Source organism: Parasteatoda tepidariorum, chromosome 8, assembly GCF_043381705.1.
Source record: "Parasteatoda tepidariorum isolate YZ-2023 chromosome 8, CAS_Ptep_4.0, whole genome shotgun sequence".
In the NCBI taxonomy this organism is placed as follows: Eukaryota; Metazoa; Arthropoda; class Arachnida; order Araneae; family Theridiidae; genus Parasteatoda; species Parasteatoda tepidariorum.
In genome coordinates this window covers 19,115,671-19,259,849 of record NC_092211.1, presented here as the reverse complement: position 1 = coordinate 19,259,849, position 144,179 = coordinate 19,115,671, and the positions used below count along the sequence as shown (strand labels likewise).

Below are 144,179 nucleotides of genomic sequence, written 5' to 3'. Positions count from 1 at the left end.
TATAGCTTTCATTGTAAATTCAAGTTACTTTTCAACCATTTTTTAGGCAGTTATTGCTCTACATTCTCACAGGGTTTTAAAAATTAAGATTTTTATTACAATGTGCAAATTTAAATAATTACTCTTTGACGCGCTTTATTTGTGCTGATTTCATTATAAGTTTAAGTGTGTTTTTTGCAATTATTGCAATGATTTTCCTCGGGATTTAGATGATCCTGTTTTTTATTTTTTTTAACTACTATGCCACACGAGTTTCTAGCCGCACATTTAAAAAATAATCACTTTTTGATACAATTTTGTGTCCATTTTATTGTAAATCCAATTTATTTTTCTACCTTTTATACATCTAAATAAGGGCCATGTATTTCCACGAGGTATTTAGAATCCCGATATTTTTAAATAATGTTATTGCAACATGAGAAATGTAAAAAATGGAGGGAGTCATTTAAGCTGCCCTCTGTTTGTAATTTAGTTTTTTTTTTTTTAGCTTAATTTTTTTTTGGAAAGAATTGAGAAGAAAATGTTTCCTATTTAAAATACATAAAACTTCTAATAATTGAAGAAATAGAAATAATATCTGAAGTATAATATCAAATAAATTTTGAATGTTATTTTTTACTATAAGGTTTTGTTTTAATTTTCATTTAAACTGTATAAATTATCTTTAAAATAATAATTTACACAATTTATCTTACTCATTAAAATACTTATATACAGGGAATCCGCGTACCTGGAAAGTCATGATTTTCAGTATTGAACAAAATTTGTCATGAAATGTCATGATTTTTACTATTTTTTAAAAAAATTTGTGGAAAGTCATGAATTTAGGTCTCCGAAAAATCCAATTTATGAAATGGAATCCCCCCCCCAATTTCATACTGTTCCAAGCATTTGAATTCCAAACAAAATCACCACTCAGGCATATTTTATTAGAATATAAAATTATTTTATCATGTTCTTTAAAAATTATGGTGTTCTGTCAAAAAATGAAAGAAAAAACATCATTTCTAGAGCGAATTATTTTTTAAACTCTTCACTGTGTGATTTAAGAATTTCTATTTTTTTTTTTATTTTATCAATTTAAAATTCTAGTTGAAGCAAACCAGTCATTGGCGAATTTTTTTTACTCCGAAATGAGAACAGAGTGTCAGGAGTATTTCTTTCCTTTTCGATGAACAAGAAAAGTATCTTTGGAATTTTTTATTTTTTAACGGCAGGCACTGAACTTTCGTTCTTCGCCTACGAAGATGCCGGAGTTGTTACTCATTTAACATTACCCAGTGGGCACCTGTGAACCTAAGTCACGGAGGTGAGCAACATTACCCACGCCACACTGCCACATACCCGTTTATAGGGTGGGCCACATTCACACATCACACAAAAGAGTACACACACAGAGCGAAACATCCATGCCCTGAGCGGAATTCGAACCCGCAACCATTGGCTTCACAGTCAGGTACGCTGACCGCTCGGCCACCTGGCCGGCATCTTTGGAATATAATTCTGCAGAAAAAAAATTATTTGCTTTTGTATTTTTTTNAAAAAAATTATTTGCTTTTGCATTTTTTTCAGCTATTTTATTGTTTCAACTCTTTCTTTACTCTGTTTTTTAAATTTTAAATCTATAAAGATGAAGATTCAGAGTATAGCAGTTTGGTTATACCTATCATTTCAATTAATGTTATTATAACGCTTTTTTTAATTTATTGTTGCGTTTTTGACGGAGAAAATAGTAATTTAGTTAAGTCATGAAAAATTCTTGGAATTAGTCATGGAAAATCATGAAAAGTCATGAATTTGAAAATCTAAAATGTAGCAGATACCCTGTATATAATTTATGCTTTCATTCTGAAAATCTTGTAATTTCTTTTATTTTCTGTTTGAATTATTTTAAAATAAATTTTTGTGTTCCGTGATATGATGGGAAAAAAAACCCATTTCATTTCCCCAATATATGTTACAATCAATTACTTTTTTTTATAAATTTTTTTATTAAATATAATTATACACTTATATCTATATATATATATTCTCATTACGAAATATATTCTCATAAAAAAAGCCTCATTACAACTCCCCGAATGGCAACGCTAGAAAATCGACCAATGATTGCCGCTAAAAATGTCACATGCCAAATCTAGCTGAAATGGCTCAACACATAGCGGTTTTAAAAACAGAAACTAAAATAACCAGAGAGAGCATGAGCATTCTCACCAAATGTGATCTCTTCCGAAATTCACCCTATCAGCTGTGGCAATCTCATACTATTAAGCTAAGCAGAAGTGAGTAGTCTTTGTCGATAGATCTCTATTTTAGTAATTTGTCAAAAGCGCTTTTTTTTTCCACGAATTTCTATATTACTAATTTATTTGACGATTTTTGATTTATATCACGAATTTATTTGTTTTATTATTGTTATTAGTTATTCATTGAAAAATGAGTCTCAGTCCTGCTGTTGCACTTTAAGGTTTTATACTATAGCACATTTCTAATAGGTTTAACGAATTACATGTCATTTATTTGAATTCAAATTTATTTTAATGACTTAATATTTACTAAAAAGATGTAATTTTTTTTAAGAAAAAAAGTTTTTATGGATGGGTGATCGTGTAAAGCTAAAGGTGGTGGCGCTAGTGGTAAAATTGCTCTTTTAAGACTTCCGGGTTACTGCTTCCGATATATTTTTACGCCGCAGATTGAAAAAATTCGCCATCATATTATTGCATCATATCTTTTGCAGTATTTCACATGTACCGAGTTCTTTCTTTCAGCCTTTAAACTTCAGCATTATCATATTAATATTATAATCACTAGAATATTTTCTAATTAAGCTAACTTAAAAAGATATTCTTAGCGACATTTTATTCAAATGTAGCCAAATAAGGGATAAAACACAAAACATGGCAAACCTTAAGAATTATTCACAATGAGATATTAACTTTCCAAAATTTTTTTTGGCCTTACGACCTCTGAGAATCAATACATTTCTAAAAGCTATTATGAATGGTACAATTATGTTTAGATTTGAACCCAAATTACAATAACAGAGCTGCATAGAATATTAGGCTTGTTCACATATCGCCTCGTAGTTATAACATAAGCGGAGGGATACACCGGAAATTTTCTAAATTTCTTCCGGTTTAAGGACGTTTGTTATTGTTTACATTAGAGCACCCATCCATATGGATTTGAATGATTGTTTTGAATTCTTAGAATTTTGTGCATTTGCAATGTACCTAAGTTAGTAGCAAGCGAAGCGAGCTTGGTTTGCGAAGCAAACCATCTAAGATTGAGTAGCAATTTTCGGGGTTTGGCGAGTGCTAGCGAGCAGGGGGCGCAGCCCACTAGTATATTATAATTATACACTCTTAGTTATCTTATCAAATAAGACTTTGTGTAGATTAATTAATTTGCTTGTGATTTTCTTTACTAAATTTATCTGATATTCATTTTTTTCCCTTCCAATTTTAGCACCAGTTCAACAAAGCCAGCAGCTATCAGGTTGACTGAACATTTTGCTGAGGACCTTATGACTGTTTCTTTCTAGCCTTAAGTATTTAAAGTGTTTGAACTGAAATACTTTTTCATCCTTGTAAATTATAGTGCTTTATAGTAAACTCATACACTTAAAAGCACTGCATACTTTCCAGAAACTAATATTATATTAAGAAGAACATGGTTTCAAATATATTAAAATGTTTTCATGAGCTATTATTAAGTCAGAACACGCTTATGTAACTAAATGTCAATTGCATACATCTGTTATGTTTATTTCTGATTAATGAAAATTTTGCTTCAGTTTTCAATGATTTATCAGTTTTATAATTTCATTATACTTTCATGTTCAGGGGATTTCTAAATATTTTCTTCGTGTCAAATGGTAAATCATAATCAATGAATCCTATAGGTCATGTTTTATTAAAGTTCATGGGTGTCTGCTACTAGAAATTTTAATTTTAGCTATGCAATTACAAAAATCTTTTGTTCCCACATATTTTGATTTTTTTTTAAACAAAATGACATCTTAATTTTGTGTATCAGTTTTCTCATGCTTTTATAAATTGCTTTTTATTTTCATTAGGAAATATATTTTGTTGTTATTTTAAAAAAAATCTGCTTTTTGAAATATTTATTATTTCATTTTGCATTTTATTTAATATAAATACAAAAAGTTTTCTTTGTTATTATAAGAAAGATTTTCAGTAAAGCTTTGCTACACATTTAAAAATTTTGTCAGCTTGTTCTGTGGATTATATCCTAAATTAGTTTCTTTTCATATTATTAGTATATGTGTATGTGTAAGGCATTACTGAAAAATGTAAACTTCTATAGGATTTCATTCCGCAGAAAGTTTATAGTATCTTTTTCTTTTCCCTGGTTTTTCACTGTTAGGAAAATTTTTAATTCTCGCATTGTAGAGTTTTTTTTTTTCAGTTCAGCTGAAAAATTATTTCTTCACACAAAGCAGAATTAAACTATTTATTCAGCAATTAAATTTGAAACAATCACTTCAATATTCAGATTGTTATTTATTGTTATGATTTGGAACTAAAATTTAGAATTTAAAAAAATTGCTTTTTGTATTTTAGTTTTGTTACAGAAAATTATTTCTGATTAAAAAAAAGCATCTAGTTGGTATTCTTTATGAAAGTCTAAAACTGTCAGAAAGGCGGCATATCTTTAAAATATTAATAATAAGGTTATCGAAAAATAATGAAATACTGCTAACTTCACAATTAAAGGTTTTTACACCTGTTTTATAGGTTAAAAGAACATACAAACATATATAGCTGATAGTCTTTGATGGGATTATTCATAAAATTCACTTATCTGTGTTTATCTAGTGATTAAATTCTCTGTAAATTATGCTTATTTGTAAATTTTGTATTAGTAACTTTGTATTGTAAACTTTGATGATTAGATAAAAAGGCAAAAGTGGCAGCAAGTTAAAATATTAAAAGAGCTACAATGTGTGATGGTATTATAATCAAGGTAGACACTGGAAAAAAACAGAAGCAACAATAAAAGGCCAATACAAATGGTTAAAAGTATTAAAAAAAAGCTTAAGTTTAAGCCGATTAAATTCAATATATCAAATATTCTGGTGTACAACCCTTGTTTTTGATTTCAAGATAGCAAATTTCTGGTATGTCGGTTATGTAAATCGACCTCTGAAAAACCAAATAATTCTAAAATTTAAAGATAAGTATGTGATTTGTTAATTTAGTAGTATTAATTAAATTTGATTTTGTTATTTTATTAGTTCTTTTATGATTATAAAATTACTGTCATTTTAATTTCTTAACAAATTCATTAAATTTTTTTTCCAAGTGTTTTTCTTTTCAGTACTCGCTTATGCAAAAATGATATATTAAGTAACTTGAAAATAAATGCTATTATTTTAACTTGATTGCAACTATAAACTGTTTAAAATGCTGTTTTAATGCTTGATATTTCATTTTGAAAAAGATTTTCTCCCATTTCTTCCACTAAGTTGGAAGAAATATATTTCTTCTGATACAAGTTTTTTTTAGAGATTTTTCCATTGCTAAAGAAACCTGCCATTTTGGTTACAAAAGAAAAAGGCAAAAATTTTTAATTTAATATTGTGCTCTATTTCTTGATCTAAAACAATGTATTTTTAGATCCTTTTGCGTTAGTTTAAATGAACAAATTATTTAGATAGAATTTTTGTATTACCTTTCTCGCAATGTTATTAAATTTATAGTTTAATAAATGTGAATATTAGTTAACGAGCAAGTAGAAAATTATCTGTTAAAAATTTAGTGGTCCTTGCAAAATTGCAACTTGCGTATTATCCCATCTGATCATTTTCGCCAAATTTGAAAATGGTTCAAAATTAAATATGATATTATTTTTTGCAATAATTTGTATTTTGTCAATTTTTTATAATTAATTACTGTATAAAAATAAATTTGAAAGATACCAAAATTAATCTGACGTGATGTTGGTGAAAATGGTTGTCGGAATAATACGTAAGTACCTTAAAGCTTATAGCTTTTTATCCTGATAGCTGCTTTCACCTATGTATTCATTGTATTGTACATAAAGAGGTACAAATTTCTTGTGAAGTCTCATTATCATTCTTATAAACTAAACTACTTTTAAAAAAATATGTATGACATTATATTTGCATAAAATATCACAAAATTTTGTAAAATGACTTTATAGTCTTATAAAATAACATTTGCTTAAGTTTGTTTGTATAACTAGCTTTTTTTTGTATGTTTTTTTTTTCTTCCATATTTTTATTTTTATTGTAAAATATATTATCATAGCTGCCAACTTTTTGTATACCCAGATTCAGTATATGCATGGGAATTGGCTATTTAATTGTGTTTTCTTTTCAACAATGCTTGTTTTCCTCCTGAATTAAAATTGATTTTTAAACTAGGAAATTAGAAGCATTAACTTGTTGATCAGCTTAAAAAAAAAAACAGCTTTAATTCTTATCAGTTTTTAATCAACTCGCTTTAATGTATTTGTATTATTTACTGTACATTACTAGGCTCACTACGTTGTCTTAAATTTATCATTCATGTTTTAGGCTTATTATTTGTGTTTCATTAAGAAAAAAGTTCAATTTTGAAACTGTATTGACCAATTTTTACATTTCACCTTTACATTGTACTGTTTAATAGTATAGTTTTCATAAGAAAAGCACATATTTTTAAAATTTTGTCTGAGAAAAACATCTAATTTTTCTTAAAGCTAACTCATATAAAATGAGGAATATTTGTTGTATGTCTTACACCATTGTTATAGGTGTTGAAATGTACATTAGAACAATCTGAATAATAGTTTAAATTTTTGCAAAAAAATTTAAAACCAAAATGTGAATTTCTACATACCTTATTTGATCTTGATTATTCTTAGTAGTAGATAAAGTAGAAGTTGGCAGCTATGGAATATACTGCAAAGCTTCTTTAAACTAACCACCCCCTAATCAGTAAAGAATCATGTACAACAGTTATTGATTAAATATAAAAACTTTACTAAGTTCAATTTTTTTTTTTTGTCGGTCTATTTGCTACTTTTTAACGTTATTTTCTTTAATTTTTTATGCTAGGGAGATAATAATTTAATTTCATTATTCTGTTAAAATCCGTGATTCTGCTTATTTGAGTCCATGATTGCTTATTGTGTTTTGTTTTTAAAAAAAATCTTAATTCTAGAAAATTGATGCTCGAAATTTGTTTTAATGCTATTTGGTTTATTAATAAACACTTATTTGAGTGGTATTCTAAATTATTCAATACTAGTGGTTTTAATTTATCAACTCTCAATAATTACTACACAACTATATTTTAATAAAACAAGATTCTTAAATTCATAGAATCCTATTAATTTGATTTATATTTATAAAAATGAAGCTTTACTTCAAGCTCTTGACAAACTTTATTAGCACTTTGAGAAACAACATAAGTGCCTCCTGATAGATTTTGAGAAAAGTGTCTTGACAACTGTTTTCTATCCTTTGCTTATATTGTCTATGCTAAAATAATTTTAAAAAAAATTTATTTATTTTAAAAACATGCACTATGTAGCTTATAAGTGTCAAATATATAAACCTCAATTTTGAATTTTTTTGTCACATAATATTAATTTTTCTATTGCAGTATATTCATAATCATGCAGTATTCATTGCTGATACTTTATTTTTTATTAGTATATATTGTTTTCCTATTGAAGAATTTTAAAATAAATTAGTTGCTTTTGAGAATTTTGCAAGTTTGAAAACAATTCTTTGCTTACATGGGTGATTGGGATTTAAAAATCGATTGGTATTTGGTCTATAATTTTATCACTGTTTAAATAGAGAATTCTTTCTGCCACAGTGTCTAAGGCTGTCTGTTGCTATGGAAACAAGAAAATGTATATTTCATTGGGGAGCTTTCATACCTTTTGCATTAGTTCATCTATTTATCAAAAACCGAGTTAAAACCTGTCCTAAATGTTGTATAACTTACATCCGCCGTTAGCAAAAGTGCTCTTGACAATGAGATAGGAGAGATCTTTAGTAAAACAGTCAGTACTGTACACACTTTGTTTGCTAAATAGTGGAGGTGGTTGTTTACAGAAACTCTGCTGTGCATTTAAATGTCATGTTAAATTTTTATATTTTAAGCATTACTAATTGTTTGTTTGATTTGTAATTTCTGGACATTTGATTTATCACAAAAAGAGCATTTGATTATCTATTTGATAATATCTTTATGTCAGAGATCAGATGCAGTTGTTTGAACTTGTATTTTCTGTTTTTAAAGTTGTGAACACAATAGTTGACTTCTGATATATGGACATTGTATTTTTTTAAATGTGACTTACTTATGTTAGTTCATGAATTTTGTTGCCTAATTACAGATATAAAGAACTTTTCATCATTTGTAATGTTTTCTTTGTAGTAATTAATGGGCTCTGCCTTATGATCAATACTGCGTGTCAACTTCATGAACTTATACAAATCTGTTTAGAACGTTCATTTGAAATTATTTTTATCCTATACTCTGGATTTTATAGTTTAATTTTTAGATTAGTTCTAGCCTAAACTTTCTTGTTGCTATCACTTGCTAGCCCCTGAACTAGCTTTGATATTGATAAAGAAGCTTAAAATCAAGATAGAGTGAATTACTATTTGTTTTGTGTAAAAACTTACCCTGAAATCCAAAATAGCGGGTTTTGAGATGAGGGTTCTAAAGGCTATTTTAAAAAGCTTTTTCTTCATATGAAAGAACCCTTTTTAACTAGTAAGCTATTTTAAATACCATTGTGTTGTGGGTTGAAATGAGCTTTTGTGAGTTCTGTCTCAGAAACTATTCGTTCAATTTCGTACAAATCTTGCACTTTGAATTTGCATACTATTTAAGATAATGTCGAAGAAATTTTTTACCATAGAATCTAAATTTTTTGAACAATTATTAAATAAAATAATTAATATTAATTTTTACGTGCAATGTTCTTTAAACAAAAAAAAATTTATAATTGTGTGAAAACAGGTTTTGATTAACTTAAAATTATACTGATTCGGTGAAATACCCAAAAAGTGAAATTAACATTAAGGAGACAAATTTTTCGATCACTCACTTGACTTAACTATTGAGATAAATTATCCTCAGATTTTCAGCAAAAATGAGTCTCAAAGCCCCTCAAATGTTAATTAAGAAAGTCTCCTTTGTTTTATGTTTACACTTTTAAAATAGCAATCTAAAATTTAGGACTAAATTCGAGTAAATGATGTAACTATGTATAAAACAAAATTTATGTTTCAATTAATTTTATAATATTTTGAGTATTTTTTAAAGAATTTATTGTGTTTCCCTTCTGTGCTTAAAATATTTCCGATATTTTCTTTCCTTAAACCTAATTTTTATATTAATATTAAAAATTTTCCAAGTTTAATTGTTACCCAAATTATTTTGTGGAAATTTTTTTTCCTTCAAATTTTAAAAATTTTTTTGAAAATAATGGGATTTTAATATCTAACCTAGTGAGCAGAAATAAGCAAATCGCAACTCTCCCTAGATGCTTACGTATTATTTGAACGTCACCTTTTTTGATAGTTGAGAATTGAAAACTGCAAAAAAATTATGTTTATTCAATAAACATACTTGTCTAGTTTCGTAACAAATTAATACAAATTTACATATTTGAGATCTAGTTTGTGATAAATAGATTTATTCGAACAAATGTTATTCAAACTAATGTATTTTTTTTAAATATTTAATTTGGATTACTTATTTATATAAAATAGTATACTCTCATATTTCTTTGAACACGTGTTGCACTTGTCCTCATTTTATTTTAAAATTTTCTATCTTGAAAGAGTTTTGTATTAAAAAATACCTTTGCACAGATTACCATGAATGAGTAATTCGATCCTTTAGTAGTCCGAACCTTGTTTTTATTTTCCCCACTGCGCAGTTAAGTAGTCAGAAGGTTGCAGTAAATTTTTTAGTTTTCTCCACTGTGCAGATGTTCGTTTCCTTTGACTGCTAAAATGATTCCTGCGAGGGCATTATTTTGCATGTATCAAAAGATAAACTGATAAATCGAGTAAATGTCCATCATCAGTTTATTTATGAACAGTAAAGAGGATTAAAAGCATCTGAGAAATCTAGCTACGCACCAAGCCGTTAATGTACAATTAGCTATTAGATAAGATGTGGAAAACCCTTGATTCCGCACTTTATTGACGCAAAATTAGTTTATATGCAAATTAACTAAGTAACATACATATTGGTGGCTCTTGACTGAGGGCTAAATATTTATAGTCTATCTAAAATTACTGGTTATGAACATATATTACAAATTTAATTTTCAAATTTTGCAAGTTAATTTAATCTCTATAGAAATTCACGTTTTCCGAAAAAACTCGAACTTCATATTAAAATCCTATGGTGTAAAAACAATTGATTTAATTAACATCAAATGTAAGCAAAGAGAAAGCTATAGTTATTTATTAGAACTAGCTTATATTTTTTGTCTCAGATTTGGAGAATAAGTGAAATGGTGAAGAAAAAAACTGAAAGCCATTGCAGTTGAGGAGTTCATATTGCATTCATTCACTTAAGAATCCTAAAATATTGCAGAATGATAGTTGACTGGATTATCTATGTTGTATGAGGTTGAGGAATTTGATGCTTCGATTAATTTTAGTATAGCACACTGCTTATAGATGGCAGCACTACAAGTAAAGTTGTATAAAAGCTTTATTTCAGTGTGATAAATTGCTTGTAGATGACAGCACTACAAGTAATGTTGTGTAGAAGTTTTATTTCAGCATGATATATTGCTTGTAGATGGCAGCACTACAAATAATGTTGAATTCAAAAGCAATGATAAGTATGAGAATTTCCTCTCGTGATTTCTATGTTCAAAAAATGGAATTATTTTTGATATTGTAAAAAAGTTTTAAACCCTTAACGTTTTTTTTTTTTGTAGAGGATATTTTTAAAGACCTGTTCGATGGGGAAAAAATTAAAAAATTTTTTTTTCAGTGAGAGCTATTTTTCTGGTCAAACCTGATCTTCAATTCACAATTATATAAAATGACAAATAGGAGAAGCACATTTGTAAATAGCCATTTAGTTGGAATGTAACATGTACTTTTTATTTCCTTTTTGGGGAGTGGTAGGTATTTCTGTCAGTCATATTCATTTTACTTCTTCTTAAATCTAAAATTGATGTTGAAAATAAGAACGAAATGCATTTAAAGATGAAATTGATGCAATTTCTTGTATATATTGCGCATGTGTAAGTCGTCATACTTATAAATGTTTCACTATATAAAGTGTATACTTATAATGTTTATGTATGTATACTTATATATGTTGTATATATGCTATGTCAGTACTTATATATGTTTCCTTAAAATAAAAAACTAAAGAACTCTCTCTCAATATTTATGTATGTAAAAAATTAAAAAAAAAAAAAACTTAGCGGTTGCACTGTTTTAGAAAAATTTCATCTCTCGTACTTTTAAAGAACATTTTGATGTGAAAATATAATTGATGCATGCATAAACTTTTGAATTTTTTTAAATTGAAGCTTAAGATTTTTTAAACAGCCTAATTCAGTTTAGCGAAAAGGATTAGCGACAAATTAAGTTTTTTTTTATAGCAACGTCTTTTTATGGCTGAAGTTGTGCAGCACGTGCACGTCTACTTAGTTTAAATTTTGAATTAGTGTTTGAGTTGTAAATTTTGTTTCCTCCCGTTTCTTAACAATATTTTTTCAGCTTTTCTAATGGGAAGGAAAAATTAATCGCAGTAAAATTGCATTTTATTGCTGGCATTTTCTCTTCTATTTGAAGATAAAAAATCTTGGTAATTTAAAAAAAAAAAATGGAATTAATTTTGGTAGTATTTTCTTGCTAAGTTTGTTTCACGACACTTTTCAATGAAATTTGAACATTTTGAGAGGGCTAAGGGAAAAAAAATCGTAATTTTTTATTTATTTAAAAGGTAACATATTGTTAAAAAAAAATTGTTTTAAATTATTTTTATTAGTGGGCTCGATATTAATTGATTAAAAACTTCATTCGCTTCAAAAATATAAAAATTGGAAATGGCATTCGACCATTTTTAAGACTTACCAGTCGTGAATGAGAAGAAGCAAAAGTGATTTGAAATTAAAAAACTTAAAGTTGCCGTTGGAAAATGGAAAAATTAAGGTGAGAAGCAAAACTGGAAAAACTACAACAGCCGAGAAAGAACAAAGATTAAAAACAAAACAAGAAAAACCACGGTGGCGAGTGCAGCAAATCTATGTAAAATGCATTTCCAAGCGCTATGGAGAGGTGGTGAGAAACTAATGTCGCTAACAATAACTGATCAGCATTCATATGAATAAAACAAGATTCCAGGGCATCAAGATGAGCCCATGTCACTGAGATGGAAATTATTTTTGGTGTGTTATAAAATTGCTAATATCCTCTCCCATTTTGATTTTAAAGTCATTTTTAGTCCTGTTAACAATAGATCCTGTTAGTTTTGATAATCGCTGGTGCATTTACCGCATTACTTGTTTGTGTGATCATTGCTACATTGGACATAAGGAACACGATAGATATTTCCGTTATCAAGAATGCATGCTTTCTGCACATTGTTAGAATCTTGGGCTTGAATTCAACTTCGACAATGGTAAAATTATTTCCACTCCGGCCAATTCAGCTGATCCTGATGTCCTGGAATCTTGCTTTGTTCATGTGAATGCATTATTAACGACATTAGTTTCTCATTCCCTCTCCATAGACGGTGGAAATGCATTTTACCCTGATTTGCCTCTTTCGGCCACTGTGGTTTCTCTTGTTCAGTTTTTCATTCATTTTATCTCGGCTACTGTGGACAGACTAGTTGGCGCACGAAAAAAGAGGCAGGCTGAGTCTGAGATGAATAGATGGCCTAGAAAAAGACCTTTTGGTCTGGAAAACACTAGCAGGAAAAAAGGTTAGCCTAGAAAAAACTCCTTGAGAAGGCCAAGACCCACCCTGGGCTGTCGAGCCATTGATGATGATGACTGTGGTTTTTCTAGTTTTGTTTCATTTACGACTGGAAAGTGTTGTAGATGAGCGCTTGAAACATGTTGACAATTATTAGATATATTTGAATATGTAAATAAGCATGTATTTTTAAATTTCTCCTTCGCTCATCTCATAATTATTTTCACATACTTTCTTTTATATTGTTTTTATATTCGTCATTATTTATAAAGTCGGGTTTCGCCGAAAAATTTCAATAATTTAGGGATCTATAGTTGAAAAAAATTGGGAACCGTTGTTGTAGAGAACGGAGATTGTTCTGCAACGTATGTGAAGCTTGTGTGCAGACGACAATGAGAAAACAGAAGCCTTCTATTGGCTGTAGTGCGAGCATAGATTTTTCTGAATTGAGATTTTAAGTACGTCGTTGAATGAATACTTTGTTAAGCCTTATATATTCTTTTTTGTCAAAAAATTATCTATGAATAACCACAGTACAAGATTCTGACAATTGGAACTTTGCATTAATTATGCTTTGATACTGTCTTGTTGTCACTGTCCCCTGATGGGGCAACTTCCTTAGAATTTGGAGATATGTCGTTTTTTCCCCCCTCTAGATCAGGGGTTCCCAACTTACATTAAGCCGGGGGCCGCAATTAAAAACACCAGTCAAATGGCGGGCCGCAACTTTATCAAAATTTTATAAAGGACTCTTTTATGTTTGAATGACCATTAAATATTACTGTCAGCATTTTTATCAAGTTATACAAAACAAAAGTATCGAATTACAAATTAAAATAAGAAGTAGATTTTTACCTGTGAAAAATTTTTTTTTGCACCGTTGATGTGTTAAATCTTCACAAAAAAGGAAGCAATTAAGTTTTTTTTAACAAAGAAAAGTATTTTAAACCCATGTAGATTTTTTACGAAAATTGTCCTCTAAAAATGACAACTAATACATTTTAGTTCGCGGGCCACAAAGAAAGGCTTCTCGGGCCGAATGTGGTCCGAGGGCCGCCAGCTGGTAACCACTGCTCTAGATGATGCTGTAGGGCTTTTTAAGTTTTGCAAATTTAGCCGATCCCTAATGGTTTATACCGGTTTCATCTATATTATATATAAAATGACCTTAATAATTGTTAGATTCTAATCTTTAGTTTCAAGAGAGTGGCTCTTACTCGGAACTTTTCCGCTACTTTTTCATTTTAAGAAAACAGTTATTGTTATTTTAAATTATTATTTTTAATGAATGCCAAAAATTGGCAAACTCGGACTAGAATATAGGCTGATCACATCCACCTTAACTGTCAAACAAATAAATTCGATTTTGTAATTTTCTCAAAAAATAAGTTTTTAATTGATTGATTAAAGGATATGTTGCGATCAATCAATTTGTTTTACAGGTTAAAATGATATTAACTTCTTTTAATTATATTTTTGTTTTCAAATTAAATTTCAATTTTTTCTTTTCTTTTCAGGTTGACAAATTGTTAAGGGCACACAAGCTGTACCCAAAATAGGTATCTTGGTACCAATATTATATACCTTTATAAGTATATTTGGTATTTATTGAAACAGAACCTAGTACCACAGTACTAGTATTACTTATTACCAAAATTAATTAAGTACAGCTGGATTTAATAATGGTATGACGATTTCGTGATTTCTAACCATGCTCCATACTACTTTTTCTTCATAAAGTTTTGCTTTTTTGTAATACATTAATTTACAATTTAATTTCCGTTGATTTTAAATTATTTATTTTAAATGAAACTTGTTTTAAAAATGTAACTACTAACAAAATAAACATAAGGTTTCGGATTACTTTGAAAATACTAATTTGATGACGTCGTAATCACTTAAATCATTTTTTATTTATTTCATAAACGGCGCTGATCTGATTCTGAGTTTATGACCACCAATAACTAGCTTAACCCCGCTCCGCCCCAGCAAGAGGGAATCCGGGGACACTACGATAGTTCGAAGCGGGCGCAACAGTTCAATCACATAAGCAAACATATTCAAAATTTTCAAATTAGAGTTTTAACAAATAAGGAGAATATTAAACATGAAATTCAGAAAAGATATTTATGACTACTTGTTCCAGAAAAGATATTTATGACTACTTGTTCCAGAAAAGATATTCATGACTACTTGTTCCAGAAAAGATATTTATGACTACTTGTTCCAGAAAAGATATCCATGACTACTTGTTCCAGAAAAGATATTTATGACTTCCAATGTTCAACTCCCTAACCTTGTAATTTTAAACCCAACCCAGACTATAAAAGAACTTTTGGATGAAGCACTGGGGCAAACTAGGACTTTTTGATGGAACTAACCAGCATTTGCGTTACATGGAGAGAAAAACCACGAAACCTCCCATGGTGAAATCGACGACACTGGGAATTCTAACCTTTGATCCATCTACCATTGAGGATAATTTACGTCAGTACTCTGTTCGGTGCAAGCCTGGTGCAGAATTCGCATCGATCAGTCACCGTTGAGATTCGAACCCGGGTTACCTTATTGGGGATCGAGCTCTCTATCCCCTGAGCCACCACGGCTTTTCACTTTGATCATTCAATTTATCTAAAAAATAAATAAATGAAAAATAATTAAATATTAAAGAACGTGTATTAAACTTCTTTTTTGATTAAATAGACATAAGTCAGCAAATGTCACTGATGTTATATTTTAAATGCTTGAGGATACAGAATAGTATGCAGTTTAATTTGCAACAATAGCTTCTGCTATACCTATGCGAAAAATTAATTTTTCAAACGTTCTCCCAAACGATTTTTTTAAAACAATTTTTAAGATCGGGAGCTAAAATTGCCTCTTTTAGCCGTTGTCCAAATTTTAGAATCTAAATACAAACAGTTTTAGGACTTATAAGAGAGACTTTTTCAAAATCTGCATTTTATTATTATTGATATGTCTTTTTATTCATAATATTGATATTTGTGATATTGATATTTGCATAAAAAGAAAACGATAATTGATAAATTAATCTTTTAAATGTACGTTGAAATGTAACATTATGAAACTATAGATTAAAAGATCTAATATTTCTCTCATCTTATAGAAGAAGAAAAATGCGAAAATAAATATTTGTGTTATCGTTTCGGCATTTCAATGGACATGAAACGCTTTGTTACGTAAAAGGAGCATCTAAGTTAATCTTTGGCGTGTTCGAAACCTTTCTTACAACCTTCTCCGATTTCATTGTTTCTTCTTATAAGAAGCCGATCTGTTTGTCGGTATGATGAGTTTGTTTAATTTTTCTCACTGCTTTTCCGAAATTCATTGTTTATTTCAATGGGATATGTAAATAAAATTATTTATTTTAGCTTCAAGATTTTTATATTCTTTCTGTTTTTTTCATATCTCTTAAAGGACCCGCAAAATATCTTATGAGCTTGGGTTTCTATGGATCTTGGGAAAGTTTCAACAATATTTCCTTTTCTAGTATTCTAAAAAAAAATATTTCAATTGGATATATAAATAAATTATTTATTTTAGCTTCAAGATTTTTATATTCTTTCTGGATTTTTTTTCATATCTTTTGAGGGACCCGCAAAATATCTTATGAGCTTGGGTTTCTTATGGATTTTGGGAAAGTTCGGACAATATTTCCTTTTCTTGTATTCTAAAAAAAATATTTTAATTGTATATATAAATGAAGTTATTTATTTTAGCTGCAAGATTTTTATATTCTTCCTGTTTTTTCATATCTCCTAAAGAACCCGCAAAATATCTAATGAGTATGGGTTTCTTATAGATTTTGGGGAAGTTAGGACAATATTTCTTTCTCTAGTATTCTAAAGAAAGTTTTAAAAATGTTTAATTTGGAAACCCGTATATTTTCATACATTCTGCATGAATTTTATTTAAAAAGATTCATATTTGTTTTTCTTAAAATCCTAAACAAATATGTGACAAGTCATCAGCTTTTTATATTACACATTCGCTGCTTACTTATTGTTCATACTTAATGAATTATTAAATAATAGTAAACCATAAAAATTAAATCAGAGTTAAATTTTCTTATTTTAGCAACTATCTTAGTTTTCAAAATTTAAGATACGTTTATTTCAATAAGCAATAAGTTATGCTACTGCTTGATCTATTTTGTTGAGAATGACTGTTCAACTGTTGTTCTTCATTTGTTCCGGAGTGAATATTTTTTTTATTCATTTAAAATTAAACATTCAATAAATAATTTAAGAATGATTAACTATTAAACCTGTTGTAAAAAGAACCTCTCGTTAGCCCACAGAAATCCAATAAAGAGATGAAATTTAGTGTACAGAAAGAGCTCTTTTTGTTAGTGAATTTTAACTAAGTTTTTTCAAAATTGTAATTTGTTTGGAAAGTTATTGTAATTTTAGTTGTTTTCTTCTCAAAATGTTCTTAATTTTTACTTTGAAATTTTTTTTTTCTTTGTTGTAATAGAAGTTGAAAAATTTATTTATCTCTCAAAATTGTTACTTTTTAAGCTCGTTGCTTTTGTTGCAGTTGAAAGTATTGGAAAAATGTCATTTTGTGGTAAAACAAATGTCGTAGTAATAGTACTAAGGGTTGCTATAATGTGCTAAGATTTATCATAAACGTTGAAATGATTGTAGAATTGTATTGGAATATTTTTGTCAGAAAAAATCAATGAAACTCTTAAATATCATGCAGCATTGTTTTTTTTCCTTTTAAATCTAAATAAGTATAAGAAAAAATTAAATAAAAAAAATATCTAAAATTTCGTTTGGGTGTTTTAAATGTTTCGAACGATACTGCCTAGTACCGTAAGTACCCCACACCAGATTATTTTTGAGAAAATTAGAAAAAAAATATTCTTTTTTTTTAATTTATTTTAAAAAAAAAATATTTAGAATTTTTCCTCTCCGCCGCCTACTCGTTTTGAAGGTTGAGTTCAGATGGGAGGAAAGAGATCTCTTAACATTTGAGTTACCATCTTAAACATTTTAACATTATATACCATCTTTCCGTGAAGGGCTTCAGAATTGGCATATAAATTAAATATTTTAAAATTTATTCATTTAAAAACTTTTTAAAAAATCGCCAATTTGGCGACATTTTTGCATCGATATTAAAATTATTAAAATCAATATTTTGTTCTCAATTTTTGCAAATTACGAACCCAAATTCTACAGTATTGGAGTAAGATTTTAAATATTAAAAAATTAGACCTCAAGCTCTTTTCGTTTTCTCAAAACTGTGGCTTTTCCCTATATTGATATTTTGCCCATTTTCAGACTAAGCATAGAGGGCGCTGGGTATAAATAGGCCAGACTTGACCAAACGATAACTATTGCGAACTCTCAGCAGTTATAAAAATAGCATATTCGTCGCAAAAAGCATAATTTTATTAGACGACAGAGCCTTCAAAAAACAGCCTTAAACTACTATGTGCATATGACAATATTAACTGAAGTAATCGTATTCCAACATGAATATTCTATTCAAGTTTAATGCTCTTAGAATGAATTGTTGACACATGGGGGTAAAAAAGAACACTTGAATGAAGTTACTGCACGTGAGCTATCGACCGCTTGCTCCACTTCGAATGATATCAATCAGATTTGTTTATTGATTGCAATTCGGAACGATCGAATAAATCAGAGATGAAGTGCCTTTTACACCGGCGAGATTCGGTGCTAGAACTAGAGATTGTGTTATCGCTTGCTCGTTCTTGAACTCCAGAATGTGCGGAAATTCCAATTTTGATACAAATATGATGCTGATTCATGAAAGCTATATGGATAAATCTGATCGTGTGATAGTTTATTAATTCTAAAAAAAATGCAAAAATATCTTTTTGAGTCTGGTGGCAACGCCGAAAGTGAAAACGATGTAATGAAGGTTTATTTTACTTGGAAAACGTTCGGCTGTTTAAAGAGATTCGATTACAAAAATAATAATAATAAAATAAATTATTTAAATAATCAAAGTAATTTTTTTACAAAATTTTTGAAATGTAGTAAAAATTATTATTCAATTTAAATTAATAATTAGAAATTATTAATTTAAAATTTAATAAATTATAAATAATAAGCGTAAGATATTTTGAAATAATGTCAATTCATTCTTTACGTAAAAAAACAATGTTGTTCTTTACTGTCAAAAATTAAAATCAGCTTTTTAAAAACAAATAGTTTTTTCTAAGCGATTATTTAAAATAAAGCTTTGCCGAAATAGCCCGTAGTGGGCCAATGGGATCATGGAGATTAGGGCTCCACAATTTCTTGACCAATGGCATGATTGTGGCAATGTAGTCAGCATTGCGCACATGCCACCTTTACTTTTTAGACAAGCTGGTACCCATTGATCTAAAGCTGGATGGGCTTCAAGCCGCCACTGGGGATAGAACCCCAGTCCCTCCAAATGACAGTTTCAATGCCGTAACCACTGGTTATAATAATGATTATAATAGTTATGAATAATATAATCATACTTATTTTGAATTACGTGAAAGTAATTGCGCTACCTATATAATCAATAATTAGTAATTATTATATTTTCATCATTATGCAATCAAATACTTATTAAAAATGTTAAATAATAATTAATTGTAACATATCAAATATTTTAGGATATGATTTAACCCATTAACCTTTTGACGCAGATGGGACAACGATGCTCTTTTATATACTTTTTTTTCTAACGATCTAATTATAGGCAAAAATTTATTTTGGTATTTTTTAATTATAAAAAACCGTTTAATAGTTACAAAGAAAAATCTGTTAGAATATCGGAATTTGTATTAAAATGTAAAATCCAAAAAAGTTGTTTGAGAAAAAAGTTTTTTTTATTCGTATACAAAAAATTATCTGTCATTGATTTTTTAAGTTGAAGAAATTTCAATGATGAATAACTGTTTCTCCTAGATCTAAATAGCTGCAAATTTGAAGAATTATTGTTTGAAAATTAGTCTTGTTCACAAGATTTTACACTTAACGCAGGAAAAAAAAAACTGATGCTTCATGCTGTATTTCATAACCATAAAATATAATATATTATTTTGACCTATAATACAAATAATGAAAAAAGTACGAAAAATATGTTTAATAAAAATTTTGTTAATACCCGACCACAAAAAGAATATTTTTTTTTTAATGAAAAATTTCTGTGTGCATACGAAAAGAATACTTCGCGCGTGTTTGTGATTTTTTTGTTTTTTTTTTTTTGTTCTAGACGCCGCTTGAATTGCGTGTTTAAAGAATAGACGCAGATAAATAATAGACGCGTAGACACATAAAAATTAGACACAGCTAAAAATGCGTGTTTAAGAAGATGGACGCAGCTCAAAATGTGCGCGTAAGAAAATGGACACTGCTCAAAATGTGCGCGTAAGAAAATGGACACAGCTTAAAATGTGTGTTGAAGAAGATGGACACAGCTCAAAATGCTAGTTTAAGAAAACGGGCACAGCTCAAAATGCTTGTTTAAGAAGATGGAAGCAGCTCAAAGTGTGTGTTTAAATAAGTGGACACAGCCCAAATTGCGTGTTCAAGAAAATGGACAGAGTAAAAATTTTATTGTGCTATCTTAATGATTAAATTTATTTATTTATTTTTATGTTAAATTCAAATCTAACAGGTGAAAGAGGAATTTTGTACTTTACCTTCCCTTACATTTGTAAACACTAAGCATAATTATTGTGGGGCCAAGTCCCGAACTTCGGGGTTCGGGGGGGGGACTTCATACATTACAAATAAAACTTTTCAGAAATACCTTATTCGTATCACAATGCGAATTTATTTACATCAATTAGTTTCTTCTCTAAAAGAACAATATTCATGACAGAAGTTTGAAAATTGAATCAAATGCTTTTTTAAATAGCTATATCCGTTTTCTTTAACAATTCGTGTCCATTTTCCTAAACCCGAAATTCGAATTGTGTCCATTTTTTTAAGCACGAATTTCCATATAAATCCATTTTCTTAAACATTATGCACTGATTTTCGATTTAAATATTTGTAATTGTATTATAAATATAATTACATATATTTGTAATTATATTTATAATGGTACACATGGGGGTAGGCTAAATTTTCTGGTTTTTGCAAGATAAAACATTTTAATGAAATACTTGGGTTACCACTTTTTTTTTTTAGAAAAAGGAACTTACACTAGATACGTTTTAAAGACGGCAGGCACAAATAGGTTAAATGTTTCAAGGTATGATAAAATTACGAACATTCTAAATAACTATAACTAAAAAAATGTGTTGATACATAAAATCTTTTCAAACAAACTAAAGTTCACATTATTTATTTAACATGCCATAATATCAATATGATAATTTGAAAAAAAAAATTTTTTTTAAGGTTTAAAATGTTAATTTTTTAAAATAAAGAGTAATTATGAGGAAAAAAAACAATTATTACTCACAAATTTTTAAAATGCAAAGTGTTATAAAAGAAGTTTACTGAAACTAAGTTATAACTTTGAGGCATTTTTCCACCATAACTTTAAAGAGGTTTCTTTTACAGGAAAATTCAAAAACTCGTTTTTATTTAATGCTCAAAATCCTCAAATTTTATAGCCAAAATGTCTCTAATTTCTCTTATAAGCAGTTTGAGTTTCCTTTGCTGGAATATTCCAATTTCTTAATTTTAAATCGTGCTTATGAATTTTTATTTATTTACTTATTTTTTGCTGTTTTTGGCAAAGATACATTCAAAGACTGCGTTCAAATAAATAACTTTGTTCTTATTTAGACAAAAAAATTTCTATAATTTTTCATCTGCCAAAAATAATCAAATTTAGTTTTTGTTAGTTTTTTGACTTTCCTTAAAAGCAGTTTGAATTTCCCTTGCAACAAAATTTCTAAATTTCAAGTCCGGTTTATTGATCATAAATTTTATGTAAATATAATTTTTTTTGCTATGTGAAGCCAAGTTGCAATCAAAGCTTGCGTGTAAATAAATAACTTTGTTTAAACAACATCTCTCTTTCTTTATTATCAGATACTTAACTTTTATTGGATACATATTCCATAAGCCCGTTCTGTAAACATACAAAATCAAGCGCCAACGAAATGCCATTGAATATTATAGATCTATATTTTTTCTTTTCGTTTTATGAGCAAAAGCTGTCGTCGCCTTTTTTGCGCGAGTTTATTTTAGATGCTGTTGTATACACACACACACGGTTCTGAGATAGGAATATCATCGACTTGCACGCAGTCTAGACGATTATCTTTTGATTATCTTAAATCATGGCACACGAATTTTTCAAAAATTCATTTCTTCGTCCTCAAAGCGCCAATTTTATGACATTTATTCTGGCATGATTGTTCTTATGCGTTGGCGTATTTGTAATTTTTTTCTTCTTCTTTTTAATACTCCATCATTTTTTAACAAATATTTAAAATAAATATAAATAAATAAATAAAATTTCAGTTAAATGAAAGTTGCATCAGTAATACACACTAGGTTAAAGACAAGCACCTGTTTTAAAATGTTTCAATATCCCACAAAATTTAACAATTTCATTTATTGATTTCTCTAAAAAAGCGCTAATTTTATGACATTTATTCTAGGATGATTGCTCTTATGCTTTGGCGTAGTTGCATTTTTTATTTTTATTTTTCAATGCATGAAAAAAAAATTTTTTTTCTTACATTTTTTCGAAAATTGGTTTTACTTTTTCGCAGTTGACTCCATGAATAAAATGAAAAAAATATGAGGGAACGATTTAATTTACTTAAAACGTAAATAACTGAAAATAAGTAGCTTCTTTTTTAATTTGAAGAAAATTAATATAAGAAAAGCAATTTTGAATTTTTACTATAAAGAAAATAATGATAACAAAATAAATAAATCTATGATTAAGCCAAAAATCGAGAAAAAAAAAAAAAAAAACGTAAGTACAAAAAAAAAGTGAATGGGCGCAATTTTTGTGAACTTGATATTTAATGGACATTTCTGCATGTTTTACTTTTCAAGGTCATTCAATACCTCTCATTTGCCGCTTGGTATTTTAATTTTAATTTTAAAGAGGCTTTAAGTCATTTGCAGGCAATCAATATTCGATCTACGACTTAATTTTAAATTGATCTTATAATGCTTCTCCTTTGAGAACATGTTAAAATGCTAATTATTCTTTTATTCATAAGTTCTTCGAATATATGGTTAGCTTCACAGATCTCAACTCCAAGAACCTAAGATCACTACAAATACTACACTTGTACTTCTTCAAGAAAGATAAGATAAGTGTCACCTTCTAGTTTAATATCCTACGCGTTAAATTTAATTTGGAACATCCTAATAGACCTTTACTTGACTCATAAGAACTTCTTGATGGTGCAGCTACAGTTTGCACCATCAAATATTTTTTTGAGGAAATTTTGGTGGAACTTGTACGGACTTGTAGTATAACCACTAAGATCACTTCTTCATCTTTTGAGGTACTTTGTTCGTGGGCAAATGTACAAATCTCTTCAACTTTCGTCTGTTGTTGAACACTTTCGCATCCAAGGCATAGCAAAGAGATATGTTCTTTAGGAATACTAGAAATATCTCTGTTTATACACAACTTGAAAGTTACCTGTTTTGACAATTATTTTATGTTGTTTTACCATACAAAAAGATGTATAAAAATGTTTCCATATCTTTTCAAAATTTTTTAAATTTTTTTCCCAAGTTTTGGAATAACTGAAACTATTATGTTTCAGTATTAAAATCGTTTGGCTTAATTCTAAAGAGAAATCTAAGCCAGAGCCTGAACAATAACACTTCATAATTTTCATTCAATCAACTATCTTAATATTGTGATTGTTAATGGTAACCAGTAGTTCTCACTATTTTACTTTGAAATGAAACGTATCCTAATCGGCTGCTCCCAGGAACTACTTGATCACTGATTAATTTTCAGCATGCAAGTATGTAAAGTGTTGTCAGTTTAGACACCTCTGAAAGAAGGGAAAAATCGAATATGACCACCATGACGTATTCTGCTAATTCCCTCTTGACCACTCTTATGAAGGCTGTGTAGAGGGCTCTTGTTTAAGCTGGATAAAATTTATCTCAATAGCCATAAATAACAGCCTATTGTTTGTTAAAAGGCATTATTTTACGCAAAGCTAGATTCAGTGTAACAAATACTCAAACCATATCTTACTTGTCTAGATAGCAATGTCAGGTGAGTAAGTAGTACTTTTTATACTCATAAACTCTTTGCAAGTACTGAAGCATTAGTTCTTCCTATTAACTCCCATTTACTTCCATCGAATTCAGCATGCAGATGGATAAAGATATACAAGTCAAACATTGTATTATCTGTGTGTAAGGTTCGCATAAGTTTAATTTTATTACAGCAAAGAATAGTTTAACTTTTATAAAAAAAAAGGTGGCAGCATTCAGATATAAAAATAGAACGCTTCGCTAAAACATGTATGTCGCTGGTTATTATTTTTTATTAAATACTTTTATAAAATATCTTTTCGCTTCTTTATTATATTGCATACTAACTAAATTCCTTGTCATTCAACTTTATCTTATATGTGCATAAAAGCATTAGAACTTTTGAAATGTGCTTCTTATCGTCTGAAACTTGGTCTTACGTCTTCAGTGTGAATTTTTTTTTTTACAGGAAACAATTATTCACTAACTTCTACTGTGAAGTTTTCAGGAATTGTTTTGTAAAGACAAAACACAGTTTTCTGTTGTTTTTTTTTCTCTTCCCTAATGGGTATTAATTTTTTCGAAGAAAAAGACTAAAAAACGTTTTGAATCACTTGAATTGTGAAAAATAAAGACTCCAATATTTTTTCATCCAATTTCAAGAATTGCAATATGTAAGTCTAAAAACAAACTTACAATTATTTTGTGTGACAAACATTAAGCTCTGTTCTGATTTCAACCCATACGTAAGGCAGGACGTGCCGAAGGAATAAAAATCTAATTTTGATTTTGTTTTTTCCTTTTGCAATTTTTATAGTCCTTGTAGCAAATGGGTCTTCTGGGGAGGGGGATGGCGTAGCTCAGCAGGGTGTCGACCGACTGGGGTCACGTCGGCTACTGTTTCCCAGCGGTGTGTCACATACCTCAGTCGCCGAGGACTGATTGTGAGTACAGCGGTGACAAGCATAATCCAAGCTTTTGACACGATTGCATAGCTTCTTTTGTTCTTGTTCAATTGTCAATTTCTAGAGGGGCTGGTTTGGGGAATGATGGAACAAAAACTGGAAGAAATGTATGGAAATATAATAATCTCTTTCTAAAATTTGATGGGTATGATAAAATAATCGTCTGCAAGTTTGATAAACAGAACAATTACTGAAAACAGTTTATGTCAGTGTTAATTTTGCCACTGCACGGTAAAGCTCTGGCATAAATTATTGCCATTTTTATAAAACAATTTGATTATGTATTGAAAGGGCTTGGATGATTTTTTTTCACTTTATATTCACTTATCTGACTTTAAAAACGTATGTTTTTAAATCTTTTAAATGATCATTTTCGACATTGCAATTTTGATTCACGATACAACTACCTACATTTGCTTAGTGTCATTAATTAATTTAAGGATACGTGTTTAATGTTGAGTATTAAATATCAGTTAATCTCATCAATTAATAAAGATATAAAAGTTTCAAAAATTGGAAATTTGAATTTTACTAAATGCACGATTTTGAATCGCTTGAAATTACTAAATGATTTTAAAGTATCAGCTAAATCTTCAATAGGTCATCAATATGTAAAATTTAAAAGTTGACGAGATGCACTTGATCCTTTATAAAGCACTATAAAATCACGGCTGAATAATTAATTTTAAATTTGAAGTATCAGTCAAAATCGGAAATAAAAAGTTATTGGTATTTAAAATTAAAAGTCCACAATGATTATGTATCTAGATTCTCTTAAAATCACTAAAAGTTTGTGATGAACTTTCAATGTTAAGTTTGAAGTATCGAATTAATATTTTCATATAATATCGGAGATAAAATGTAATTTGCGCTTAGAATTTGATGTCCTTAATCGGGCCTGCATTTGGATTCCTTAAAATCACAAAATCTGTGATGGACATTAAACGTTAAATTTGTATTAGCAGTTAATTTCTTCAATAATATCAGAGATGAAAAGCCAGTAAGACTTGAAATTGTACGTACACAACGTTTCCTTTCCTTAAAATCATTAATCAATAAATGATGAGCATCCAGAAGTAAGTTTGATATCTTAGCTGATTCTTTCAATAATTTTGGTGATAAAAGATAATAAATATGTAAAATAGACAAAATATATGCGTCTATATCTTTTAAAAGCAACTAAATAATTAATAATAAGTAGTTTGAAATACTGGCTGTCGTACTGAAATACTGGTAGTCTAGGCTGTCGTGCCACTGAGTTTAGTTTAGTTTGAAATAGTAGCTAATTCTTTAAATAGAAAACAAAACGTAGGAAAAAAAGAAACAATACTTAAAATTCCAACTCGACAAGTTACAATTTTTTTTTAAACATCAAGATGCAAACAAATTATGGCAAAATTATTCAGAATCACGCAATGAAGTAATCCTGCAATAATTTCCTCGCATTTTGAATTTTTTTTTCTTTTGCTATTTGAAGTTTCATAATTTACTGTAGGATCGCCTATATTTTGTTTTATAATCGGAAATGAATAGCCGATAATTGTGTCAAATTGTGTTCATTTGAAGTTTACGACTAACAATGTTCAACTCTGTAGCCTTGCAATTTTGAGCACACTTAAGACGACAAAGGATCAAGTTCTGGGACAAACTAAACTTCGTGGAAGACTTTTGATGGCATTAACCCACATCTGCGTTACATGAAGAAGAAAATCACGAAAGCCTCCTACAGTTAGCTCAACGGCAAGGGGATTCTAACCCTTGAACCGTTTATCACTGATGATATTTTATGTTAGCACTGTGTATCCACTAGCACTGTGTATCCACTGTATCCACTAGCCAATGTTGTGATTCGAAACTGGGTCATCTCATTGGGAGGCGAATGCTCAATCCCCTGAGCCACTGCAGCTCTGATTTACCTATATTGTCAAATAATATAGAGCAAGAGAGTATTTTTAAATTTAATGTACTTACGGATAGGAAATAGTGAAGCAATTAATGATGGCTACTCATTGTTAACGTTTTGAAACATGTTTCTGAAAACGCATGCAGTTTTCTTAAAGAAACTCTTCTTGTTACAACAGTTTTCCTTAAAACTTCTCAACACTTGACTCAGCCTTACTCAGTCACTTTTTTTAGTCAACACTTTTGTTCTTTTAAGAAAGTATTTAAATTTATTCTATTCAGCTGAGAGTTCCCTTTGTTTTCGAACAAACAGGGGAGGCAAAGAAAATGTGTTTTTCGAAGGAAATTAAAACGAAGTTTTTCAGCGGCTTTTGCAATCTCAAAGAAAGGGGAAGGCAGCGCGATTTATGAGTTTGCAAAAACAAATTCCGCATCCTCTGCAATTACAGACCGAGAAAACAGGAGAGTACTTTTCCTGCGGAAATGGAATCTTTTTTATTCCATTAGAACAACTCTCTCTTTTTCAAAGAGCCAAGCTATGATACCAAGTGTCATGAAAGTTATGCATACACTTTGTTTATTAGTCGTCTTGTTAGAAGTAACAAAATATAGAAAGGATGGTTCAGAAATAGTTTGAAAAATTCTCGGAAAACGATTTTCATATGTGTTCCGTGTTCCCTATAGAATGTTTGTGTATGCTTATTTACGGGAAGTTTTATTTGCCGAAGCTTTATTTTTCTTCCTGTTCACTCTTTTTTATTATAAAAAAAAAATTAAAAAAATAGAGACTTGTTCTCCGAAGTGAGTTTTTAAAGTAACAAAAATTCAACTTTCCTGTAGTTAATGCAATTCTACACTTTCAAAAATATGCATTTTTTTTCTTTCACTGTTTCTGTTTTTGTGAGAATTCTTGATTCTTTCTTACTCGACTAGCGAAAATGAAATCGAATAAATTATGTTCCATTATTCTGTACGGGGTTAGTTATAGAATCTCTGAAAAGATGTCTCGTAAAGAAAAAAAAGTTATTATCCACTCATTTTTGCCCAAAATCTCTTTTTAGGGACAGCTCTTAACTAAATAGTGACGTTTTAGAAATTGATATGTGATAAGCTATGAATGACCGAAATTGGTGGTCGTTGACTAGTTAAGTGCCACTGCCTGGTGTGCCCTACATCAATGCTTTTTAAGGTTCAGTGCCATTGCCCGGTATGCCCTACATTAATGCCTTTTTTAGGATCAAGTACCACTGCCCAGTATGCATTTAACCGGTACTCCGAACAGTGATGTTTCTACTTATCTATCCTCAGCAGACATTAAAATATCGAATAAATATAATAATATCAACGAGTAAATTAATATTGAATCAGATCTGACAAATATTCCCGACATTCACCAAAGCGACAGATGATTGTTGACACTCACCGGTGAAAGTCGCCATTTTCTTCATTACGGTTATATATATATATANCCTCCATGTTCCCATAACATATATATATATGAAACTGTTTCTATAAAGATACTTTACGAAATATCGGAATTTCTACAAATAACAGTACAATACACGCAAAAACATTCTATAGACAACGTGAAAATCACAGTGACTTTGAGCTGGTTTGAAACGTGGCTTATCATTTAATATTTTAATTTCAACGCTGTGTACCACTAATAAAAAATGAATGTATTTTTTTAAAAATATGTCTTTCTTTTCGTCTTTGGTACAAAGTTTCGTTAATAAGTTTATTTGCATCAGTGAGAAGGATGATATTATTTTTGCTATGATAAGAAAGAAAATTGCACAGAAGTTAAAAATCACAACTGGCTGTCGTCACCACTAATTATTGAATGTTGACTCTGCAAAAAATAACCAATAGAAAAATACGTAATCGTAAATTTTCACGGCTAGCTTTGTTTTTAAATAAAACTTTTTGAAATTGTCGTTTGTTGCAAGATATTTCGCATAGGAACGCGTACCCCCGTTAAACTGTTCCCGTACCCCTGGGGGTACGCGTACCACATTTTGGGAAACACTGATTTACAGCAACAAACCTCAGGCACTTTTTCACACCACCAAAAGTAACGCGGTCTGCTGCTCTTCCTTGTTGAAAGTTATTGTTTTGACCTGAACTGTTGCCGTCTTATCTGTAGATATGACTAAGCCAACTCATATACTGGATTTTAACTGTCTTAACTATGTTTGGATTTCTAAATTTATTGTATAATTCAAAGTTATATCTTATTCTACATACAGTGTACAGTTTTACAGTGTATTTAGATTCATTGTAAAAACTGTAGTGTAATATCTGTCTAAATATGAAATTGAGCAACCTAAAAAAATTTTGGAAAGGAACACTTTATTCTGGTTTGACACTAAATCGATCATCCATTTGCGATTTAAATGGTGTAGTTTAAATCTAAACATTTATAATTGAATAATCTTACACCAAACTTTCATAGTTTTACACCATGAGAGAAATATTTTCACTTCCGAAAACACCTAGGTTGGCACTTGGCGATCTTAGAATATATAGAAACGCACGCCAAGTAGAATATCGCGAGTAGTTAGTTACAATCTAAAATAAGCTGGCATGAGTTAATTCTAATTTTTAACGCTGTTATTCATCAACGCTGACAAAAACTTACCGTTAAATACGTATTTATGTTTTAAGTTGTGTAATAAAGGTAATTATACTTAAATTTTTAAATCTTTGAGAACTGTATTAACTGATTTTATAATGTATATTTTCTATTCGATTCCGTTTTGTTAAGCCTAGTTCGAACTCTTCTTTTAAAACTATCTTTGTGCTACGCGGATGTTTCTTCAAACTACTTTCAAACTAATTATTATTATTTTTTCTTTCAAGAATTAATGTATATATGCATTCTAAATTAATGATTCTTACTTTAAATAGTATTGTAAAAACAAATTTACTGACTTTTATGTGCACCTTATCTTACTGCAATTTCAAATTTTAACGTTCTTGAAGAACACAAACGGTGGCGGCTACTATACACCAAGTAGTGTAAAAAAAACATTGGAGTAGTAAAATGCTTTACAGTACTTCATTCTCCCTAACTACACCAAAAGATCGTTGTCTCAAGGTTTTTTTCTTCGCAAATAAGTACTTAATTTTATTTAATTGGCAATCACTCGTTTCCATATAGAATTTATTAAGTTCTTATATGGAGCCAGGATAGCCTGGTTGGCAGAGCACTGGACTCACATTCGTTTGAACGGGTGTTCGAATCCAGCCGACTGTAGACTCCCCGTGTAGTAAATGGTGACTGGTACACGTTAAATCTGTCGAGTCACAAATTCCTCCATGTTCCCATAGCAAATTATACCTCTTTGGGGTACTGAATTGGAGATTGATCGTTCTCTGGTTCAGGTCAAAGTTACGATCTGTGGATGAATGAATGGATTGGTCTGCCTTATAAACGGGTGTGGTAAAAGTCGAATTCATGGCCATAGATGGCGCCACTGGAAAACACGAACAATCATACCCCTTGCCTTACTCGCCTACGACAACAGCAACAAGTTCTTATATATTGATAATTTTGTTTCTCTATTCAAATATTTTAATTTTACCTGCAACATCTGTTAGCCATATTTATACCATTGTTAATTTTTGCTTCAATGTCATTTTTATTGCTTACATGGGTCCTCAAATAATTAAACCGATCGATATTTTTAAAAACCTAATCTTTGTCATTTAACACTTCAAATAGAAAAAAAAATTGAATTTGTGCTTCCATAATCTTAAATCATGACGATCGCATTCGAGCTAAGATCCCATAAATCTGACGACTGATTTGAAATTCCTTAACTAACACCTTAAAAACGTTATCAAATTTTATGCTTTTAGAAAACAGTTATCCGCTGAAAATAACCGTAAATTTTATCCCACCTCAAACATTTTCTTATGTCATTCGAGCCAAGTGCTATAAGTAGTTCAGTTTATCGCCAGTTTTAGAACTTTAAGTACATTTTTACTACTCGTCGAGTTATCTACTTTTTGAATCTCAATCCGTATCCAAAATTCCACTGTCTCTGAATTCATGGGTGTCTTGAAAGTGACATTTAGGACTTCTGAGGTTGACATTTTAATTTCAGAAGTAACACTGAATTCACTTGGGGTAAAAAAAAAAATTAAAAAAAAAACATGAATCTTTATTTATATGGTGTTTTCGCTGGTTTTAGATCTTGGGTATTTTTTTACAACTATCATATATTCTTTTTTAATGGTTTATTTATTATCTTCACGTAATAAATGATCGAGATTGTGATTCATAAATTTGTTTCTGATTATATCAAAAAATACTTTTTCAAAAAAATATTATGTACGGTGAGAAAAGAAAAACTGACCTGATATCCAGAGTAACTTTTGTTCTAATGATTGGATCTTCAAGTTTTAGGGCTTAATCTTAATGTTTCGAGGAGATAACCTCATTTATGTTAATTAAATAGAGCAGGATATTGTAAGTGACGAAATTAGACACTAAAATGTACTTTCTCTGAAATAGAAATTTTTTTCGACGGATTTCTATTTATGGCTTCCAAAATAAAGGGGTGTTATCGCAATCCGGGAAATATGGTCATAATAGTTCGGTTAGAAGAGCGGTCCAGATTTGGACCCTTTATGTTAATTTTAATTTTGGCGAGAATTCTTTAAGCGCAATGAAAGTTCTTTGCACTCAATTATAAAATTTGTTTATCCAAAAATAATTCCATGCAAAAAATAATTTTTAGTAAACATTTATTTTTATTATTTTATTTAATAATAGTCAAAATAATTTAGAACTCTAAGGCATAAAATTTTTGCATCATTTTAAAAATGCAATTTTACGTGGCAAAATAAAAATTTGAGCAAAATCGGTCGACTAGTTCCTGAGAAATCGAATTTTAAAAGCCATATTAAGCCTAGTTGAGACACGTATGAATTTTTTGATTGGTGAAGAATGAAAATAGAACGCCTCAGCTACCGACGGGCAACCATTTTACAGTCATCTAATGTTACAGTTGAGTTGCAGAAACCGTCTTCGATCATATTAACGATCGAAAGTATTCGAAATACATGAATCGAAGTAGCGCGTTTCAGTTGCATAAAGTTGATTTGTATCGAAACAGTGATACAAGTAAGTTAATTATTTCGCGTTTTTTTTAAAAATAAAATCTGCTGACCTCTTACGACCATGATTCTAATCCATTTATTACAATTAGTGGCTATTATTAATAGATTATTTCTAATAAAAATTAGCTTATTTGAAGTTGATCACTTATTGATTTAAATTATGAATCATGATTCAAAACTGTTGCTAGATCACCAATCGAATAATCTTCAAAAAAAATTTTTTTTTTTACTTGAATCATTTAAGTGATTCGTTTCTAAGTTTCAAGGAACCTCCAGGATCTTATAAAAGTATTTTTGTTTTTAAGTCATCCTTGAAATCATTTTTCCTATAACGAAAGAACAATATTACGAATCAACTAGGAAATTTTATTTGAATCATTTAAGTGATTCGTTCACATCTAAGTCTTGATAATTGACAAGCAGAATCTTGCAAAGGACATATTATTTAAATTGTTATTTGAATTATATACATAAAAGGATTTTTCATTTGTATGACTTTCGCAAATCGTTTCACCCAAGTCTGGAGAATCGGCAATTGGATCATTGTAGAATCATCCACAGTCAAACTTCTGTAAGTTGACCACTTGTGGTGTATTGTTTTAGTGGTCAACTCAGACAAGTGGGCAACGTATAGAGGGGGGGGGGATCATTGTTAACTTTTTCGTTTCCTACATCATGTTGCTATATATTATTGAGGTCAACTTATGCAGGTGTCCAACTAACAAGGGTGGTCAACTTGGCAGGTTACATAGATGGAATATTTAATCGAGTCTCTTTAGTGTTTAGGTTAATCTAAATCCAGACTATTGAAAAACAAAGTCCTCTAATGATTTATAAAAGTATTCTTGTCTCTTTACTTATTCTTCGAACTATTCTTCCAGGGCAAAGGAAAGAAGTCATGATTTGAATCTCATTATTCAAAATCTACATTTTTATAAAAGCATTCTTTTTTTCAACTGCTTCAACCTTCAAACCATTCTTCTATAACGGAAAAAAGAAACTATGATTCAAATCATTAACTTGAACTTTGTTTTAATTGTATCACTTTAGTAAATAGAGGTTAGTCCAAGTCAAGGGATTCGACGAGTGGATTCTTTTAGTGATATATAAAAACATTTTTGTTTTTTACCCATTTTTCGAATCATTATTTTTACATAACGAAAAGAAAGACAATGAATAAAATCATCTATGTAAAAGAAATTTTTATTCGAATCTCTTCAGTGATTCGTTTTGTCTAAATCTAAAGAATCGACAAACGGAGTCCTCTAGTGATTTATAAAAGCATTCTTGATTTCTACTAATTTTTCGAATCATTATATTTCCATAACGAAAATTAAGAAGCAATGAATAAAATCATCTATGTAAAAGAAATAATCTCTTCAGTGATTCGTTTTGTCTAAATCTAGAGAATCGACAAACGGAGTCCTCTAGTGATTTATAAAAAAAGCATTCTTGATTTCTACTAATTTTTCGAATCATTATATTTCCATAACGAAAATAAAGAAGCAATGAATAAAATCATCTATGTAAAAGAAATAATCTCTTCAGTGATTCGTTTTGTCTAAGTCTAGAGAATCGACAAACGGAGTCCTCTAGTGATTTATAAAAGCATTCTTTTCTTCAACCGAAATATCCTTCCATAACTAAAAAAAAAACAGAGCCAGTTTTATTACATAATATTACATATTTTTTATTATAAAGAAGAATCTGAAACTACCTCTTAAAAGTGATCAGAGGCAGGGATTACATGGAAGGCACACCCTCGTGCCAAATGGGTAATAACAAACATGAAATATCGATTTGATTAAAAGGTCGTCTTGACCTCTTTCCTAACCTATCAACTGTAACCGGGGTTCGTGAGAAGACGGAATCATCGCCCAAGGATCAAACAATTCCGAAGATATACGACAGTGTTGTGACAGTACGAAAACTGAAATACAGTGGGAGACAAGATATATATTTTATCTACCCATACCGCTATCAACTCATCTCTATAACAGTTTTCTTTTTGTTCTATTCTTCTTCTTTTTTTTTGTTCCATGGATGTTTGTTACCCCCGGAGGGTGACAATGTTTGAAACACGGCATTTGAGGACATAAAACCTCGCCGATGTCTATTCGAGGTACTCAATGAAGCAAAAAACTGCCAGGTTCGCCATTCGAACTTGTCAGCAAGAGTCAACGACAAGTTTCGGTTTGCTGCAGCGACATGTAAGCGACATTCCACGTCTTCTGCGATATGTCCAGCGTTATGAAGGATCGCTGTTTCCTCGTTTGTTCCGAAAAAATATCTCGAATGGTGACTTGGATGGCAGTGGCTATCATTTAAATGCTGATTCGGCGTGCAAGGTCGTTGGAAGGCTGTAGACGAATTACTTATTTTCGTCTGCTTAGAATTTTATCTGCTTAATATATGTAACTGGTTATTGAAGCAAAAGCTATTGTCAAGTAGCATAAAAGGACGTTTTGAAGGAAAAGACACATAAATATGTCGTGTTTGTTACATGAAAAGCGGACATTTATATGCATATATGCTTTTTTTTTAGCTGATTCTTTCCTGAGAAAGTTAAGTTTTTATCGCTAATATGCATCGAAGTTGATTTTCAAGTTATCTTTCTGAATGGATGTTTTTTTTAAAAATCTTTCCGTATAAAAACTCATAATTGTACATTCGATTGAATTCATAATTCAGTACATTCGATTGAGAAAAAAAAATTCCTTAAATAAGTGATCGTTCTTTTTTAGCATACCATTTTATCAAGTTGGTCAAGGAATTGCATAAACGAACAATGTGAACTATATATATCCATAATATATGAAAATATATCTTGTGGATGGCATTATTAGCACAAACTGCGAGTTTTGATAGTAGAAATAGCGAATGTTGATTCGTTGATTATACAAATGGGAACCTATATTTTGTACCCTCGGATAAGTACGAAACGAGTAAAACGCTTTGAAAGTACATAAGCACATAACAAAGATTTTGAACAGACAAATGAAAAATTTTTATTCTACGATTCTTGAGCTTTAGTCGTACAAATCAAAAGTTTTTAAAGTAAATTGAAAGTCTTGAAAATACGAATCAAAAGCCTTAAATGTACAGATCAAAATTCTTGAAACTATAAATCGAAAGCCGTGAAAGGTATAAATCGAAATCCTTGAAAGTATAAATCAAAAACCTAGGAAGTATCAAACGAAATCCTTGAATGTATAAATCAAATCATTGAAAGCAAAAATCGAAATACTTGGAAGTATAAGTCAAAATCCTTGAAGGTATAAATCGAAAGACATAAAAGTATTAATCGAAAGCCTTAAAAATATAAATCGAAATCCATGACGGTACAAATCAAAAGCCGTGAAAGTATGAATTAAAATCCTTGAAAGTACAGAACGAAAGCATTGAAATAATAAATCGAAATCTATGAAAGTCTTGAAAGCGTAAATCGAAAAGCATGGAAGTATAATCGAAAGCCTTGAATAGGAGATAGGACAATAGGAGAGTTTTGTTCGTGATTTTCAAAAGGGTTTTAACATTTGACTGAAACATTTTCGTAACATTGAACTGTCTTAGTGAAGCAAAAATGCATTAAATTAATTTGATTTAAAAAAAAAGGATAAAGTGGCAAATAACGATTATTGAATAAAAATTTAGTGAAGCAAGCAATCATTCATAAAACATTTATAAGAATAATTGAAATAAAGTATGAGTTAAATTGTAACGAAGGAAAATATACATAGGGTTTATAACAAACTAGTAGTTAAATGAAGTGAAGCTTGCAAAAAGTGTAAAAGGTCGAAATATCAGAATTAAAAATATATAAACTAAGATTTAATAGAAATAACACATTTTTGAAGTTATACTTCTTATGCGACTTCCAACAAGGTTGCGTTAAACGTTTAACGCTACATTTTTATTGGCCGGGAAATCACGTGGTAGGATCCAGTTTTCCCTCATTCATTTCCCTCATTGTTTTGGTTCTCACTAGCATAAAAATAATAAAAGTCATAAAACTTTTGTTTTTCTATAAATATTTTTTTAGTTTGATTTGATACACATATAATTTAATAGGGTANCTACATTTTTATTGGCCGGGAAATCACGTGGTAGGATCCAGTTTTCCCTCATTCATTTCCATATTGTTTTGGTTCTCACTAGCATAAAAATAATAAAAGTCATAAAAGTATTGTTTCTCCATAAATATTTTTTTAGTTTGATTTGATACACACATATTTAATAGGATAGTATTTTTTATTTTCAAATTTAGTGGATAACAATTGTAAAAAATGAGGGAAAACAATCTCACTGGCAATGTGACGGATTTAAGGTTATGTCAAGGTACGTCTCTTGTGAATATCAATTGATTGTTAGGTTTTCTCTTCTGAAATTACATTATGACGCATTCACATACATTATTAATACAAATACATTTTCCAGGGCGAGACGATGAGGCAACCACAAGCACTTCCACTGGTTCAAGAAGTCCACGAGGGAAAAATGCACAATATTACCGTGATTACAGAGCACGGAAGCGAGCGGAGTAGGAAAAAGAGTCGTTGAATAGAACAAGTGATCCTTCTACGACTGCTGATTCTTCTACAATTAACGTCGCAGGTTGCGAAGTTTAACTTCTTCCGCTCGGAGGGACTCCACGCACTATTTTTTATTTTTAATAAATCTAACCAGACTTTAACAATTTTGAAATATTTAATTATTATTTTGCAAAAATTAGAAAAATTGTATTCTTTTTTCAAAAACTAATTATGCCAAGTTTTTGCATTTCTACCCACTTCTTATAATGTCTCTTTTTAACTTATTTATTTTTAACAGAAAAGGCTTTGGAACTACTGTTCAAATTTTCATGTATTTTTGTAAATGGATTATTCTCAAGAAAACTGTAATTTTATGTTACAAAAGAGTTTTAAATAAATTGTAATTTCGGATATTGTAATTTATAATTATATTAAACAAGGAAAATTATGCTTTAAGAAATAGACATTCATCTTCTGAATAGATAATGCTTTTTTCTTCTTATTATTTTTTTTATAGAATCATTTTCTAACTTCTCATTTTACCATCACTCGCTTATTTTCTACAATAGTGAATTAATTATAAATGTATTAAAATTTAAAAAAATATAATTAGGCTTAACTCATTGAAATCAATCATATAAAAATGTATCCATACAAAGAAGCAACTTATTATGATTCCCTTTTTCGATATAACTTTATTTTATTAAAAAAAAAAGAACAAGGGAATGATATATGTAAAGATTAATAGAATAAATAAGAGTTGAAAATTAGTAATTTTTTTCATTATTTCATTCAAATGCATTCTAAAAGGCATTTTGCAAATCAGAAAAAACATACACATGTCATAAAATAAGCATTAAGTACTCTATAGACTCGAAAATGTGTATTTTTGTGAGATTAACTCATATGCTCGCGCAATCCTTATGTTATTTAGACAATTCCCTTAGAAAAAAGCACTTAAAAATGCCTTTAACACTAGTTTGTCGAAGGAAGTCATTTTGACTGCTTTTAATTTCAATTAGAAAAACAACGCTGACAACAATGATGAAAAACAATGACACAATTTCTTAGAATTTTGTTCAACATATAATTTTTTATTGTTAATATTTGCTAATAACTTGTTATATAACTGTAATTAATGTAAAAAATATTAAAAGTTAATTTTGAACAAATTTCTTTACGCATTATTTATTCTTTTACAATCCTGTCATTTTGACTGCTTTTGGGCAATAGAAGTAAATACTAAGTTTCCGTCTTTCTAGTTTTAAAAAAGACCACTTTTGCCAAATCTTANCAGATTTCCGGCTATGTTTTAAAAAATTTTATTTGTGAAAACCTTTAGCTGGGCGGACAGCTGGGCGCCTTTGGCGGCTAGTAATAAATAAATAAACAGATAAAATAAAATAAAAAAGTATCTATAAATAAATAAAATAAAGTAAACATTATCAATTAAAAACTAAAATTAAGAAATTATGATTAAAAAATTGTCGTGTAAAATTGTCACATAAAAATTATCAAAAAACTATGAATTTTCGGTGTTTTTTTTGTCAAAAACCCTTGCATAATATCAAACAAATATTAAAAGGTAGAATAAACATATAAATATAACATAAAGTATATTTATATATTATAAGAATATTATAAGAATATAACATAAAGTTTAAGAAAAAAAATTCCTTTTGAATTGATGAAAGGAGTACACTTATTGCTAGAAAAAACTCTTAAGAGCATTTCAATATTAAAAAAAAATTTTGTAAAAATTATACGTTTTATTACAGCAGGTATAAACATCTTGCTGTGTTTAAATAGACCATCTTAAATATAAAAAAGGGAGTCGTAAATTTAAATGAATAGAATAGCGAATAAAATAGTAGAAATTTAAAAAAAAAACAAAAAAAACCCTTTTTTTCGTTAAAATTTGGAACAAATAGGAAAATTACTTCAAACGAATAAACTCGAATCAAAAACTTACGTATGAAGTAAATAACATTAAACAGTCTAGACTCTCTAAGATATATTTGCTTTAATTTTGCTCCTATATCTATAATTACATGCATTATTACTGTCATTACAAGCTAAAAATGCGCGTACATATGAATTTGGCATATTATCTGCCCTCTAACCACCTAGTTGAAAGATCGGCTCACATCATTGAAAGTCCCTCACATTATACTCCTTTTTTAGAAAACAATATTAACTGTAGTACATGATTACCCCTTCCGTTAAAGTTGGTAGTTGTTTTACGCATGGTTACGCACTCCCATATTTCGTTTTCACTGTTGCGCCATTTTTTTTTCATTCTTTACGCCCCTATTTTTGAGCACCGTGGATTATTGTCATCAATCTTTTGCATAAATTTTTTCATTTTACGCTAGCGTTTGTTAATAAATATGATCAACCATTTTTGTGGGCTGTTCCAAACATTTGGCGACTGTGCGGTGGTCTGTTTTGTTTACCTTTTGACAACGAACGGCTGGAAGGAAAAAACGGATCACAGAGTTGAATTCAAGAATGTGGAGTCGAGAAAATAATCGTTTGCTTCCTCTGTTATTTAACTTAAAAAATATGAGAGGGGAATAGAACTTGATAAACGGAATATGTCAGAGAAAAATCAGCGATAGTATTAGTTGACTCGAAATTAACTGTTGAATTTTTATTATTTTTAAACAAAGAAAACTGAAAAAATTTTAAGCTATTATTTAGTCAGACAATCATATCGTTCCATTTTACATTTATTTTTTTTGACTTGTCGTCTTGGTGGCACCGAATTTTAAATAACGGAAAATACTGGCTACGAAAGCTTGTCTTTTATATTTTCTTATCTTAAAACGAATCGCTTTTTGGTTGGTTTATAAAATACAGTCGTTTTATTAAAATAAGACTTAAGGAAGATGTGAAAACGTGCACTTTCTTCATAATAATAAGTAACAGCGGTTTTAGTTAGTTTATATGATATTGAAAACCGTTAGAACTGATGTATGACTCAATACTGATTTTTGACATAAAAATGCTTTTTAGCTTAGAACTGATTTTTGACTAAGAATTCATTCTTGATTTCGAACTAACTATTGACTTATATTTGATTTTTGTACTAGAATTTCGAATTTTTCTTGAACTAACACTTGAGCTTATCCATTGATTTCCACGTGAGACATTCCATGGTCTTGGAACGCCATTATTTACTCAGACAAACATATCGTTCAATTTTAAATCTATTTTTCAAACTTGTCGAGTTAGTGGCACCAAATTTTAAACATCTTAATAATGACTACTAAAACTTATAGTTTTGTATTTTCTTTTCGTAAAACGAATCGCCTTTTGATTGATTCATGAAATACAACTGTTTTAATAAATTAAGACTTGTAGAAGATGTAAAAATGTAGACTTATCTCATAAAAATACGAAACGGCGGCCTTAATTAATTTACATGGCATTAGAAACCTTTGTAACTGATTTATGATCCACTATTGACTTTTGACTTAGATATGATTTTTCACCTAGAACTGACTTTTGACTTAAATATAATTTTTAACTTATAACTGACTTTTGACTAAGAATCACAAACGCAATTATTCGCACTTAAGTATGAATTTGTGACATACATTGCGGACATATTTTATATTTCTGTTTTGGCAAGGTGTTCTAAACATATACAATGACTGACTTAAGATAATATAATGATAAGCCGAACTTCTAAATTGTTCAGAAGAGCATTTTCATTTTTTTAGAAGCAAAATGTAGACTACAAGGTATTTCTGTGCATTGTGTGGTTAGCAGATAAAAATTCTGAAAACTCGCAAAGTTTTTTTTTTTTTTTTTTTANTTTTTTTTTTTTTTTTTTTTTTTTTTGAAATCAATACTAAGGAACAATTTTACTAAAAAGAATTACTTTTGAAAAAATATGGTGTATCACTATATTGCCCTAATTCTTTCATAGTAAAGGTAGTGATTACAGAACACCAAACTTTTAATAATTTTTAGAAAGTAAAGATATCTTGAGAATTAAAAATGCTTTGTTGTTGTAAGGTGAGCCAAAAGTTTAAATTCATGAAATGAACAATAAAGCAAATATGTGTATTTGAAAAAGAACTGTTTAATCATAATTTTACTTCTTTATTATTGTCTTTCTTGTTCGCAATTGATAATAATATGCGTTTTTTATTAAATTTTTTTCGACACCTGTGTTTACGTTAGAAATAATTTTTGAAATTAAACATCTTATTTATTCCAGTGCTAAAATGTTACCTGTGGTGCAAGTTTAATAAGAGTTGGCGGCTATTAACAAAGCCTTATCTTGTCTGGCGTGTAAATTTTTAATCCAATCGTAAGAAAAAGTAATCCCTGTACGTCGGGCATTAATTTTCATTCGATACAATCATTTTTGGAGATTTCTTCTCCATTCTAAAATACCATCACAACTGAAGATGTTTTCTATCGCTTAAGGAAGAAATTTTAACAGCGTTATTTGAAACTCTTTTGTCAAGTAAAATAAAAAAGCCACAGTTCAAGCTACAAGGCAAAGCTACAATTAAAAGGCAAAGCTACAATTTAAAACTATAAATGCAATCTAACCGTAAAGAATGATTTTGTATTTAGAACTGTGAAATAACAATATAAAGGTTATTAAACTCACATTAGAAAGGTCTTGGATTCGAATCCGGACAAGGCATGGACAGTCTTTCATTCTCTGTACTATCTGCCCTTACTGTGGGAGCAACTTTGGCTCAACATAAAATGGTGTCCCTGAAACAGTGGCCTATAAATCTACCCTACTGATACAAACCACGAGTGCCAATCAGATGGTCATCATGAAAAAAAGAAGGTTTTTATTTAAAAATAGCCAATTTGGTAAGATCATTTCCCCTGAATAATTAGTATAAAAACTAACAAAAAATTTCAAAATTTTTATGAGAGTTGGAGTAATTTTTTAAATATTAAAAAATTTGGTGACAAACGCTTTTCCCTTCCAAGAAACTGTGGCTGTTCCACGTATTGGCATTATGCGCCATTTTCAGAATTAGCATAGGTAGAACTTGACCAAACAGCCATAAAGAACTGTTATAAACTCACTGCAGTTATGAAAGTATAGCACATTATTCGCAAAAATTCTTAATTTCACACGACGACAGAGACTTTGAAATATAGTCTCAAAGTAAAATAGAAAATATTTATATGTTTTAAATATTTTTAGCTTAGATTACTTCAATTAGCAATTAAATATAAATTCAAATGATATCGGGGGATAAATTTTTCAACTGTTTGAAACATAACTGTACAATAAATCATGAAAATTGTAGTACTACCAGTGAAGCAAAAGTAGTTTAAAAGTACGTATAAACGTAAACATGAACATTTAAAAAAAAATTCTGCACAATATCAAACTATTACATACCCTCCTTTTAACAAATGGTAAAAAGTAGCATGACTTCCCAATCATATTCAATTCTTTCATAACCACAGATCGTAGTTTTGCCCAATCTCCAATTCAGTACCCCAAAAGGTTTTGGTTTGTTATGGGAACCCAGAGGACTCAGTTACCCCAACAGATTTAGGGTGCACCAGTCACCATTCAATATACGACCTGTGGGATTCGATGCACCAGTCACCATTAAGGTGCATCAGTCACCATTTATTCTTCGACCGGTGGAATTCGAACTTACGTTCTCACGAGCTCAGCGTCCTACCAACCAGGTTGTCTCGGCCTATATGGATGTGCACATGTACCGTATGAAGTTCCACAATTCTGAATCGATCCGCACCAAATTTGGTGTACGTACATTCGTTCGAAGACACGGAAGATCTAACTGTCTTCTTTAAAATTTCCTCCTACCACCGATTCTTGCACCACATCCACAAAAATAATTTTTTTTCCGTAGGATTCGAAAAATATTTTATAATAATGATATGCTAGCTTACAACTCTAATCTATCAGAAATTAGCTTTATCGCACATTCTTATAGATTATTTATCTTAGGTTTCCTATGCTATGTAATCATAAATAAAATCAACACTTATAATTTCACAACATATGGGAATGACGTCACAGCATTCATATTTTAAACAGTATAATAAACTGAAACCACGTGTTTCTTATGTAGATACTTTACGCTTTAGTATTTCGATGAACTTAGTGGAAACTATTAACAGAAACGAATGGAATAAAAACTATCAATTAAGACATGGGAAAATTATGATGAATCAAATAATAATAAAAAATAAAAAAAATAAATAAAGGCTATGTATTAGGTCAGCGGCCTAGTTTTGAGGGACAAAATCCCCTTCGAAATTCTACATTACAGTTAAAGTGTGAAATCCGTTATTTCATAGAACAAAAAAGTATTCCATTAAATAACTAGACAGTAAAATTATATAAAATTATTGAACTCTACGATTTAAGTTGGTATTCTATAGAATAAGGATTACGTGATAGTTATAGTATGAAATACGGCACTTGAAAGCTCTTTGAACCGGATCTAGCTGCTTTTATTCAGTTTTAAACAGCTTATAGCTGCTTTGCTGTGACTTTCGTGTGTTGATGCGCACGCTTCATTCCGTTGCTATCAGCCGTAGTTATTAATAAGAGCAATAATAAATTATATCATCTGCTTTTCCTTATTATTTATCAATTAATCTACCGCAATAGGGATAAAATGTATTTTAGGAAAGAAATTAGCTATTTATGACCGATTAATTTATAAAACAATTTCGAAATCGTTTATTTTTCACTTGAATAGTCTATCATTAGTTATTTCATAGAGTAACTAGGTAAAGTATGAAATTTTTATTCTGTTACATACTTTAACTGACTTATCTAGTTATTTTATGAAATAATTGAATTATATACTTATTATACGGCAACATTTACATCAAAAAGAGATAACCTCAATTGAACCTACATTATAACTACGCTACTGTATTATAGGTACCATGAATGTGAAGGTTGATGAAATTAGATTACTTATCAGATTCGAGGGGTGGTAGAAAATCTATTACCTCAGCACTTGCACCTTGGTATATTGTGCTGTCATAACCACAGTATTTATAAGCGGCAATACCATAAGTATAATGTGTAAGTGTTTTTTAAATCAAAGTAAAATAAGCGTAATTATCGAAATTCAGAAAGGCTGGGATAGCCTAATTGGCAGGGCGTTGCACTCATATTTGTGAGAAAGGGAGTTCGAATTCAACCAGCCGAAGATTCCCCGTGTAGTAAATGGTGAGTGGTGCACATTAAAATGTGTTGGGTCACAAAGTCCTCCATGTACCTATAACAAATCGATGCCTCAGGGGNGGTATTGGTCCTCGTTAAACTGTGCTACCGTAAAGTGCTCGACTTCGCGCGCAGGTCGTCGGGCTACCGAAGAGGGGATGCCATCCCCTCCGCAGAGGATCAAAATTGTGATGGCATGTCTTCGGATCATCCTCAGGGATGTTTCCCAGACCGTCGCCAATAGCCTATTGTGCAGCTCTAGTGCGACGTAAATGAACTACAACAACTATCATTAGTTATTTCTAGTTATTTCATAGAATAACTTGGTAAAGTATGAAATTTTTATTCTGTTACATACTTTAACTGGCTTATCTAGTTATTTTATGAAATAATTGAATTATACACTTATTTTACGGCAACATTTATATCAAAAAGAGATAACCTCACTTGAACCTACATAATAACTACGCTACTGTATTTTAGGTACCATGAATGTGAAGGTTGATGAAATTAGGATACTTATCAGATTCGAGGTATGGTAAAAAATCTATTACCTCTGCACTTGCAACCGTGGTATAATGTGCTCTCATAACCACAGTATTTATAAGCGGCAATACCATAAGTATAATGTATAAGTGTTATTTAAATCAAAGTAAAATAAGCGTAATTATTGAAATTCAGAAGGGCTGGGATAGCCTAATTGGCAGGGCGTTGCACTCATATTTGTGAGAAAGGGAGTTCGAATCCAGCCTGCCGATGACTCCACGTGTAGTAAATGGTGAGTGGTGCACGTTAAATCTGTTGGGTCACAAAGTCCTCCATGTACCTATAACAAATCGATGCCTCAGGGGGTACTGAATTGGTTTGATCGTTCTCTACTTCAGATCAAAATTAAGATCTGTGGACGAATGAATGGATGCGTGAATGGGCCTGCCCTATAAACGGGTGTGACGTATGGGTGTGGTAGAAGTCGAATTCTCTGCCATAGATGGCACCCTTTCTGTCTTAATGGCCGACGGCAACAACATTGAAATTCAGAACAATTTTAGAGTTGCTTTAAACAATTTTTTAAATTGTATGAATTTTTGAAAGATACTTTCCGTAAATAATTAATCTCGCAAATTAATTAATTTTTATATAAAAAAAATCTATAATGATTTGAATAAATATTTAATTGCCTTAAATTCTGATTCGGTGACTCGAATAAAATAGGTTGTTAAATTCTCCATTAATTAAATTTCTTTATTAATTAAATTTTTTTATTAATTAATTAAATTTCTAAATTAATTAAATTTCTTTATTAACTAATTAAATTTCTTTATTAATTAATTAAATTTCCTTACTAACGTAGTGCTTTATTTCCTGTGCCATTTCCAGTGCCTTTTTCCGGTGTTTTTTCTGGATTTTTCTTCCGGTGCTCTTTTTTTCGTTTACACGACAGAATGAAAAAGGCCTCTTCAAAGAAAAAAAAATCATAAACTTAAAATTCTAATCACATTAAGTCGAATCCAATGTATCCAACAAACTTTTCGTTTTTTTCAAAGAAGAAAAAAGAAAAATTTCAATTAATCTTGTCATTAAATCATTTTCGCAAGATACTTAGTTGTCTTTCGAGAAAGAGTCACTTTTGAGTGACGCTTCAAGTAAAGCTTCATCTATCAGACGTAAATACATGGTTTTGTGACCCTCGAAAAGCTCTAAACTGCTGACAGTCTTCATCCAAATAGCTGCCGACGGCACCCTCACTCTGTGTTTACGTTTAGTGGAGTCAGGATGAGGTAGATGAAAAACAGCACCCCTCTTCCGAAACACTGCTTTAGTTCGAGAACTTTGGAACTAATATAATGCCATGAAATTTTTACAGAAAAACGATTCAATATTACATTTAATAATTACACACTAGTACTAATTTGAGATAATAACTATAAATGTAACATTTTCAATTTATATTTTAATCGAATGCTTTTGACACTGTTTTGAATCACCAAAATGGAAAAAAAAAACTTAGCTTATTGTAATTTAAAATTTAATTGGATGCTTCTTTTTTTAGAAAAAAAAATCTATTTATATGCAAGGGTAAATCTTCAACCATAACAGAATTTTTATGGGTTTTGTCCATTTTTCACCAAAATGACGATTCGAGCACCCTCTGTTGCATTTGGAATATAGCTGCATTTTTATAAAACAATAACGGGCGAAATCAGTCCTCCTTGAGAGTCATTCTATTTAAAATTCGTATTTTTCTCAGTTTCATCTTTCATGAGCATAAACCGTTCTTCCCTCATGATTTTAATTTATAATTTTTAACTAATTAATTAAAACTCTTCGGGAAATTTAAAAATAATTTGAATGTAGTAAATTCATCGCATTGTATCTTATAACAAATCGTAATACAATATTCGAATTTAAAAAAAAAACTTTTTAAACTAGTGAAGATATTTCATAGTATTGAAATATAACACTTAATTATTTTTATTAATATTTTTAACTAATCACCAGATAAAGTTCATGAAAGACTAGTGTTATTGGATACATAATAATATTGTTATAGAAGATATAAAAATACAAGAACAGGAAAGATGAAAAGTTCTTTTCCGTAAACTTCAAGTTGACTCTTATATATTAATTAACTTTTAAAAAATATCTAATTATATTCGAATTATATACGATTGCATTAAATCTGGACACACGGATCCAAATCAAATGAATTTTCAAATCACTTTTTTAAAAAAATATTTTCAAACTATTTTTTGTTTCTTGATTCATTATAATGATGATTATTTTAAGAAAAACTGGTTCTATGTTGATCCATAATAGAGAGATTTTGCATTCACGGTTAAAGAAATTTTCATGCATGAGCTGTTAAGCTTATATAGCATTGGAGGGAAACCGTAAAGCTATATAAAATCCAATCAATTAGGTTCAATTTGCCATCGTATTTGAATAAAAGAGCGAAATTTTATAACAAAGAAATTTAATAATAGTAAAATAATATGATAGTACTATATTTGATAGGTTTTCCAATTAGCTTTCCGTTCCGATCCGTTGTCTACCTCACAAGTGGTACAAATTATTGCGAGTGAATACAACGCCCTCTGCTGGTGAGACAAAAATTTGTAACTGTATTAAGGTAGCAAATTTGAACGCTACTTTGGTGTAACCCGAAATTTCGAAAATGCTTAACAAACAGTTTTAGTTCCTAACGCTGTGGGATGCATTTATATTTGAAATTTGAGAAAAATATAAAGTTCATAATTTGTTTACAATCACCAATACTCAGTAGATCAATAATAACTTTTGATGTAATGATTATTATGTTCTACACTAAGAAAAAAAAAAGTGAAATCCAAACTACCAGAACATGGTAAATTTCTGGCACTGGGGGAACACTAAGAAGCTCGGTAATTTTTACCGATGGGATTGGGTAATGTTTTTGGTAAAATTTACAATAAAATATGGTTTTATAATATGCGATAAGCTGTGGTAAGTGTGGTAAAATTTAGTAATTTTACCTTGATACCTTAGAACATGGCATAAAAACCATTATTTGGTTACTTTTCAGTTTTGGATTCTATACTAAATATGTGTTAATAAGAATTTCATTGTTGAAATTTCCGGTAAACAGTTACCACATGAACGGAAGAATTACCAAATGATTGGTTTGTATGCCGTATTTTTTTTTGTTTTAATGGCCAAAATTATATTTTTTTCTTTCTCCATTAGAAATATCATTACTATTCAGGACGTTAATTTTACCAGATTTTTTTCTCCTTGCGAGATAGAATCTTAATGGCTCCAAAGGGCAAAATATAGCAGAATAGTTTGTATAGACGACATTTCAGTTAACGAAATCTGGCAAAAATTCGTACTTTCTCTGAATTAACAAGCATACCTTCCGATAAAAAAATTTTCATTTAGGGATTTGAGTTCTTGATCCTTACAGTATGGTAAGTATATATAGCCGCTTTCCTATAAATAGCTCCAATAGTTTTATCAGGAAGACCATTAAAATTTTCGATTTCCCATTACCCGTTAAATCTTCGTTTTAAAAACACGCCTTTTTGTCAAAAATATTTCATTAATTATTAGTGTTTCTATCTTCCATAATATAATAATAATAAAAATATGTTTATTTCTTTATGAAATAATGTAAATGTGTTTAAAAGAAGGAGACAAACTACAGCTGACCATGGAAAATATATATTAGGGGGACCGTAAAGTAATGTCATTTTATTTGATATTTGTTATCAAAATTTCATTTTTTAATGAATAATGTATTCACTCTCGTTAGCAACAACCTTTCAATGCCAGATCAAAAATAATTGAAATGGATAAAAAAAAATGAATTGCTTTTTAAGACTAACGAATATTTAATGCTCCGAAACGACATTGCTTTCCATTCCCCCTAATACTTTTAGTTTTAGTTCAAGTTGTCCTACTACCCTTTTTTAATTTAGGCACTTTTCACACCAGAGTAAAATAGCAAGAAAATTTTAAGCTAATCAAGAAGTTATTGCACGCAATTGTAAAACTCGTTTTTTCATTAGATAATTTAACTCGACGAAGTAATTTTTACAATTATTTATTATTTAATTAATAGTGGTCGAAAAAGTTTTGAATTGTAAGGCACATATATTTATTTTTTGCTAATGGCATAATCTAAAAAATTAATAGGATAGTTCTTTTTAAAATTCGAAAACACGATGTTTTTTGAAATTTGATTGTGAACTCAGAATCTATTAGAATGACTTTTCTCAAATATGATTCATTGTACTTTAAATTGCATTTTCAAAATGAGATAGTTGTTCGTGTTTTTTACAAATCAAAACTTTTGATTAAATTAAATATTCAAAAATTATAATCGATACTAAAATGTCATAATTTGTGAGAAATAATATTTGGCCAACAAGTTTTTATTAACAACATAGCAATTTGTTTCGAAGAAGTAATTCTACGCAATTTATAACGCCATAGCTATATGAGCTATTTTATTTTAAAACCGGTGTTGAACTGCTGATTCAATGCTGAGTTTACGGCTATCAATATTCAGCTCCGTGGCCTTGTAAATTCGAGCCTAACTCAGAACACAATGGAACTAATCTATTAAACATTGAGATAAACTAGTCTTTGCAGAGGTTTTTTTTATGGAACTAACCCGCATTTGGAGAGGAAAACCACGAAAACTTCCAACGGTTAGTCCGATAGCAAGGGGAATCTAACCCATGCTCTGTCTACCACTGAGGGTATTTTTCGCCAAAACTCTAGTCGGGGCAAGTTAGGAGCAGAATTCGTTTTAAACAGCCACCGCTGGGATTCAAACTTTGTTCATCTCTTTGGGAGGCGAATGCTTTATATCCTTAGTCAGCTTGATTCTAATATATAGGATATTATTTCTTAAATTTTTTTTTCCAGAAAAAACCATACACAATTTAATAACGTTTGGCAAGTCAAAATTAAGATTTTTTTAATTCTAATGGGATAGGCCTCCTGTTCGATGCTGCTCATCAGCCCCACTGATTGCTTCCCAATAATTGTCGTTTTATTTTTTCAGCATAAAACCGTATTTTCTACAAAATTTGAGGTTATTCACTAAAAATATATGTACTAAAAAGAATTATATTTGCTTAAACTTGTGCCTCACCATCCTATGTTCAAACATTTAATTTAGAATTCTATTAAGACATATGCATTTGTAAATATTTATAATTTTCCTTCGTAATTATTTCTTTTAAAAGAACATTAAAAAATTAAATGAATATTATTATAACAAATTCCGTGAGTTTACAGCTGTAATGTAATGTTTTTTGTTGCAAACAATATTGTTGTTGTTGTCATAGGCTATTAAGACAAAAGGGGTGCGATTGTTCTTGTTTTCCAGTGGTGCCATCTGTGGCCAAGAATTCAACTTCCGCCAAGCCTATACGTCACACGCGCTCATAGAGCGGACCCATTCATAAATCCATTAATCCATTCACAGATCGTAAGTTTTACCTGAACCAGAGAACGATCAATCTCCGATCCAGTACCCCCAGAGGTATAATTTGTTTTGGGAACATGGAGGACTTTGTAACCCGACAGATTTAACGTGCATCGGTCACCGTTCACTGGACGGGGAATCTTCGGCCAGCTACATTCGAACTCCCGTTCTCACGAAATTGAGTCCAGCGCCCTGCCAACCAGGCTATCCCGGTCCCATAAAACATATCAAATGAAATTTGTACATTCCATTGTGTATGAAGCTTATTGTTTTGTTCTTAATCATTTAACGAATCTCCTTAATTATAATTTTTTATAGTATATGAATGCCATTTGAAATAAAAAAATAATGTTACAAAGTGACTCATAAGCTTAGACACCGTTTTACATGAGTTTATCTCAAAATATAGAATAATAAGGTTAAGGTAAAACAGGGTAAGGTAAGGTATTTTACAACTCTAATTTCGAAAACAATCAAAATCAAAAACATAATAATTGTTGAGTAGAATAAGAAAAATTAATATTAAGTGTGTCTTTATCGTTAAATTAGGGGTACAAAAATATTTGGTACTTTTCGGTTAGCTAAGCGCAGATGAAAAGTCGCCAAAAAGTGCCAACTTTGAAATTTTTTATTTCGTACTTTTTCTATTTTATTTATATTTCTAAACAGATAAAAATAAATAATAGAAAAAATAAACAAAAAAATAAATAAATAAAATCGAAATAGTTATTTTCTTGCTCCCGTTTAACTGAAAGGTACCATATAATATATATTATAATAGAAAAACAGTATCTTTAACGACTTTTATTAATTTTATGCTGATGACAACCAAAAACATATAAAAAATTAATCCGAAAAAACTGGGTTTTACCATGTGATTTTCGGGGCCAATAAAAATGCACCGATAACAATGAAAAATTGTATGAGACCATTGTGCTTTTATATCACATAGAGAAATGACAATTAAACAAATCAATTACTGCAATGCAGTTTTATTAAAAGTGAGTTAATTTATAATAAGCACCAATAACAACGAATGACTAATCATACTTTTCACTTTGGTATAAACGAGGTATGGTAAAACTATTTCTTTTTCTTTCAAACACAGTTTCTCTCAGTCTAGGAATTGCCTTGCTTTTAAGAACCACTTGCATAAGATAATCTTGCTTGGTAATTTGATCCTTTTCTCCTACCATCATTCTTCGAAAAATGATTTTCGAATATCTAGTGCCAACACGACTGCCGAGAAGAAGCTATCTTTTTTACGACAATTTTGAAATGTTCACCCGATAATGTGATAAGGTATAACTGATAAAATATCTCATCTCAGTTTAGTCCCCATGCTTTCCATGGGGACTGAACCATGGAAAGCGTGTTCCATCCAATTCCCACGCTTCTTAAAACTTCACATAGCAAACATCTTACTAGGTTTGGAAGATATGTGTTCTAAAAAGGACAGTTATAGGAAGATCAGTGTTTCAATCATGGTGTGGCAGACATAACGATTCGATAAACAACTAAGAACGATTAAGTTTCGACTGGCGACGCCTTATTTACGGTAAATCTCAGTTATACAGGCAATACCAGGGCTAAAGAGACAATACCAGGTAGAATTGTTGTTATAGCGAACTTGTCGCTATAGGGAACTACACATATTTAGTGTTAAAATAGAAATAAAAAAAAAACAAATATGATAGTGTACAGTGAAAAAAAAAAGTGGAAGAAAAACCTAATTACATTTTGATCCAATGATTAATTTGTCACGAATTATTTTTAGCCACAATCTGCGAAGCATGGTCTTAATAGTTTGGTCAAGAAAAAAGTCTAAAAATTTTAAATCTCGAGACATTTTTAAGTGAATTGAAATTTTCTTGCTCACAATTGGATATACTATAACCTACGTCACAGGTCGTGTTATTCCTACTAAATTTAACTAGTAAACAGCATTTTCTGCGAACCTGATTTCTAGCAACAAATAAACATTAAACGAAATGTGTTGTTACAAGTCGCTACTCGCAAGGTTGCAATTGTATTAGTCTAATTCTTTTTGAAATAATTTATTTTGTTGTTTTATCTAAGTTTATGAATTTAGTAAACATATTTAAAACTCAGTTTATTAATTAAACTAAAAGGTTAATGTTATTCCCAGTAAAATTTTCGAAGTGGAAGTAGTTGTGTTTTTTTCATATTATATTATAAAATCCATATTATATCCCAATTATAAAATTCATTCATATAACGATAACAATTTTTAAAAATTACTTATCATTTTTTGCTATTTTATTTAATAATAGTCGAAATAATTCTAATTTTTTTCATTTTAAATATGAGACTTTTTTTAAAAAAAAAATCCATTTCTCAGGAACTATTCGATTGATTTCTATCAATTTTTGTAGTTTGTTGTTTAAAATTACATTCTTTAAAATGATGTAAAACCATGAATGAACGCACCTCAAAATGCGTATTTTAAAAAGCGGCCTCAGCTTTTTAAAAAAAAATAGACGTATCTTTTGATTCCGTTTCATTAGTATTGTTCATTCTTAAAGAATAAACTAGACTAGGAAAAATTACGGAACAAATTACGGTAAAAAGTATCGGTACTGAAAGTGTCGGTACTTTTTATCGTAAAATTTATTATTACCGGAACATGTTTAGGAAAAAAAAGAAATCCAATGTGCCGTTATTCTTACAGTAAAAATTACCGTAAAATGTCTGAATCGCACTAATTAAATAAATATTACAGTTAAAATTACTATTCAATTCTTTACAGTGAAAATAGATTTTATGGATGATGCATCCAAAGTGCCGGAACTTCATACCTATCCAGAATTTTTTTGCAGTATAATAAATCCAAGTAAATTCGTTACGTGATATCACCAATTTTGCATAAATCACTTGATACCTTTTATAAAATTATTTTTTAAATACTTAAAAAATCAACAGTTGCTTTTAAAGGTTGCCATGGGTGCTATTATAAAAAAAAATTTATAAACGGGGTGATAAATTTACGTTCTAGGAATTTAAAGTTTTTCAAGTTATTATGAGTTTTCGTCCATTTTCGTGAACACTTATTTTGAACTGAGTCTATTTTCATAAAAACGCATTTCAAAAATTCTCAGCAGTATAATTGCTTTTCGTTATGTTAATATGCAATTAAGGAAATCCAAAATTTGAAAATAATCTGTTGAATAGTTACGTTAAAATGGCATTAAATAAAATCTCGTATTTTTAAATTATTATTTCCTTCAGTTGTTTAATTAGCCGATTTTTTACAGTAAAAATGCTTAATCTTTAGATTTTAATTTTTTAAATTAAATTTTCTTAAATCATAAATAAAAAAATTTAAAAAAAAAGCAGTACTGCAACAATCAGTTTGTCGGAGAGTTCAAGTCTCATCAATTTCGAGACCAAAGCCAAATGGCAATGTTATCAGCATTGTGTACTGGCCACCTTTACTTCCCAGTCTAGATGGTACCCATCGATCTGGAGTTGGGTGAGCTTCGAACTGCTGTCGGTTCAACACAATAACATTGTAACAATGTTAGGACATGCCGAGTAAAAAATTAAAATTGGTAAATAGTGAGAGAACTATCTTGGGAATTTTCTTAAAAGCTTTTAAAATACAAAATACTTAAGAAAGTTTTGGCTAGAGTAAATCAATGTACAAATACTGTAACGATTACTAAAAATCACACGATAAGCGAAATGTAATGATTCGTGAAGATATTTTCAAAGTTTCCAATTTCTCTCCAGCGATAAACTTAAATTTAGCAACAAAATGCATACGATTTTCTGTAGAATTCCGTAGTTCGGAGAATTTCTTGAAAAGAAGGAAACGCATTTCAAATTTAATTTATGCTCCAAGGCTTCCTCTTTCTTTTATCGCGCGGAGGAAAAGAGACAACCCTTCTGATCAGAAAACTGAACAAAAGAAAATCTCAAAAATTTATGTAGAAGAAAAAAAAAAATAAATAAATAAAATATGAGAACGTCATCCAAGAAAAAGAAGCGCAAGATGTAGAAAACGTCGATTCTGTCTTCCTCCCCCTCCGTCGCAGGGCCACGCCCCTTACTGTCGCAAGAATCTCCGCCCCCCTACTGATTAGCGTCCCTCCGGTATCCACGTGATCCAGCGCGGGGACCATAGAATCGTCCAGTTGCAGCAAACACTTCAAATGGAAGAGTGAGGACTAGATAGTATGTGGAATGTCCCTCTGTTCATAATCTATAGTCATCAGGTGGCAAGAAACAATTTTTACAGTGATTACATAATTATTTTTTTAAAGTTAATTTTATTGACTGTTTGTTGCAAACGACTTTTTATTTATCGGAATGGATTCTAAGTATAACTGAGAGGTAAGTTATAAATAATAATTTTTTATTTTTGGCATGCTTTAAATAAATGCATTTTATACTACTCTTAAGTTCTTATCTATCCATTATGTCGCAAACAATTAATACCATTTTCATTATAGCATTGAAAACTATAAATAATTGTGATAATTGCATTGCAGACGATGTTAAAACATATAAAAACTTCTGCTCCTAAGATTTCAAATTATAATAATTTACTACTTATTCTGAATTTTATATTTAAAATTAGATGGTATTGGTAATTTATCTTATTTTGCAGTCCGAAACCTTGAGTAATATTTACGTGCACATGTTTGTTTCCAATTTAACGCGCGGAAATATTTGCCTCTTTTTTTATTGAGTTCATGCAAATTCCGTCATTCAATAAAAGAATTGTTCTTAAACAAAAATCTTTTGCGTCTTTTAGCTTTTTAAATAAATAAACAAGAAAGAATTTTTTACATAGTTTTAGATTGTAACAAACAACTGAAATTATTACAGTATTTTAGACATTTCTCATTTTATAGACAATGTAGTACATTTTAAGAAATTCGAATCCTTTTTTCCCCCTTAGATTTTAGAATAAATATTCTTGCGTGTAAAAAACAAAATAATAAGATAATAAAAATTATATTTGTATAATACTATTTGTTTATCAATGACCTGTTTCTAATTTTTTTTTAAATATTTTAAAAGAAAAAATATAAATTTTTAAATTATTTTCAATTATCTTAAATTTATTTATGAGTTAAATAATTTTTTTAAAATTTATTTTTTGGAAAGAGGCTTGTTTAGAAACAAAATAAGGAGGTACGTAATTTTTTANATTGCAGACGATGTTGAAACATATAAAAACTTTTGTTCCAAAGATTTCAAACTATAATAATTTACTACTTATTCTGAATTTTATATTTAAAATTAGATGGTATTGGTAATTTATCTTATTTTGCAGTCCGAAACATTGAGTAATATTTACGTACACATGTTTGTTTCCAATAAAACGCGCAGAAACATTTGCTTCTTTTTTATTGAGTTCACGCAAATTCCGTCATTAAATAAAAGAATTGTTCTTAAACAAAAATCGTTTGCGTCTTTTAGCTTTTTAAAGAAATAAACAAGAAAGAATGTTTTACATAGTTTTAGATTATAACAAGCAACTGAAATTGTTACAATATTTTAGACATTTCTCATTTTATAGACAATGTAGTACATTTTAAGAAATTCGAATCCTTTTTTTTCCCTTTTAGATTTTAGAATAAATATTCTTGAGTGTAAAAAACAAAATAATAAGATAATAATAATTATATTTGTATAATAATATTTCTTTATCAATGAGGTGCTTCTAATATTTAAAAAAGTACATATAAATTTTTAAATAATTTTCAATTATATTAAATTTATTTATGCGTTAAATAATTTTTTCAAATTTATTTTTTGTAAAGAGGTTTGTCTAGAACAAAAATATGGAGGTGCGCATATTATTTTAGGCATTTAGTTCCTTAGTTTGCAGCTTGAAAAATATTTGAAATAATTTGTTGATTTATGAAAAGAAAAAATAAAAGCCCATAAAATCGTGAAAGAATAGGTAATACGTTTTTTTTAATGAAAAAATGAAAATGGAAAAAAAATTTATTTTGGAAATTTTTTTCTTTGCTATTGAATTTTAAAATAAGTTCAGTCAATTTTTTATTTATTTTTATTTATTTATTTACTTATTTTATAAATTTACACCGTACTACTTATTACGCTCTTCTCATTTAATGAAAAATTGGAAAATAATTCCATTCATAAAATCGATTTATTTTAATATATAATTTTTTTTTTGTTTGCACTGTTTTTCTACGTATATTCATTCATAAATACACAATAATTTAGAAGAAAAGAAAGTTGACGCTTTAAAAGACGTATCTTCTGCTTACGTCTAAAATAAATCCTTTATCAATAATTAAAAAAGAAAAAAAAACATTATTTCATAAAAGCTGATAGAAATCAAAAAGTTAAAGAACAGAAAAATTGTCCAAAATTTATGTACTAAAGATTAAAAAAATCTACAATGCCCGCTGCAGTTCTTGCGAATTCTAAACAAGAATCTATCAGAACTACGAATTTTTTCCAAACTATGCCTTTCATACTACGAGATATTGCATATTATTAATATTTTGACAAAAAAGGGGTGCTGACAAAAAAGGGTGAATTTATTTAGAGAAAATACTTTTTTGTGTCTGAGAAACACATAATATCGTCTGCAAAAATTAATTAGTATATTTGAGGTTTCTCCTCCCCTCCTTTGCGAACAATTTAGTTTGTGTCCTAGTGCGTGAAAACCCGATTATTAGATTAAAAGTTATTTAGACTGGCTAGTTTCTTTTTTCCTTCTTTTTTTTATTTTTTATTTTTAATGACCTAAGATTATTCTAAGGCTGGGATAGCCGCAGTAGGGTGCTGGGCCCATGTCCAAGAGTTCTTGGGTTCGATACCTGCCGGCCGAAGACTACCCTTGTAGTAAATGGTGGCTGATGCACGTTAAATCTGTCGAGTCGCAAAGTTCTCTACGTTCCCATAACAAATCAATACCTCTGGGGGCACTGATCCAGGAGTTTCCTTGTCTTCTAGATTGGTTCAAAATTACAAGGCTACGGAGTTGAACATTAGCAGTCGTGAACCCAAAAATTGGGTCGGGTGTTCAACGACGGTTATATAATATAAAATAAGATTACTCTCTGTCAATAAAACCTTCACCTTCACAATACTTCAGTAACTCTTCACTTTTACAGTAATAAGGCATGTAAGTAAGGCTTATAGTAAGTAATAGCTTACTTCACAATACGTAAGCTAGCTCTCCATATCTTTGCATGTTCACAATGCGTAAGATTCTTTTCCACGTAAAGATTGATATGCTTCGAGTGACGAAAATAATCAAATCGGCTTAGAGCAGAAGAAGGGTATAATTAATTCTTAATATATATCATATTTTGTCTGTCACTATTGAAAGGGATTTTTAATGAACGAAACCATCTTTAACAAATAAAATTTTTTTGTCTAGTTAAATATCAATAACGTGAAAAAATTATCTGCACAGTGAATAGAAAATATGTAAAAGAAGTAAACTAGTTCAGCTTCCCTTGTTGTATTTAGTTATTATTTGATGCATTTTATGTTACATTGAAACGTTTCGAATTCCATGTACTAAGTGCCATTCTCAATGACTTAGCATGGTTGATTTAAGAGATGCTAATTAATCAGTGTTTACTGTTAATTAAATTACGATAAATAATTGCGATTTTTTTTAAAATTTTTTTATTTAAAAATGAACGAAAAATTTTAGAACTGTGAGATATACCAATTTTTTATTACTTCAAAACGTGTAATTTTTAGAGGACAAATGCCAAATTTGAACGAAAGCAATTAAATAATTTTGGGGAAAGAAAAATTGGCTTTTTTAAAATTTTATAACTCAAAAAAATCAATACATTGTTTTAGATGTTTATTTATTAAAGTATTAATTAATTGTATTATTGACTGTATTATTGAGTGCATTCAAGTATTCTTAGATAAACAAATTTTGTAATTCTGTACAAAAAAGTTTTTGATTCGCTTAAAAAATTTCCGGGATATGGTGAAATACGCGAAAAGCCGACTGACATAAAGGTGGCCAAATATGAGCCACTCTACAGACTAAAATATTGGACTATGTTTTCCAGATATCCACTATATTTTTTTTAAAAATTCGAATTCTGTCGAAAAGAGAGGTTTAGCTGCGATGGCTTAGGGGATAGAGCGTTCGGCTTCCAATGAGGCGAACCGGGTTCGAATCCCAGTCGATACGAATTCCTCATCCGGCTTGCACAGACCACAGTGCTCACGTGAAACATCCTCAGTGGTAGATGGATCATGGATTAGAGTCCCCTTTCCGTGAGGATAATCGTGGGAGGATCTCGTGGTCTTCCTCTCCATGTAACGCAAATGCGGGTTAGCTCCATCAAAAAGTCCTCCACGAAGGCAAATTTCTCCCAATACTCGATCCAGGAGTTCCCTTGTCTTCTAGATTGGGTTCAAAATTACAAAGCTTCTGAGTTGAACATTAGTAGTCGTAAACTCATAAAATTTGGGTCGGCTGTTCAATGACGGTTTCAAAAAAAAATTTAAAAAAAGAGAAAAGAAAAGTTATGCTTATTCAAAGAATGTTCGTTTTTGTGTCCAATTTCGTAACTTAATCAGTAGTTAGCACTAAAATTAATTAATATATTTAAGATTCGCTTTTTGAACTATTAAGATTGACATTCAATAATTGAAAATCCGATCATTAGAGTAAAAGTTATTCAGGGTGGTAACTTTCTTATGGGTCGCCTGAAAATTATTCAGCATTTAATAACACAAAAAAATTTACAAAAAATGTGCAAAAAATTTTTAAATTTTTTAATTAGACCGATCAATGTACAAGAAATTGATATCTATAAAATGCATAAAAAGTAAAAAAAAAATTCTGTGTCGAGTTGCTTAAAAAAGCAGTATTAATATGAAAATTACATTTTTGTAATGATCCTGTTATCCACATTTCCTTCTCAAAATTATAATAGTTGATTTAATCTGGTTTTGTAAGATGTTGAGTTCTAATCTGTACTAATACTTTTGAATTAAATATCACATTAGTGCACAATTCACATTCCTATTACTTACAACATTGAACTGTTAAACGTGACTTGTTATTACATAGTTTCATTAAGTAATATTATCAGTTTTGGCTGCATTTCATTAAGTAATATTATCATTTCTTGGCGTGTAACCTTTTCTTAAACGCCTTTATGCAAGTATGAGGCTGTATCAGTTCCTTTTTTTTAAATTTTTATCGATTTATATATTTTTTTATTTAAGGAAAAGGAGGTGACTAATAAATTTTTTTCTTCCTTTTTTTGTTGAAATTAAGTTATGTACGCATTTGATAAAATTGTTTTTAGCAAAACAAACAGATACGATAAAAATTAGTTTGCAATGTTAGGAATTTCGAATTGTTTTAAACCATAAAATCCTTCAAAATTGTTTCAAACTTAATAAAATGTAAACTTTAATCGTGTTTCAGTGCAAATTTAAGTGTTTTAAAATTATTTGCATATTGTAATTAAACTTTTTTTTTTGTATTTTAATCATCACAGCTCATAAAAAAGAATTCAACGTTGAACCATAACAACTGTACTCTGAATCATAATAAGTTGCAAGTTTGTTGCAACCTTAATAATGGTTAAAATTGAATCATAGTATCGCGGGAACTATTGCATGAGAAATTTTTTTTAACTCTGAACCATAGCATCGATACCTTGAATCTTAATAAGGTGCAAATTTGCCTTATTAAAATCTTAAACTGAATCATTTTTTATGCTGAAGCACATCTCGGGAACCATAATAAGGTTCAACATGCTCCAAAATTTGTTCTTGTCACCAAACTGTGAAATGAAAAAGCTTTTGTCAGTAATCAAATTCATAAAATTTAACTGCTTCATTAAAAAATGTAGCAACAGTTTTATTTATTACTTGATTATTATTTATTTCAAATTCTCTCAATCACCAAATTATGAATTTCGTCATATATATTGAAAATTTATTTAATCGCTTGAAATTTTGGAGCGTGTTGAAAAACAATACTGTTCATAGCTTGCTGCAACTTCAATAAGGTGCAAAGTTAAATCTTATTAGTGTAATTTAATTATCTAAAATTTGATTTCTTTTAATTTTGGTTCCATTTTTTTATTCCTCACTCCCAGAAAAAGTGATTTGACATTGAACCGTAACATTACCTTGAGTCTTAATAAGGTGCGAATTTGCCTTATTAAGATGTTAAACCGAACTACTTTTCATGTTTAAATATGATATCGTAAGAACCATAATAAGATTCAACACACTCCAAAATTTTTTATGTTGTTCCTTGTCACCAAACTGTGGAATAAAAAATCATTTATTTGCATATAAAATAATGTAATGTAAAATGTAAAAATGTAATAATATAAAATAATGTAATAATGTAACGTTAATCTAAAAAATATGGTCATACTAGATAGTGAGAAGATTAGTCAGAAGTTTGGTCCATTGAAGTTAATTTTACTATTCACGAAATCAAACCCGATGAAAAAATGATATATTTACTAAGGGAAAGTACGAGTTTGTATCTGATTTCACACCATTAGAATTTCCATTCAAAAACCACGGTAAATAAACCAGCAGCAGTCTGTTCTTCCAATTAAACGTAATACTGTTAGCAACACTCCTTTTCCTTCATGGTTTGGAAAACGTTTATAATTGATGTGGTTCAAACAAACCTTGAGTACCAAATTATGAGGTTTTCTAACCATTTACTTCTAATATTGCTTCAAAACCGTAAAAATGAAATTTAACTGAATATTAGAGCTAGATTGTGGTTGAGTTATGTTTTGTCAAATGAACCGTGGAATGTGGCTTAATTAGGGTATCTGGTGGTGCCATCTATCGTCATTGGGGGGAAATACTTAACTTTTGTATTAAGCATCTCTGTGATGCTGTTTTCTATGCTTGAATGAAAGTATCGTATTTTAATAGTCAAGGGTCACCAATTGAAAGACACTGGAAGCTTTTTTTGTGTTGACAGATTTGAAATAAATATTGTGATTCGTATCACCGTTCAGTTGGTCATAAGATTGACAGATGGATAAGTATGTACCTAGATGCAAAAAATTAAGTGGCTTCATGAGGAAGACCTAGTTGGTGAAAAAAATTCCGGTTGTTTAACCGTATTAAGTGAAAACAGTCAATAAATTTTTTTTTTCACAATTAACAGTTTGGATACCACCTTTTTACCGTTATTTGACTGTTTTGTTTGTATATGGTAAAATAACAATTATACAAATTGCTAATTAACTATTTTTTTCTGAGAAATTTATAACAGTGAAATTACTTAAAATTTGTTTGGGTGATTTAATGAGCATATGCAATGTCAGATCTTTAAATTCTTAAAATTGCATATGAGTACATAAAAATTCGGGCAATCGATCAAAAAATTATTAAAATGTTCTCAGTTAAAAAAATTATTAAAGTTTCTCATTTTGATAATTTATCATAAACCTTCATAAATTAAAAGAAATTTTAAATCTAAATATGATTTTTAGTTAACTTTTTGATCCTCATCTTAACATTATTCCTTACACTACCTAATATATTAGTGCTTAATAATGTTCTTAATTTATAATTTTAAAGGAAACATTACAGAAAATTTTCTAATAAATATTTAAGTCAATCACATTAAAAAAATATTTTTCATAATGAGCTGTTCAATTAAAAAATAAAAATAGTTCTTTTCCTTAATAAGTTAAGATAAATCACCAGCTTAAAAAAAAACAACTTAATACCATTTCACGAAAAGTTTTTATTGTTTTTAAGCATTTACTTTACAGATTTAGTAAATTCTATTGTTTTTCAAACCTCAAGGGAAAACAATTACGTTAATTAACTAATTATTTTGTGATTAATGCTGATTTATACGAAATAACAAATAAAAATCGCAACGAAATCAATAATTAAATTGAATAAATTAATTAATAAAAATATATATATATAAATGACGCTGGAAACTCATTTAATACTTAATTTTGATTAAAAGGATATTGAATTAGAAGGAAAAATATGGAATTTTAGTAGACTGGAATTAAAATTTTCAAATATTTAATCAGGATAATTAAGTTAATTTATTTTGAAGTAATTTTCTATGCAAATTATGCATAATATAAATTAATAAAACCAAATTGCAATAAAATTCAAAAGCATCGGAAATGTTTTTTATTATTTGGTATGTAATATCGATTGGCGTTGGTTATTAAAAGGAAGTATAATATAAATATAATCTATTAATTGTTAATTAAGGGGTTTAATAATGCCGTTATTTGTACAGTGGGCTAAATAAAAAGAAACCACCTTAAATAACTTTTGATCTAATGATCGAATTTTCACGTTCTATGACTCAAACTTAATGGTTCGAACGGGTTACCTCAAATATTCTAATTAATTAGTGCAGACGACATTTTAAGTTACGAAATCAGACACAAAGACGTATTTTCTCTAAATAAACTACTTTTTTTCGACAGATTTGGATTTCTGACCCACAAAATATACACAGTAGTCGAATTCCTAATAGTTTGGCCAGGAGAGCGGTCCAAAGTTTGAACCCCTTACTGTTAATTTTACTTTTTGCGTATTTCGTCGTATCTCGAGACCTTTTTAAGCGAATTGAAAATTTTTTGTCCTCAATCATGAAATTTATTTATCAAAACATTATTCCATGCACAATATAACTTTTAATAAACATTTATAATTTTATTTAACAATAGTTGAAAAAATTTTGAATTGCAAAGGTATCCAAGTTTTACATCATTTTAAGGAATGTAATCTTACAAGGAAAAATATAGAATTTTAGTGAAATCGGTAGAATACTTTCTGAGAAATCGAATTTTAAAAATACTGAAAAATCGAATTTTAAAAATGCGACTGGATTAACAACAGTAAAATAGCCTTTTTGACATTTAAAAAAAAATGTATTAATGTAAGGGAAAAATTAATTGAAATAAATTTATTATTTTTGCAGTAACGTACCTACGATAAAAAGATCTTGGATACCAAATTTCCGCTAATAAATGGTAATCAGAACTATGTAAACATTCAAAGTATCTAACCAGGCAACCACAGTATTCTATGATGACAATACACGGTATCCTACTATTATCATCATTTTTAAATAATATTTGTTTGGGATACTAGACTTCCGCTAATAAATAGTGATCAGAACTATGTAAACATTTAAAGTATCTTACCAGGCAACCACAGTCTCCTATGCTGACAGTACACGGTATCCTACTGTAATCATTTTTAAATAATATTTGTTTGGGATACTAGACTTCCGCTAATAAATTGTAATCAGAACTATATAAACTTTCAAAGTATCTTACCAGGCAACCACAGTATCCTATGCTGACAGTACACGGTATCCTACTATTATCATCATTTTTAAATAATGTTTGTTTGGGATACTAGACATCCGCTAATAAATTGTAATCAGAACTATGTAAACATTTAAAGTATCTTACTAGGCAACCACAGTATCCTATGCTGACAATAAATGGTATCCTACTATTATTATCATTTTTGAATAATATTTGTTTGCTTTAAACTTTGGAAAGAAACAAATATTTTTTTAAACAGATATTTTGTTTTCTTTTGAACTGTCCGCATACAATCTGCGTAATGTTTAATTTAAACTGTCTCAATTCATCATTTAATTATAATTTTAACTTTATTAATACAAATTTGTTAGAGTCTGAACTGTTTAAACTAGTATAATGCTGATAAAATGCTTTTCTTACTGTATGACATAATTTAGCAAATACCTCTTAAAATTCATATTTTCGTTTTTGACAAAAACATAATTGGTAAACAAGCTAGGTCACGGACCATATCAGATTGTTTTTGAAGATAACTGTAAATAACCAAAGGCTATAAATTATGTAATTACAAACAAAAACTTGACAATTTTTTTAAAAAAAATTTGACTATTTAATAGCTTTACTCAAAATTCCTCATAAAAAAAACAGTTACTTTCAAAACATGTCCGAGTGTCACGATCACTTTTAAATAAACAAACTCGATTATCATATAAATTGGAATTTTTTCGAAGTTATTTTGAAAATCATATCCATCATTGTCAGGAAAGTGTTTATTGTTTTTGTTTTTAAGTTTTGCATTGATTTAAACTTCACCACAAAAAATTTCATACTTCTTTTTTTATTATTTTTATTTTGAGTGAGAAAATCTTGTCTATAGCGATTCTAATAAAGAAATAAATATTTTGTCATAAATAAAATCCGTTTCTCACGAAAAAAACTTTTTTTTTTCCTATTATACAAATTAGTATTAACTACAAGCAATCCATCAATCTGTGGAATTCGTTTTAAATTCTGATATGTGATTAATAACTAATAAATTTAGTTGGTGAATAAAATAAATTGTTTCAAACTTGATTTTAATATATTTCGAAGATTTATTCAATATTTTTTTTAAATAATAGTAAATCAATATTCTTATTTAAATTTCAAATAATCAATACCACATTAATTGTTAAATAACGGAATATTTAAACTATATTATCGTTATTTAATTTAAACGATTTTTCATCTGAAACTATTTCTAATTTCGTAAATAGTTATAAGTTATTCATTGACTATTAAATAGGTAAAAATTCGAGAAAGTTCTTATTTAAAATAGATTAATATTATTGAGTAATTAAGTTTTTAATATTATTATCAAAATTTAATCTGAAATTAAAGACTAGCTATTACTTCTATCATTAAATCCTGAATTACTTAAATATTTTGTTATAATTATTTTGATAGTGATAAAATGCCTTGTTTTAAGAAAAATTATATAGTTATTATTATTTACTTGCACACCACACGTGGGCTACTCTTGCATTTGTTTATGCCACCATTCAGCCGCCAATCGGGTTCGACACTCACGCGTGACGTCACCTGCTGGTATCCAATTAAAAACCGGATTCGAAAATTAATTCAACTTGATAATAAACCAATCCTAGCATCTGAAACTTTAACATGCTATATGATTCGGGTATGGGAACAAGGATCAGTCAATAAATCAGGTTATAGGGATGTTAATAAATGTATATTTTGTTGAAACTTTGTGGCAACAATGAAGGTATTCATTTTCTGTGAATTACATATTGGCTGAGTTGAGAGTTTTAGTTCACTTGTTGATCAATAGACAACTCGTGATGGACGGAGCCTCTTAACTGCTTCGTTTTCAGCGTAAATATTACTGCAACAAAAGCCAAAGTCTGGTAAATCCTAGGTTTCATCTACAAAACTCAGGATTTACCAAAATGGATGGGTAAAAGTCCTAAGCATGCTTTTTATATGATTCCGTTGCAGACTTTTACCAATCCTTTGCGGTGAAACATAGGAGTTACGCACGCATTCCGGTAAAAGTCTGCCAGGTTACCAATGCATTCTAACTACCCACTGTAACTATTTGAAACGATCACCAGTTCTAATTCATTATCAAGCTATAAGTTTAGTCAGTGGTTGAGGTTGTAGATAAACACATAAGCTATATGGAGAGCTGCAGACAATTTTGTATTGCCTTAATATTATTTAGGAACAAGTTATCATTAGATTACAACAATCCACTGTAATTACTTGCTGCTATCATATATTCTAATCCAAGATGAAGTATAAATTCTGCCAATGGTAGAAGATATACACACCGGACAGCTAATTTCTTTCGATATTCTAAATTAGCAGTGGCTATGTAATATATGTAATTTGCAGTGGTGCACATACTCGTGCAATAACTTAAGTTAACATTATCTTGTGCCAAGTTGTCAATAGATTCCAACTACCCATTGAACTAATCTGCAACTATCATCAGTTCTAATTGAGGGTCAGGCTATAAATTCAGTCAGTGGTGGAATATATAAGGGAATCTCTTATAGAGATATTCGTAGAATATCTTCAGCTCTGTCGACAAGCGTTGCTGCTTATGCGGTGTTCCTATAAGAGGAGTTGAGTTGCGCTTATCAGGTGATAAGTGCAAACGGAATAAACTTCATCCCAGTGCTTCCAAGAAACGTGTTTTGGCGTTGGGGAGGGGATGATAGCAAAAACGAACGCTTTGCTTATCAGTGTTCTTTTTTTTTCCTTATGGCGTTTGACGCACATGTAGAAATTTCGTTTACAACTTGGCATTACTAAAAGTGAGGGAAAGAAAAAAAACTACTGCTAAACTGAGTTTTAGAAGCTAAACGATAGAGATGTATATGCGCGTGTTTATCACCGTCTTTTTAGCTGTTTTGATAGCGCTCCTAGAATCCCCAGATAATCTGAAATGATTTTTTGAAAAATGTTTCGTAGAAACCACTGAGAGGGATTGAGGATTTTGTTTGGCTTACATGGAAATCGCCCACCAAACAGAATGAATGGAAGAAAAATCTTAAGTTATACTTTTAAAACACTAATTTCCCCGTGTTTAAGAACATAATATGGTTCGGTTATAAGTATAGTGTCTTAATTCCTTTTACCATGACTTCAGATAAGGTGGTTTTTTAATAAAAAAGGATGATGCATCTATATATACAAAGAGCGATTTTCTCAAATTTTTTAAATGATCGTTTAGCTTGTGCCTCCTAAGCTCCTCAGCTAGGACATTATTTCAGTCGAAGTAATTATCAGCCTGCTGTTGGTATATTTTAATAGATTTAGCTCGAAAAGTTTGTCCCATTTGACTGATTTGAATAATATGTTTCATGACTTAATAGCTATTGTTTATTTCGTTTTGACAAAATTATAACTGAAAACCTAACAATTTCAAAGCAGATATTTGACTTTTTCAGGTGAACAAAGCCAAGTTTATTATTATCATAAACTAACCCAAAAAATTGCTAAAGAAAGTAAAAAGCTAGTCAAATTCTTCATAATCGACAAATATAAAACAATTATTATTATTATTTTTAAGGATTTGTGGCAAAGAAATCCTATACCAAGCTTGATTTCAACGCAATTTTTTGTAAGAGGCTACGTTATCTTTCGCGAAAGAGATCAGAATGCAAACGTAGCACTTTCAACACTTATTAGTACCTTAAAACTTTTTAAAGAACATTTATACCGTGATGGGTATATCTAATAAGAAATAGTTTAAAAATGACAATTTTGTTCCACATTTGCTGGCAATATTTTTACTAATTATGAATTAATATAATGAATGAATTATAAATTCATATATAATTCATTTTATTTTAATCAAACGAAAATAAAAAATATTAAGATCACTCATAAATATGTATGTATGTTTTAACATGTAAACATGTAACCTTTTAACATGTAACCTTTTTTAGCGTGTCAAATATATAATATTTGTAAGAAGTGGTAATAATTTGAAAGTATGTACGCGTTATGTCAAACGATTTATTTCAGGGCAAGGAATTGACAAAATTGATTAGATATTTACTAAATTGAATTTATTTCTTAAGTTTATTAGGAGGCTACATTTTTTTTCGTATTTATCTGACTATGAATCCAGTGTTTCTAGATTCCTAGTATATTTATCGTATTTTAAAATGTAATGGCAATTGAGTGAAAAAAGAAAGGAATGTTTTTGTTTTCAAAACAGGACGATAATTACAAATAATAAAATGATTTTTCTGATTTCATTTTGCTCTTATCAAACGATAATTAAAACATATAAAAATCCAAACGATTGAACTGTTTAACTTTTTGAGGACAAAGACATTATATATGNTAATGGCAATTGAATGAAAAAAGAAAGGAATGTTTTTGTTTTCAAAACAGGACGATAATTACAAATAATAGAATGATTTTTCTGATTTCATTTTGCTCTTATCAAACGATACTTAAAACACATAAAAATCCAAACGATTGAACTGTTTAACTTTTTGAGGACAAAGACATTATATATGACTAAGCAATAAACTAATATTAAAAATCATAAATGAAAAAATAAAACATAAAATTCGCCGTAGGATCACAAATAATCAATACGATACACATGTCAAACGATTTTTTTTCTTCTTTCATCAGGTTTGGGGTGAGGTCGAATAGATCTTAACCGTGTTTGATTTTGACATGATTCAAAAAGGCAGGCATTTTTTGTCATGGAACAGATCTGACAGGGCGTCTCTTTACAACTACGAGTTATTGAAAGATGTTTTTTTAGCCAATCAGTAATCGAGTCTTTAGTATGCGGGACCCATGTCACCAGACTATTAGTTTATGGTTTCATGTCACCATTCATTCAGATTATTCGGCTTGTTGTTTTATGTAATCTTTCAAAGAAAAAAAAAAGTTCTTTTTCAAGTGAATAGAGAGATCATGATTATGAATAACGTCGTATATCTCTACTGATAATGGATTTTTGAAACTGTTCTTTCAAATATTAGTAGTTAATCTATTTATTTTTACTGCTTCTACAAAAAAAGTTATTTCAATTTAAACTTGTAGAGTTAGTGAACCGTGCTTCGACGAATTCGACAAATACTAAAAAACATAGCATCTTTTGTAAAACTACTTTTTTTTTGTATTTCTAAATTAGGGGTTTTAAAAATATTATTTAATTATCTTGAATACCATTTTGACCTCTTTATTCCTGTCAAAAAAAAAAAAAAAAAAAAAAAAAAAAAAAAAAAAAAGAAGAGGCAAATAGCTAAATTATCTTTCTCGTGCTTGCATGAGATTTAAAAAAATTCTAGTGATTATTATTTATTATCAGCTGCAGTATTGCAAACAAAAACAATCTACACCAATCGATTTGGTTTCTGATTTTTTTGAACGTACTTTACGTTATAAAAACTGATATTTTCTTTTACTCATTATGTGTTACGTTATTGCTGTCAAATATATTACTCATACATTAATAAACAAGTTATATATTGTTTTTTGATTAGAGAAAATTTCAGCCAGAAATCAAAATGTTGACCAGAAATTGTTTTTATTCTATTTTCCAGGTACCATTGGGAATAAAATGAATAATGTTTAACTTTTTTACAAAGTAAAATTATTAAGAAAATTAAGCCAAATCAGTCATTTCAATCAGTGCGACAAATGATTTATTCTCACAGTTATACATTATACATATTTAGAAAACAAGCGGCAGACGATTTTTTTCCAAATATGTAAACAATATCATCAGTTATGTTCACTAGTTTGCAGCTCTATTAATTAAAAATGAGTTACATTAGGTGTTTATTGTACGTTCTTTAAGAATTAATTGTTTTTATTCGTTATGCCAAGTATATTCTATTTAAAAAAATGTCTATGACCTGAGAAAATGATCTCACCGAATTATTATTTTTAAAGTTATATGAAATCGCATACTTATTTTGTTTACACTTACGCTTTATAACGTGTTTCTGTCATAGAGGTAAGAAGAAAGAATTTTCCCCCCACTTTTATGGTTCCTGTAAACGTAACTAAAAAATAAATGTTTCTATAGTGTAAAATCAACGGTAATTGATTAGAGAAAAATTAAGATAGTTATTGAAGTGTAACGTTTGTCTGGGAAATTGGTTGATAGTGGAAAATTTTGACTACAATAAGTGTAACGAGATTAGTGAGCATAAATTTTATGATATTCAATGTAACTAAATTTTATTTTGTTCAGATGAACTTTTAAAAATGTGTTTTATTTAATCTAATAGCCGTATAGTTACCGGGTAAAGCAATAAACAAAAGTAAAAATAATAATGAAATTGATTTAGCGATTGATTATAAAAAAAAAAAAAAANAAAAAAAAAAAAAAAAAAAAAAAAAAAAAAAAAAAAAAAAAAAAAAAAAAAAATTGAGCCCCAAAAAAGAATTTAAAGTCTTAACGCTTATTTAAGATATCCTGATAAAAATTAATTATATTCATACCTTTAGTTATATGACTTTAACTTACCGAGATAATTCGTAAGACATTTTTAGATTTTATTTTATAATTCTTTTAAAATATAATGCAATTTTAATTTTAGAATTTTCGAAAGTTTTTAAATGCTAATACCTAAAATAGCAGAAGTAAATGCTTTGTATTTTTAAACATTAACAAAAACATATCAAATTATCAAATTATCAGTTACAGTTTAAAATTTTTAATTTTTAATATTCTATAGAAGATTTATCCTTTTTTTTTATTTGTTCTGGTAGCATCGTTTAACAGCCCTAAAAAAACGTTCAATATTATTCAAATGTTTTATAAATAGTTTCAAAATTTTACTTGAGGCCCCCTTAAGATAAATATCTGTCATGATTTATAACTAATAATATTAATAATAAAAAGCTTGATGTAACTATAATTTGAAATTATTTATCTCTCGTCTGTCATCTGTACAGAAAATAGATGAAAAACTTTTCTCAGAATGTCAAATCGCAGACGATTTTTCTTTCTCTTATATTTTCAAATCACAGTAATACGACAGTCCGTATAGAGACAGAACGGCTCTTTGACTGGAGAAAGCGAAATAAGAGAACGAGGAGCATCAAAAACGACGCCAACCACAAATAAGTAGTTGCAAAAATCAAATCCAAGCGACAGGCCACGACCGCGAAATAGGATCCTCTTCAAGACTTTAAACAGAACTTTTTGGAACTATGACTGATGGGTTTTTAATGAACGAGACGCGTGTAAAGCTATTACCTTTACGTTCGAAAAAGAGGGGGAATGGCGGGGGTTGTTGAGTGAAATAAAATGTATAATTATTTTAAGCAACGAGGAAACGGGAAGCCCGGAACTTCCTATGTTCTGGTGTATGTAAATGACAGAATTTGATTTATCTTCTCTATTTCTTTGACCGAAAAAATTTACCTATAGGCCTAATAAAATTCCTATCATTTCTTAATGGCATGGAATTTAAAAATCTTGGATCAGATTAAAATTCAATTTCGTAATAATAGTTTTTTGGAATTTTATGTATAGGTTTTGTTAATAACTATTTTTCAGATAATTGCATATGAATTAAAGGCTTGGATTATCCTAAAATGTAATTTCTTCGTAACATTTCTATACTCATTCTAAAAGCAATGAAAGAGAAAGGGTTCCTGTTTAAAAGTTTTACAAATTCAAGATTATTGAGTAATTGTATAATAAAATGAAATGCTTATTCTTGCGGCATATATAATAGTTAAGCATAGTTATTTTTACGAATTTTATATTTCTTTCTTTTTTTTGGCAAAAGTCTTGTAGCAGACGATAAATGAATATATAATATAATTGTTAAAGTTCTATGCATTGTATACTTTGGTGCGGTATTTCACATTCATTCAACAAGCAATGGAGAACTTTCTTTCTAGCTGCTTAAATATTTATCGCAAGCTATTTTTTGCTTGTTTCAGTTTTAGTACTTTTCATAACTAAGAATTACTGAAACAGATTACTAAATTTTTCTTTTATAATGAATGGTTTGATCCAGATAGCATTTGTATTTTATTAGGCTAGTCCTTAATATACTCTTTATTTATTTTGAGAAAGTAAACGTAAGTAATAATTATTGATACCGATATTTGACAATTATTTTGTAAAAATGTTATACTGTAATTACGTATATATATTCTAATTTGAATTAGGATTTTTTTATAAACCTTTAAAATAGTCAAGTTTAACTATAAAAAGCATTATTTAGCAAGCTCACCAGACAATGATCTAAACAGGCTTTTGTAGCCTTGGTTGTGCATGAAGGTTAGCTTTGTCATGAGTATAGATCATTCTGACTTTCAAATTTTAATAACTAGAGAGCAACCTACCTCTGCTTGTTATCGCTCGTCAACCCTCAAACTGATTTCTCAGTTCCTTTCGCATCGCGTGCAAGTATTACCTTGAAATATAAAGTTCTTTGATATTTTTAAGCAATGTACATAGGTTATTTTATAATTCATAACCTTCACTGAACAGCCGACCCAAATTTGGTTTTACGACAACTAATGTTCAGCTCCGTAGCCTTGCAATTTTGAACCAATCCAGAAGACAAGGAAACTCCTGGATCAGTACCCCCAGAAGTATGATTTCTTACGGGAACATAGAGGACTTTGTGATTCGACAGATTTAACGTGCATCAGTCACCATTTACTACACGGGGAGTTTTCAGCAGGCGGGGATCAAACCCATCACCTTTTGGGCGTGAGCCCAGTGCCCAGCCCCCGGTGAAAACATGTGTGTTGTGTATGACATTTCTTCAGCACTCGGATTACAAACTTACACGCATTTTACAAACATTCAATATTTTAGTTATTAGTTATTAGAGTAATACGCACAGCAGTTAAAATAATTTTGCCGAACAGCAAAGTATGCACGAAACTAAGATTATACAATTTAAATCATTAGACTGCACTATAGTTTGATTGATATGCAATAATTTAAACTTTACTGAAATCAATGAAATCAATTTCTTTACTAAAACTTCATCAATTTGTTAGAAATTTAATTCCATTTTAAAGTGTCACTGTAGTATTATTTAATTAAAGAGTAATAGTTTTGAATTGCGCTGAAATCAATTAATAATAGCTCCGAGACACAATTTTCTCCGTTTTTTTCAATTAATCCACAATTTAATTCATTTTTAGCACTATATTTAGATTAAGTTGGAGGCATTTAAACTGTGCGTAAAACAATTAATAAAACTTCGATGATATTCACAATTATACTAATACGTTGATTTATTCTCGAATTTCGATAATTCCTTTGCACTATAGTTTGATAGAGGTGTAAGGATTTAAATTGTCTATTTCATCAATAAATCCTCAATTTAAATTATTAGACAGCACAGTAGTTTGATTGAGGTGTAAGGATTTAAATTGTCTATTTCATCAATGATTCCACAATTTAAGTCATTAGACAGCACTATAGTTTGATTGATGTGTAAGGATTTAAATTGTTTATTTCATCAATAAGTCCTCAATTTAAATCATTAGACAGCACTGTAGTTTGAATGAGGTAAGAACTGGAACTATGTTGAAATCAATATCCTTAAACATTCTTTGTTAAATCCTTGCCTTTTTTTTTCATCAATTGAAATTAATGCATTAGCATTACCAATTTAAATTAATGCTATAACATCACCCATATAAATTATTCGATAGTACTATAGTTTAATTGATATGTAATAATTTTAAATGAGCTAAAATCAATTAATAATTCATTGACTGATTATTAAAACTTTCGACAGTTCGTACTCACTATAGTTTGATCCGAGGTATAATATAGAAAGCTATAAACAGAATTTCCAATATAAATTATTCTATAGTACTGAAGTTAATTTAGGTGTAACAATTTAAGCTAGGTAGAAATCAATTAATAATAAACCTCTTTCACTAAATCATTTTTATTTTGTCGCCAATTTAAAGTGATTCGACAGCATCACCAATTTAAATCACACTCGAGAACTATAGTTGGAATAATAATTGAAACAGCACTTAATTCAATTAATAATATTTCGCCTCTAAATCTTCTCCATTTCGCCAATAAAAATCACAACTTTAAATCATTCGTTAGCACTGTAATTTGATTGAGGTGAAAGAATTTACACTGCGGTGAAATCAATTAATAATACCTCCATGACTAAGTCTTCACCATTTCGTGTTGCAGACACGATTCGAATTAAATTCGACTGTTTTATTCGGCTTTCTTATGGTAATCGTGCGTGATAAAGGCTAGTAAACAAGAAGTTGTGCAAGTTGAAATCCGGCTTTTTTTATTCATCAAAGCATTTTTCAATTGCCGACTCTCGTAAAAGTTAATTTTAATTTCGCTAGAATTGACAATTTTTTGCTGTTGTTGAAATTGTTGGGTTTGGCAAGACAGTAAATAGTCTCGTTATTTAATGTCTTTTTTTTTATTATTTTATTCCTTTTTTTTCCTCACAAAAACGATATTGTAAAAATTGCATTCTTTTCTGAGAACACTAAGATATGCTAATTAGAATTGTTTTGTGGAACGAATTGATCACGTGATTTTTGATTGAGTAGAATTTTGCATTCACGATTCAGGAGAAGATTTGAAGCACGGTATATTCCAAAGTGATTTTTAATGAAAATATGAAGAATTTGTAGTTAAAACAAAGTACTGTTTTCCTTATTTTTGATCAGTATAAAGCAGGATAAACTCTTAGAAAGTTTATAACTAGATTTTGATACAGAAGTTTTTTCAAAGCAAAAAGTGGTTAGTTAGAAAAAATAAAAATAAAAACAAATTCAAAATCACTCACAAAACAAAAATAAAGTGTAATTATTAACTACTTCAGAAAATAGCAGTTTGTTTATTATTATAAATTTTAAGCATTTAAAATGGTATTGTCAAATATTCTTTTGAATGTTTCGGTAACATTTTTTAGTTCCACTTTTTTTAAAATTTTTTTTCCCTCCAATTAACCCATTTCAGGCCAAACATAGAAAGATTTTCAAAATGGGGAATTATTTTCATTGAAATATGCTTAAATTAAATTCATTAAGGCTCAATAAAAGCTTGTAATAAATATTTAAGAAATATAATGGTAGGCATATATACTATTGACCAAATCAATGGAAAAATTACTAAGCTTAACACAAGTTTTTTGACATTTGTTTCATTTTTATTTTATTTACAGAACCAGCATCTTTTAGTAATCCATCATAAAAGCAATCTCAAATGGAATAATTATATAATTTCAAAAAGTCGAGTTTGTCGATAAACGTTTTACGTTTAAAAACTAGCATAGTTTAAATACTTCTCAACAGGAAGTGTTTATTCCAAAGGAATTGCTAACATCTTATAAATGTCTTCTGAACTCTTAAAAACAGCAGAAAAATAAAATTAATGAAAAATACACGTCATAGTATGAATATAAAATATTTATTGAAATAGTACGTTTACGCACCTTTGGACAAAAATGAGTTTAGATACCTTTCTATACTAAAAAATAGTAAGTGCTACTTTGAGGTTTCAATACGTTACATTTTTTTTTGTTCTACAAAAATTACAAAACTTAGAAACTTGAAATTACGTAGGTGTGTAGAAAAATGCCTAAAGAGTACGGTAGAATAAAAAAAAAAATTCAAGAAATTTATTGTTTGAAAATTAGTTTGAGATTTATCAATTGTTAAACTAGTAGCAAAAATTACCATGCGTCGAGCTATGCCGACTGCAGGAATGCAGGATTAAAATTTGAAGTGCTAAAAATGCCATTATTGCTCATCAACATAACACAAGCATTTTTGGAGTTTCAATTGGTTCGATAGTTATTTTAATTTCAAGTACTTTTCAGCGAATCTTTACTCTTTTTATTTTATTTGCGTTACATTCTGTTTTGTTGTTTAAACACTATAAAGTTTAGAAAATTAAAATTGCAAAGAGGTGTGGTAAAGAGTACACATAGTACGATGGAACAATAATATATAATTCAATTATTAATTCGAGAATTATTATCTGTTAAGAAAGCTGTAAAAAAATACCAAGTCTTCTGTTCCACTGCCCGCTAAAATGTAACAGAGTTGAAATGTCATGTGCTGAAAAAGCTGTTATTGTTTTTCCCACTTTCTTTTTGTTTTATATAATAATTATTTTTACCTATTGTTATAGAAAATTTCATTTNTGGGGTATTATTTTCATTGAAATATGCTTAAATTAAATTCATTAAGGCTCAATAAAAGGTTGTAATAAATATTTAAGAAATATAATGGTAGGCATATATACTATAGACCAAATTAATGGAAAAATTACTAAGCTTAACACAAGTTTTTTGACATTTGTTTCATTTTTATTTTATTTACAGAACCAGCATCTTTTAGTAATCCATCATAAAAGCAATCTCAAATGGAATAATTATATAATTTCAAAAAGTCGAGTTTGTCGATAAACGTTTTACGTTTAAAAACTAGCATAGTTTAAATACTTCTCAACAGGAAGTGTTTATTCCAAAGGAATTGCTAACATCTTATAAATGTCTTCTGAACTCTTAAAAACAGCAGAAAAATAAAATTAATGAAAAATACACGTCATAGTATGAATATAAAATATTTATTGAAATAGTACGTTTACGCACCTTTGGACAAAAATGAGTTTAGATACCTTTCTATACTAAAAAATAGTAAGTGCTACTTTGAGGTTTCAATACGTTACATTTTTTTTTGTTCTACAAAAATTACAAAACTTAGAAACTTGAAATTACGTAGGTGTGTAGAAAAATGCCTAAAGAGTACGGTAGAATAAAAAAAAAAATTCAAGAAATTTATTGTTTGAAAATTAGTTTGAGATTTATCAATTGTTAAACTAGTAGCAAAAATTACCATGCGTCGAGCTATGCCGACTGCAGGAATGCAGGATTAAAATTTGAAGTGCTGAAAATGCCATTATTGCTCATCGACATAACACAAGCATTTTTGGAGTTTCAATTGATTCGATAGTTATTTTAATTTCAAGTGCTTTTAAGCGAATCTTTTTTCTCTCTTTTTTTTTATTTGCGTTACATTCTATTTTACTGTTCAAGCACTATAAAGCTCAGAAAATTAAAGTTAGGAACATGTGTGGAAAAATGTACACATGGTACGATAGAATAATAATATATAATTCAATTAATAATTCGAGAATTATTATCGTGAAGAAAGCTGTAAAAAATACCAAGTCTTCTGTTCCACTGCCCGCTAAAATGTAACGGAGCTGAAATGTCATGTGCTGAAAAAGCTGTTATTGTTTTTCCCACTTTCTTTTTACTTTATATAATAATTATTTTTACCTATTGTTATAGAAAATTTCATTTCCCTCTTTCGAGATTTCATTCTAGAAGCTCGCGCTTGATTTGATGTCAAAAGTAAAACGAAAATAAGCAAATGAAATTAAATAAATAAGAGATAAGATTAGATGTTGTCAGATATCAATCGTAACATTAACATTGAAATTTTTACAATTATGAAAGACTTAACGAGGAAAAAAAAAAAAAACAATTTCCATTTCAAACTGTCTTATGGCACAAGGTTACTTTAGATATTGTTAATAACTAAAATTACTACTTTTTTAATACTTTTTATTCTGACACACATTCTGAGTTCTTAAGTTTAAGTATTTTTTTTCTTTAAGTGCAGTTGATAATTCTTTAAATCCGCCATTTCAACAACATTTTCTAGCCTTAAAATTATAACAATTATACATTTTACAAATAAAAGTATCTCACTGTTTTTTTTTTTTTTCTTTCTNAAAGTATCTCACTTTTTTTTTTTTTTTTCCTTTCTCTCTTGAAAAAAATAACTTTTAAGAAAAATAAATTTAAAAAAAAATGAATGAAAGGCATTCACGGGAGTTGATAAGTTGAGACCATCGTTTGTTCAAAAAAGGAAAAATTTAAATCATTTGTTAAAAATATTAATAAGTCGTAAATAATAGTCATAAGAGCAAACACAACTAGGCGTGGTGGCTCAGGGGATCGAATCCTAGGGATGGTTGGTCGATACGAATCCCGAAACCGGCTCACACCGACCACAGTGCTGACGTAAAACTATCCTTAGTGGTAGACGGATCATGGGTTAAAGTCTCCTTACCGTCAGACTAACCATGGGAGGTTCTCGTGCTCTTCCTCTCCATGTAACGCAAATGCCGGTTAGATCCTTCAAAAAATCCTCCACGAAGGCAAATTTCTCCCAATACTCGATCCAGGAGTTCCCTTGTCTTCTGGATTGGGTTCAAAATTACAAGGCTACGGAGGTGAACATTAGTAGTCGTAAACCCATAAATTTGGGTCGGCGTTTCAACGACGGTAATAAAAAAAAAGGTAATTAGACGGAGTAACAGTTTCTGATGTAAACGATTCAACGATATTAAAAATTCTATCGAACTAAATTTTATTCTCGTCATGCCATAAAAATATTTTTAAAATCTTAAACATAAAAATAAATATGTCTTATACAGATATCTTTCGCATTTCTCTGAAGCAGATAGGATAATTAATGACCAAGCTTTTTTTTTTTTTAATAAAAAGGAAATGAAAAGAATATCCCTAATCATAATTTCAAACTTTCACGCTCATACTACTAATAAAGCTTAAGCACCCGCACTCTTAAATATAAAATAAAAGTAGAAAAAAAAGTTAAAGTCGCCCAGTAGCTGCAAAGGAACGTAAAGATCACTTCTTACCCCCTTTAGGGGGGTTGACCAAAGACCATCAGCAGATTTTTATTCTTTTAACTGAACACTCCTTCCTACAGTTATTAAACTCCAGTTTTACTGCTTTTACATTAAGTGTGTGCACTTACAGTAAATCTTTTGCCTAGATGACAGGTACAAGGTAAGAAGTTGGCAAAAATAAGAGCCTTTGTCTTACGGTCAGGGTTGCCTGCGTATGAGGGAATTTACCTAAGTATGTTTTCTTTTTTCCTCCCGAAACCAGAGATGTCAAATATATTATGAACTTACCGNTTTTTTTTTTTTTTTTTTTTTTTTTTTTTTTTTTTTTTTTTTTTTTTTAGTATAGTCAGTCTAACGCGCTTTAAGTTTCGGCTGTAAAGTTATGGTGAGTGTTTTTGTATGTGTGTTTGAGTTTCCTTGTATGAGAAGCTGTGCTACAATGGAAAAACGCAATGAATTAATATTTTTTTTTATGTATTATTATGTTACCGATGAAGTAAAGCAATCAGTTATTCAACAGATTATCTAGTTAAGGCACAGATTAGCTAAGGTAATCCGTTAAAGTGCCCAGAACTTGTTTAATTTCCAAATTACTTAGGTAACATAATAAGCATTACTTATAAGCTATACCAACTTAATAAGCATTACTCATAAGCAAAGGCACTTGTTAAAATGAAAATTAGATCTTTGTTGGAACAATAGCAACGTATCTGTATGTTGTTAACATAATGTTATTTATTTATTTTCCATTCTATATGAAAATTACTAATCTAAATTACTATCTATTATTACTAATCTAAATTACTAATCTAAAACTATTACTAATCTAAATTACTATCTATAATTACTAATCTAAATTACTAATCTAAATTACTATCTATAATCACTAATCTAAATTACTAATCTAAAACTATTATTAATCTAAATTACTACTAAATTCTATATCTAAATTACTTTAAAAATTATATTACAAATAATCAAGAGCTGCGATGGCTCAAGGAATCGAGCGAGCACCTTCCAATGAGTTGACGCAGGTTCGAATCCCTGCTGTAACTGGTTGATACGAATTCTATTCCGGGTTCGCATCGGCAACAGTGCTGATGTTAAATATCCTTAGTAGTTGGCGGAACATGGGTTAGAATCTTGTTGCCGTCGTCTAACCGTAGGTTTTCGCAAATTTTCCTTTCCATGTCAAGCAAATGATGGTTAGTTCTATCAAAAAGTCCTCCACTAAGGCTAGTTTGTCCCGATGCTTGATCCAAGAATTCCCTTGTCTTTTGGGTTAAGATCAAAATTACGAGAATACGGAGTCTGACAATGAACTGGGAATGTAAATAATCAACCGATTTGAAATATTATTTTACAATTGAGATAAATAAGAAAATGTCATTTATTTGTAACCCATAATCTAAGGAATCAAGTCAAAACAATCAGCAAGTAAATTGATAGAATGAGAAAAACAAACCGTTGATAATTACGGCACTAAGATCGTTAATACGTAACTTGAGAAAAATTCTGGATTACGGATTAACTAACCTAGCCTAGTTAATCTGCAGATTAGCTAAGTAAATGTGCATATTAACGGCTTTCGATCTTAAAGGGTAACATTTATTTTGAATACTTAGAGGATTCAAAATGCATGGCAATGGTCCAACACTTCGAATAATACGCTTCCTTCCAAAAAATAAATAAAATACACATGAGAAATAATTTTAAAAATTGCATTCAATGATATCGACTCGACTCTGCAATTTCACTCCCTTATGTGGGGTGGAGGGCAACTGAAAAACCTTTGGATTCCAGAGAAAACAACCGCAATTTGAACTACGGGATGTTGCATTTTGTTTCACAAGTGACTCTGAATTTAAAAAATGAGGCTGGAATGAAATTCGATCAAAATAGGCATAAAAAAGTAGACAAAAAATAGACTTGTATAATATCTAAAAGAATAAATAAAAAATTAATAAAGTAAATAAACTTATGTAATGACTCCAAACTCGATCCCTTTCTCAACCCCCAGAAGGTGAAACCAAGGGGTTCCTAAAGTATGATCATCTATTATCATTCAATCATTGGCAACTATTTAGGTTGCAAATGGCAACCAGTTGTTTATACTATTTTGCTTTGAAATGAAACGGTTACCTTTATAAAGTGATTATTAATCAAAATAATTGATATTTACGAATAAACCTTATTAGAATCATAAGAGAAATGATAAGAATCATATAAAAAATTTATTGAAACTGAATTCAAGAAGAACATTTAAAATTTCCAATGATAAAAAGGATTTAAAATTAAAATCCGTAAGTGCCATGTCTTCTTTTTGTTTTGTTTAACTCAATCTCTTCCAAAGGCAGCTCAAAAAGGCTATAAATATCTGGAATATGGTTCTGATTACATTTGGAATGCCTGGTAGTATATACAGATTAAGAAATATAGTTGTAAAAAAGGCACGAATGAATTCTAGTAACAAAATCTTTCAAAAACTATAGCAAATCATAAAATTGATAAGCACTTTTGTAATATAATTAGAATTAAAATGCTCACAATCATGTCTATCTGTCTACCTTACCAACAAAAAATGCGAAAGAATAAAACGTAACCTTTTTTTTCCCAATAAATCTCCCTAGAAAGACATTTTTCAAAAACAACAAAGATCCACACGATCTCAACAAAAACTATAGCAATTTTGAGGGCAACAGTTGCAACTAGATTGATAATTGTTCTTGCAATATATTTAGGATTAAAATTCTTACAGCCATGTCTGTCTACCTTACAAACAAAAGATACGAAAGTAGAAAACGCAAATTGCTTTCTCCAATAATTCTCCTACTTTTTTCAAGACATTCTAAGACAGTTTCAATTTCTAAGAAATTTTTCAAGAACAATGAATATCTGGAACAAAATTATAATTACACCTGGAATAGCTTTCAGAATGCCTGGAAAAACTAATGAAATATAGTTGAAGAGAAAGCTCGATTGAATTCTAAGCACATACTAAAAACCTCCACACTATCTCAACAAAAATTATAGCAATTCTGGAGGCAACAGTAGCAACTGAAATTGATAACCACTCTCGCAATATATCTAGGATTAAAGTGCTCATAGCCACGTCTACCTGGCGATAATTCACCAAGGAAAGATGGGAAAGGACAAGACATAAACCGTTTTTTGTGAATCTCCCCAAAAGACAGTTTCTCAAGAAAGAATAAATCCACAAGTACTTTCTCGAAGAAAATATGAAAAAAGGAAACGCATGACCAGCCATAATAACTGTCATGATGACGCAAAGGTTCTGCTACCTCAATCTGTCTTATGCCACATTCCGTATTCCACACATTCTTTGTCAACAAGAAGCTTGGAGCTGGTAACCCCCCACCCCCCAGGGCGGCACCTTTCAAAAGATCGGTATTCAAATAGAACAAGTGAGAAAAGTTTGCAACTGAATTTGGAGATATTTATATCTATAGAATACCGGTTTGTCTGTACACTGCTGAGTTTATTTATATTTTTTTACTAATCTCGCTGATAAAACCGCTTTCGAACATGGAGAGGGTGGTCGGTTCAGGTGTATGTTCGGGTAGGGGGGTGGCAGGTTCACTCTTGACAGATAACAAAAACCTTACTGGGTTACGAGTATGTTTTTGATTTCTTGTTTTTTATTTTTATTTTTTGGGAGGCGTGTTTTATTGGCTTTGTCGGATGTTAAACTTTTTACTGTGTTGGCTAATCTTTTTTACGAGTTATAAAAGAACGGTGGGATATTTAGTAAATTTCGAATATGGAGAATGGTGGGTAACTTCTGGACCTCATGGGAGGTTGTTGAGGTTTTAGAAGATTTTTTTTTTCATTCTTTATTTCTTGGGGAGGCTTTTAGAGAGTGAAAATTTTACCATAATTTACTACATCCGAAATGCAAGTTGCGTTTAAGATTATTACCAATGGGGACCGGAGAAGATTTAATGGGATCTAAAGTTTGTTGCTTCCAATATTATTTTGTTAAACAGTCCCCCCCTCCCCTTCAAATTGGGGAAAAAGTAAAGATTTTAAAGTTTTTTTGCACTTTGATCCATTTCCTTCTTTTTTTTTTTCATTTTTAAATCCATCATTATTTTATTAAGCAATTTACCATCCTCAAATTAGGAAAATTTAGGAGATTTTATATTTCAACACCAGTTACAGCTACGTTTTTTTGTTATTTCTTATTTATTTATTGTTATTAATATTTTTCCGTTACCAGCATTATTTCAGTTTATCGTTCACAAGTTAGAAAAAACCATTAGATTTTTCTGTACTTTTTCTTACGTTTCTCCGTTTTCAGTATTATTTCATTTATCGATTTACCAGTCGCAAGTTGCGAAAAAAGAATTTTACAATTATAATAGCATTGTCAGTTATATTATTTTTAATTTCTTAAGGGTAAAGAGGAGGTTTATTGAGATTTTTTACGATTGATTTTTAATTAATGTTTAAAGCAAAATTCTATAACTCAGCATTACATAAAAATATTAATACGAGATGTAATACAGGTGACCCAATTTCGGCTTTACGACTACTAATGATATTCAACACCCTAGCATTGCAATTTTGAACTCAATCCAGAAGACAAAAAATCTCCTGTATCAAGCAGTGGGTGAAATTTGCCTCCATGATTAACTAACCAGCATTTGTGTTATATGGAGAGGAAAACTACGAAAACTTCCCATGGTTAGCCTGACTGTGAAGGGACTCTAACCCATGATCCATTTACCCCTGAGGATATTTTACGTCAGCACTGAGGTCGATGGGTGCCGGGTGCGGAATTCGTATCAACCAGCTATCGCTAAGACTTGAACCCGGTTCGCCTCATTGGAAAGCGAAAGCGCTATCCTTTGAGCTTTATCGAATATAGATCACTTCCGTGTGGTATTGAGCAGCTGGAGTCAGAAAGGTTTGTTTCAGATATGTTATAGAGGGTCATTAAGAGAGACTTGTGTGATCACGTATATGTGATTGCGGTCCTGAAGGGGTTAATGTAGTTTTTGTTCGAAATAAGTTAATAGATTTTTAATTTTTTTAAATGTTTTCTTCTCTTATGGTAAATTTATAGTAAATATATATAATGTGGAAGGTCATCGAAATTTTCATCCATTGACTTTTAATTTAAGTTTAAAGTAAATCCTATAGTGCTCTTTAATGTAATTTTAAATAAAGATTTATTTTTATTTATTTATTTTGAACAGTTCTTCAGTTACGGAGTTCACATTTAACGCAAAAAGTTATTGAAATTTTCAGTAGACGTTGTATACATTTTTTTATTTTTTATATTTTTTTATTTATTTATTTATTTTGCATAGCTTCTTCAGTTACGGAGTTCACATTTAACGCGAAAATCATTGAAATGTTCAGTAGGTGTTTTTTATTTATTTATTTTTTATTTATTTATTTCGAATAGCTTCTTCAGTTACGGAGTTCACATTTAACGCGAAAATCATTGAAATGTTCAGTAGATGTTTTTTCTTTATTTTTTTTTCTTTATTTATTTCGAATAGCTTCTTCAGTTACGGAGTTCACATTTGACGCGAAAATCATTGAAATGTTCAGTAGGTGTTTTTTCTTTATTTTTTTTTCTTTCTTTATTTATTTCGAATAGCTTCTTCAGTTACGGAGTTCACATTTAGCGCGAAAAGTAATTGAAATTTTCAGCAGATGTTTTTCTTTTTCATTTACATTTGAATTAAATTCACTCTATAGTGTAATTTTTTAAAGCAAAAGCTCATTAAAATTTACAATCAGTTTTATTCTTAATTTATTTTTCTTTTGTCTCTTATTTACTAAACTAGAGTTTAGTAAAGCATTTACGTTTAAAGTCACACTTAATGGCATCCTCTACCGTAATTTTTTTTTAAAAATAATAATTTGGTTTTAAATGATTTATTTAGTGTTTTTAATCTTTAAAAAATTTAATTATATAGGCACTCGTTAAAGTGAAAATTATATAAATTTTTAAAAAATTAATAATAGTGTTTCTAATCTTTAAAAAATTTAATTATATAGGCACTCGTTAAAGTGAAAATTATATTAATCTTTTAAAAATTAATAATACTGTTTTTAATCTTTAAAAAATTTAACTTTTGAAAGTGGAAATTAAAATATATAGAATTTTTTTTTACCAAAATTGCCTTTAGACTAAAAAAAATCAACGTCTAAATCCAAAAAGGAAAAAAGTAAGGCAGTTAAGAATATATAGATATCATAAAGAGAAGAACAAAAGAAAAACTATCTTTTCCGAAAAACTATTCAATGGTTTTTAGAAAAACTTTATTAATAAGTACCATAAAATTGGAGAATGAAACTTTCAATGGATTGCCACTTTAAAATGTGTACCTTAATTTTTGAAACTTTGATATTGCCTAACATTGCGCAGCCAAGTTTTGAAACTTATGAAATTGCTTTTCTAGCATATTTATAAAACAAAAAATCTTATTCTACAAATTTCAACCAAGTTAATAAAGTAAAAATAAGCATAAAACCTGAGTTAAAATGTAATAATGGAGGTCATAGAACAATAACAATGTTTAAACTTTTTGATATTTCCTTTTTTATTGAATAGTTTATTTTTTAAAATATGAATTCAGTCTGAGTTCGTTAAGACCTGAGGAATTTTTTTTGCGACTAAAATTGCTTTTTAAACTGAATTGCTTGATAAAAAATCAGCATCTAAATCATTAAAAAAAGTAAAGCTGTTGAAATAAATGGATATCATATAGAAAACAAAAGGAAAACAATCTTTTCCAAAAAACTATTCAGGGGTCTTTTAGAAAAACTTTATTAATGAGTGCCATAAAAATTGGTGATTGTAAATTTCAATAAATATCCACTTTAATATGCGTACCTTAGTTTTTGAAACTTTGCATTACATAACATAGCCACGCTTGAAACTTATAAAATTGCTTTCCTAGCATATTTATAATACATAAAATCTTATTCTGACCTGATCTTATTCTATTGCCTGAAATGAAAGGTATTAATGGAGGTCATAGAACAATAACGATGTTTAAACTTTTTGCCATTTTCTCCTTTATTGAATAATTTATTTTTTTGAAATATAAATTCAGTCTGAGTTCGTAAAGATAAATCTAAACATTTTAATAAACATATCTAACACAAAACAAGTTTGTAACAAATCCAATAATCGCAGCACCAAAAGTTCATGTATAACATTTTTATGATTGTTCTAAAGGTTGATTATTCCTCTAAAGGTTTCACATTTTCATAAAAGTCAAATATGGAAATTGAAAAGCTGGTTTAATATACATTTTAATCCTAAAATTTATCGCTCATATTTTAAAATGAGGAGTCATTTTTCTTATAGTGGTTTTTGTTCGAAAAAGGTCAAATAAAAGGAGATTTTTGACTTCAAATTATTACCTAGGGCTAATTTTACGATTGGATTTGGATCAATGAAATGTTTGATAAATATTGGGTAAACATCTTTTAAAGTGATAAAAATAGAAACACAAAAGTACGAAGTGTATTTTTATGTTTTTATCTTATGGGACTAAAACGCTATAAAACAGAAATTCTTCTAATTCTGTTTGAATTTATAGTTTTGTTCCATTTTTTAAGGAAAGAAGTTATTTGTTGCAATAAAGAGGAATAAGTAATAAAACGTTTCCAAGTGTCCTGATTAGCTAGTTCGATCATATTCAGTAAACACCGCGGTACTTTTTTTTTCCAAGTACAAATTGTGTTCGGGTGCACAATAAGGAAATATAGTTTTTGAGTCCGATTAGTTTTCTGAATAAAGTGTAACAACATGTATGCTGATTAAATGTTTCTAGATCGAAAACCGAAAAAGATATTTAAAGTATAGTTCACAGAGAAAAAAAATCACCCTGAATAACTTTTGTTTAAATGGTCGGATTTTCACGAACTATGGACCACTCAAATATACTAGTCAACTAGTGAAGACAATTGTAAAATTTACGATAGTAAAATGAAAACTTACCAAACCAAACCTTACCAAAACTTACTTTATGTAAATAATATGTTTCTTTTGCGCCGGGTTCGGAATTTTGGTTATCCAAATATGGTGGTAGACGCAATCTAGAAAATAAGGTATGAGTAGTTTAATTTATAATTTACAAAAGTTTATGTCCTTTTATGTTATGATTGTGCATCTTTGTTTCGGCCTCTCTGCGTTTCTTTCTTTCTTTATGCCATATCTTGAAGAGTATTTTAACCGAAATTGTAATAACTTTTATATAATTAAAAAATTTGTTTAGACAAAAATACAAAAGTTATATATACATATATATGTATTTTTTTTCGAAATATTTTTTTGTCGTTTTTTTCATCACTTTATTTAATATTTATTTAAAAGACTTGAATTTTAAGGTATGCAAATTTTCCGACTATTTTAAACAATGCGATTATAAATGATAAAATACAAAATTTAAAGTATATTGGTCGAATAGTTCTTGAAAAATTTAAGTTTAAAAATAATTTTATTTCTCATCAACCATTCGACGAACGTTTTGAACCAGTAAGATTGACACTCAGTTCTTGAAATTTGATCATTAAATTAAAAGATATTTAGGGTAATATAATTTCTTTAACTAACTCCTAAATATTTAGGTTATAAAATACTTTAGGATCATGAGTACAAAGCGGGAGAGGTATAATAAAACTTGTGTAAGTTGATAACTTACAATGCTTTATTAGTCAATTTAAACTTTTGAGGGATGATCAGCTTATAAAATTGAGGAAGAGAATTCTTTTTTTTTTATTTATAATTTTTTACATTTTTATCAATATTTTTTATTTATAATGCCAATTAATATATTTATTGGTATAATATAATAATATATTAAGATATTTATAATACCAATTAAAATATATATTAATGAAATTATTTTTTATATGACTTTAAAATTTATATAATGTTAAAAGGAAAATAATTTTCTACTAAAGTGAATAATAGCTTGTTATTCTAACTTAATATTAATTGATTTATTTAAAAAAAAATATGCGTACTTTGATTTAAAAATCAAAATATGCATATTTGTTTTTGTGTGAGTATTTTTTTTTAATAGGAGAAATGTCAGTTATTTATTGCTCAGAACTTCTTTAAATATCAGTAACCTAAGCTATAAGAAAACTTAACATCATGTTCATTTCAACACTTTAAAATTCATTTTGTTATAACCCTTGTGAAGTAAGTTTGTAATCCGTTACAGAGCAAACAAAATTCCTTAAAATTTCCTCCTAAGTGACAAAGGGGTTAAGGTTCGCTTTTTTTAAAAAAGATTTTCTCTAATGCTATTTCATTAATTCAAGAAAAAATTTGTGTATAACCTATCATCATAAAAATATCCCTAAAAATATATTTTTTTTGGTCAACTTAAGAAGCGTTTGGAATAGCATTTGTCAACACTATTAGACGAATTCGAATTAATACGCCGATCAGCATATGAGATAGAGAGGTCATATTAAGGTTTTACTCCCTTTTATTATATGGAAAAAATTCAGGTCTTAATAATGGGGGTAAAATTAGACAGGTGGTCAATTTGGTTTGGTTGATATCAACCACCAAAAAAATGTAATCATAACCACAACTGAAATTGTAATTCTGGAAATACTTCACAAGACATGGAGCATTTTCAGAAATAATATTCTCACTTTTGACTATTCAGGAATCCTTGAGCTATAATTCGTTAATTTTGAGAATTATTTTGTCACGAAATCACCTGATTTGTGACAAAACGGTAACTCTCAAATATATGACGAAAATGTTTCCTCAACTTGAAGCCTCGTCGTAGTGCATTGTGGGAGATTTTTTAACTTGAATGGCGAAACTGTGATGGAGATTAGATGATCAAAAATATAGTGACGAAATAAGCCGACCGGGATACTGGTCGGTCAAAAGATCTCAGGTTCGAATACAGCTTCGAGAAATCGAGCTGGATGTAACTTATCTTTCTGTTCTATTTGTCTTTCATGTGTTATTAACGTAACATTGACCCTGCCATATGGTGCTCACATTAAAGTGATTATTAGAAAAGTTAAATTCATTACATTACGAGTTTGTTTTTTCGGAAAAAAGTAGAATGATGAAACATTTCTTTACTCTTGACCAAATTCATTTCCTCGAAGTAGTTACGATAGTTACTTCGTCACTTCAAGGAAATGTTTGCTCGGAGCATATACCAGGAAACGGTTTCGTCAAAAACGGAGAAAGTTTCATGAAATTTGAGTTTCCCTTTTTTATAGTGAGGGATCACACTGATGTTTGGTAGATCAAACGTATTGAAATATACATAAAACTTTGTATTTTTCTTTCATTATTTTAGTGCCAAATTTAAATCGATCTGCATTTACTGATTTGCAAATAACAATTCTGGTATTTTTATTTGTTGACCCTGCACGGAATAAAAGCAAACGTAAGAAGAAAAAAATTAAAAACGCGCTAAGTGAGTCATAATCCATTTTGTATTTGCTTTGGCGCTTTTTTTTCATTCCACGTTTCTTTTTACTCATAAAGAAATCCAACATTCAGTGTCAAATTTGAGAGTGTCCAATACGAATATAAAAAAAAGCTTCTAGAATGTGAAAAAGTGTTTTAGAACGTGTTTGCAAGTTCATTTTCACTGTTTCTAATGCCACCGACCCAGATCTATTCCCAGCTGTGGCGCCCCTATTTGTCTTACTGTATGGAACATAAAAAGCCAACAGAACAAAAATGTGTTGTGTTATAAGCTGCCTTTAACCGCTGTTGTCGCAGCATGAGCGCCATTTAAAATTCATTCTAAGCTTGTTGGAGACTTGCGCCAAATCGCCATTTGTATTCATGGAAGGCATTGGCGAGAATCATATTACAAGAACTAAAAGAAAGCAGACAACGGCAACTTTGATGTAGAATTTTCAATTTGACAGCTCATCTATATAAGGTCTTAAGAGCGGTGGTTTTCCTTTTCAAAATATTTCTTGACACAATATTCTTAAGAATACTATTAAATAACATTCGAAATTGTTTTTTAAAAAAAATAAAATGCTGTAAAATTGAGTATAACATTACATTTTATGAACGCAATTAAGTTTTCTTTTTAACAATCTAATATGCAATCTAATTAAATACATTAAATGTAATGCAAACTAATTAAATATATTTCTTTAGATAGCGCTGAATAACAAATTTTTTGTTGCATTAATACAAATATTTAATCTTGTTAAATTCGGGAGAGGGGATTCCGAATATGAAATTAGTTTTGCTACATATTTTTTTAATTACATTTTTAGTTTATTTCTTTCCTACGAATTGTGCAAGTGTAAAAACGTTATATGTAACAGAAAGTTACGTAACTGTTGTGACAAACTTCTAGGAGAGTTAAGGCATATCATAAGAATTATAACTGCATAAAAATTTATGCCCCGAAATATCATCGTACGCGGTTAGGAGCGCTTTTCTACTATGACTTGCTCAGAAGCACACGAAGAAACATTCCTATACAATTTAAAACCTGATGATGTGCCTTAACTGCCCTAGAAGTTCGTCTCAATTTTTACGTGAACCACAGATATAAAACGTTTTTTAAAATTGTACATGTCGACAAAAAATATACTATGAATGTCATTTTTAAAAAATGCTAATTGAAGAGATAAATCTATTACAGATTTGAAATCAGTAAATTGTAAGCGTCTGAGAAGTGTAAAAAAAAAAAGAAGTCAAGCGACGGATTTTGTTAAATTTTATTTTTTACCAAGTGTATTTGAAAAGTCAGAATTCGTTACTGGAAACATTTTATCTAAAATATATTTTTTTCCAGATTTTTTCAAACTTTTACCAGTTGAGTATTTAAATGTTATTATTTGGGTTGCTTAGTTCTTCATGAAACTGCTTTGAAATTTATTAGATTTTTGATGCTGTTTGACCTTTAAGTTTTGGAAGCTCGGCCCTAAACCAATATTTTTAAAAAAATTTAATTTCCTGCGTTTTAAGAATTGTTGCTAGATGAATAAGGAAAAGATGTCATTTGATTTACTAGTGACTAAACAAAGTTATAATTAAATTGAACTAGACTGAATGAAAAATGCCTTACCGAGTATAATTACTTTTTTTGTGGGGGAATCGTAATTTGTTAGTTGCAACAAAGGATATCCAGATACAGAATTCTTTTTCCTTGCATAGTTCAATATAGCGATATTAGTATTCCTTGCTTCGATATAGTGGGTTTAACTTTCTGATATAATTATTTAACATTTTAACATTATAGTTCACTCACCGATATTGTGGTTCAACGTTCCGATGGTATTATAATATGATTCAGTTTTCCGATATTGAAATTCAGCGTTTCGGTATAGATATCTCACGTTCCATGATTGTGATTCAATTCTTTTACATTATTGTTTAAAGTTCCAAAGTAGTTAATTAAAACTTTGATGTAATGGCTTAGTGCTTATTAATATAATACCAATATAGATAATTAAGAACACGGCATCAAGGTACTGAGATCGGCTACCGGAAGAAGAGCACCGGTTAAAAAAAGTACCACAAAAAGCACCTAGTTAGTATTTATATGAATTTAACAACAGATTCAATTCGGTTAGTTGAGCTGAAATGTAATGTAATTAAATGTTTATTCGAATGAAATTAGGTATTTTTTCAAAAAATTAATGTATAAGGATTAATTTAGAGTTCACAGAAAGAAGCTATCTCCACTTTAGGCTATTTAAAAAAAAGGATAATGACTCTTAAGCAATTATAAATTTATTCTAACGCACTTATTGCAGTATAATAATCTATATATATATTTCTCTTACACGGCACCAAAAAAAAGCCTCATTACAACTCCCCGAATGGCAACGTTAGAAAAGCGACCAATGATTGCTACTAAAAATGTCACATGGCAAATGTCANCTAACGCACTTATTGTGGTATAATAATATAAAAATAATATTTTCTCAACTAGTCATTCTTTAAAACTAATTATTAAGGTTTAAATTATTTTCAACTTATCAAAAGATTAGTCTAAGACGTTAATTGATACATTATTTATAACAATGTTATTTTATATAATTTTATTTACAATGAAAAATGTATGAAATGTTAAAATTCCTTTCACTCAATTTTAAATTAAACTCTGCATATTAATTATTTTTAACGCATCTAATTATGTTCAAATAATAATTTAATTACGTTACATTTGGGCTTAACGGTTCGAATAAAATCGAGTGTTTTATTTAGATAATAGTTAATGATGTGCTTTATTTCGGTGCTTTTTTTTTTCCCAGTTATTCATTGCGATGCTATATTTAACCCTATCGCTTCGATTCCCATAGCTAAACTTGTTGGAATTGGCAAGTAGCAACAATATACTTAACGCTTTGATGCAGAATTTTAATTAAACATATTTTTCATGCTTTTTTTATTAATTTGTATTGATTTATTTCAGAATAAGGGGAAAATATTATATTTAGCATTTTAAAAATTTAGGGTCATGAAAAGCAATATGAAACACCAGTGGCTTTTTCTGCGTTAAAGGTAATATTTTCCAAAAAATAATTTTTCAAATTTGCACTTATTTGCAGTTACTGAGATGTAAAGGAAACAGTTATTCATCATTGAAATTTCTTTACTTTACGAAATCAATTATCGATAATTTTTTGAATATGAATGAAAAAAAAAAAAAAAAAATTTTTTTTTCTTCGAACTACTTTTTTGAATTTTATATTTTATCACAAATTCAATTCTGATAAACTAACAGTTTTTTTAGTATTTATTTGATTGTTTATTAAAATTTAAAAATACCATTGTATTTTTTTTATTGTAATTGGAACGTCACAAACAAATATATTCAAGGAACACCGGTGTCCCATCTGCGTCATTAGGGTTAACAACAATCGTTTATATTATAGTAACAAGAAACAATTCCTTGTAGAGCACTGTCCGTAAACATGTTTACTTGAAACTACACAAACAGCAGCGATGGCTCAGGGGATAGAGAGTTCGCCTTCCAATGAGGGGAACCGGGTTCGAATCCCAATCGATACGAATTCTGCATCCGGCTTGCACCGATCACGGTGCTGACGTGAAATATCCTCAGTGATAGATGGATCATGGGCTAGAGTTTCCTTGCCATCAGGATAACCGTGGGAGGTTCTTGTGGTCTTTATCCTCATGTAACGCAAATGCGGGTTAGTTCCATCAAAAATTCCTCCACGAAGGCAAATTTCTCTCACTACTTGATCCAGGAGCTCCCTTGTCTTCTGGATTGGGTTCAAAATTACAAGGCTACGGAGTTGAACATTAGTAGTCGTGTACCCAAAACTTGGGTTGGCTGTTCAACGACGGTTATAAAATAAAACATTTTAAACTACGCAAAATAAATTTATTGAAAATTAAAGCAATAAAACCCCTATATGATTCCAGCTTAAATTCAATTTTCCTAAAATATAAAAATTGTGACTCCCAATTTTCATGACTAGATTCGCACGTTCCAAAGTCACCAAAAGGTCAGCCTCAGAATCTTCTTCATGTTTTCGTTCTATCTCACTTTACAACATTAAGCTTTCATCAATATCGATATCGCTGTAGTTGGAGGTCAAGAAAATAGATCCGGTATTAAAAGAGTGATCAATAAACACTGAAACAAAGTGTTATTGCTCTTTTAAAGATAAGAAATGTATCATCTTTACGAATGATATCCAATCTTTATTTAAACAGAAACACGATCGTAATGTAATCACCGTCGAATGCGGTTAATTTAGATTTAGTTCGTAATCTTCAATTGGGATGTTTCATTTCATATGAATGAAAGGATTTTATCATTTGTTTTGTTTATTTTAATAATATAAAAATGATATGTTTGCAAATATTTTGAAATATAATTAAATATTATTAAATATTATTAAGAATGCTTCGCTGTGTAAAGAATATATTTTTGATTATCTTAAAGAATAACGCTATAACTTTTTTAAAAAATGTTTTGCGATGACAGTTAGAATGCTTTATCTAGCTATTGTTTTATAGATTGTGAAACAAATTCTGAATCACGCTTGAAAAATTTTTTGGAAATAAATTGATATACACTGGTGGACAAAATTAAGAGATGGTAGACATTTTTCCAAATATCTCAAAAAATACTGAATATAAATAAATGAAATTTGATATGGATACAGCTTATTCCATGATAATAAAGTATGCAAAACAAAAATGAAAGTGCCATTCACTGGCAAGACCTATTGCCAATAAATCCAATGTAGTCTGAACTTAAGGATAAAAGATGACAATAAAAGTGAGGCTTGTACAGTGTGTGTTGCCTCTAGTATGGTGTATGGTCACACCTGACAGACAGACAGCATGCACAACGAGTATGCATGCTGTTAATAAGGGAGTTAAGGAGGACTTGTGGAAGACCCTCCCATTCTTCCACCAGAGCAATTTTTAACTCCAGAATGGTTCTGGGGGGAGGCTGGCGCATCGCAATAGCTCTCCCAAGAGCATCCCAAGCATGTTCAATAAAATTCAGGTCAGGGGATTTGGCTGGCCAATCCATTCGTTGAATATCCTCGCTTTTCAGATACTCATCAACCATGAGAGCCTTATGCGGTCGCGCATTGTCGTCCATAAAAATGAGTTCAGGGCCAACAGCGCCCCTGAAAAGACGCACATAGGGCTCTAGGACCTCCTGCCTGTACCTCTGGGCATTCACGGAACCATTGTCAAACACAAGGAGCAGTGTGCGGGTATCTTGCATGTGCGAATGAATGTGCGAAAATGCTTTCCTTCTCTTAATTTTGTCCACCAGTGTATTTTAAATAATATTTTTATCAAAATTAGTCATTCTGAAGCCAGTCACACTACGTTATCGTTCAACTTTAATTTCGTCATTGAAATGTATTATTTTTAGTCAAAAGAGAGAGAATACCTAATATTTTTTATACATTCTTTTTTGTAATAAATTGTCCATAAATAACTATAGTCCAAGATCATAATATTTCGAGCTTACTTTTTTAATATGTTTTAGTGCTATATTGTCACTATACCGTATTAGGATATCTTTTCTAGTTTAGCAGATTTTTTAACGTTTCATTTATTTATTTAGGTAACATTACAGTTTTTTATGAGCTTTAAAAATTTGTTCAATTCCTACATGTCATGTGTACAATTCCCCCTCCCTCCAAAATTAGAATCAGTTTGAATAACTTTTGATCTAATTATAGGTTTTTTACGTACTAGGACTCAATCTTAATAGTTCGAGAGCCTGACCTCAAATATGGTAATAAGATAGAGCAGACGACATTTTAAGTTACGAAATCAGGCACAAAAACATACTTTATCGGAATAAACATTCCTTTTTCGATGAATTTTGATTTTTGATTCCCAAAATATAAGGAGTAGCCATGATCTGTGAAATATGGTGTCAATACTTTAGTTGGAAGATCGGTCGAAAGTTCGGAGCCCTTAATGTTGAATTTGCTTTTCGCGTATTTCGCCGTATCTTGAAATATTTTTGCACATAATTATATAATCTCGTCTATCCAAAGAAAATTCTACTTTAAAAATAATTTTTAATAGTTATTTATAACTTTTTATTATTTCATTTAACAATAGTTGGAAAAAAAAATTGTATCGTAAGGTATGCAAATTTTTACATCATTTTGAAGAATGCTATTTTATGTGGCAAAATACAAAATCGATCGATTAGTTCCTGAGAAATCGAGATTTAAATATATGAATTTTTTAAAATTCGATTCCTCAGAAATCGATCAATTTCGTTCAAATTTTGAATTTCGCCACCTAAAAATACATTCTTCAATATGATGTAAAAATTTGTATACCTTACAGTTCAAATTTTTTTTTTAATATTATTAAAAAAAATAATTAAAAATAAGAAAGAATTATTATGAATTATTATTTGTTTGGAATTATCTTAACGTGAATGAAATATATAATTGCGTGAATTTTTTTTAAAAAAATGCTTAAAATTTCCCGAGATATGGTGGAACGCGCAAAAAGTAAAATTAACATTAAGGGGCCAAACTTTCAACCGATCTCTTGACCTAAACTATTGCGACCACATTTCTCAGACTGGATAATTATACTTTTTCGACAGTTCTGACTTCATAAACGGATGTCAGAACGGCCGAACGACTTTTCTTTTGGGAACTCGACATAAAATTGCAGAACTTAAGCAGAGTGTTGGCTTCTGTCCTTGTGCTGATCGTCTGAGTCTTCTCTTAGAGTGCAAGGGAGCATTCAACTGTTTGGGGGGTTGGTCGAGTTTGGCTTTTGCGTATATTAATACCATTTTTTAATTGCACCCTTTTCTATTCAACAGCTGTTGAATCATCGATATGCCAGCCTCAGCGTCATTCCACAGAATTCGAAACAGTCTGAAGGATCCACACTTCCTGAAAACGAAAAACTATTCCAAGAATATGGAATTCCTGAGCAGCGATTCCTCCTGAGGTTGGTCCAGAACGAAGAATTCTTCGGGAAAGAACGATATGCTGGTGGTGTGTGGCAGCAACGCAAGTGAATCCTGCATCACGGAAGAGATCAGCAGGGGTGGATCGATGGGAGCAGAGGGCAAATCGTCTGTATCTTCATCACCTGTAAGGTGTGCTGGATGCGGGGGTGTCATCGTTGACAGGTACTACCTGTTGGCTGTTGACAGACAGTGGCATATGTCTTGCCTGACCTGCTGTCAGTGCAAAGTGCAACTGGATTCTGAATTGACCTGCTTTTCCAGAGATGGCCATATTTATTGCAAGGAAGATTATTACAGGTAAATATTTTCCCTAAGAACTTCTACTATTTGAATGAAATTTAGTTATTTTTCTTTGTACCACATTGCAGTTACTTTATTTTATTTTACAATTTGAGACATTATAGTACGAGAATTGTTTATAAAATAAAGAGGTATATAAATACAAGCAAAAAAGTAATGTTTTATTGCATAATTAGGCTTCTAGTTTGACCCATCGAAATTCATCTCGCTGCTTTGAATTTGATTCCAGTAAGATGCTATTTCTGTGTTAAAATCGACAATAATATGCACGTTGGTAATTTGTAAGGAATAGACAGAAAAGTGGCAGTAGTTAACAGGACAGTTTAATGATAAAAAAGTATGGTGAGGGAATTTAGAGAAGACCCAGACAACAAACCCATTTCGCATCTGCTATCTAAGAAAGCAAAATGCTTGATGAATATTTAAACAATGAACAATGAATATTTTTAAAATGTCTCTCATAAGCATTGAGATATTAAGTGGTTATATTCCCTTCTGAGAATTTCCCCCTATCGACATTGCAGCGTTTATTAGGAAATGCAATGTCATTCGCTTCTAAATGTATATCTGAAACAAGTTATAAGGGAACTGTTCCACTCATACATGCTGTTAGATATCATCTGACGAAAATTGAAGAAATTTTCGAGCCGTTCATGAGCAAGTGTCTTTAGAGAGAATATTTATGTCATTGACTTGGCCAGACATGGCTGGATGTACACGTATGGTTGAAAGTCTTCTTGTTGATTGCAGTGCAGAAGTTTGGAGAAAGGGGTACCAGATCAGCAAGTCATTTGACCGGGGTCAAAATTGTGTGGCATTCTTACCATGACCATTGAGGGATAGAGCCCTAACAATGAGACTAGGTGCTTTGCTATGGTTAGATGATGTGAGCGTCATTGGCTTCGGATAACTATATCAATTGCTTAAGGGGTCGCGGTGACTCAGTGGATAAAAGCATTTGCTACCCAATGGGATGATCCAAATTCGACTCCCAGTGGTGACTTGTTGATTTTTAAGCGCTCTTTACTGAAGATTTACATCAACAAGGTACCTTTTTATTCCAATATCTCGTACCGGAGCAGTGGTTTTTCAGGGGATAGAGCACTCCCATTCCTTGAGTTAACCGATTTTGGAATCCCAGCGACGGCTAATCCATTCGAATTCGCACTCGCCTCATACCGACATCAGTGCTGACGTAAAATATCCTCAGTCGTAGACGGATCATTGTAAGAATACCTTTGCCACTAGTCTAACCGAGGGATGTTTTCGTGGTGTTCTTCCCGACTTAACTCAAATGCAGGTTAGTTCCATCAAACAGTCCTCTACGAATGTTAGTTTTTCCGGTGCTTGATCTAGGAGTTCCCTTGTCTTTTGGATTGGGCTCTAAATTAAAAAGCTACGGAGTTGGACATTGATAGTTGCTAACTCAGAATTAGATCTGTTGTCTAACGTAGGTTATAATGCGAAATGAAATCAATTACCTAAATGAAAAACTGACACCCGTTAGAGCATTAAATAAGCTGTGGTGATCTTAACGCCACCAATCGAATATTAATGAATTCACTTGAAAGCTTTAAAATCACTCTAAGGATGTGATAAGATAAATTTTTTTACTCCCAGTAGTGTAATAGAATATTCTTGAGATAGTGGAACAATTAGTGGAACCACTTTGATATAAGCCCTTGCCACTATTTTTGGAGTTAAGATAAGTGCCTTTTTTACACCAAGTAGCGTAAAGAATATTCTTGGGATAGTGGAACACCACTTTGATATAAGTACTTGCCACTATTTTTGGAGTTAAGATAAGTGCCTTTTTTACACCAAGTAGTGTAATAGAATATTCTTGGGATAGAGGAACAATTAGTGGAACACCACTTTGGTGTAAGTACTTGCCACTATTTTTTGAATTACGATAAGTTCTTTTTTTTGCGCCAAGTAGTATAATAGAATATTCCTGGGATAGTGGAGCACCACTTTGACGTAAGTACTTGCCACTATTTTTGATGTTACGATACGCGAAAAGTTTTCACAGTGTACATAATCAATAATTTTTGTTAGGATGTAAAAGCCTTGAGACAATCGCAATGGTATTTCTCATAAAAATCTATATGGGGTTAAATTTTTATTTAAACATAATTCAATTATAGAGCATGCGGGTGCTTAACTGTGATAGAAATATTCAAATTCCTCGCATTTATTACAAGAAATTTATTCCATAAATACTTTACTAACTATATATATTTCCTTTAACATCTATATTTACAACATTAGATATTTGATGTAAAGTGCTCATATCATCTTTTTTTAATCCATGTCATAAGTCTTCATTATCGACGAAGGAATGTTGCAACACACCATAATAATGTCCATGTTTTCTCAACTCGAAAAACTATTAAAATTTTATTTACGGTTTTATTAAGATCAGCTACTGTACTCTTTGAACTTAGATTTAAATAAACGAACAACAAAGTTCAAAAAGGTTCCTCGAAAGCATGATTGAGTTGACACATTCTGGCTTCTTACCGAAAGATATTCTAATAAAAGACACAAATAATAATGATTATTGGATGAGCTGTCAAGGGAGACCAGTTTGGTTCCGCTTAAGCCTCATCCTCCGGGATAGCCTCGATCTCAGATTCCAGTCTAGGTTCCTGTCAACGATAAATGAGACGAAAAAGCATAAATAATAACGCGACACAACCGAATGAGAGGAGAAATACAACAAGTTCTTTATGATTTTGTTCAGCCTCCACTGTCCGGCACGTATTACTGTTTTGATAAAGATCAAAAAGTTTGATTAATGATTCGATGGCAAAATGTTACTATTAACGAGGGCTCTTTCTTTTTCAGTCTTTGTTTTATTTTCACCCAATCATAAATTTGGTAAAGTAAAAATATGATGGTAATTTGCTGCAATAAATCGCGACATTTGTAGTTGACAAATATAATGTTGTATCCTCACAAGTTTACATTGTAACTCTTGAGTGATTTGTTTGACAAATGAAAAAAAAAATGTGAACCAGTCTTTTTCTATGAAAATAAGAATTAAAAGAGGTTTAAATTGTATAATTCGGAGGTGGTATATTTTGAATAGTTCATTTCGCTATCTCGAATTCCAAAATAAGGAAACGAAAAAGAGGGATAGATGAAACGGTTTACGGATAGCCAATCATTTCGAGCCCAGAAAACATGTAGCCAATTACAAAAATAAAGTTTAAGCTTAGTAATTCCGTTATAACTTACTACGCTTATCACGCGTATTCATTTTATTTTATTCTTATACTTTCCTTCTACTTTTCAAAATAATATTTTTCAAGAATAATTGAATAAATTTTTTGAGCATAAATTTATGAATGTAAATTTTTTTTTGTATATTAAATTTTTAACATTCAGCGAATTTAAGCTTTTGTTATCTTAATTTTACTGTCGGCATCTATTAACCAAACATATGAAGATTTCAAACTAAACACATAAAAATCCTGACATATAATCGGTTACTCAAGTTGTTTATGTCTTAAAAAAAAGTTTTTTTTTGTCAATTTGGTGCCTGTAACTCGAGAAGAAAAGTGCGAAATTAGCTGGTTGCTCATAAACAAGAAGGCTACAACTATTAGGCTTGGTTTATTATCCCACCGAATCAATTTCTGTATCAGATTTAATTGGGCATCTGTGAGCGACGTAACACGTGGGGTGTCAAACCTGATTGGCTGCTGAATCGTGGCATAAGCAAATGCCGCGATTCAGCTGTTACGTTAACACGCCAGATCATAGATGCACAACAAAGTCCGTAATTTTAGGAGCTATTTTCTGGCATAATTTATAAGGGTATTAATTATAGAATTTAATGGATTCTGTAATGTATTCAGAGCTTTGGCACATTACGGAACCATGACCAATCTGAATTTTGATGTTTCATTTCTTTAAAGTTAAAAAAAAATAAGAAAATAAAAAAGTCATGACACACTGCGGAACCATGGCCAATCTGAATTTTGATGTTTCATTTGTTTAAAGTTAAAAAAAAGTATATGAATAAAAAAGCCATGGCACATTGCGGAACCATGGCCAATCTGAATTTTGATGTTTCATTTCTTTAAAGTTAAAAAAAAATAAAAAAAATGAAAAAGCCATGGCACATTGCGGAACCATGGCCAATCTGAATTTTGATGTTTCATTTCTTTAAAGTTAAAAAAAAAAAATAAAAAAATAAAAAGGCCATGGCACATTGCGGAACCATGGCCAATCTGAATTTTGATGCTTCATTTCTTTAAAGTTAAAAAAAAAAAATTTAAAAAAAAAATAAAAAGCCATGGCAATTTTTTTATATATTAAAAGTCACTTCTTGTCAAGGTTAAGATTTATGTACAATCCTATTTCAAGGGGTGATCGTATAAAATTCGATTTTTCTCGGTTTCTAAGTTTATTTTTACACAATAATTATTAAAAAAATTGTTGTATTAGCTTTTTCAATTTTAAATCATAGATTTTTTTACTATTTGCTCTTTTAAATAAATATTAGGAAATTGTTCTTATAGGAATTATGTTTCATTTTAATTTATAAACATACAGTTGTGATTAAAAAACAACAAGCGTACTATAAAGAAAAATCGACTTCGATCCTCATTGTCACCAAATATATTTTTAATAAAAGAACAGCATGAATAAAATTCGTCTAGGTTTGCAGTTAATAATATGATCGCATTGTCACAAAATATATTTTTTATGAAAGAGTAGCACGACTAAAATTATTCTAGGCATGTAATAAATAATGATATGAGAGCCGCGATGGCTCAGGGAATAGAGCGTTCGNGGTTTTCCCACATCCTACTTTTATTTTGATATCCAATCACAGGAGAGGGGTAGATAAGGATAAGGGTCTTTTTCCAAATTTAAAACAGACTCCCATTTAACTGACCTTGAACTATTTTTAAAGTTAAAAAAAAAAAAAAAAAGCCATGGCAATTTTTTTATTTATTAAAAGTCACTTCTTGTCAAGGTTAAGATTTATGTACAATCCTATCTCAAGGGGTGATCGCATAAAATTCGATTTTTCTCGGTTTCTAACTGTATTTTTACACAATAATTAAAGAAATTGTTGTAACAGCTTTTTCAATTTTAAATCCTAGATTTGTTTTACTGTTTATTTTTTTTAAATAAATATTAGGAAATTGTTCTTATTTGAATTATGTTTCATTTTAATTTATAAACATACAGTTGTGATTGAAAAACAACAAGCGTGCTATAAAGAAAAATCGACTTCGATCCTCATTGTCACCAAATATATTTTTAATAAAAGCAGTTAATAATATGATCGCATTGTCACAAAATATATTTTTTATGAAAGAGTAGCACGACTAAAATTATTCTAGGCATGTAATAAATAATGATATGATAGCTTTACCTACAGTCTCTGAAGCTTAAAAAGTTTCTAAGTTTGTTTTTAACTATTACCCCGAACATTATGAGAAAATCATATCCATCATAATCCTCTTTAATTTGAAAGTGTAATTCCTTGTTATGATATTTCCTAAAAGAATAGCATTTTCATTATGTGTAACAATGTGGCACTTTTTAAAAAAAATGTATTTTTATACATTTAGTGCAATCCGTTCTTCTAAGTCCGGTGCGAGGTTTTTAAAAGTTATTTGATAATCAAATAAATTAGTTTGGAACGCTTTCTATTGAAACAATGCCGAAAATTCGTACTCCAGATTTGAAATTCATCAGTAATGAAAAAGAATATTTCGTATGAAAGGGAACTTATTGATTAATTTATAAGAATATTAAACATAAGTATGCCTAGTCAAATCAAATTATGTCTAAATCAAATTATGCTTTGAAATTTATCCTTGGAACAAGTTATAATATAAATTTAGAGTCTGAAAGTTGTTAATGCTATGAAACAAAAATAAGTGAAAACGATACTGAAAACTTTCAAAAATGAAATAGTATGTTTAAAAATTTGTTCAGAGAAAATAATTGTAATTTAAAAAATTATATCGAGCATAATTTAAACTAAATAACTAGCAACCACTATTACAAGTTAATGTTGAAATCATTAAGTAATAATCAAAATAGTTCAAAGCAATCATTTTAAATTTATTATAAACTATTAACAAATTATTTATAAACTATCTATAGTCATTAATTTTATTAAATTGGAAATAGTTTTTTGGTGTTTGAAAAAAAAAGTGGTCAATTAAAAAAATTTCAGAAGTTTGGAAAGATTATTGAGAAGGCACGTGCCCCGCAGCGCTACGCCTATGATGCATAACCAGATAATTTCAGAGGTCTTCTTTGATTCGAGTTGCAGGTATCCAATTAGTAATTAGTATCTTGTCTCACGTCTTGCATCACTATTGGTTACCTTCATTTCTTATCACAAAATATTTAAGAACATTCCGACATATTTTTATAAAATTTCTCATGCTCTAACCTGGGACGAAATAGATGTTTAAATGTTAAAAAATTATGTCTAAATCAACTTTCTTTTAAATAAGCAATTCTTAATACTATAGAGTAAAAACATGTTCAACTATCCTTACTTGTTTTTTTTTTCCAGGAAAATTAATTTATCTTAAATGCATACTTCATAAGACTTAATTGGGTTTTCTAGAAATTCATAGATTTCTTTTATACTTGTATCTTGTATCAAATATCGTAATAAATACTTGTATCAAATATTGTAAATAACGTAACTGAGTCTTGGTGGCGCATGGGATAGAACGTTCATCTTCTAGTAAGGCGAACCGGATTCGAATCCCAGCAATGGCTGGTCGATACTAATTCTGCATCCGGCTTGCACCGACTACAGTGCTGATGTCAAATATCCTCAGTGGTAGGCAAATCATGGGTTAGAGTCCCCTTGCCGTCAGGCTAGCCGTGGGAGGTATTCGTGGTTTTCCTCTCCATGCAATGCAAATGCGGGTTAGTTCCATCAAAAAGTCCTTCACGAATATAAATTTCCCCCAATACATGATCCATGTCCTTCTTGATCCCTTGTCTTCTTTATTGGGTTCAAAATTACAAGGCTATGAAGTTATTGGTAAACCCAAAATTGATAGGTTGTTCAACGATGGTTATAAAATGATTTAAACGTTACTGTATTTGCAGGTTGTTTTCTATCAAGCGTTGCACCCGCTGCCACCTATCCATCTCTCCAAGGGAACTGGTGATGCGAGCCAGAGAACACGTCTACCACCTCCACTGTTTCACTTGCGCCACTTGCAACAAACCCCTCACAAAAGGTGAATACTTCGGACTGAAGCAGGACATCATTTATTGCAGGAGTCACTATGAGATGCTTCTGCAATATGAGAGGCCCTACCTCTGTTCCCAGCAGTGTTTGAAAGAAGAGGGCAAGCAAGATTCAGACGGCAAGTGCTTCAACGGAAGGTGCCAAAACATTGCACAGATTCCTAACCTGCCCTGCGGTATGGAACTGTTCCAACAGCAGCAGAGGACAGTAAATAGTGGGGAAGATCTTCCCATCAGGACTGTGAATGCAATCGGGAAGAATGCTGGTCAGAAGGGAAGACCAAGAAAGCAAAAGAGCTTTCTCTCCTCTTCATTACTGCTGGCCCACAGGGGTGAGTTGTTCTTTTTTGATAAGGCTATTCTTCGCAGATTTTATAACTATGTGCAATTACTCTCTTAAATATGCTATTTTTATTACTGTTGAGAGTTTGTATTCATGACTGTTAGGTTAAGTATTGTCCATATTGAGCCAGTTCTTTCAAATTCTAATTATGAAAATGGCGCAAAATGCTGACAGGAATAAAAGTCAGTTTTGTCGCAAGAAAAACCATTTACCATCTCATTTTCTGGGCTAAATAAAAGCGAAAAATTGAGAGTTATTTACTAATCGTAGATTCTGCGCAGTAACGCTTTTAAATATGCTAATTTCATTACTGTTGAGAGTTTGTATTCATAACTGTTAGGTTAAGTATTGTCCATATTGAGCCAGTTCTTTCAAATTCTAATTATGAAAATGGCGCAAATTGTCGGAATTTATATTAAAGAAAGTCGTTTGTCATCTTATTTTCTGCGATAAAAGAATAGAGTTATTTGCTAATTTATTTATTAGTTATTTGCTAATAATTAACTTTCATCAAACGCATCAAATTTCAAAACAGGAGATTTTTTTTTTAAATTTGTTATATTTGTTTAAAAATTATTGAAGCTACTTATTCATTTTAAATTCCAACCATGCTTTTTTACATCAATAAGATATATATCTTTAGTTAAGTTGAGCAGATTTCTAATCCATGATTTGAGGGCAATATCAGAGGAGCGTCTTCGAAAATTTTTATGATTTGATTACACCCTTATATTTATGGGAATCACTATTTTATACGAACAACAATAAGCTAGTTTATTCAAGAGAGCAATTAAATCTTTACTTTAAGGTACTCAAAATGTATATATTTTTTATTTATTTCATTCTCCTTGGCAAAAGAGCTTCGAAGAACATCCTTAAAAGTGAAACTAGCTAAGAAGGTTTGTCCAACAGCTGCATGCAACCAAAGTGGAGGCCTTGTTTAAATGGTTAAAATGGTTTGTCAAACAGCTACATCGAGAATAAATAATTTACTTAAATTTCTAATTTATAAAAAGGTCTTATTTAATTGGTGGGAAAAGTTTGTCGAACAGTAAAATGTTTAAGAACAATAAAATAATAATATTACTTGAAACTGAATTGATAATTATTTCAGTTTCATTAACAAAATAAAATAGTGACAGTTTTGTTTAGCTGGTTAAGAAGTTTTGTTAAACAGTTAAATTTTTACAAAAATTCACATCGTGAATAAATAATTAAATTTAATTAAACATTAAAAGTAAAAGTATAATTAGTAATAATTATTCTAATTAGTAATAATTAGTCTAATTTTGTAATATTAGAAGGAAATAATAATTAAAGGTCTGTAGTTATGTCTAGTTTTCACTCTCCAACGAGAAGTTACATCAAAAAGATATTTTCTTTTGATTAGCGATAAAGGAATATTAAATGCTATGAAAACAAAGAGTTACTTATCTCTGGATTTCTTCGAATTTGAATAAAAGAATAATTAATTCAAACACAATTTATTCTACTAAATTTCAGATGGAAGAAGCATTTTCATAAAATATTCTACAAAAACATCGCCAATGTAACTTAACTGTATAATCTCGGTTCACGAACAATTCAAAAAAATGAGTTTTCACTTGGCTCAGTTTGGCTCGGAACTTAATGTGAGTCATCTAAAAAAAAAAAGTACCCATATCGCCAAAAAAAAAAAGGGAACGAAAAAGGAACAAAAAAGGTTGAAATGATTCCTACTACGAAGTACAAATTAGTCCTTGTATGCTTTCCAGTCCAGGATATCGAAAGTGATTCCGCCGTCTGGGCGGCGCAAATCCGAATACCCTCTTTCGAATTAGTTGTCATCTTTCTCCGAGAAACTGGAATCCGATTACTACCCTTTCCTGTTTTCCTTCCAGGAATTAAATTTTATCTCAGCTCCTAAATCTTCCAAATCCTGGAACAGCGTTCCTACTCTTCGTAATTGGGCCGAGTTGTTTTCCATGCTGCAGCCGACTTTTTTTTCCCCTTTTCATTCGGTATTTTTCCCTCTTTGACGCGCAATATTCCCGTTTTTTGTTGTTATTTTCCCTCTTTTTCACTTATCCTTCTTATGTATTATATTCTTTTAGTACTTGTCTTATATTAGGATTTTGCAAGGTTGGTTGGGTGGTGGGGAAGGGGTTGAGTGATATGTTTGTCTTCTGCAGCGACGTCGACTTTTTGTGGAGAAAAAGGATTAATTCTGGATAGGGTTTTCTAAGTTGAAGAATGGCTCAAGTAGTTGCTTTGGAAAATAAACGTTCGAATATTCTTAAGGCTCGTATGATTATTAACTATAGCAACTAAAAACAGTTCTGAAAACAAGGATTAAGTAAAAAAAAAGTTGTGTTTCTCTACAAATAATAATAATAAATAAAAGTATGGAATGCTATTTTTTTCATGAAGATTTATGTCTTTTGACTTACAAAACTAATTTTCTCTGATCAACTATAATCGATGATATAAAACTTTTGATATTATTTTAATCAGTAGTTTGAACAAGGAATCTATCTATTTTTTTTTTTTTTATAAAATTGAAATTTCTTACAGTTCTTAGATTTTTTATTTATTTGAAAAGCTTAATGAGAGAGAGTGACATATGACATTTAATTAAATTTGAGGGGGGAAAAAACTTAAGAAAGCAAAGAAAATCAAGAAAGCTGCTCATAAAACAACACTTTCAATTAAAAATCACCTTGCTTATAGAACAAATTCATATTTTTTTTGAAATATAAACATCACGCATTTTAAACTCGGGGTTCCGAGTGTTTATTAAACTATTACTTAACATGCTTTTCCAATAAGTCATGCATCTGAATTTGGTATTTGATTGTTTTAAAAACATAATTTAACACATTAAGTGATATTTGCTAACGTAGAGTTTAGAAGTATTTTAAAAACAATCACTTAGCAAATTTGCTTTAAAATTATCACTTAACATGTTAAGATTGATGAGCTTAGTGGTATTTTAAAATAAATCATTTAACAGGATGGTTTTTGAAATAGCACTAAGCTCTGTATTTGAATTGGGGATTTCAGTGTATGGAAAATACTCCACCCAACTTACACTAAGCTCAATATTTAAAGAATGTGAATGTTTTGAACATGTTACTGAACATTAATTTAACATGTTCTTTCACTAAATTCTAAATTTGAATTGGGACTTTGTGAGCTTCTAAATATATTCCTTAACATGTTCGTTCGGTAAGTTCTATATTGGAATTGTGATTTCGTTTGTTTTTGTTTAACTTGTTCTCAATATCTGAATTAGCAATCTAAATAATAGGACACTAGTAATATTCTATGCGATTGAAGTTGGCATTTTTATCATTTTAATTGATGATTAGCTTATTCCTGGATTCAAATTATATCGATTCACTATTACGCTGATCTATTGATTGGCTTCCATTTTTCATTGTGTTTTTCTTCCTTCTTGCAACCATAACGACGTAAACTTACAATAAAAGTATGCAATCATTGAAATAACAACGGTTAAAATAAACGATTTAACAAGTGAAAATTTAAAAAAACAAAAAAACAAACAACTTCGTCTAAAGAAAATGCATTTCAAAAATGCAAAAATTAAGAAAAAATATCGCTGTTATAACAACAGAAAATATTAAATGATTGATACTTTTAAACTATGTTGACAAAAATAATGATCTAATCTCCTCCTAAGATAAGTTAGATAATTGGTAAACTAAGATTAGATAATTGATAAATAATTAGATTAAAAAAAAGGCTAAGCACTCTGAATGAATAAATTTTCGGATTATCACGCATTTAACTTAAGTCTTCGAAAAAAATTCGAATGGTTCGAAAAAAACTTCCTTAAGTATGATAAAAACAGACCATTAAGTAAGGAACAAAATAAGACAAATTAATATACTTTCGCGGAATAAATAAATCTGATGGTTTCAAATTTTTGACCAAGTGAAAGGCCATAAGAGCAATCTAGAAAATATAATCCCAATCCGAATTAGTCAGAAAAGTGGTTGAAAATACTTGAAACTTTGAATTTAGCGTGGTCCAAAATTTTCGACCACTCTCTATAAGCGACGAGACCATATTCTTCAGAATTTCCGCTCGTGGCAAAGCTATAATTTCAAACTATACCTTACAGCTAAAAAAATCTGGGTCTTAGAATAGTCAAATATTAATTTCTTCGGAAAATAATTTTGTTTTTTCCTAACACCGAACTTTTTACAGTCAACTTCACACTTCAGTCGTGCAATCATTACATATTTTGGCAGTTGTTACATTAAGGCTTTCTTGTGAAAAAATTCCATTGATTCTATGCAGTAGTTTTTGGTTGGTGCCTTTTCAGCAGTATTTTCGGCATATTATACTTCTTAAACATATTTCATTTTATTTTATAACCGTCGTTGAACTGCCGACCCAATTTCATGGGTTTACGACTGCTTGCGTTCAACTCCGTAGCCTTGTAATTTTGAACCAATCCAGAAGACAAGGAAACTCCTGGATCAGTACCCCCAGAGGTATTGATTTGTTGTGGGAACATGGAGGACTTTTTGACTCGACAGATTTAACGTGCATCAGTCACCATTTACTACACGGGGAGTCTTCGGCCGGCGAGGATCGAACCCACGACCTCTTGGATATGGGCCCAGCGCCCTACCGACCAGGCTATCCCGGCCCCTTCTTAAACATATTGCATAATTTACTGCTGCATGATTAAAAATGATCAATCAGGAAAAAAAAACTATCCGATGTGAATAAGGAAGATGTATTGACAGGACGCCACTGCCAAAAGTGGTTTGCGAAATTTCGATCCTGCAATTTTGTTGTTGAAGATGCACCATGTTCTGGAAAGTCAGTTAAAGCTGATGACGACACAATTTAGGTATTAATTGATACAAACTGGTGAATAATAACACCTGAGATTGCTGAGAGATTAAATTAATCGAATTTTACCGTTCATGATCATTTGAAAAGACAAACTTTAATCTTAAATCTCGGCATTTGAGTTCTTTATGTTCTTACGGGAAGAAATTTGACGTATGTGATTTCTTCTCCAAACGTCAAGAGAAATGAACCATTTTTGTAGAGCATCATCTCTGAGCATAAGAAATAGGATGTTTACAACATTTGGTTCAGTTTTTACAAATTTTTTGGACGTTAAAACCTTTATTTCAAAAGAGGTGGCCAATAATCACTTGGATTAGTTTTCTGCCAACTGAGAACAAAAATGTTACAAGTGTGGATTTGAGCTTTTGCCAAAACGATATAATTCAATAAAATGTCTATTCACTATAAAGAAAAAATCGTCTTTCATTCGCACAAAAAAACTAAAATACTTTCCGAACAACCCAATAACTTTTAGTTTTAAAAAGCCTTTAAGTATAAGAAATTTAGTGTATTTTTTAAACCTGGATGAAAAATATCAGAATCAATGAATAATTTTCAGTTCTTACAAATTTTTAGGATTCCGGATCGTTGGAGTAACTTTCTAAAAATTAAAACAATTAAATCTCAGACTCTCTTTATTTTTGCAAAACTGGGGCTCTTCTTCATATTGATGTTTAGAGCAAATTTTAAAATGCATCTGAGTGCGCTGACTAAAGGAAGACTTAAAATAATAGTCACGATTAATTGATGCAAACTAACAACAGTTATAAAAATAGCATATTTTTCTCCAAAAAAAAAGGGAAAAAATACTTTATTTTTCGTGAAAAATTGCCTTTTCAGAGAAAGTGCGCTTATGTGTCTTAGTTTATCGTCACGCCTTATATTATTAATCGATTGACATATTTACCTATTCAGACCGACTAGGAATGTATTTTAGTACGGGAAAAATCAATCTTTAGATGAAAAGTTATTATTCTGGTTGTTTTGTTTTGACTGCACCATGTAAAGAATCTAAGTGTTAAGTCCCATACAAAGGTCAAATTCCTTCGAAGTGAATAGGCAGGCAGTTTCATTCTGAGTTTACATACACCACTTTTATTTCGAACGTTAAAGTTCGAATAGCTGAAATCTTCAATCCACCCCGTGTGTTTTCTTTTTGTCCTGGTCTGGAACATCAAAATCCATCTTTAGGGATCAATCACTGCCGAACTAAAAAGAAGCTTTTTCATTGGTCGCTTCCTTCTTATCCTTTCTGCGTTTATTTTTATCATCCTTTTGTTTGTTTTTCTTCTCTCTCCTCTCACAAAGGAGAAGCTCAAGAGCAAGCGAACGGGAGGATGGGGATGAAAGGATGTTGAGAGGAAGGAAGATGTGTGCTATCATTTCGGGGCTGCTTATTTTTGTTTTATTTAAGGGAGGAGTTTTCAGAATCTGTGAGAATCAATTCAGGAAGGTTTTTTTTTCTCTCTCTCTCTGTTTTTCTTTAAAAATTTGTATTTTCGGAGTTGTATTTTTGTTTTGTGTGTTATTCTTAGAAAAATGGATACTAATTATGCTATTTTGATCTTGAAATTCTCAAGAACGAATCATTAATTTTTCTTTACCAAGAGCATTTTTCGCGTTAAGCATATTTTATTTCTGGTAAATAAAATTTAATTTTCAAGAAGTTTACATTTAAGTTAATTGTTTTGAAATATAATTCTACGGTGATGTTTTGAACTTATTTAAAGCTAGTTAAAGATAAATAATGGTAAAAAAATTGCTTGCATCGCCAAAATAGTAATAGTTTTATTTTAGGACTGGTGGGACGGGAGGTAATAGCAGGTATAATAATTTTATAACTTTAAATACATTTTGTTTCAAAATTTACAACTTATAAATGTAGTTTCTGCTTAACTTCATATANGCTGAATATTTTTGTTTCTGGAAATTTAAGTTTCTGGAAGTTTAAGAAAAGTGTTTTTTAACTATAAATCAAATTGGTTTTCTACGATTTAAAAAAATAATTTGAATTTTGAACTTTTTTTTCTTTCAAAAATGACAAATGTACGGTATAAAAGGACTTTCTCATAATTGCTTTTTTACTACTTGTAAATTTCTTTATATAAATTTCATGAAAAAAAAAACTTAGGCGCCTTAGCGACGTTAGTTGGTGTGAAGAGTAAGCGATATGGAAATATTCCCGATTTGAAACACTGAATATTTATTGACATCTTATTAGCAATTAAATCGATAATCTCGGGAAAAAAACTCATATTTTGGATAATAGCTTTAATGCAATTGATTTCATAATTTAATTGCTTAGATGAAGAACTCAGTAAATCAAGGTTTTAAAGGTTTTAATTTTCTTATTGAGTAAGTGATAGAAAATATGGTTAGTGATATACAGTGGTTTGAAAGCAGTTATCGTTACGGATAACAAGAATGTCAAAAAAGAAAGACAATTATGAAATACTTTTTTAACACAGGTAATTAAATAATTGGTCGTCAATTCAATGAACACATTCAATTTAATTGTGTATTCAACGTAATTGAATGCTTAACCTCAATGCTGAGTTACGCGGTGCCATTTAAAGTATTAATAATTTAACAGAAAAAATCAAAACTTTACTGATTAATTTCGGAATTTTTAAAAAAAAAATTTAACTTTTGACATTATTAGTGCGAAAGTCGGGGACTTTACGGCTTTTTCAGTGATAAAAGGGACTTTTGGGGACCAACTAGTATAACTGAGATCATTTAGGAAAATAAGGACCTAGAGGTAGCCCTGTAATTTGCAAAGAAGGCATGGTTAAACAAGATGTTCTGTAAAGACTGCCTTTAATATATATCTTTAAAATCCTTATCAGAAATGACAACAAAAAAGTATACACATTCGGGAACGCAGACGAATATTTAAGCAAGGAAAAAAACGCTATCAACGTAGAGGAAGGCATATGTAACAAGCAACAGGACAAATTTAATGTCACACCGAGAAGAAAGATGATAAGTAGAAACACCTTCAATTTCGAACCTTCATGTTTGATGTTTATTATATATTCCTATGCGATTTGTCAGATTTTGATCAAGTTTTGTTTTTATTTTCTTTAAAATATTTATTTACGGCACTTCGATATACACACTTTCCTTTAATTTTTTATTAGAATTCTCAAAATGCATATCTAGGCCTCATTTTTGATATAAAGATTCTAAAAATATATATTAAAAGAGGTTATTACGGAACACCCTTTGTATTTTCTGAAGCAAACATATTTAACAAAACAGACGATAAACATTTTATTTGAAGTTTAACAAGGAAGTAATCGAATTTAAATTTAGAATTTTCTGTCCTTTGAAATAATGTGCTGTCGTCAACAATTTCATCAATTCAAAACTGTAAGCTTTATTTTATGCATAGCCGGCTCAGGAGATAACGCAGCTTAGCATTAAAACGAATTAATTCTGGGTCCCTTGGAAACTTTCAGAAAGGGTCAGCGAAAATTGCTTCGGACATCGTCATTGAGTAAGCTGGCTTTGTCTCTGATGATACTCTCTCTACTTTTATAATCAGATTAGAGAGTTGAACGAAATCAAATTTGACTTTATCAAAAGCGACATGAAGTACACCGTAGCTGTGACTGCAACGGCAGTCGATTTGATTAAAATGAACTGAGTTTATTTAAAAGCTTCAAATCTGATCGAAAAGCGAAGGAATTTGAGAAGCAGAGGAAAATAACATTTTCAGAATTTATTCAGGAATTTACTTCATTTTGAGATAGAGAAGAATTACTTCAAACACCATTTTTCATATTTTAAAATTGAAAATAAAACATCAATTTTATTCCTAGACTATTTATTTAATCATTTCCATTGCGTATACAGGGTTTTCTATAATCACTGCCCTTATTCGTTTATAATTTTTTCGAAATGGATCTACATTTTTAGTTACTGCTTTTAATCCTAAAGTTATAGAGAAAAATAAGAAATTTAGCTGTTGGCTAGTGGTTGGTTTTAAAAATATGTGGTCACTTTCTCTTAAAGAGAAAATTTTTAATAATTGAAAAATCTGATGGTATTTATGAAAAATGGCACTTCTATTGAAACTATTCTATTCTAGGTCAAGAAAACTGAGATGGGCACAGTAGGCCTTGCCCCTCTAGGGCTGTCGCGCCACTGAGTTTTAGTATTGAAACATAGTTTAAAATACTGTAAACATTATAAGGTTAACTTTCGAAGTAAATCAAAATTTTAAAAAACATGCTTGAAATGAATTATTTTCAGAACATTATAAAATTTTTATAATAATTTCATTAAAAAATAACAATAAAATACTCACGGGAGCATTTTTGATAAAAAAAAAGTATCGTTTAGGTGATGCCTTGCAGATAAGTTTTAAATCATCAATTGTTATATTTAGTTGCCTCGTAGTCGTTGATTTTGTCCTCTAGGTAAAGTCATGGTTAAGCAATGATCTGAAATAGAGCCCCAGTTTTACCTAGTTATCTCAAATTAATGGCTCACTTACTGCAGGATAATAAATATAAGCAATAGTCTTAAAAAGAGTCCTAGTTTTACCTATCTCAAACTAATGGCATCACTTGCGTCAGACATTACGTCAGAAAACATTAAAATATGCGTTTGATTGTTTGAGTGGACAGAAAAGTTCTGAGAGGCGAGTCTGAAAAACAATTTTATCAAGTGTTCAAACAGGTTTTCACGTTTTCAATCTCGCTTTTCTCAGTAGTGATTTGTTAGATTTCGATAATTTTCTTCTTCTCTTAAATATTAATTTATATCAATATCTATTTAAAATAATTTATATCTTCTTATTTTAATTGACCCCTAATATTTATGCGTTTTTTGGATTTAAACAATATCTATCAAGAGTGGCTGTCATTGTAGAACAGCCTATTTGTATTAAGCATGGTCCTGTAATAAAATAAGAATTATACCTTGAAAAGTTTCCTCACCATGTTCCTTAAATTACAGGTCCCAGCTCCGATGACCACTGTTCCTTGTCAAGTGATCACCACTCGCCGCTTCAGCACAATTCGAACAGCTTGACCGCTGTGGGAAGTGACAGCAGCACTTCAAGTGAACACCTGACGCGTCCAAAGCGCATGCGCACATCCTTCAAGCATCATCAGCTGAGGGCGATGAAATCATATTTCTCGATTAATCACAATCCTGATGCCAAAGATCTGAAACAGCTCTCCCAGAAGACTGGCTTGTCGAAAAGGGTGCTACAGGTGAGGAATAACACTCTGTTTTAAATATTGTAAGCTAGTCGAAAAATCCAGCTATTTGGAAATCAGTTAGTCATTAACATTTTCCAATCAGCCCTACATGATTTAGGGTCCCGCAGTGGACTGATCTTAAGGACACGGTTTCCTGTGGAGCACTGAAGTCAAGAATCACTGGTTGTGGTCAGTAAGCGGGTGGATGACCACTTAGATAAGCCTGGGTAGAGACCGAGGATGCGCGGTATCAATCCTCTTTAAACTGTTCTATCGTAAAGTGCTTGACATCGCGCTCGCACTCTAGGGGAGCCACCCCCTTTGCAGGGGATCAAAATCGCGATAAAATGTCTACGAATCATCCTAAGGAATGTTTTCCAGACAGTCGCCAACCGTCCATTGTTCAGTTCTAGTGCGACGCAAATAAAGTACCTACCTACATATTTTAGGCTTATTACAATTTGTCCTCATGCCTTGAGATTCGTTGGAAACTACGCAAATAATTACTTAATCGGATTGAATAGACTTAGGCTTATTATAATAAACATTTAATTAGGCTTATAATATTAAACCTGTAATTAGGCTAATTATAATAAGAAAAGGATAAATTTTATTTTGTATCTGAAAAAAAATTTAGTAACATGATAATACCCTACAATGATTGTAAGGGCAACAAATGTAAAATGGTATTAAGAAAGAAAACATGTCAAATTCAATTAACTTCAATAGGTGGTTGTCCTCACAAATTTTGGTATCATTTTGAATAAATATTGTTTGAAAAGTTAAATTTGTGCAAAGCGCATTACCATTCAGAACATTCTTTCCAAATTTACAAATACTACGAAAAAAATAGAAATGTTTTTAAATTTTCATGAAATTCAAATCGAACTTTTTTCATAAATTACCAAATACAATTCGGAATAAAATTATGAAAAAAAAAATTGTTCTTTTCAAAATGTTTTCTGCTTGATATGCTAAGGATAGCTTGAAATGCTCAGATCTTGCACAGTTTTTACCAATTTTTTTTTCAAATTTTAAAATAAAATTTTTGTATTATTTAAAATTTTGTTTAATTTTACTGCACATTTCACATGTTTACTACATATTTCTATGGTCATAGTATGAAAATGTTTTTATCTCTCTGAATATTGAAGTTAGGTTTACGAAATTTCGTGCAATTATTCCATGTAATAACCAAAGTAAATGATACAAATTAAAGTCTAAATACCATATTTTTTGTCATAGGGTGCTCAAAAACACTTTTTTTTTCGTCTATAATTTATTGCCGGTCTTTCAAATCCCTTAAAACTTTATTTATTCGCCTGAGAAATAACATGGCCTCAACTCTTCTAAACTTATAAAGTAATTATCTAAGTTTTTCTTGAAAAATATGAAAAAAGTACCAGCTAAAATAGTCACTTCCATTGTTGTAGGATAGTGAAAATTTAAAAAAGAAAAATGCATAATATGGTCTTACATTAACCAAAATTGAAGAATGCATTCAGTTAAAATTTTATAACATCAGTTTTCATCGCAGTAATTATAGTTACATTAATTTTCATCGTATTTACATAATTTTATTCCCATATTAATTTCTATCATATTAATTATATTCGCCTTAATGCTATCCTACAAATTATATTCATATTAATTTCATCACGCTAATTATATTCTTATTAACTTTTATAATATTAATTATACTCATACTAGTTTTTATCATGGTAATTACATTAACGCTAATTGTATCATATTAATTAAATTTGCATTGGTTTTTATCATGTTAATAATATAAGTATTAGTTTTTAATCAAATTGTAAGCCCATTTATGATGCACTTTTGAACTGCTTCAAAGTTTAGTGTCACTCCCATTATTTTATTTTATTTTACTGTCGCCGTTACAAAGCCGATCCAATTCTGAGTTTACGATTACCTATGCTCGACTTCGTAGCCTTGGGGCCGGGATAGCCTGGTCGGTAGGGCGCTAGACCTATGTCCGAGAATAATTTCGAACCCAATCCAGAATACAAGAAAACTTCAATATCGAGTAGTGGGAGAAATTTGCCTTCGTGGAGGACTTTTTGAAGGAACTAGCCCACATTTGCACTACAAGGAGAGGAAAATTACGAAAACCTTCCACGGTTAGCTTGACGTCAAAGGGACTCTAACCCATGACCCGCTTATCACTGAAGATATTTTACGTCAGCACTGTGGTCGGCGCGAAATTCGTATCGACCAGTCATCGCATAAATTCGAACACGGTTCACCTCATTGTAAGAGAAACGCCCTCTCCCCTGAGCCACCGCGACTCAGAATAATATTTCCAGAAGTATGGAAGTAAATATATCCAGAAATAATGTGAAGTACCCCAAAATTGAAATTAGCATTTAGTGCCCGAAAATGTCGACCGCTCGATACCTGAACTATTATAATCAAAACCTTCCACGAAAACCTTCCACACTTAGTTCGACCGCAAGGGGACTCATAACTCATGAACCTTCTACCACTAATGATATTTCACGTCAGCACTATCGTCGGTGCGAAATTCGTATAAACCAGCCATCGCATGGATTCGACCCTGGTTGCCTGGTTCACCTCATAGTAAGGCGAACGCTTTCTCCCCTGAGCCACCAAGACTCAGAATAATATATCTAGAAATATGGAAGTAAATGTATCCAGAAATATGGCGAAATATTCAAATATTGAAATTAGCATATAGCGGCCAAAAATGTCGACCGCTCGATACCTGAACTATTATAATCAATACCTTCTATGAAATCTACCACGAAAACCTTCCACAGTTTGTTCGACCGCAAGGGGACTCTAACCCAAAATCCTTCTTCCACTGAGGATATCTTACGCCAGCACTGTGGTTGGTACGAGCCGGGTCCAGAATTCGTACCTGCCAGCCATCGCTGGGGCTAGAACCTGGGTCACCTCATTGGGAGGNTCGACCAGTCATCGCATAAATTCGAACACGGTTCACCTCCTTGTAAGAGAAACGCCCTCTCCCCTGAGCCACCGCGACTCAGAATAATATATCCAGAAGTATGGAAGTAAATATATCCAGAAATAATGTGAAGTACCCCAAAATTGAAATTAACATTTAGTGGCCGAAAATGTCGCCTACTCGATATCTGAACTATTATAATCAAAACCTTCCACGAAACCTACCACGAAAACCTTCCACACTTAGTTCGACCGCAAGGGGACTCATAACCCATGAACCTTCGACCACTAATGATATTTCACGTCAACACTATCGTCGGTGCGACATTCGTATAAACCAGCCATCGCATGGATTCGACCCTGGCTCACCTCATAGTAAGGCGAACGCTTTCTCCCCTGAGCCACCAGGACTCCAAATAATATATCTAGAAATATGGAAGTAAATGTATCCAGAAATATGGCGCAATACTCAAATATAAAAATTAACATATAGTGGCCGAAAATGTCGACCGCTCGATACCTGAACTATTATAATCAATTCCTTCTATGAAATCTACCACGAAAACCTTCCACAGTTAGTTCGACCGCAAGGGGACTCTAACCCATAATCCTCCCACCACTAAGAATATCTTGGGGCCGGGATAGCCTGGTCGGTAGGGCGCTAGACCCATGTCCGAGAGTTGGCGGGGTTCGAACCCCGCCGGCTGAAGACTCCCCGTGTAGTTGGTGACTGATGCAAGTTAAAAGTCGGTCGAGTGGCAAAGTCCTCCATGTTCCCATAACAAATCAATACCTCTGGGGGTACTGGATTGGAGATCGATCGTTCTCTAATTCAGGTCAAAATTACGATCTGTGGATGAATGAATGGGTTCGCCTTATAAACAGGTGTAACGTATGATGTGGCAGAAGTCGAATTCTTTGCCATAGATGGCGCCACTGAAAAACAAGAATCGCACACTCTGCCTTAAATTTGCTCGGTTTCACCAAGCAGGCTTGCCCGTGTTGCAAGTGGCATTTGAACGTACCAACCAACCTAAGAATATCTTACTTCAGCACTGTGGTCGGTACGAGCCGGATCCAGAATTCGTTTCGACCAGCCATCGCAGGGGCTAGAACCTGGGTCACCTCATTGGGAGAAGAGCACTCTGTATTTCTCTCTTCCATTATTGTATGGTAATTAAATTCGTGATTTATTTTCCAGGTTTGGTTCCAAAACGCCAGAGCAAAGTGGAGGCGAAATTTGCTCCGTCAGCAAAGCCAAGGTCCAGAAATCGCACAGGACTGCAAACCTCTCTCTGAACTGGCGTCTCAGCCTCAATTCTGCGATCCATTTCGACTGGGTTCCTCGATCCTCGATGTCCAGCCGACACCCATAACACAGGAGGAACAGAACATACAGACTTTTACTAATTTACTCTAAAATTTGCTCACTGTTTTTGTAGGGACAATCTGTGTTCTAGTAAATGAGTCGATATTGCGGAGCATGATATTGTGAGCTGGTAAAATGAAATTTTTTTTAATGGAAATATTTTAATCCATTTGATATACTCTCTGAATCTCATGTAAATTTTAAACGGTTTTAACTTTTTTAACAATACTGATACTCCTGAGTTTCAAGTATTTTAAATAGAGTTTAGCCCTTTAAAGCAATATTTATTAAGCATATTTTTCATTTTTTCTCTCATTATTTTGCATTAATTTAAGTCAAAATAACTGAAAAATATTACATTTAGCATTTTAATAATTTATGGTTGTGAAATATAGCATGAAACACCGGTGTCTTTTTATGCTTTTAAGATAAAATCTCCCAAGCACGTGTTACTTTCAAACAATAATTTTTCACTTTTAGACTTAGTTGCAGTTATGTAGATCTGAGAGAAACAGTTGTTCATCATTAAAGTTTCTCTTATTTACAAAATCAATATTTGCTAACTTTTTGAATATGACCTGAAAATATTTCTTTCAAACTAATTTCTTGGATTTTATATTTTAGCACAAATATAAATCTGAAAATCTAACAGATTTTTTAGTAATTATTAGACTGGTTTTTATAATTAAAAATAGCAAAATATATTTTTACTCGTAATTAGATCCTCCGAAAATACATAAAAGGGACACCAGTGTCCCAACTGCGTCAAAGGTTTAAAAAGCATGTCAATTCCCACCACATTAAATTTTCACCAATTTCTGCACAATTCCTTTATAGTAGTTGAGATATTTTAGGGGTTTTATATTTAAATTTTTTTTTCTCCAATTTAGTATGTTTATTTTGTAATTTAGGGAGGGATTTTTTGAAAGTATTAAGTTATTAAAGTTTTAATATTTTTTAAGTATAAAATTTTTAGTGGCTTCCTTTGCTATAGTGTTTATCAAATAATAGTTAAATAAAAGTTTTTGCAATACAAAAATGTCTGAAGGAACATTCAAAATGTAGTTTCAAATGAGGAAAAATAATTGATTACGGCTTTTTGAGTTTTTTTTTAATTAGAAATATATCAGAATAAATTACAAATTAATTCATTTCTAGATGAAACATAAATAGTGTATTAAAATAATTGACCTCAAAGAAAAGTATTTTTGCATTAATTTTAACTTTTTTTTTCTTTGATTCAAATAGAGTATGCGAACAAAATAAATTATTGTAAACTGTTTCACAAAATTGCATTTTACATATTTACTAACGCGATAATTTTTTTAAAATTTAATTTAAGAAAAGAATTACAAATTTTAACAATGAAATTCTAGCATTCTGACTTAACTTCAGTAATCATCTGAATTCAAGTTCCTTTAATGGAAGCATTTAACGCAACTTGCTATTTCTGGCCAGTACCCTCTCCGGATCATCAAAAATACTATAAGTCCAGCTTAATAAATAAAAGTAATTAAGCAATCTGTTCAGATAATTAAATCTCCGAATTGAATTCCATCTAAACCGCTTGGTGGCGCTGCTACACGTTACTTCACAGGAATAAAATTAAGTTCGGCCAGTTGGAGATTTCTCGTATTGAATTGAATTATGATTTTACCCGCCGTTATCATTCGTACCCCCCGGTAGTCAAGGAATGCCAGTCTTCTTAAACTTTGTGTTCAATCATTATCCACAAATGCCTTTATTTCCACAAGATTTCCTTTATTAACTTATTTAAATATAGTCCAATGTAAAAAGGAATGTGTATGATAAAAGAAAAATAATAATAATAAAACGCATATGAAAGTACAGAAATGGACATATCGTAGTTTCGGTTAAAAAAAAAACCTTCCTTAATTTTCCCCATTTTTTATGAAGACTAAGAAATGCTTTTGCTTATGAAGCTGAAAGTATTTCCTTTTCTATTCCGTATTTGCACTTTATTCACGCTTTCTATTCTGTATTTGCACTTTATTCACGTTTTCTTTTCTTTAGTTTAAGTTACACAAAGTACATTCTATCCTTTTTGGAAACCTATGAATCTCAGAATCTTTGCTTTTACTTACTAACTGATCGACAAATAGGCCTAAAAAAGGCGAAGTAGAATAAAACAAATACTAATGATATCAAAACAAATTTATTTCTTTTTCATATATTATTTTTATTATAAAGTATTATTTTTATTAGTTAATTGTTTATTTAGTGAATAGTGAATAATGTTCTTAATCCTTATTCTGTTTAAATTTAGAATAAAAATTGGAGTTGAGATGAGAAAACATTTCTGTAGAGTTCACTCTAATGTTGTAATGCAAATTCCGCTTTTCTTTTTTTTTTTTTAAATATTATTATCATTATTTTTTTGGTTAACGAAGCACTAAAAGAAGGAAAACTAAGAAAAAACACTTCTATAAAAGTAGATTTAAAAAGCACTGAATAGGAAACAGTCGATTTTATAGTACATTTACATTATATATAAATAGTATATGATAGTATTACTTAATATTAGCTAATTAAGTTTTAAAAAAGTTTCATTAGTCTATAAGTACTAAGGTTTTTCTTAAGCTGTACTTAAACCTCATTATCACTGTTCAGGAAACAGAAATTAACAGTTAACATTATAGAAAAGAGTTTTTCTCACTCTTATTAATTTAATACTGTTTACCAAAATGGTTCATTTGTAGGTTGATATCACTGGAAAATACTAAAATTTAAGAACATCTAAGAAATTTAAATGCTAGTTAAAGTTAAGTAAAAGTTGTATACATTTAAATATATTTTTAATGAATTACAAAACCTTTAAGTTAGATAATATTGATTATTATAAACTATATATTGTATAGCTTATTTTGGTAATTATTCTACAATATTTAAATTATAGAAATACCTCAACAAAAAAATTTTTTTTAACTACCTGAAGTGATATCTTATTTTATTATTACAGTTTTCAAAATATTTTATTTTAGAAAACATCACATACACACAGAAAAAAAGGGAAAAAAAGCTATTGGTACTCATAACAAATATATTGCCTAAAAAAATTACATTTCTTAATAATTAAATTAATTGAAATAAAATTAAACATTTCAATGTTACAAAAAATATATTGCATATATGAAAAATTAGCATTTATATTAATTAAAACCCACAATTAAATGGATTTCGCTACGAAATTACAAGACGTACTATGCTCGATTACAGGACATGCATAGATATAGCCCATTGACAAGGCTATACATATTCAGTAAACTATAGCCCATTTACGGGATATATTCATCTATTAATGACATTCCACTGTAAAGCGAATTTTAATTGATTCCTCTACCTTTTATTTACTTTTGTCACCATGACTACGCAAAGTATATTAAAAATGTTAACTGTTATTCCATGCGATACTCTCAACTCGAGAAGAAGACAGCTGATGCGCAACCACCTGACCTATAACCTCAGCACCAGCTGAATGTTTATAAAATAGATGGCGTGTTAACGCTACAACTATTATGGCTTGTTTTATTGTAGGCTTCTTTTAGTTATGAAAGGAAAATTAATAACTTATTTTATCTCTTTTTCTAAGTATTAATTGCATATTTCATTAATTTAAAGGAATTTATTAGTCACTAAGTTATCGCAAGATACCCACGATGACGTCGCTTGTAGGTGTCCAATCATAAGACTTCAAAGAACTGATCAACATAAGATTATTTTCATGTTTCACACGTTGGTTTACCTTTTTTATTTAACTTTATGATTTTTAGTTTTACATATTTTTGGGGTACTTTTGCAAGACATATTAAAAGACTGATCATAATATGATTTTAACGTTTTATGTAATTTTTGCTATTTGGCTACAAATTGTGTATTCAAATATCGACCACCGCAATGTTATTTTTGTGTTTTCATTTATGACTGTTGTTACATGTAAGACATATTGGAAGACCAGTATTCACAAGAAAATTTAATTTTTGCAATGTCTTTTTTTTATTTCTAGAATGATTAAAGTTTGAAGAAAAAAACTTAAAAGAGTTTTACTTTATTTATAATCTTTATAAAAATTTAATTAAATGTTGAAATTATTTTGGAGTTAATATTATGGTTTTTTTAAATTTCATAAAAAGCTCTTAGTCAATATTTTTTTATTAGCCCAAATAAAGCGGGTGGTGTAATTTTCATTAAAACATTAGGTCAGTATTTCCCAAAGTGTGGTACGCGTACCCCCAGGTGTACGGGAACAGTTTAGCGGGGGTACACGTTCTTATACGAAAAAACTTGCAACAAACGAAAATTTAAATTTTTTTTTTTAGAAAACAAAGCTAGCCATGAAAATTTACGACTACGACCATTGGCTTTTTTTTTTTTGCAGAGTTAACAATTAATAATTAGTGGTGTCAACAGCCAGTTGTGATTTTTAACTTTTGTGCAATTATTTTATAGTAAAGGTTTGCAATAAATTCTACTTATTTTGATTATTTTAATAAAATATAATTTTTATCTTTCTTGAAAAATAAGCATGAGGAATGTACTTTAACATCATTCTGGCTGCAAATATAAAATATGCATCCAGTCTTAACAGAAAAAGTTGTGAAATATATTTTGCCTTTTCCAACTTCATATTTATGTCATTTTTTCATCATTTGTGGACATTAAGTCGAAAAAAAGAAATAGATTATTGGACGTGGAATCGCTTCTCAGACTAAAATTGACCACAAGAGAACAGAATTATAATGAACTGTTATGACAGCAAAAAAAATATCATCTTTCTCACTGATGCAAATAAACTGATTAACAAAACTTAATACCAAATATGAAAAATAAATATGTTTTTTAAAAAAATTCTTTCATGTTTTTAAAAATATGTCTATCTGCATAATTTTTTTTATTAGAGGTACACAGAGTTTTGAAAAATGTAGAAAGGGTACACAAAAGTCATAAGTTTGGGAAACACTGCATTAGGTCATAAACGCTGTCAGAAACTGTACAGTACGCCATTTTCCTACCTAGCATAGAGGGCGCAGGTTGGAAACGAACAAACCTTAATTCATAAGTCTTTAATAACTGTTACAAAAGCAGTCTTATATGATTCAGAGAGTATATAAAATTGTTTTGTAAACTGTTTCCGCAAACAAACGGCCAGTGACATAAAAACATCCCAATGTCCATTTTTGTTTTATATTTTTTCCATGAAATTATTGAGGGCTTTCCTAATTCATGTGTTTTGTTTTCGTGTCCAATGTTATGTTTTGTCCCTGACAAGCTGCTTATTTCGAGCGGTGCTACATATGTGTATATATTGTTGCCGACGGTTTTAAAAAAAAAAAACATACATTTTTATACACTTATCATAGTTGACGAGGTGTTTTCACTGAGATGCTGAATATGTGTAACTGTCTTTGTTTTGTTTTAATTCTGTGATGTATTTTTACAAATCTTTATTTTGTTATGAGTTTCGTTTCAATTTTTTTCTCTTCGTTTTACTCAAAAACGAGTTGGAAACATTATGTCCATTCGGCAAAGTGTAAATTTAATAAAGTTATTATGAATTCAAATTTTGTTTGTTTCTGTCTTTTTAAAGTCAAATTCTGTCTCATAAAATATTTTACATTTTGAATGAACATGAAAAATTGTACATTATGATTAGCAGGAAACATTTACACCAGACATGACAATTTTACAAATTATTTCGACTAGCTAGAGCACTCAAATTTTCACTAGAGCTTTGCAAGTAACTATTAATATTATTACTATTTTTTTTTTCACTTTCGTATATGTGAAAGTGGAATCTTGTCATTGAAATTTCAACCAGTTTTTGGCTAGCTAGAGCAGCAGTGCCCAAAAAGCCCCAATGGAACCCATGGATTGGATTTCGTGGAAGGAACAACTATGTTCCAAAAGTTGATTTTCTTTTTTTACCTGTTGCGATTTTTTAAACAAGTACTAGTTAAAATGCAACTAGTACCAGTTACGAGACTTTTCTTAAGCATTTTTATCTGTGTTTTAGAATTTTGGCTTCTGAAATTGGGACTTAATGAAAAATAAAAGAATTTTTCTTTCTTGCATTTTCGTAAACTTCTTATATATATGCTTTTGAAAAAAGTTTTAAATTTTGGATTTATTGTTTTTTAAATTATTTTTTTTAAATAGGGGTTTTATCGAAAAAAATTCGTTAAAACGTTAAAAATGGTAAATAGAATGGCAAATAGAATGGTAGATTAAATTGGAGTCCAGCTATTCACTTTGTACCGAAATGTTTGTTGAATTTAGAAAAGCTTTTTTTTTTGGCAATTATGTTTATAACACTCATGAACAATTCACAATACTTTATTACAATACTTAAAAATAATTGTCGATTTAAAATATAAGTCATTAATATTACTCCTAAATATTATATAGAGCGTTTACTAATCACCAAACGACTGCAATTTTAGTTATGAAAAAAAAATGTCTAGATTTTGCGAAATAGCTATGTGCAACAGGTCAGCATTGCCACTGGGTGTAAAATTATGTAGTTCATGTTTCTATCTTAAACACAATACGGTATGTTTTACACAATACGCTATGTTTAACCAGTATAAAACTGCCGATCCATTTTGGGTTTAAAGCCAGTAAAGTATATTCTGTTTAGCTTTGTTATTTTGAACCCCAACTAAGAAGACAAAGGAACTCCTGAATCAAGTATTGGGATAAATTAACCTTTCCAGAGGCTTTTTCTAAGCTTTTATAAAACTGTGGTGTAATACTCCTCTGAGTTATATATTGAACAATCCAAAATACCGTGTCAACGAACAATATTCAAGTTAAACTTCAAATTTCAAGTTATCTTTATATCGATATTCTTTATTTCAAGTTAACTTTAAATCGAGCTTTTATATGCACTCTAAGTAGTGTAGTTAAATCCAAACGCCAATAAAGTGGAACAGCATCGAGGTTTCGTTCATAGGCAACTGTTGCGGATTATTTTGAATTATTTTCACCTCCGAAAACTCTAACGTTGGCAAAAATTTGAAATCGTCAGAAACCAAGTTTTCGTTAGATTTTAAATGTAGCACGAAAAGACTGGAGTTAGTAATTTCAACAAATCTATACTATTCAACACAAGGTATGTTTATTTTTTAAACGTGCAATTAATTTTGTCTGAATTTGTACATATCTGTAAATTACGTTAAATCATTTTATTGTATCGAATTGCATCGTAAAAATAACTTTTGCATTAGTTCTAACGTTGTTTCAAATTGATTGGTTTCGTCTTTATTGAATCTATGCAAATATTGTATTGTTGTAACATCGTTTTATTTTCTGAAGTATTTGTAGCGATGTCTTAATGCTAAATTATAATCAAATTTAATAGAGTTAAGATTATCATAATTAATAGTTAATCACTAAGCATAAATTCACAAACAATCCTTGGTACTTTAAAAATGATAAACGTTTCTATACATAATTTCGATTTATCTGTACCAAAAATTGATGCATGTTTTAGACAAAATATTTTGAAGCAAAATAAAAACAAGCGTTCAGTTTAGATTTTCTCAAAGTGTCGATTATAACGGCTTAAAGAGGTAACCAAAGGTAGGTTTATGATAACTATTAATTAAGCTACAGAATCAGACGCAAAGACGTACTTTCTCTGATTAAACATACCTTTTTTACGATGAATTCGAATATTTAAGTATCCAAACATGGGAGTTATTTGCAATCTGAAAAATATGGTCCCAATAATTTACTCTGGATAGCGGTAGATAGTTTGGGTCCCTTAATGCTAATTTCACTTTTTTGCGTATTTTACTGTGTCGCTCGAATCCTTCTTATAAATAAAAAAAGAATGTACACCTCATAATAAAATTCGTTTATCCGAAGAAAATTTCAATTAAAAATAATTTGTAATAGGTTTTTTTTTATTAAATTCATTCTTTTATTTAGTAAGGATCGGAAAAATATTTAGTTAAACTATGTAAGTTTGAATTGCAAAATACAAAATTACTACGAAATTGGTCGAATAGTTTTTGAGAAATAGAATTTTAAAATATGGATTTTTTGAAATTTCATAACTCAGGAAGTATTCAACCGATTTCACTCAAATTTTATACTTTGTTATTTAAAATAACATAATTTAAAATGGTGTACAAATTTGTTGACAAATGAGCATTTCTTCAACCCTTGTTAAATATGATAAGCTGCGATGGCACAGTGGATAAGGCACTGAACTCAGGGGAGCCGCGAAGTTATATATTTGGGAGGAGGTAAGTCCCATTTTTGCCGAATGAAATTTTGTATCTAACCGAATAATTAAAAAGTATGCAACTCATTAATTTCAATAAAAAAATTTTGCTGCTAATATTTACATAATATATTAATTTTTCCACCATTATATTACTGATTTAACGACTTAATACTTAGTTATTTAGTCAATGAGCTACTGTTAGTCAAAGGATAAGGCATTGAACTGTTCTGAAGAACTGGGGTTCGATTCCCAACGGCGGTTTGAAGCCCACCCAGCTTCAAATCGAAAGGTAAATAAAGGCTGTCGGTGGGCAATGCTGATCACATTATAAGTCAGCAAGTGCAGCTTTGTGGTGCCCTAACCTCTATTAACCTACTGACGGAACAAAAGGCTGTTATTTTTATTCTAGTCAGTAAATAAAATAAAGCATGGACAATTTAATAAATAAATATTTTTTAAAAAATAAGGAAATTATTCTGCAACTAAGATGAAAACAATTTTTCACTCTCTCATAAATCAATTAAAAAATAATTTATTAATCGGGTAATCTCGTCGAAAACCGGATAGAAATAAACATGCATTCTGAGAATCGTGCTTTAAATTAAAAATGTAGTTTCAATAGTTAAAAAAAAAATGAAATGAAAAAATTAATTGTCATAAAAAGTTCACTGAACTTATTTAAAATATCAATAGTTAATTTAAGAATGGAACAATAATAAAGTAGATAGGGATATAGTAACCGTGACTTTATACCTAATATTTCCAGTTAATATACATAAAAGTTAGTAATAATTCAATAAATTAAATATAGCCAGCACATAAGCACATGAAATAAAAATTATGATTTTAAAGTTATTGATAATTCTAAGTTTGAATTAATTTTTAGTTTTTTTTCCTGTATCATCGAATGTTTTTTTCATGAGCTTGAGAGCTTCATTCTCATTCTTTTCTTTTCTCAAATTTTATTTAATACTCTCATTTTATGTCAGTAATTTTTTATATTTTATTTTAATGACATTTAAAGGCTATTCCCGCTGCTATTTATTGCTATTTTTGTTATAATTTTTTTAATTCATAAATTCTAAAACTAGGATACTTTAAATAAGCTGAAAATTTTATAAAAAATTTATGCAAATGAACTTAATGCATAATTTGCAAATAATTTTTCAGTTTGTTAATATTTCCTAACAAATTTCATTGCAATAAGTTGCATATACACCGAAGAGCCATTACATTATGACCACCCTCCATCTATAATAATGGGCTCGCCCAGGTTTTCATGGCTTCTCAGCCAGGAACAATGTTTTCATGGGGCACATTAGGACCCATAATCCTCATAGAACAATCCCAGACGTCTGTAAGCTACTTGAACATAATTGCAGACCAGGTTCACCCATTCATGGCAACAGTTTTTCCTGCGGGAGGTGGTGTTTACCAAAAGGATAATGCACCATGTCATAAGGGTCGAATCGTCATGGATTGATTCGAGGAACATTCCAGTGACTTTCAAGTCATGTCTTAGCTCCCAAATTCACATGACCTTAATTCAATATAGCATTTGTGGTCCTACTTGGAAAACCAAATTCGTGCTGCCACGCTACCCCTTCGCAATGTGAGGGAATTGCAGGACCAGTTGGTGAGCGCTTGGTACCAAATATCTCAGACTACCTGTCAGCACCTTGTGGAATCTATGCCACCGCGGGTGCAAACAGTTTTGAGGGCTAAAGTTGGTCCTACATGTTATTAGCAGGGTGGTCATAATGTAATGGCTCTTCAGTGTATATATGTAGGAGTGTGAGATATTAATCTGTAGCTCCTTTCTTACAATGATTTTAAACGCCATTAATGGGCCTGTTCCGTAACACAGAGCTTTTGGAGCCAGCTCCAAATTTTTTCGACTTTTGCGAAGTTTATCGTATTAACGGTTGTTTATCGTTAAAAGTTTGATGCTTTGATTGATTCAATTCATAATTTTCGTGCGACATCCTCATTCCTTATTTAATAATAATTCTTTTACCAATATTTGAAATGTTTTCTTTTGTTAATTAAACTTAAATAAAGAAGTTAAGATTTAAAAGAATAATAAAATACTATTCATGATTTTTACAAACTTAGGGAACATTCTTACTGAGTATGGTTTGATCATTCTATTTTAAACGCACAAATCAAATTCTCAATTTCTGAATAACAACGTTAGAAAATATTTTATATAAAAAGATTTTTTTTTTTCAAAACGTTTTAATTCTACACAAAATCTTTCATTTGTAACAAAAGGAAAAGTGAAAAAGGCACCACACCAGTTAAACTTTTCAGTCAGTTTTAAAGCGTCGTTGTTGGAACAGTTTGGAGCGGGCTCCAAAGGCTCTAGTCCAGGAACTGATCCAGTATTTTGTGCAGATACATTTTTTTTAAATTTATTTCTTCAGGTATTATATATATGTTATAATATGAAATGCAATTTTATTTAAAATACTCTTAACTGCAATCTTATAGAAAGAAACAGAAATATATAATTTAAAAATTATACTTACTTATTACTACTAATAATAATACTTTTTTAGGATTTTTTTAAAAAACATCAAAATCTCAAATTGATTTTGATGTTTTTAATCCCGTCTTCCAAAGTAGTAATTCCTCAGATTTTGATAACATTTTTATTTTTTTTTACCATAAATGCTAATTTGCGACTTCTAAACATTTTAGTATAGTCTTTCTATGGAAAGAATTTCCCTCGTCCTTCATCTAGAGCAGTGGCGAGGATTCTGGTTACGAGGTTTAACTATTTTAAGTAGGGGTGTTGAATCAATATTTAAGACTGGCTTTGGCATGGATCGGCGAAAGATAGTGAATCAGGAAGAGAGAAGCTCTTCTCTGTGAAGTACACTATTTTTTTTTTGTCTCTATAGCAGAAGATTCTCATTGATTTTGTGGCGAGGGGAGTTCTTGCTATAGACAGACTATACAAGGAGCTAGAGAAAATTTCTTTACCCTTCAGATTTATGTTTAAATAGAGGAATTGGCCGCACAAATGAGTGGTGCTACCATCTATCCGTGGATTTCTGACTTAAGACGTACTTTCACCCTTGCTGTGTTTTCTTGTGCCTTCTGAACTTATTCCAACAACCTGTACACAAAATTTTTACAAATTACACCAATTTCTACGAACCATTAATACTGTATCCAATTTGAAACAAGTTCCTTCAAATTAATGAGGGAGAAAAGGAGACAAAATAATGATAAAAAAACTGGTTATTTTATGAAAAATAAATATTAACTTTTTTATAATCTTTCTAACTGTAGTTACTTGCGTTGAACCAACTTTATATAATAATAAAAGTATGGTGTCAAGTAAAAAAAGAAATCTCTGGTTGTATGTTGTAACTTATTAAGTATAAGCTACCATTAAAATTTAAGAGTTAAGAAATAAAACTCCCAGTATGGAAGCGTTTATGTCCCATTGCTTTAACTACTAAGCCTCGTGATTAAATCAGTGAAGCATAAAAAAAAAGAGTTTTAATTTTTGTTTTTAAAAAAAGTATTTCTTACATATTAAAATCAAAATTACGACTGTTTTTAATATCTTAAGTATAACTTTTGACGCACGCTACTACAGGATGAAAAATAGAAAATTTTGCAAACTTCTGCAGAAATATTTGAATAACATGCTGATTAGAAAATTTTATTAACTTTGATAGTATTTCTAAAATTACTTTGTGACAAGGTTGAATTATTTATTTATTTATTTGCTTAGCACAATTCAGCCCAGAGGAAGCTACTAGCAACAGAATTATGATATTTTTTTTTCTTCCTTTTTTTGCAATCATGTGCGCCTGAAGATATGGACTGTGTCTCTTTTCTTTAAAAAAAAATTGAATTGTTTTTTAATTTATTACATTTTAAATATCATTTTTTTAAAGTTTTTCTGATAATTTTCTGTTTTTATTAAAAGAAATTATTGTTTCGGTTAGAAGATTTGATACTAACATTTATATTAACTAGTGTAGAGCAATTTTTAAACTTTTCTGATAATTTTCTGTTTTTATTTTTGAAAAGTGTATAGTTTTAGTTAGATGATTTGATACTGACATTTATGTTAACTAATGTAGAACGATTTTTAAAATTTTCTGTTAATTTTCTGTTTTTATTTTTAAGAAATTTATTGTTTTAGTTAGAAGATTTGATACTGACATTTATGTTAACTAGTGTAGAGCAATTTTTAAACTTTTCTGATAATTTTCTGTTTTTATTTTGGAAAAATCTATAGTTTTAGTTAGATGATTTGATACTGACATTTATGTTAACTAATGTAGAATGATTTTTAAACTTTTCTGATAATTTTCTGTTTTTATTTTTAAAAAATGTATTGTTTTAGTTAGAAGATTTGATACTAACATTTATGTTAACTAATGTAGAAAGATTTTTTGAATTTTCTCCAAATGGTTAAACGGGCAAAGGGTGATTTGATCTTTTTAGAGATTGAAGTTCATTTTGTTGATCGCTTTTTCTTTAGAGTGGGATTTGTTTCTAACAATTAATTTTTGCAAATTGTCATTTTACCTGTGAAACTTTTCAACTTTTGGGTTTAATTTGTTCAATAAAAATACTCGAAGAACTGCATTAAGTACGAGCGTTTGTCTTCGTATTTTTAATATCTTATTAAATTCTCGATGTAATTTTGAAAGGGATTATCTTCATGAATTAATGAGTGAATCCTGTTTAGAAGCTTTTGTTTCTTTTCTTTTATATAAACATATAAACATTATAATTTTTTAAACAAATTTCAAATGCGAGGCAAAATTTTACAAAATAATATTAAATACATACATAGTATTTAATTATTCCGAAATTCAGAAAAAATTATCCTTACAATATTTACTAAAAATATTTATTGATAATTAAACAAACTTAAAATTTACAATCAGTTTTCATTCATAAAAGATGGCTAAATATAATGAGAAGTTTGATTTAACTGTTTTTAGACTTTTTAAAATATTTATTTCAGTTTAAATGATGATGACGATGAGTATATGCTATTTTCAATTTTGACTGCACGGGATTTTCTAAATTGATTATTAATTGTTTCGGAGCAGTTATTTTGACACACGTTTGCTTAATTTGGAGAAACACTTTAAAATTTGACGTATCCATCCTTCAAATTTCATCCTTGACGACTTAATAACAATCAAAATGGATTTGTGTCTATGCAAACTCATAATGTAGTTGAGCTTGAACAGAAAATAACTAATTAAATGGTTCAATGATTAGTTTATTCTAATAGTTATAATAATTTTAATGATTATAGTTCAAAATAGAAGGTGTGTTCGTTATAGTATTGTTTTAAAAATATAATTAAATTTAATATTTATTAATACATTTTATTTAGGCTTTTATTGGTAAATTAAAAAAAAAATAATTAAAATAAAACCAATTAGTTTTTTTTAAAAATTTAAAAATTTTAAAAATTTTTTCATTTGTTTTCAAGGAAATCATTATTTTACCAACTCTGTGTGTTATTTCCCTTACGTTATAAAAATACATTTTGTTGACCAATTATATTCAGTCATTAAAAATGTGTACAGAATAGATAAGTACTAAGATAAAAATTCAGAAACTTTTCTTAAAATATTTTTTTTTTAAAAATAATGAAAACAGATGCAGAATTTTTCTACTTCTAAATAATATATGAGATAACACCTTAAACAAATAAAAGAAAACGATTTAAAAAAGCTAAATGCAGTTTACGATATAACGGTTTCGCCAATTTTTCCTAAAAATCATCACGACAATATTGTTATAGTAAATAAAACTCACCCATCATTTAAAATGTTTTAACAATATAATTGTACAATTCTTCAAACCAAATATTTTTTGACTAATTAAATTCCGCATTCAAGAATTTAGATGTCTTTAATTAGTCCATTAGTGGCTTCCGTTTGCATTTATTCAGGTTTTTATTCCTTGTTATCCATTATTCTACATCATTAAAATAATTCAATAGTTTTACATTTACATATGTTTTGTCGAAAATATCAGTAATTGCATTTGCAAACAAACTATGCACTTTGACTGGAACATATTTATCATAAGATAATAAAAGCTGTTGAAAAATTTCATAACTTACATAATTGTGCCATTATTTTTGTGATATTATTATCGTCTGTCCACAAAGGTCACACAACAATCATCTCATATTTCGTTAACAATCAGACGATATAAAAAAAAAATTCAAAAGCTATTCATCTAAAAAAGAAATGTTTCGAAAATAATGAAGACAAAAAAACTAATATTTCTAAATTATTTTAACCTTTTTCAACTTGTAAAATAACCCTAATTGCAAGCTTCACTTGAAATTTTACAAATTGGTTTAGTATTTAAAAAGACTGCTACGAAAAAAAAAATATTACATCGTCTGCTTAGAAGCACTGTTAAACTATTTTGACCTAAAACTGCTAAGTTCCAGACGATAATTTTGTTTATGTATTTTTTTTAATGGAATGATTATTTGTTATTGGACAAGATGGGAGGATAAGCTGTCCAATAGGCATTAAATTTCTAAGACCACTATGAAAACGAATTCAGATTGGCTGAGATTCGTGGGAAAATATGATGAGAATAAAAGTATATTAATATCTTTTTGGAAGAATATAATTTAAGTGACAAAGGGAAGTGGATTTCTTGGAAATCTTGCAGAAATAGTTTATTTTTTTCATCATTCTGAGAAACGTAAGAGATTTCATTGTTTTTTATGTTTAAAAAAATTGCTTGGCGGTAAATTTTTTAGTCTCAGCAGTTAAAATGAGAACGAAAAGAATGGCCTTGGAGAAAGTGAGCGATATGCTGAACTATTCTGAAGAAGAATTATGGTTTTTTATTAAAATAAAAGTGTCGGAACAGGAGGGAAAACTGCATATGAAAGGACATATAGTTTCCAATTTTTTTTTTTACGTTTGGAATAAAAGCTCCGTTTGTTCTACGGGGTTGAACTACTGAGGTAGGCGAAGAAAACGAAAACTGATCTTTTAGTATGTGTGAAGCACCGTTTGAAGTTTCTGGGTGTTAACTTCTTGGGTGGTTCATATACTGGAGTAGTTGTTCGGAATAATAAAAAGGAATTCTTTTGGATTTTTTTCCGTTTCAATTTTTTTTCTTCTTAGAGTCTTTTGCTTTATCTTCTTAAATACACAGTTAAAAATTAGTAAAACTTTAATAATATATGGCGTGTAATAAAAATTAATCATAATTGTATTAAGATGTCGTATGCATTCGGGAATATAAACAAAAAACGATATAAATTCTTATTTATAATAAAAAATGCTAGAAGTGTATGATTTTGTATTTTGAACTTTTTTTTTTAATTATTCATTTTAAAATCAACTCCGTCTTCTTCTTTTGGTAATGAAATGCATTTTGAAAAAAAAAAAGAAGAAATCTATAAAATCTATTATTCAAAAAGTAATTAATCATTATTTCTCCTTAACTAATAAAACGACACCTTAATTTTTTATCTATTTTTTTTTCAAACAAGAGAATAGTTAACATTCACTCTTCTTTGTATTGCTTCTTTCGAATCATGTAAAACACAAGATTGTCGCAAATCAGAATGATAGATAATGAATGTCATCTTCCTTTAATTTTTTTTCAAATAAACGAATATTAAACATTCACTCTATTCCATACTGTTTCTTTCGAATCATGTAAAACACAAGATTGTCGCTAAAAGGATAGATAGTGGATATTCTTTCATTTAATTTTTTTTTTTAGAATTTTAAAGGATTTTTTTAATAAAAATTTACCAACATAATTCTGAAATCAGCATTTTTAAAAAAGTAGTTTTGCATTTTTCAGTAATTTAGTGTAATAATAAAGCAATTTACAACAGCCGAAAAGTGAGTTCGAAACATGATTTTTAATATCTTCATTAAATTTTCTCAAATAAACGAAGAATTAACATTCACTCTACTTGGTTCAGTTTCTTTCGAATCATGTAAAACGTAATATAGTCGCAAATCAGAATGATAGACAGTGGATGTCATCTTCATTTAATTTTTTTCAAACAAACGAATTATAAACATTCACTCTATTCCATATAGTTTCTTTCAAATCGTGTAAAATACAAGATTCTCGCTAATCGGAATATAAACAGATTATGGATGGGTTTCTTTTTCCTTAGAATTTCAATCGATTTCTTTAATAAAAATTTATTCAATACAATTATAATTAATATTTCAACTTAAAATAAATTTTCAGCATCATTTAAGTTGAATAAAGGAAGGGGTAATGCTTTGGGCAATTTAGAGTAAAGTAAAAAAGAAAAAAAAAGAAAACGTGAATAAAGCAAAAAGATATTTTATGTGCTTTTATTTGAGCTTCATTCCCGTTGTTTTCTGCTTTAGTCATTTAAATTGGTTTTAATCAGCTTAAACAGAAATAATTGTTCATATTTTAAAGCTATAGAAACATAAAAGCCCGCACATTATTATATTATATATACAGGATGAGTAACCACATAATTTTTTAAAACTTATATTGACGATATTATAAGTTACGAAATTGGTCACAAAAACATACTTTCTCTGAATAAACATACCTTTTTTTCGACGGATTCGGATGTCTGAGCCCCAAACATTAGGGGATAGCTGCAATCTGGGAAATATAGTTCCAATAGTCAGCACAATTTTGAATTTGGGCAGTAAATTTTTGCTAACGATTATAAGATTATAACACGTTTATCCGAAGATAATTCCGCTCAAAAAATAACTTTTTATTAAATATTAATAATTTTTGTTATTTTATTTAATAGTAGCCAAAAACATTTTCAATTGGAAAATTTGCAATTTTTTGCATAATTTTAAAGAATGTGATTTTACATGACAATAATCAAACTTTGAGCAAACTCGGTCGACTACGAAATCGAATTTTAAAAACGTAGTACATTTAAAATTCGATTTCTCAGGAATTATTCGACAGATTTTGCTCAAATTTAAATTTCATTCTTTAAAATCATATGTCTTAAAATTCAAAACTTTTTCGACAAGTATTAAATAAAATAATAAAAAATAACAAATGTTTACTAAAAGTTTTTTTTTTTTTTGCATAAAATTATCTTTTGACAAACGAATTTTAAAATCATGTGCAAATATTTTTCAATTCACTTAAAACGTTCTGAAGATATGGTGAAATAGGTAAAAAAAAAAGCTGAACATTAAGGGGTTCAAACCTTGAACCGCTCATCTTGCCAAACAATGGGAACCATATTTTCCCACATTGTGGTTGTCCCCTATACTTTGATGGTCAAAAATAAAATCAATAGAATAAAAGGTATGCTTATTTGGAGGAAGTATGTGTCTGATTTCATAACTTAAAAAAATATCGTTTACACTAATTAATTAGCTAATTTTAGGTCACCCCCTTGAACAATAAATATTGAGTCCTAAAACGTGAAGATCCGATCATTAGATCAAAAGTTATTCAGAGTGATCCGTGTATTTTTGTGTGCACTGTACATGTAATGTAATTACGAGTACATGTACAGTAAAACATTAATAATTTTTTTTTCTTACTTTTTCGAAAGGTGCTGTCATGTAAAATCATTAAAAGTTGAATTTATGAAAAAATAAATATTAAAACTATTTGTTTATAATAAAAAAAACTTTTGTTTGAAACTTCTTACCATATTCATCTACATTATATAAAAAAACTGACAAAAAAAGGTCTAATATTTTACTTAAAAAGATATTTTAACTACATTGAAAATCCAAAAATTTTTTAAAAATTAATGAGTAATGCAAAAATGGTTAACTTTTAAGGAGAAGAAGAAAAACTCAATAGCTTCTTTAAAAGAATAAAATGAAAAAGAAAAATATTAATTTAGGACTGAAAAGTTTTCTTCAAAACTTCAGATTTAATCTCTATTTAATAAGAAATTTAAGAAAAAAATTTAATTTTATCATCAGAAAAATGTTATTTTCTTTATCGCTTGCATTCTTTCTCCTTGTTATTTCAACTTTATGAAATTAAGAAATTCTTGGCAAGGACCTAGGGGACAATATTATTAAAGTAGCCATAAAAGTAATTATACCTTATTATTTTGGATAAATTTTTAAGAGAAATTTTGATATTTTGTTTCATTATTTTGAAGGGCAGATTCCATCATTTCCTTTCGTTATCGTCTGCGTTTTTTAGTTTTATCGTATGCAAATAAAATAATGATTTACGTCTATAAGTGTGGCAACGACAGAGGGAAAGAGTCGTGCCGATGGGAGTGAAATAAATGAATCGAAAAGGAAAAGTTTTGCTTGTTAAAATTCGATCGATAAAATGTAAAAAGCGGACCAAAGGAAATGAGGGTCGGTATACCAGGAATACAATGCAAATAAAGTGAATTAGAATTTGATCGTTTATAATTCAGATACAAATTTATTGATTGTTTTCGGATATTAATTAATTCTGAGATGCACTCTTTCAGCATAAAATGATTTATAAACAAAAATCAAATGGCAAAGAACGAGGTAATTTTAGAAATCTTTAGAATTCTTTAACTTATTTATTATTAAATAATGTTTCAGCTTATTACTACACTAATTAATTATTTGTTTATTATTCAATTATTTTAGTTATTTAAGAGTTTTAATAAGGAAAAGCCAATTTGCATAATTATATATTGCTTTACTTTTTGGAATTTCATTCAGATATAATTTTTCGCATTAGAAATTGACAGTTTATCCAAATTAAAATTGCATAATTGAATAAACGGTGATGGTCATCATACCTGAAGCTAAATTTTAATATGATAAAACTACACTACCTAATTATGTGTGTTTTTACTCTTTAATTTCCCTTTAAGTTGTTAATTATTCTGTTCTAAGTTGCGTGAAAGTTTATTTTAATAAAAATATAATTGAAGTAACAGTGAAATCAAACAAGTTATGCTTTATCTAAGTCTAAAAATAGCAAAAATATTTTGCATAATTATATATTTATATTTTGATTTCATATTAACTCATTGACTTTCTTTTCCGACACTGAAAGTTAATACTAATTAATCAACTAACATTGAGATCAATTTAACTTTGAATATTACAAAAATATACTCTTAAAATTATATACTGTTTTAGTTTAATAACCTTTTTGCTCTTAAACTTTCTTTATAATATTTGCACTAATTAAAATATTATTGAATAAAGAATGTGACCTATCCAACCATGTTCTGTATAACTTGAAATATGGCAAAAATGAACTGATTGTTTGTAGTATGTTTGAAAGTATGGTGTTACGGTACACGTATGGGGTCACTTAATTTCTCATCAAGTCATTAACTTCCCCATATTCAGTTGAAAGCTTATCCTAACTAATTAAAATAATACAAATGAATTATCAAGGAAACTTATAAATTTTGTTCTATCTAAACTTTTCTACCAAAATAACTTACCATTATATATATAGCCTTATCGTGTATAGCTTTAATCTTAATTTAAAGTATTGTCATTAAAAAAATCCCTTTCAAAGTTTATAATTAATATGATTAATTATAAGTTATCTGTAACTAATTATATCTTTGTTTTTCTCGTCATTAGAAGGAAAAGTATAGTATAATTATATAGTGACTATTTTTTAATTTTAATTCCCTTTGCATCAAAATTTTTGTAATTTTCACAGAGTTCAGATATTCATTAATTATTAAAATATAATTCTTTATTACTGAGTTCATTAATCTTATTCTTAATTTTGTTAAAAAAATTAAGAAGAAAACATTGTTTATCTGAATTACTTTCAAATGCTACCTCACCTTTCTAAATGTGTTACGAAGTTTAAAAAAAAAATAATAAATAATATAACTGTGCGTTATATTACTGTAAAATTAATTTAAAACTATGTTAGAGCTTTAAAATTAATTTTTAATTTTTGACCTAGAGCTAAAGTGACACACAATCACATTTTAGATATATTCTCGACCCCTTTGACAATTTGCTCAGCCTACATTCAATTAAAGTCGGCGGAAATATTATCTCCGAGATTCGCTGAAAGTGAAAGAATCATTCTCGAGTGGCTATTTCTCCCTTTCCCTTGTATTATCATTCGAAATTCGGAGATGGAACGACTTCATGCGCATTCATTCTGTGCACTTATCGAATAACCGAGTGCAACTACCTTTCGCACACTAATTGCCAGCGAAATACGATCGTTTGCTTTTGATGTTCTGATGGGAATAACTTTTAGGTTATCTTAGAATGGATGAAAGAATTTTAGAAAAGTTTCCTAGAAGTATGTTCTTATTTAAATATGAATTAATTAAACAACTTGAGATTGCTTTGAATCTCTTGTTCTGTGAAGGAACTTCTTTTGCGAGAGATCATCATTTGCCTAGAGATGCATGTTAGGATTATCTGAAACATATCTCTACTGCTTCATTAGTTAGTAAAGCAAAACTATGTTTTTTAATTATGATTATATACTAAAAAGGATGAAAATTAGTTTTTTCCCCGTTTTACATTCTTAACAATCAGACTATTAAATATATAAATTAATTATGTCGAGAATTTATGTTCTAAGAATAAATATAATGAATATTTGATTTGACTATTTTTCAACCGAAGTCTCATTTTGATCCAAACTTCAAAAACAATAAAAATTATACAATATAGGCTGAATAACTATAAGAAATAGGCTGATTATTAACTATAAGATATATTTTGTAACACTATAAAATATTGGCTGTATAACTTATCTTTTCAGCCTATATAAATCTTTTAAATTTCTTTTTAGAAAAAAAAAGCAATTATATGAATTATGTGAATGATTTAATAGAGATCAGTACATAAATTGCTTATTTCATGAGATTAATTGATTAATAATAATTGCTTATTACATTTAGTTTAGTTTCTTAACCAATTTAATTGCTTACATATATCTAAAAAGAATTTATTTATCAATTTATAGTTAATATTAGTCATATTTTATAATTAATGTTTTTAAAACTATTTAACTATACATATTTAAAGCTTATGTTTATTACCTGGAAATAAATATATATGAGAAAGTAAATAAATAAAGTTATGGCTTTTATAAAATAAAAAAAATTAAGGGACTTAACAAGTGAATAATGAAACGAGAGAATAAGTGAAGTGAAATAATAAGTGAAAGGAAAGAATAAATGAAAGAATGAAGGCTATAACTGAAAAAAGAAAGACGGAATACATGGCAGTAGAAAAATATTAAAAAAAAATAGAAAGAAAATAGTAAAAGAGGAATAAAATAAAGAAGGAAAGGAAAGAATGAATTAAAGATGAAAAAATTGAATAAATGAAACGAAAAAAGTAGGCCTAGTTAAAAGAAACACATGGCGGAAGAGAAATATATAAAAATAACATTGGAAAGAAAATAATAAAGAAAGAAAGAAAAGAAGGAATAAAGAAAGGAAAGAATGAATCAAAGAAGAAAGAATAGAATAAATGAAACGAAAAAAGAAGGCCTGAGAAAAAGAAAGAGATCAGTAAAGAAGAAAGATTTGAAATAAACTTTCTGAAATTATCTTTTCTCGAAAGCAATTTTTTCAAACTTTACTTACTTAAGGTATCCGAACACGTTCGGAGGATTTTTTTAAAAATATTAAGTTTCAGAACACTTTAATTATGTTTTTATATTTATTATACGTAAAAACTAATATTAAATAAGAGAAATTAGACATTTATATTATATTTTGTTTTTAAAAGCTAAATAACAAGAAAAAAATGATGTTTTTTTCATAAAACTTGTGAAAGGATATACTTCACCAAAATTATTGTATCAAAAAAGTGTTATTATCAAAATAAAGAGCTGAATTTTGTCTAGTGATTTGACTACAATCATAAAAATATTTGGAAAATTAAATTTTTTATAGAGAATTGAAAACTTTTTATGAGATTTTTGTCAAATTTTTTACGTCGTATTTCACATTTTAGACCAATAATAAAAAACTATTAAGTATTTTTAATCAATTGTAGCACAAGCACTAGAAAACATTATACATAATACACATACAAATTTTTATTGAAATATATCAACAACTTTTTTAATAATGAATTTTGAAAGTTACTATTTTTGCGTGAAATTACATTCTGAGAAAAAGGCATTTAAAGTATAAATTATATCATTTCTATTTTAAAAATGCTTCAATACTTCTAAAATTCTCCCGATTTGTATGTGATACCTTCCTTTTTCTCAATTTTACAAATTTTTTGTTTTTTTGCAACCCTATTTTTTTTCTGACAATTTTTACATTAGTTAATGAATGGCGTTGAGACTCATACACACGCTCAAAATCAAGTTCTGTAAAACCTTTTAAAGTTTTATTGCCACGGCTGACTCCAACTATGTCGAGTATGCTTTTCAGTCCCAGAAAACCTTTATTAAACTGAATAACAGCCAAATACACACCAAATTGTAATGTTTGCAATTCAACGAACACCTCCTTAGGGACAAATTTCCAAATAATGCCATTAAAGCTACTAATATAAATGATAAATTGAGAGGTTCATTTCTAGCAACATTAAAATAATAATTATTTAAGTCAAAGAAAGATAATTATCCCAAAATAAAGATAAATATAACTGTTTTTGTCCCACTTCCGGTTTCGGAATGCTATTTCCGGTTTCATTTTTTAGTCATCGACTTATATTCTTTTAATCATAACTTTTGTTCTAATTGACGCACAGTTAAAATTTAAACTGTTTTGAAAACTAGAATAAACGGAGATTCGTAATATAAAATAAAAAAAATTTGTCATTTTTGGCTAAAATTCACTTTTTCAACGTGTACGGATACCTTAAAACTATATTTCCTACTTGTGATTATTTCTGATAAAATATTTTTAATATAATTCAACAACTAACATTTGTAAGAAAGAATTTTGAATGTTATATGCGTTGGAAAAAATTTGTTCATACATTTCTAGATTTTTTAAAAATACTTTTTTTCTTCACATTTATGTAAAAATAATTTTTTAATAACATGCAAATTGGTTAACCAAATATAATTTTTAAAAAAAACTCGCTTTTTTACGTTGGGGGGAGCTAGCCAGCAAAATGTTCAAAAACGCACTGCCACACTTCTGTGAAAGGTATTTTTGGAATTCAGCTCTGTTGCCATTCGTGGGGGGGGGGGGAAGAGTCCATTTACCGCAAGCGATATTTCCATTCGGCCGGGGTGAGTAGGTAAATTTCAGGTGCAGCTTTCTTTCCCTCATATCAGGCTTATCTTGCCTTCTCACTTTTGACGATTCAGCTATCCTTGAATTCATTAATTTTGCGAACCATTTCGTCACGAAATCTCGTCATTTGTGACAAAAGTTGAACTCTCAAATATATGACGAAAATGTTTCATCTACTCGAAACCTCATCGTAGTGCATAGTGAGACTAGAATGAAGACTAGGAAAGTGAAAACAAGGTAACCACAGTAAGTTAGTGACGAAATAAGCCGACAGCCTTGTATGGCTATCAAGAAGTTGGCCTCGTACGAAGATCCCGGGTTCAAATCCCGCTTGGGATATGTGTGTAACTTGTCTATCTGTTCTTGTGTTGTGACGGCAACATTGATCCATCTATAGTTTGTCTAAAGTAAGAATCCCCTAGCTATTCATATGAACCCGTGGCAATGACTACGGTAACGAGGTATAACTATTTCAAATAGGGGTGAGGGGTTATTGTTTAGGTCAGGTTTTGGCTTTAGCCGGCGAGAGAAAGGGAATCTTTTTCTTCGATCTATTGTCTTAGCCTTAGAGTGGAGAGTAGATACCCTCCCTGAAATGCGCTATTCTTGTTTCCATAGCAGCAGACCGCCTCAGACTTGTGGAGTTCTTACAGTAGAAAAACCATGCATGGTGCCGTACGATGCAGTATTTATTAGAAAAGCAAGAGGATTTTTTTTTTTTTTTTTTTTTTTTTTTTTTTTTTTTTGTGGAACAAAATAAAAAGATGAAATCTGTATCCTCGAAGATGTGACTATAATTATTTCGTCACTTTGATGAAAATTTTGTCGGAACATACACCAGAAAAAGGTTTCGTCAAAAGGGTTTCGTGTTATTTTGCTATTCATTTTTTACTGTGTGGCCAAATTCCATACCACTCGTATGGCGGATTGGTCTATTACGAGCTAAAATAACTTTATAAAAATAATAAAATAAAGTTTAAGAAAGTACAACTTCACTTTAAAAAAAAAAATGAAATAAACCCGCGAAGAAGCGAAATAAGCTGTATCACGCCTCCAAAGCTGCGTGTGACACTACCATAAAGCAGATCTACAAAAAAAAATAAATGTGCACCACCCTACTACGTAACAAGCATTATCCATATGCCGACAACTCTCGGCATCCCCGCCGAGAGTTACGGAAAACTTCTATTCATTAGGCGGCGAATGGAGGGCGGGTACGAGTTTGATACCCGACCCCTTTTTATTTAAACCCCTTTCCGATATAAATATCCTGCCCGGAAATCCGAACGGTTATAGTGATGCTACTCGGTCAAACTGTCCATATGTCCGGCACGTGTCCAGGCGTGTGCTTCGGCATATGCTGGTAGTGACGTCACGGGTTCGTGAGACGGTGCATAATTTTAAAGCTCTTAGTACTTTTTGTGTCTGCAGGCCTTTATGCATCATTGGAAATGTGGTGAAAATTTATTAGTAATGAATGTGGAGGGTTTATTTGATTAGTTTCGAATATGGACGAGTTGATTCGATTATTATTAATAGTAATATCATTATTAATAGTAATTTTTATTAATAGTAACATAATTATTAGATAATATTACTATTTATAAAAATTAGTAATGATGGGAGTAATATTATAATAGTAATATTACTCCCATCGAACTAAATGAATAAACAAGTAACAAGTAAATAAATAAGCTCTTCGAGGAAGGATATANGAGAGAGAGAGAGAGAGAGAGAGAGAGAGAGAGAGAACATGCAAAGTAATATAATAAAAATGAAAGAAAAGAGAAGAGGAAAAATTATTAAAATAAAATATTTTTTAAAATGTTTAAATTTAAAAACAATAATTAAAAAGCTGGAAAATAAAAAAATAAAAAGATGTAATGTCGTTATCAGCTCACACGATTATATCCGCAAATAGAAGTGCTTTCTAATATTGTACAAATATAGCCAAAGCAAAATATATCAACACAACAGTGTGCAAAATATATCAATACAGCAAAATATATCAATACAATCACACTATTGTATTGATATATTTTGCTTCTGCTATATTAGTACAATATTAGAAAGCACTCCTTTTTGCGTTATATATTTTTTTTAATTACTTCTAAATGGAAGAACTGGAAGAGATTTTAAATGTGAGTTGCATTTGCTGTGCTTTTATTCTTACTAGTAATTTCCTAAATTCCTGTTTTTTTTCCCCCACCTCATAGACATACAAAAGATGCTAACATGCATAATATTTATAATACTTATTATATCGCCAATAAATATTATATGAGTGCGAGACATGACACAATTTTAAATTTTGTAAAGGTGCCACAACTTAGAAAAGTTTGGAATCCCCTGCCCTTAACTGAATTAGATAATAGTTTTTCCCTTCAAGTTTCTAAAGGTAGAGAAAAATGGAGGAAACGCAACCACCTAGCTGTGCAGAAAAAGCAATTACAAAGGATGGGCATAATGGAATATAGCTACTCTTAACTAGCAGCTCCCAAACGCTGTTCTACGGAACCCAAGGGTTCCCTAGAAAAGTTAAAAGGACTCCGCGAGTTCATAGTTTTTATAATCAGTGGTGCGTTTTTAAACCTCTGATTATATTTAGATCCAATTTTACGCACTTTGCATCTCTCGATTCATTATTATTTTACGCTCTGTACGAGAGAGAAGAACGATTTTTTCTTCTTATTCATGTCTGCCAAGTCTGAAAATGGGAGCCTGTTTTTGAGCGCTTAAAACATGTCGATTGTTATTTCCTACTTATACATTTTCGAAATGAAGTTTTTAATCATATAATATATCAGGTATTACGTTTCTTGGAATTATTTATTTAACAAAGATTAATATTAGGAGAATCTATAAATTAATATTACAGGATCTTAAAACAATAGATAAATAAATTACAAGTGACTCGTTAATTACCATTAATTATCTTTTATCCCTTTTTAAGAGGTAAGATTTTATCATGTGATTTACTTGTTTTGAAATAGATTTGCAGATGCATTATTTTTCGAAACTCGCCAATAAAACTAATTTACTCGCCAAAGGCAAATACATCCCTTCGAAGCTTGTAACAATATTACAACAAACCAAAGGCATTTA

General features: G+C 29.8%; 2 protein-coding genes across 2 annotated transcripts in view; both read left to right on the top strand.

Annotated features, from left to right (window-relative positions):
* Positions 1-8,405, top strand: part of LOC107449259 (Puff-specific protein Bx42) — a 13,013-nt gene extending 4,608 nt beyond the window's left edge. Inside the window, exon 3 of the mRNA XM_016064748.3 lies at positions 3,472-8,405. The gene's annotated coding sequence lies outside the window, so the exon portion shown is untranslated. The remainder of the gene's footprint in view (positions 1-3,471) is intronic.
* A 45,565-nt stretch (positions 8,406-53,970) lies between these two features.
* On the top strand, positions 53,971-119,442 carry LOC107449253 (LIM/homeobox protein Lhx9). The gene is made up of 5 exons (XM_016064738.3): positions 53,971-54,219; positions 95,187-95,636; positions 102,750-103,225; positions 113,077-113,336; positions 117,472-119,442. Exons 2-5 carry the CDS (start codon positions 95,356-95,358, stop codon positions 117,688-117,690), a joined length of 1,236 nt encoding a protein of 411 aa, XP_015920224.1. The 5' UTR covers positions 53,971-54,219; positions 95,187-95,355; the 3' UTR covers positions 117,691-119,442.
* Positions 119,443-144,179: the final 24,737 nt, after the last annotated feature.

Coding starts and splice junctions, on each gene's coding strand:
- LOC107449253 (XM_016064738.3), top strand. CDS start 95,356: ATGCTGGTGGTGTGTGGCAGCAACGCAAGTGAATCCTGCATCACGGAA. Junction 95,637..102,749: donor TGCAAGGAAGATTATTACAG/GTAAATATTTTC, acceptor CTGTATTTGCAG/GTTGTTTTCTATCAAGCGTT. Junction 113,337..117,471: donor TGTCGAAAAGGGTGCTACAG/GTGAGGAATAAC, acceptor TTTATTTTCCAG/GTTTGGTTCCAAAACGCCAG.